Raw genomic sequence first — 138,587 nt, 5'->3', positions numbered from 1 at the left:
CTGTGTATATGGTGCAAATTAAAAAGCCAAGTTAAAAAAAAAAAAAGCCAGGTCAACATTAAATAGATATTTCTTTATAAACATAATGACAAAGAGATTATACAACATCAGGTAAAGAGAAGAATGTGACTAAGTCCACTGCTGCCTGTGTCTTGGAGCACGAGAAGGACTCATCCTAGAAATAATTACCTTTCTTTCAAGGGGAAAAAGCCCTGGGAAAAACTTCTGAGTTTTCACTTAGCTAGAGATCTTGGTTGTCATATCCAAATGGTCCCATCGCAATTCTTTTTTCCCGGGCAGTGCGTAGATCTTTGACAAGTGATGAGCGACCTCTGCTTCTTGTGTTTAGGCCCAGGACTGGACTCTGTGACCAGGGATTTGGTGCGCAGGGCCTCACAGGCTGCAGAGAAATATTAACATGTGAACACATATGCCAAATGCGGTTCTCACGTGACAGGTATATCCAAAGACAAAGCCTCTTCAGCTATAGCTCTATGAACCACCATCATAAATAAGAGAATTCAATCTATGAGTTCAAGCCCTAACTCTTGATCCCAGTTAGCAGCCTAATGGGGAGAATATGCCTGAACTGCCCACCCAAGGCTTGGACCTTCACATGGTGATCTTTGGGGTGAGACTGGGTTTTCTTTATCTTTACTGTTACACAGAAGTAGCCGCAGCTATGGGAACTATAGTAGCAATGATTCAAGAGCTTTATTCCTCAGATGTGCTGAGATAGATTCAATCAGAGTGAACAGCCCCTGGGGACACTGCATTGCTCTCTTTTCATTTTATAAACCATTGTAGTGATGGTCAGGGTTAAGTTTGTACTTAGGTTAAAGCATTCCCAGGAGTCTAGGCTGTTCTAATATCAACCTAAATTTCTGTGTTACTCTATGGAATAAAAAAAGTGATATCTATCTCATTCCTAAATGTATTCTTAGGGTCAAAGTATAAATGGAATCCCACTTACTAAATATCTAAATATATACATGCTATCAATTAAGCTAACAAACTGTTAAATAAAATATATTCTCACCTACCTTGACAAAAAGACCGTTTTAAATTTGAAAATTTTACATTCTTTGAAGTTTCCCTGGTTTTTTTTTTTTAACCAGAATATGATGATGCAGGAAAACTGCATTATCAATAAATGCACCATATGTTTTTCTTTTGTAATAGGAATCAAGCAAAATAGTACACATCAGAACTGTGTATTTGCAGCGAACAAATCTATACTGGTACTACAAACACTGAATTTGCCTTTGTGTTTGCATGTATCTTCCTGTTTCATTAAATAAATAGGAACAATTTTGTTATGATGTCTGATGAATTTAATGAGATTGTTTCTGGTTTTTATATACTTAAATATTTTCTAATTAATCTCAAAAGTTTAACTCCAGAGTTTCATATATGCTTATTTACATATTTGCAGAAAGAACACTGGGCCTTGTATAATAATTCTTACCTCACAAATAACTTATAATTTCAGCTACATATTATATTGTATTTTTGCTATTTAAGTAGTAAGAACCAACAAACTATTTATTATCTTGTTTTTTATTACTTAAAAAATTGAATAATACATTATGATGGGCTATATAATTTTAATTTTGACTTTCAAGATGTATTTCTCTGTCAATCATTTTTATTATATTCTTTGAATATTATGCTTGAAGTGAAAAATGATGGGACTTTCATGGTGGTCCAGAGGCTAAGACTCTACATTCCCAATGATGGGGTCTGGGTTTAATTCCTGGTCAGGGGACTAGATCCCACATGCCACAAATAAAAGTTTGATTGTTGCAACTAAAAATGAAACTGCATGCTGCAACTAAGACTCGAAGCAGACAAATAAATATTTCAAAAAATAAAACTGAAATCATGATAAAAAATGTCTTACCTGCACATGAATGTTTATAGCAGCTTTATTCATAATCACTATGAATCACTAAAAACTAGAACCAATCTTCAATAGCTGAATGAAAAAACTAACAGTGGTACATCCATATGATGAAATATTATTCTCAGACAAGAAAAGCTCTCAAGCCACAAAAAAGTATGGGTAACCTTGAATATATATTGCAAAGTGAAAGAATTTAGCCTGAAAAGGCTACTAATGTATGATTTTAATTATATGACATTCTGGAAAAGGCAAAACAACAGAGATAATAAAAAGATCATTGATCGTTGGGTGTTTGAGGGGAGGAAGACAGGATGGAAAAGAGGAAGCAAAGATTTTTAGGGTGGTTAAACTATTCTCAGCAGTGGCCACAGGACTGGAAAAGGTCAGTTTTCATTTCAATCCCAAAGAAAGGCAATGCCAAAGAATGCTCAAACTACCGCACAATTGCACTCATCTCACACACTAGTAGAGCGATACTTAAAATTCTCCAAGCCAGGCTTCAGCAATACATGAACCATGAACTTCCAGATGTTCAAGCTGGTTTTAGAAAAGACAGAGGAACCAGAGATCAAATTGCCAACATCCGCTGGATCATGGAAAAAACAAGAGAGTTCCAGAAAAACATCTATTTCTGCTTTATTGACTATGCCAAAGCCTTTGACTGTGTGGATCACAATAAACTGTGGAAAATTCTGAAAGAGATGGGAATACCAGACCATCTGACCAGCCTCTTGAGAAACCTGTATGCAGGTCAGGAAGCAACAGTTAGAACTGGACATGAAACAACAGACTGGTTCCAAATAGGAAAAGGAGTACATCAAGGCTGTATATTGTCACCCTGCTTATTTAACTTATATGCAGAGTACATCATGAGAAACGCTGGGCTGGAAGAAGCACAATCTGAGCTGGAATCAAGATTGCCAGAAGAAATATCAATAACCTCAGATATGCAGATGACACCACCCTTATGGCAGAAAGTGAAGAACTAAATAGCCTCTTGATGAAAGTGAAAGAAGAGAGTGAAAAAGTTGGCTTAAAGCTCAACATTCAGAAAACGAAGATCATGGTATACGGTCCCATCACTTTATGGGAAATAGATAGGGAAACAGAGGAAACAGTGGCTGACTTTATTTTTCTGGGCTCCAAAATCACTGCAGATGGTTATTGCAGCCATGAAATTAAAAGACGCTTACTCCTTGGAAGGAAAGTTATGACCAACCTCGATAGCATATTGAAAAGCAGAAACATTATTTTGCCAACAAAGGTCCGTCTAGTCAAGGCTATGGTTTTTCCAGTAGTCATGTATGGATGTGAGAGTTGGACTATAAAGAAAGCTGAGTGCCGAAGAATTGATGCTCTTGAACTGTGGTGTTGGAGAAGAGTCTTGAGAGTCCCTTGGACTGCAAGGAGATTCAACCAGTCCATCCTAAAGGAGATCAGTCCTGGGTGTTCATTGGAAGGACTGATGTTGAAGCTGAAACTCCAATACTTTGGCCACCTGATGTGAAGGGCTGACTCATTTGAAAAGACCCTGATACTGGGAAAGATTGAGGGCAGGAGGAGAAGGGGATGACAGAGGATAAGATGGTTGGATGGCATCACCGACTCAATGGACATGGGTTTGGGTAGATTCTGGGAGTTGGTGATGGACAGGGAGGCCTGGCATGCTGCAGTTCATGGGGTTGCAACGAGTCGGACATGACTGAGTGACTGAACTGAACTGAACAGAAACTAGCCTCTATGACACCAAAATGGTGAATACCAGGCATTATGCATTTGTTAAAACCTTTGGAACTATACAACAAAAGAACGAGTCTCAATGAATGCAAATTAAAAAAAAATCATTTAGGAGGTCAGGGAGTCCCAGGAAGAAACCCAGACTATGGTAAGAGACTATAATTGTAACCTCAATTTAAACACATATTTTTGTTACAGATAGTGTGATGAGGATAAAAAATATTTTCAAGCATATAGAATATATTAGAATAAAATTCTGTGTGGAACTCATTTAAAAATAGAATGTGAGTTTAAAAAAAGATTAAATTTTCAACTTCAAAGAAGAGCTTGTTTATTACAAGCTTGTTTATTACAATTTTTAATATGGATGATATATGTGTGCTAAGTTGCTTAAGTCATGTCTGACTTTTGCAACCCCATGGTCTGTAGCCCACCAGGCTTTGCCATCCATGGGATGCTCCAGGCAAGAATACTGGAGTGGGTTGTCATTTCCTTCTCCAGAGGATGGATGGTAGGTACCAAACTGTTAGAGATTTAGTTGGATGCATTTTTGAAGTGATATAACAATTAATTAAAATATCAATATATAATGCCAGAATATGTAGATGTTAGAAATTAGACTCTTTGTATCTACTTAAAAACATTTTAAAAATTATTTATGTATTATTTATTTTTGGCTGTGCTGGGTCTGTTGCTGTGCGTGGGCTTTCTCTGCTCTCTAGTTGCAGTGTGCAGGCTTCTCATGTTGCAGTTTCCAGGCTCTAGAGCACAAGCTCAATAGCTGTGGCACAGGGGCCGAGCAGCTCTGTGGCTTGTGGGGTCTTTCTGGATCAGGGACGGAGCCTGTGTCTCCCATGTTGTCAGGTGGATTCTCTACCACTGAACCACCACAGAAGTCCTTAAAAACATTTTTGATGTTGATGAAAGAAGGTGAAGAGGTGACATAGTTTTTCACAATTCTTTTAGTGGGACCGTAGCAAAAGAGCTGGAAGTTCAACATCCTAGAAAACATCTTACGTATTGTACCGCAGGACTTTGCAGACTTTTTCTGTGATGGGCCAAATAGTATATATTTTATGCTTTGAGTGTGAGACAGCCTACTCCACTCTGCTGTTGTAGCATGAAAGTAGCCCCAGGGAGTCTCCAATGAATGAGTACAATACAAACTTCCAATACAAGTTTATTATGTTGGCAATGAAATTTGAGTTTTGTATAAATTTTACATCACAAAATATTCTTTTTCTTTTGATTTTTTTCAATCAGCCATTTAAAAACATAAAAATAATTCTTAGTCCACAGGAGTTCTGCCAGATTTGGTTTGAGGATTATTACAATACGTTGCTCCCTGATTTACAGTAATTTGGTAAAACAATGATCCAAATTAGTAAGAGTCAATATTCTCAAAGTTAGCCTGGAGTCTGTCTCACATTTGCCAAAGCAAAGTCCTGTATCCTTGAGACTTTAAGCCAAGTAACTCAGAAATGTATAAATTTAAGCATGAAAGTTCTATTGCCAATAACGCCATTCCCCAGAGGGAACCTCTGACTTCAGGTATTCAACTGTGCACACAGACACATATATAACACATGTAGTTTTAAAGAAACTATATATAAATGTACATGGATTGCATTTTTAACAACAAAAAGGGACAACATACATATTGTTCTGGAATTTGATTTTTCAATTACAATATATTTTCAACATCTTTCCTAGTAATAATTTTTAACAAGAATTCTTGATCTTTAGTACATTTGAGCCATTTTCAATTTTGAACTGATAAACAATAAGTATCTATCTATATATATATGTTTGTACACATGGGTGGATATTTCTGCTGGATAGATTCTTGGAAGTAGTATTAATATTACTGGATCAAAGATATTCAAATTTTATATTGATGAAGTCATCCAAAAGTTTATCCTAGGGTTTCTCAACCTTGATACATTTCAGTTCAGTTCAGTTCAGTTGCTCAGTCATGTCTAACTCTTTTCGACCCCATGGACTGCAGCACACCAGGCTTCCTTGTCCATCACCAACTCCTGCAGCTTGCTCAACCTCATGTCCATTGAGTCGGTGATGCCATCCACCATCTCATCCTCTGTCATCCCCATCTCCTCCTGCCCTCAATCTTTCCCAGCATCAAGGTCTTTTTCAATGAGTCAGCCCTTTGCATCAAGTGGCCAAAGTACTGAAGTTCCAGCTTCAGCATCAGTCCTTCTTTCCAATAAATATGCAGGACTGATTTCCTTTAGGATTGACTGCTTTGAATCCCTTGCAGTCCAAGGGACTCTCAAGAGTCTTCTCCAACACCACAGTTCGAAAGCATCAATTCTTCAGTGCTCAGCTTTCTTTATAGTCCAACTCTCACATCCATACATGACTACTGGAAAAACCATAGCTTTGACTGGATGGACCTTGGTCAGCAAAGTAATATATCTGCTTTTTAATATGCTGTCTAGGTTGGTCATAGCTTTTCTTCCGAAGAGCAAGCGTCTTTTGGTATATTTAGGTATATTTGGTACATTTAGGTCTGGGTCTGGATAATCCTTTGTGTGGTGCTGTATCACACATTGTAGAATGTTTAGCAGCATCTCTGGCCTCTATGCATTAGATGCCAGTAACATCTCCCCTGTTGTGACAAACAAAAATGTCTCTTGATATTGTCAAATGTCCCCTGGGAAGGAGGTTGCAGGGGGTGGGTACAAAGTCATCTTGGGCTGAAAACCACTACCCTGGACATTTGTTTTCTTTTACGTTCCTTAAATTTCTTTTTCTCCCTATCTCCTTTTCAATAACTTATCATGTTATCCTTCCTTCAAAAAGGAAAAGTGCTTCAAGGAATTTGTGATTTAGTATATATCACCCCTCTGTCACAGGCTAAAGTGTGTCTCTTAAAATTCATGTGTTATTCATAAATTCTAACCAGTAACTCAGAATGTGACTATATTTGGAGACAAGTTCTTTAAAGAGGTTATGAAATTAAAGTGAGATTTTAAGAATGGACCCTAATCCAATATGACTGATGCTCTTATAAAAAGAAGAAATTTGAACACAGACTTGTACAGAGGAAAGACCATATGAAGATTGGGAGAAGCCAGTCATTCACAAGCCAAGGAGAGAGGACCCAGAAACCAGTCCCATCAAAACCTTGACTCAGACTTCCAGTCTCTAGAATTGTAAGAAAGTAGATTTCTGTTGTTCAAGTTAGCCAGTCTGTAGTACTTTGCTATGGTAGCCCTGGCAATCTAATATATCTTCCCAATGTGGGGAGGGGGGAGGAATTAATGAAAAAGGCAATGACTAATAGCAACATTTAGAACTGGACAGGGAACAACAGACTGGTTCCAAATAGGAAAAGGAATATGTCGAGGCTGTATATTGTCACCCTGCTTATTTAACTTATATGCAGAGTACATCATGAGAAATGCTGGGCTGGATGAAGCACAAGCTGGAATCAAGATTGCTGGGAGAAATATCAATAACGTCAGATATCCAGATGACACCACCCTTATGATAGAAAGTGAAGAAGAACTACAGAGCCTCTTGATGAAAGTGAAAGAGGAGAGCGAAAAAGTTGGCTTAAAGCTCAACATTCAGAAAACGAAGATCATGGCATCTGGTCCCATCACTTCATGGGAAGTAGATGGAGAAACAGTGGAAACAGTGCCAGACTTTATTTTTCTGGGCTCCAAAATCACTGCAAATGGTGATTGCAGCCATGAAATTAAAAGACGCTTACTCCTTGGAAGGAAAGTTATGACCAACCTAGATAGCATATTCCAAAGCAGAGACATTACTTTGTCAACAAAGGTCCGTCTAGTCAAGGCAATGGTTTTTCCAGTAGTCATGTATGGATGTGAGAGTTGGTCCATAAAGCTGAGCGCCAAAGAATTGATGCTTTTGAACTGTGGTGTTGGAGAAAAGTCTCGAGAGTCCCTTGGACTACAAGAGGATCAAAGCAGTCTATCCTACAGGAGATCAGTCCTGGGTGTTCATTGGAAGGACTGATGCTGAAGCTGAAACTCGAATACTCTGGCCAATGCGAAGAGCTGACTCATTTGAAAAGACCCTGATGCTGGGAAAGATTGAGGGCAGGAGGAGAAGGGAACAACAGAGGATGAGGTGGTTGGATGGCATCACCAACTCAATGGACGTGAGTTTGAGTGAACTCTGGGAGTTGGTGATGGACATGGAAGCCTGGCGTGCTGTGGTCCATGAGGTTGCAAAGAGTCAGACACGACTGAGCGACTGAACTGAACTGAACTGAATTCGAAGGAAAAACTAACAATGGGTTTTGGTGGAGGAGATAACTTTTCTGAGAGGCTTCAAATCATTCTATGTAGCTTTAAATATGGGATAGGCTCTATCCAACCTCTTTTCTACAGCAGCTTCTCTGATGAACAATTATTAACATTTATAATCTCAATATCAAATTTCTTTAATTAATAAAGGTAATTCAAGAAAACAAGAGCAAGGCAAACAATGATTAGAGAGCAGGAAAAATGAAAGAATTAGAGGAAGTGAAGTTTGTTGTTTAAAAAACACTGTATTTTTAATTGTATAAATGATATTTATAATGTAGAAAACCCAGACCATGCAAATAAGCAAAAAAGAAGAAAATAAAAATCACCTGAAATCCCACCATCCAAAGGCAATCACTGTTAAATATTGTGGCATAAGGACTCCCAAAATTTTTTCACTAGTATGTATATATGGGCAGATGTATAGATAGAAATACACATACACACCACACACACACACACACACACACACACACACACACACACACACACACACATCCTGAATGGGAACCTACTGTATCACTTATTTTGTCTGTTTCTTTTTCCTTATTCAATGATATATTGAGAAGTTATTCCATGTCAGTAAATTATATTTGTAGAAATTGTTTTGTTTTTTAGAAATTTTTTGGCCACGCCTGTGACATGTGGAACCATAGTTCTCCAATCTGGGGTCAAACCTGCACCCCTGGCATTGGAAGAATGGACTCTCCACTGCCGGACCACCAGGGAATTCCTAGAAAATGGTTATTAATAGCTACTTTTGTTGAACTAAGTAGATCCATTGGAAAAAGATGAAATTAAAGATAAGCCAGTCCCCAAAAGGTGCCTCCCAGTCGCAAGGGAAACTTAAAAGACAGATAGAAACAACATTCTTTATTTGAGGAAATCACAAAAATGTTGAAAAAAAGAAGGGGATGAGGTCACAGGAAAGACTTAGAGTAGAAGATACCTGTACAGGATGTGGTAAAGACAAATCTATGGCCCTCGTCCAGCTAAGCACAGTATTCCCCAGCTTTGCCAGCCAAGAAGCATAGCTCATCCCCCCAGTTCACTATAGGATGGGTCCACTTTATTCTGAAAACTGCTCTCTTTGAAAAAACACAGCTGCCAGTGACAGCCTTAACTTGCCCATTGCAGTATTTCCCCAGAGAATCTTGTTATCAGGCAAGCACACACAGCTTGTTTGTCAATTAGGAAGAGGGCTCCCCCTCTGCTGGCCCTTCCTTCAGACACTGCAGCCCTAGATTAGGGCACAGGACTTTCCAGGAGAACATCAGTTGGTTTCAACCCTTATTTTGGCCTTTGGCTCTTGGCCAGGTAACTGCAGAGTGATATCTCACACAATGGCCTTGTCTGATATGGTCCCAGTGACCCACTTAAACTTCCACAGGGCATGTGCATGAATAATCTCCCCATTTCATGCTGTCATCCTGCCCAACTGAAGTACTTCTCTGCCTCCTGCACGCCTAGATCCTCCGAACTGGGCCAGAGGCACCAAAGCCATCGTCCATGGCTTTGTTTCATAATAATAATTATAACTACAATTTTTAAAGTGTGTAGACCTTTACCAGATCCTGCACTAAGTGCCTTGCATCCATTATTTTATCCTCACAACAATTCTATGAAGAAGTATATTCAATGACTATTCCCACTTTACAGATGAGATTACTGAGATCTGAGAGAGTAACTTGATGTAAGTCTAACATGTTCAAAACTGCTTGCAAGGGTGTAAACTCAATGCACGTGAGTTTGAGTGAACTCTGGGAGTTGGTGATGGACAGGGAGGCCTGGCGTGCTGCAGCCCATGATGTCACAAAGAGTCAGACACAACTGAGGGACTGAATTGACTGAACTGGCTGCCAATGACCATACATCAAGGGGGGATGTCTCCATGGTTAATCTAACAGGGGCAGCCCGACTTCAACTACAGTCTCCGTTTGTCATCTGTAGGGAGGGAAGTCTCCAGGAGACCTGGTTTTCACTAGCAATGGTTTCCTCACTCTTGGGCAGGGTTCAGGCCCAGCTCACATCCTGTCTTTAAGATGGATGACAGGCTTCAAGATGGAGTCTCTCCTGCTTTCCTTACACTGGCCCCAACAAAATGAGAGGCCCAGATTCAAGAGGTTGATTTAAGGTTCAGAGGAGGTGCGATTGAAGATTCTGTAGAGAGAAGCTAAAGCTAATAAAACAGAATTCCAGAGGGGGTGGGAAGGGCAGATATCAAGAATACAAGAATAGCCCCGATTCCCTTCATGAATCTCAGTTCGGCCCCCTCTCCACCCCTCCCACCCAAGAAAGCTGGGCTCAGGGCAGGTAATTGATGAGATACCCGGGCCCAAGGTGCAGCTTGCAGTTCTTCTTAAATACCAGGGGCAGCTTGGAGCGAAAACACGGAACTCAAAAGTTGGTCTCCCACAGCAGTCTGGGGACACAGGAATTTTCTTGGATGGATGCTCAATTGCCACCAAAAATGATAAGGATATTGCTCACCTCTAGCATGTGGACTCCAGAATCTCTGGCAGCCTGTCTGTAGAGCAAAGCTCCTTTGATTCACTTGGAATGGAGAAATTTGGGTCACGTGGTTAAGCACAAGCCAATCAATGTGGCCTTAGGATACTGGATTCCAGTGATGTTCCAGGCCTTCCACAGTTCTGGAGCATTCACTGTGCTCTGCAGCACTTCTGGAGCCCAAATGGAGCCCCACCTGATCCATAGCAACTGAGTGTAAGACAAAGAATGGTCATCCAAAGGAAATTCTGTGTCTTCCTACTGGGATGGATGTGAGCCCAACACCAAGGTCACAGGTGTGGAGTCCCTTACAAAGTTCACAGGATAAAATTCTCTGAACTTGACCAAGCCCCATAGCAACTGTTGCCATGAGCTTTTGGATCAAAACTGGCCAGTTCCCAGACTTCATATTATATAAAATACCCACCCTACTATCCACCCTATAGCATCCTAACCAATCACCTAATGCCACCATTCCAGTAGGAATTTTCTCTATCCTGAAGCTATAAAAATTGGCTGCTAGCCTGCAAAAACGTTCGGCTCTCCCTTAAGCTGGCTCACTGTTCTAACAGCTTGTCCCACTCTAACAAACTTTATTCTTCTCTCTTTCTGCCTCATGTCTGGAAATTCTTTTTCAACCTGCCACACAGACCAGGACAGTGGGGGGTTGGTGGGGAGTTGGGGGGTTGGGCAGGTAACAGTGACAATGATTATTACTCAGTCTTGTCTGACTCTTTGCAACCTTATGGGCTATACAGTCCATGGAATTCTCCAGGCCAGAATACTGGAGTGGGTTCAGTTCAGTTCAGTTCAGTTGCTCAGTCGTGTCTGACTCTTTGTGACCCCATGAATCGCAGCACGCCAGGCCTCCCTGTCCATCACCAACTTCTGGAGTTCACTCAGACTCACATCCATTGAGTCCATGATGCCATCCAGCCATCTCATCCTCGGTCGTCCCCTTCTCCTCCTGCCCCCAATCCCTCCCAGCATCAGAGTCTTTTCCAATGAGTCAACTGTTCGCATGAGGTGGCCAAAGCACTGGAGCTTCAGCTTTAGCATCATTCCTTCCAAAGAAATCCCAGGGCTGATCTCCTTCAGAATGGACTGGTTGGATCTCCTTGCAGTCCAAGGGACTCTCAAGAGTCTTCTCCAACACCACAGTTCAAAAGCATCAATTCTTTGGCACTCAGCCTTCTTCACAGTCCAACTCTCACATCCATACATGACCACAGGAAAAACCATAGCCTTGACTAGACGGACCTTAGTCGGCAAAGTAATGTCTCTGCTTTTGAATATACTATCTAGGTTGGTCATAACTTTTCTTCCAAGGAGTAAGTGTCTTTTAATTTCATGGCTGCAGTCACCATCTGCAGTGATTTTGGAGCCCCCAAAAATAAAGTCTGCCACTGTTTCCACTGTTTCCCCATCTATTTGCCATGAAGTGATGGGACCAAATGCCATATCTTCATTTTCTGAATGTTGAGCTTTAGACCAACTTTTTCACTCTCCACTTTCACTTTCATCAAGAGGCTTTTTAGCTGTTCCCTTCTCCAGGGATCCTCCCAATCCAGGGATCAAACCCAGTTCTCCCGCATTGCAGGCCGATTCTTTACCAGCTGAGCACCAGAGAAGCCCTGCGCAGGTAAAGTCAGCATGTTTACTGAATATGGAATTAAGTCAGAAAACATTCCATGATCTTGAAGTTTGAGCTGGATCAAACTCGCAAAGATGAAGGGAAGAAAAAGGATTGTGCATTATCTCGCATGTTGATTTTGTCCTCGGAAATAAGTCCCAAGAAGGCAGGTAATAATGTTTCATTGTTTTGCTTGTGATTGTTACCCCATGCTGTCGCGATGTCTGTCACTTAGTAGGTAGTCAGTAAACATTTGTTATATTAAAAAAGAAATACAAGTAGAAAAGTCCATGGATTTTTTTTTTTTTTTTTTCTTCAGGGAGATAGGGCTATGACTGAAAATTTGTAATGGAGAGAGGACAAAGGGAAGTTAGGCGGCGGAATTTAGGGCTTCAATCAATATCTGTAAAGAGGACCAGATGGACCAAAAGTCTGAATTTAGAACTTTGCCTGAGTGCAATCCTTGAAACCAAGAATTGTCAGCTTTCTCATGCAAAGCTGCTGGGCAACGTGTTATTCGGAAACGGGGACAAGCCTGTGAACACCGCAATCTGCAGACACAGGAAGAAAAGGAGAGTTAAGTCGCAACTTTTTCCTGGAGTCCCTGACAATCTGATTTTTAAGTTGTCCTCTAAATATGGAACCAATGTCAACTTGGCAGAGACTCCGCGGCTCTAGGCGAACCCGAGAATTTAACGTTTTCTAACTGGGGAAGCGGGAAGCGCCGGAGGAAAAATGGTGGGCGTGGACAGCCTGAAGGCAGCTGGAGGCCCGCCCCCTTCCCAGAGTACACTGCGGCGCCGCGTGCGTGAGCCGGCTTCCGGCCGTCTCCCGCTGGACTAGCGGGAGGCTCGGACCATGGACGGGCTCAGGGCTAGCGCTGGGCTGCTGAGACGCGGGCGGTTGAGACGCCGGCGCCAGCAACAGCCACATAGCGGGTCGGTCCTGGCCCTGCCCCTGAGGCCCAGAAAGATCCGACGGCAGCTGAGGAGAAGTGTCTCGTCCCGAATGGCCGCGCTCAGGGCCCAGACGCTGCAGAGCGAGGACTTGGAGGACTCAAGGGTGGAGTCGACGGTCGGTGAACCCGGGGACCCGCTGGCGGGAGGGGCGGCGGCCCTTTCGGATGCGACCGGGCGGGAGCCGCACGGCCAGCTCGGGCCCGCGGAGCTGCTGGAGGCTTCGCCCGCGTCCCGCTCCCTGCAGACTCCCCGCGCCTTGGTGGAGGCGCAGACCCCGGCGGCACGCTTGGTGGAAGCTCACACCCCGCCGGTGCGCCTGTCGGAGGCGTCGGCGCTGCCCGCGCGCTTGGTGCCGGCTTCGGGGCCGTCCGCGCGCCTGGTGGAGACCTCGGCCCTGCTGTGCTCTGCCCAGCACACGGCGGCCGTCCCGCCGTCCGTGGCTCCTGCCACGCTGTCGGGGCCGCAGGGGGAAAGCATGGGCGAGGAGCTGCCCTGGGACTCCCCGCTGCAGCGCATCTTGGCCGAGCTGAACCGCATCCCTAGCAGCCGGCGACGGGCGGCGCGCCTCTTCGAGTGGCTCATTGCGCCCATGCCGCCGGACCATTTCTACCGGCGCCTGTGGGAGCGCGAGGCAGTGCTGGTGCGGCGGCAGGACCACAGCTACTACCAGGGTCTTTTCTCTACCGCCGACCTCGACTCCATACTGCGCAACGAGGAGGTGCAATTCGGGCAGCACCTGGACGCCGCGCGCTACGTCAATGGGCGGCGCGAGACCTTGAACCCTCCCGGCCGCGCCCTGCCCGCCGCCGCGTGGTCCTTGTACCAGGCCGGCTGCTCCCTGCGCTTCCTCTGTCCGCAGGCTTTCTCCACCACCGTGTGGCAGTTTTTGGCCGTGCTCCAGGAGCAGTTCGGAAGTATGGCAGGCTCCAACGTTTACCTTACTCCCCCCAACTCGCAGGGCTTTGCCCCCCACTACGACGACATCGAGGCTTTCGTGCTGCAGCTGGAAGGTAGGAAACTCTGGCGGGTCTACAGACCGCGGGTGCCGACCGAGGAACTGGCCCTGACGTCCAGCCCCAACTTCAGCCAGGACGACCTCGGAGAGCCGGTGCTGCAGACGGTGCTGGAACCTGGAGATTTGCTCTATTTCCCCCGAGGCTTCATTCACCAAGCCGAATGCCAGGATGGGGTGCACTCTCTGCACTTGACCTTGTCCACATTCCAGCGCAATACTTGGGGCGACTTCCTGGAGGCTGTACTGCCCCTGGCAGTGCAGGCCGCAATGGAGGAAAATGTGGAGTTTCGTAGGGGGCTGCCCCGAGACTTTATGGATTACATGGGGGCCCAGCATTCGGATTCTAAGGATCCGCGAAGAACCGCTTTCATGGAGAAGGTGCGGGTCCTGGTTGCCCGCTTGGGACACTTTGCCCCAGTTGATGCTGTGGCTGACCAGCGAGCCAAAGACTTCATCCACGATTCTCTGCCCCCTGTGTTGACTGACAGGGAGAGGGCACTAAGCGTTTATGGGCTCCCAATTCGCTGGGAGGCTGGAGAACCTGTAAACGTGGGAGCCCAGTTGACAACAGAAACAGAAGTGCACATGCTTCAGGATGGTATAGCTCGGCTGGTGGGTGAGGGGGGCCATTTATTTCTTTATTACACAGTGGAGAACTCCCGAGTTTATCACCTGGAAGAGCCTAAGTGCTTGGAGATATACCCCCAGCAAGCTGATGCCATGGAACTCTTGCTTCGCTCCTACCCAGAGTTTGTGCGAGTAGGGGACTTGCCCTGTGACACTGTGGAGGACCAGCTTTCCTTGGCAACCATGTTATATGATAAGGGGCTGCTGCTCACCAAGATGCCTCTAACCTGAACTAGTTACTCACTAAATGTGAGAAATAAGACAGTAGTGGTTCTCTCCCACCATCTTTTGAGGGAGAAAACTCATTTTCTTACTTGATACCCATCAGTGTGTTCATATTTACCTTTATGACTGCCTCAGTATCATAGAAGTCAGACCGTCTTCTAGGAGACACCTCCTCACCTAGGCACAGAAGTAAAAGCAGGAGTTGGAGATGGAAAAAGGAGCCTTTTCTGCAGGAGTAACTTGATTCCTGATCATTTGAGAGACCAACTTCATTATCACCCTCAGGCTTCAGAGTACTGTGTGGGATTTGCTGTGTTATTCTGCTTGAGACATGAGAAGTTTTTACTTGGAATTTGCATCCTTCATCTGAGTTCTCTTTCATCAGTTTGTGGGGAGGGTTGGGTTCAGTTTCCTGTTTGTTACTGTGAGTTTGTGGGAATGTTAGAAAAGTTATTAAAGTGCCAAAGAGTTCTCCTTTTCTGAGGCTAGATTATTGTGTGGCATGGTCTGAAGAAATGTGGGAGGAGGAGGGTAGGTACGGGAAAACTGCAATGGCTGAGGCGCAAGGTAACTTAGGGTGGATGTAGGATTGGGACCAATTTTGCAACCCTAGGGGTAATTGATTCATTTTAATCATGCTCCTTGAACCCCAAACAGCACAATCCTATTAGAAAAGTTATGAGTATATTATGTTTTTTAAAGGGTATTATGTTTTTGCTCAGTGCTTGCTTGCATCAGTGGCTTGTGCTGCTGCTAAAACAGGCAGCATGTCACTAGCTGTGCTGTCATAGGCCACAGTCAGCCAGCTTGTAGCAGGCTGGCCGTGAGGGAATGCTGCTGTTCAAGTTACTTTCTACTCTTTTCTTTTTTTCTGGTAGTTGAAAGAAACTTCCCCAAATCTGGCAAATGAATATTCTCATGGTTGGTGGAAGAGAGCCTGGTGTACAGGAGGGAGCATTGGACTTGGAACCAGAAAACCTGGGTTTGGGGTGGTGGCTGGTGGGCCGCTAGCTGGCTGAATGACCTGAGGCTGCTGCTGCTATGCCTGGGCGCACTTGATTTTATGTTTTGGTACAGCTTGATGTCTCCACCTCATCATTTTAGGTTGAATCTGGAACTTTTAAGATCATTTTGCCATGAGTGCTAAGTTTCAGTTATATAAAGTTGAGAACTTGATGAAGTCTTTTTTTAAGTTGCAAAAGCCTAGATGTACATGAGAGTACATCTCAGCCTATTGAAGTTTAAGCTTCAAGGCTTTTTCCGAGTGCTTAGCCAGACATACAGCAGTTTTTTTGTTTTTCTAAGGTGTCCTTTTTTTTTTTACCTCACTTTCAAATTGGTTCAGAGCTACATCATTCATTTTTCTAAAGGGATCAGATAGCAAAATCAAAACCCAAGGGGCAAGGAAAAGACAACAGACTGAGATGGTGGCCAAGAAGAAAGAGAAGTATCCTTTCCTGGCTCTCATCCTACAGGGCTCACAACTAAGTCCCCAGACCTCCAGTCCTGAAAAGGCTTGTTAAGGGAATCAAGGCATAGGACTCATTCCTAGAAAACCTACCCTGAAAATTTTCTTGGAGAAAAGTATGGAGCTTCAGTGGTTTTTGCCCTTCTTTGGGTTGCACATAAACACGTTTTGCTTCCTCCTTCACTTTTCTTACGGCTGCCTCAATCTTGAATACTTTCTGTATCAACAGTTCCTTTTGGCTTAGTGTTTGAATCTGAAACAGAACAGATGATGATTAAAAAAAAACTCTTATCAGGCTGCAGGTCATCAAAAAGTGTTAATGAAGTAACATATTGCATCATGCTTATTAATATTAGGTGGTACATAAAATGCCTGAAAACATTGTTCTCTTGTGATGTTGGTTGGACATTTTTACACCTGTTAATGAAAAAACCACTTGTTAATGAAAAATGTACTTTAGCTTTTGGGCATGATGAATCTGCTAAGAAATGCCTGATGTGAAATTGGTTTTGTGAATTATATTTAGAAAGAATCTTTTGCCTTTTTAAAAGTATTCTTCCCCTCTACTCATCTCTGCCAGTAGCTTTGAAAAACTAGAACCACCTGTTTAGCTAGTGTTCCTTTGGGGAAAGAGCCCAGATTAGGAATTAAGAGAAATTTAGAAGGAAAAAGAAAATCTAGGGGGCCAGCTTCAATCCCTCATTCCTTCTTTATACCCATCTGCAAAAAAGAAAGAACTTGGGTTTAGAGAATGGTGAGGAGAACACAGGAAGGAAGGAAACAGTATTTCAGAAACAACAACAAACTGATCTCGATGGCTACCTGATGGGACTAATAGGCTGCTGTTTGTCGTTTTATTATTAGGATTTTATAATCCTGTCTTGCACAGATGTGTTTTGTATCTTCTGTTTTCTGTGGGATTGTAGAAAATATTTCTACGATTAGAAATATTGAAAGTGTATCTACATGCTTGGGGAAGGGAGTCTGAGAAACTGTTTAGTCTTGATTCTTTTGCGACCCCATGGACTGTAGCCTGCCAGGCTCCTCGGCCCATGGACTTTCTCAGGCAAGAATACTGGAGTGGGTTGCCATTTCCTTCTTCAGGCAATCTCTGCTACCCAGAGATGGAACCTGCATCTCCTGCTTTGGCAGGCAGATTCTTTACCACTGAGCCATCAGGAGGAACTCTTGAGAACCCTGAATTTTTTCTTGAAAACAGCTTATACTTATCTACCCTGTTCCTGATCTCCTGAAGCATTTCTTGGTTTTCTTCATTTTCTAAGTTGAGTATCTTCATTGCATGGTGAATTTCTCTGAAAGGTAAAAAGGACTTCTTAGGTTAAATCTTCCTATCCTTGAAAGCATGCAGGTAGAAAATACAGCACTTGGAATCAGACAAGAATCCTAAGTTCCAGTCTCAACTGTGCAGTTTTGGTGGGCTTTATTTGCAAAACTTGTTTGATGCTTAGCTTATAGGGGTGTTTGTAGTTTTTGAGATGATGTATTTGAAGGTACTATTAGATAATGTTTATTGAACACCTTTATGACAGGTACTAACATGTTATCTCCTTAATCACCACCACTTACCCATATGGTAGACTACCGTTTGCATCTGATACATGAAAAAATGGGCTCAGAGAATTAACTTACCCAAGCTCACATAGCTAGTACATATCTGAGCTGGGGTTCAAATCCTGCTCTTTTGGACTCCAAAGCCTGTTGTCACTAAGTAGGCACTTGATAAATGTTAATTGAATTAAAAAACCACCTGGAATACTGAACAAATACGTAAACTACATGAGCTTCACTTTCAATCTAATTTAGTCCTCTGTTTTTCTGTTGCCTACGTGGATAAGTAGATGTATGGCACGCATAAGCCTGTGGTTTTTACAGCTGTTAAGCAGCCTGAAGAGTCAAGGACATAGTCTGTTAACAAGGTTGGAAGAATTGGCAGTACAAGAGGTCTTGGCTAGAACCAGAGGTTAGTGCTTACTTCAGAACAGCCTCATGGTTCTCTAGGAGCAGCACGTCGAGGAAGGTGTCCCTGACCCGGTCTCCTTGAAGTTTGAGGGCTAGGATGCTCCGGCAAGCCTCTAGTCGTACACCTGGTGATTCTTCATAGTGGACAGCCCACAGCAGGAGGTCTGTCAGCTGGGGACTCACGCAGCCAATTTGCCCCAAAGCTGCAGAGATTAGAGGGCATGTCCCACTGTCACTTAAGACTGAGTTGGCTGTGTCCTAGCATCCAGAAGTGGCCTTACTAGTAAATACTAAGAAAGAATAGGCAACCACTTGCTAAATTAAATATTGCAAAAACTGAGTATATTGTCTTTGAAAAGTGGTGAAAGTCACTCAGTCATATCTGACTCTTTGCGACCCCATGGACTATACAGTCCCTGGAATTCTCCAGACCAGAATATTGGAGTGGGTAGCCTTTCCCTTCTCTAGGGTATCTTCCCAACCCAGGGATCAAACCCAGGTCTCCCACATTACAGGTGGATTCTTTACCAGCTGAGCCACAAGGGAAGCCCAGGGATACTGGAGTGGGTAGCCTATCCCTTCTCCAGTGGATATCTTCCCTGTTAGATGACAATCAGTATTTTAGGAATCCTCTAGAGAATTCCTAGGAGGGCTATTCAATACCATCCTCGTCCATTAGGATGTGAGAATACACTAATGTATTTACCTAGGGATGAGATATGGGATAGATATCTCAAGACCAGCCTAGTCAGGTAAGGGGAAAGGAAGGTATAGTTATACTTCATGGCTCTACCCAGAGCTGATTCTCATAGGGACCTGCCAGACTGTCAGAAAGAAGCAATGTCAAAGATCCCTAAAAAGAAGCTCCGAAATTTGAGGGCAGGATTTTAGGTTTGTAGCAGTCTTAAATCTGGTCTGACTTTTACGGAGTCCTATGGTTGACACCTCTACAGAAAGCAAGTATATCCAATAGCGGATACCTACTTGGAACTCATACCCAACAGTTGGCAGGGACTGCCTTGTCAGTCCTCTACCACAACATAGACATAGACCTAGACTCGGGATCCTTAACTAAAAATTGAAGGAAATGATTTTTAATTTCTTCTGAGAAGCTGTGATCATCCCCTCCCTTCCCCTCTACCCTCTTCCTAAAGAGATTCTGGGGATCCTCTATAAAATATGGGAAGGTATTAGAGGTAGAGGAGTTGGAGCCACTGCCATAATACCTCGAATGGCAAAGGCCTTGATTTTCCAGCAGGGATCTCCCTGTATCAGATTCAGAAGGCATTCAAGGACCTAGGACGGATAAAAGGCAGTGTTGAGTGGAGAGAATAAGAGCAAGAATGGACAGGGTCTGCTCTTCTCTAAAATGTGCTTTAACTGGAAAAGTGATCTATCAAATCTAGTGAAAGATGAGCTGGAGCCAGAAGTACTAGCTTACACACAGTGCTCTCTCCTGTCTAGAGACTGATTTTCCCAGCTCACAGATCTCTGGCCATATAGGCTGCTTTTGAGTACCTCCATCAGGTTTTCCTCTAATAACTAGAGATTTTAACTCCATCCACTGGAGTTGATCCCAAAGCCTATGAGCACACATAATGAGAAGCTGGTTAACTGAGGTGAGAACAGGATTTCAGGGGTGTGCTCTAGAGTGAGTCTAGGCTGGCTTGGAGCTATGTGTGGTCCTAACTGTTGGTGTGGCCTATATATCTCCTCACCTTCCTGTTCTGATCTCTCATTCTGTGTCCCTACAGAATGGTGAGTGATCTGTGTATGAGGGGAGCACAGAGTAATGTCCTCTTGGGTTAATCAGGTAAGAAGAGTACATGTCTCCTTGACTCACCATATTATCACGGATCTGCAGGGCACCAGCTGCCAAACAAGCTGCCCGCCGAACTGCCATGAAGTCATCAGAGAAGCAGTTCAGAAAGCTTGGGAGAAGCTTGGCGGTCATAAGCTTGAGCCCACAAATCAGGTAGAGGGCTTCCACACGCTCCTGGAAATTTCCTTGACCCAGCTTGATTCTGTAAGGCACAGGTGCTTTTATTTTCCCTCCTCAAACTTTTCCCATTCCTTTCTTTACCCCTACTACCTCCAGTGCCCTCAGGCTGAAATCTAGCTTCTGTAGGCTCGCCATTATCCACTCCCACGCTTTCCTAGTTAGCCTTATCCCCATTAATTTGTTTCACCAGGTAGAGACCTCAACTGTTTTATTTACTTGAATCCCTATTACCTAGCATATGCTAGATGCTAAGCCCTGTTGAATGACTGAATAAAGAAAACTTGAAACATACACCTCTTGCTTCAGTCAAGCTCTCTTCTCGTGCCTTCACATTGTGTCACTCTCATTTCAGTATTTGGCGTATGGAATGTCTTACCTTCTCTCTGCTTATGTAGTCTTATCCATCTTTCATGAAACTTGACCTTGCTAGGCATTCGTGTATCTTGTATAATCAGAATCATGTTATACGTTTGAACTCTCAAGACATCTAAAACAGTGCCTAAACACGTAATGGGCATTCAATTAATGGTTCTTCCCTTAGCTACATTCTCAGTATCTATAGGGACTGTTAACTTTTTACTTTATTTAAAAAAAAAATCTGCAGTGGATCTTGTACAAGGCTGAGCATACTGAGCAGCTCAACAAATGCCATTTCTTTCTCCATATTGACAAGGTCTTACCTGATTGTGTCATGCACCTCTTTTCCAAGGTTCATTTGCCCCAGAGCTTGGGCAGCTGCTTGTCTCACTTTTTTATTCCAGTCACTCGACATCAGCTGGATCAACTTATGTTTCATATCCTATAAATAGGTATAATAGTTAGATACCATTTATCAGTGCATCAGTTTTGTATGTTCAGTTGCTAAGTCGGGTCCGAATCATTTAGACCCTGTGGACTGTAGCCTGCCAGGCTCCTCTGTCCAGGGGATTTCCCAGGCAAGAATACTGTCGTGGGTTGCCATTTCCTCCTTCAGGGGATCTTCCCGACCCAGGGACTGAACCCTTGTCTTCTGCATTGGCAGGCGGATTGTTTAACCACTGAACCACCTGGGAATCCCATTTTGTAATTGGCACTGTACTCATAAGCAGTTTTACCCATCACTTAATCTTCCCAAATAATCCCATACAGCAGATAACTAGCACTTACAGGTGACAAAATGGAGGCTTAGATTTCTTACTCATGGTTAACATGTTGAGTCCTGGAGCCAGAACTCAGGTCCAGGCCTATTTTTGAAGCTCGCACTTTAAACTAACCAAACTATATTGTCAGCTGCACTTGAGACTCTTAAAATTTGAAGGTGATACATTAGTAGGGTGACCACCTCATCCCAATTTGCCTGGGCAAGTCCTATGTACTAGACCAGCTAGGACCTTTGGCCACCCTGTGTGTTAGTATATCTCGCAAAGCAGAAGGGATAAATATGACTTGGTGATTAGGTAATGTGCCCTAAGCTATTCTCCCTCCTTGATTAATAGCTCCCTTTCCACCCTTGATACCTGATGTTTTCCTATTCTTTTAGGGTTGACCTCAAAAGGCTGTCCTCCGAGAACTCACCTCTCCCTTCTGTAAGCAATAGGAAATCCCCATAATACTTTACAGCTACATCTGTTACAGCTGTTTACATGTAACATTTAGCAAGAGAAGACATGTTATCTTTGCATACCCAGTGCTAGCTACCTGCCTAACATGTAAGATGCGGTCAGAAACTGCAGGCTCACTGAATAAGTGAAAGAACTGATGGACATGTTGTTTAACCCCATCAGCCTGATGTGATGGTCTCATCTTTACCCCATCCCCTGCTTGCATGGCTTTTTACTTCCAATAGGCCATCCTGAGTGACAAGTGCTGAGAAGGTGAATGTGCAAATGAATCAGATGTTGTTAAAAAGACATTGTTAAATGCAGATTCTGACTGAATTGACCCGGGGTGAGATTTTTGCCTTTCCAGCAAATTCCCAAGTGATACCTGTGCTGCTGGTCCCGGACTTTAGCAGCAAGGTCCAGGCAGAATTAACCCAGACTAGAATGACCCAGGGATAGAACCTGGGTCTCCTTCATTGCAGGCAGATTCTTTACCATCCGAGCCACCAGGGAAGTCCAGAATTATACTGAATATATGAATGGCCAAGTTCTGTGCTTTCCATGTCGAAATTCAAGGGTCAAAAACAGCACTGTTCTGGGCCATTGTGGAGTTGCCTGGTGTTACGAGGAAAAGATCATGGCATATAGGAAGAAGGGGAAACGCCCATTTGGACAGCTGAAGTTGATTTCAAAATAATGGCAAGAAGGAGGTCAGTTGAAAGCCTAGATGATGGTCAGGGTTTCCCATTCCTGGAAGTCTTTCCTTAATTCTAAGTCTTGCTCAGCTGTCCCACACGCCTTCACAGAACTTTACTAAGTTCAGCCCATACTAATGTCTCTCTGAAGAGTTTTAAGAGAGTACATTACATTTATCTCTTGTTCTTGAATCATTTGTATATGTTGATCTTGTTACTCCAACACTAATGTCAGCTCTTTGAAAGTGGGGACTATGGTGACAGATACTTATAAAGTACCTTAATGTGGAGGCGATGTCAAATTACTATAAAAAGTTTCTAAACTTTAAAAATTTTTATTCTTTGCTTATTTCACTGTAGATAGGTTACAGTTTGTGGACTCCCACCAGGTTGAGAAGCAGTGGCTTAAGTAACAGAACGACATGTTGGCATGTGAAGATAATTCTGGGTTAGGACTAAGAGGCAGCAACATGGGAAGAATGGGAGGTAAGAATGGGAACTAGATAGCAGCAAAAAGTGGAAAAGTTCCCGAGCCCAGTTTTGCTTAGACCTTCTGTCCTGGAAACAGAAAGAGAAGGCTTACCAAACTGACATTTCCACCGATCTGGGAGAGAGCCCGGCAGGCCACAATGCGGTCTTTCCACTGATGGCTATTCAGCTCCACAGCAAGCATGGTATGTATCAGGGTCTGAGGAAATAGAAGACTTGTATGGAGACCCATGGTCACTTTTAGAGATGCTGGGACCTTAAAGAAGTTACATCCTAATCTGGCATCCAGCATGATTAATGTCACAAACACATGGGATGCTTGTTGCTAGCAAAGTAAAGAGTGGGTTTACAGTGGGGCCCCCTTCCATCCAAGCCAACTGATGTCAAGGAAAAAATACAGATTAGTAATCTGAACAGAAAATTCCTGGGGCCTTCTTGATTTAACTATCTTTCCCCCTAAAATGGTTTGTATATGCCTCAGCCTGAGCTTCACATTTCTACTGGAAGTAAATGCAATTGTACGTCTGTGTGGTTTTCAACAGTAAACTTCTAGCACAAGCAAATTCTGCATGTTGTAAGTCTTCTAGCATAGAGTTAGAAACCATCTGCAGCCTACTTCCCTCACCTTTCCCAGCCAGCTGTTGTCACTCTTCCCTGTCTACACCCCACCTCACCCACACTTAGTCCAGTTTTACCTGTGCATGAGATCATCCTACCAACCACCCGCGTTTCCTTTTTCTTTCTAAAATTTTTTTGTCGCTGCACTTCATATGCAGGATCTTAGTTCCCAGACCAGGGGCTGAAGTGCTTCCTGCCATGGAAGTGCAGAGTCTTAACACTGGACCACCAGGCAAGTTCCCATCTGCATTTTCAGTTCCCTACATGCACTGACCTCAGAGACCCAATTGTTCCCCCCAGACTTGGTTTTTTTCTCTGACCTTGTAATGGACACATACTGTCTTTCCACTGAGATGGCGCAAGAGCGTACAAGACTGTTGCTCGGTGTCCTCATTCTTCTTATGAAACAGCTGGTGGAGGATCCTCTTAATCACGGGGTAAGTGGCAGTACCTTCCAGAGCCAGGCACTGAGCTGCAGCCCAGCTGTCCACGGTATTACCTGCCACAGTGAGGTGAAAAAGGCCAGAATAGCCATCTCTTCTCCCCACAGAGAGAGCAGCATCTGGGTTGGTACACAAGACTGCTACTTGCCTCACTTCACAGGTAGGTACTTGTACCCCCTCAGTCTGATGTTCAATCTCTAATTTAAATCACATTTTAATGGGTCATATCGAGGTTCTAAATGTAGGTTGAAAATCTTAACCTGAAAAGTCAGATCCTAAAATGTTTCTGTTTGGTAACAGGGCAATAAGTCACTTCTGGCCTGAGTGAACAGTTGTTCCTCTTGCTAGAGACTGGGAAGTCTGGAGTGGAAGCTTTCTTAAGACAGACGAATCAAGTTGTTGAGTGTCTCTGTGCAGAAGGCCAAACTGGTCACACAGTTGTCCTCCACCCTTGCCGCCATGCAAGGAGCAAGTCCATCTTTCAGAGTAGTTAGGTACCAGAGCCTGTCAACATCAGACAGAACCTTTTGCTGGTATCACACCAACAATGCATGTGGACAGTGCCTGCAAGTTAATGTGCAAAAATGGAAGCATGATGTGTTCAAGTGGGTTTTTTAATTTTTAGAACGTATTCTTTAATCTTGTTACATTATCTTTTCAATTGAAAAATCTAACAGGAAAGGGGACATGGTTTAGCCAAATACATCTATGACATGGTTAGCCCAGGTACCACTAGGTGGCAGTGTACCTGTCTTGTAAAGTACCTGGGAGGAAGAAATCCTCTTATCTCAAGTAAGAGCATGAAGGTGGAGAGGGAGGGATCAGGAAAAGCTGATGGTGAGATGTTCTTTCTTTACCCCATATTTCCAGGTCGGAAGTAACAAGGAGTAACTCACCCTTCAGAAGGACAGTCTGCATGATTTCCTGGGCAAGAGGATTATGTGACTGTATGGCATATTGGCATACTGCTGCGGCCATCCGCACATTGGCATTCTTGTCACAAAGAGCAGCCATTAGTGGGGGCTGTAGAACCTCTGGCAAGTCCCGAATAGGTAAGGCTTTCATAGTTTCCTTGTCTGTGATCAAAAGAGAGCCAGTAAGAGGGTGTTAGCTAGTCCCCTTGCTTTTCTCTAAAACACAGCGTTTCCCCTGTAGCCATATGGGGGTCATTTCAGCCTCAGTTGGAGATGCTTACTGCTACTTAATTAGAATTTAGCCTGAACCCCTACAATGGGTGGGATTTTAAGGCTAACTTTTGTGCTGGATATTCCTGTTCTCACATCTTTATCATCTGGTCTCTGCAGAACTGTATTCAGGCCAAATGAATATGTTTCCTACTAGGCTATGGTGACTATCACCATGAGTTTTAGTGATGAAAATCAATTTTTGTAATTTTAGTAATAATAGCAAATATATTTAGGTAGTGCTTTGCCACTTGGATAGTGTTTCATATTCATTATCTCCTTCATTCTTCTAATCCCCACTGAAGTAGGCAAGGCAGGTATTACTGTGGAGCTCACCTGAAACATGTGTTTTTCAGGAATCCTTTTAGGTTTAACTAAACAGCCTCATAAGACTATCATAGACCATAGTCTTTGGAAGGAAATGGGACGGGAACATAGTTTGCCCACCGGAAGCATAAGTGTTCCTTTTGTTAAGAGTTCTTGAGAATAGTTTGTCTAGCACTCTGGGGACAGCTCATGAGCATAGAATCGACTCTGGGCATAAGTCTTATGTTCCACCAGAGTTATTATCTCTTTTATATAACAACTCCATAGATGTAATTCCAGGGTCCTCAAAGGGCCTGCCTTGATAAGTCACAGCATTCCTGGGAGCCTGGAGGATGGTACCTCCTTCAGGCATGTATGTTTCACTTGTAGTTCTTCCCAGTCCAAACGTCATTTAGCAGTCAGGGTTCATTTTCATCATAAGCTATGTGGCCTGTGAAGATAATTTCTGTCCTTACCAGGTTATTGGGGCAACAGGTAGGCATTTAACTAAAGCTCATTTCTCAAGTAGAAGGGGAAAGTGTTGTGTTAAATTTTTGTCCACAACTATCCTCCCATTTTTAGTATGAAGTTCAGAGAGGATAAGTGACTTCCCACGATATGGCAGAGCTAGACTTACAGCTAAGATTTTATATAAAATTTCTCATTTGTCCTTTTTACCACTACTGTAAGCCACTATGCCATATGTTTAGAAAGGGCTAGATGAAATATGTGACTTTGAGGGGATCAGATGGAAGTCAATTGAGTATTTCAAGAAATAATGAGTAAGATACTATTCTTTGGGAAGATGTGGGGAGGAAATAAGACAAATCAAAATCTCAACAGCCAGGAAAGAGATCACATGAAAGGGAAAGACAAAGGTGTTCTTATATGTGGAGATCTGGAGATAAGGTAATATCTCTTCCCACTTATGGAAGGTTTTCTCTATGCCAGGCACTAATACATATCACCGCATTTAATACTCAAGAAAATAAGCAGTTAAAAAATGTGTATGTGTGGAAGCATGGGCTTCCCAAGGACTACAGTGGTAAAGAATCCTCTTGCCAGTGTGGGAGATGCAGGTTCAATCCCTGGGTTGGGAAGATCCCCTGGAGTAGGAAGTGGCAACCCACTCCAGTATTCTTGCCTGGAAAATCCCTTACTGCTGTGTTGAAAAAATTAAATTAAAAATTTAAGTTAAAAAAATTAAAATTACTACTATGTTGAAACATGAGTATATTATGGACAGAGGACCCTGGTGGGCTACAGTCCACAGGGTCGCAAATAGTCGAATGCGACTGAGCACGTGTGTGGAAGCGTATAGCAGGGGGGTGGGGCAAGGAAGACTCCTTGGAGGAGGTGACGTCTTAGCTGAAAGTTGAGGGGCATGTATAGAAGTTGATCAGGTCAAGAGAGAGAGAAAATTTCCTAGCAGAGGGGAGAGACAGATTTGAGAAGCTGGAGTTTAAATGCTCATGCCTGGAACTCAGTAGACTGGAAATAAGTAAAAAGAAACCTTAAAAACTTGACAACTTTGTAGAGATAAAATTAGTCCCCACCTCTAAGAAGTTCCTTGCCTGGTAGAGATAGCAGAAAAGTAAACAGACAATTATGACAGAATGATAAATATAAGGACAGAATAATATTAGGATGCTACTAGCAGCAGAGAAGGAAAAAATGTCAGCCCAGGCTATACACAAAAGGTGGTATCTGAGAGGGCACTTGGGGGTTAGTAAGAGTCAGTGGGTTTTATGTCCTTTTAATAGCATTTTATAGTTTCTGTCATCTGAGTCTTGTCTTGTTAAACCAGCTCCTCAGTAGATTATAGTTCTAGCTCTTATAAATGGGAAATGTTCCTTTTTTAACTGCTTATTGCTAGCAAAGAAAAATGCTATTGACATTTCTTTTTCAAAAGGTTATACAGCCATTGGGAAAAATGGCCAAGTTCTTAATTCATTTTACAAAACTAGTAAAAACTAACACTTAAAAATACTGTAAATAAACACAAAATTACCAATTTCATTTACAAATATTTTAAAATATGAGCAAATCAAATCCAGTGGAGTAATAAGAGAATGATCCATTAGGATTTATTCTAAGATTGTAACACTAGAATTCATTATAACCACAAAATAAAGGAGAAAAAACTAGAAAATGGCTGGTAAAATCCAACACTCATTTTTGTAATAAATAGAAAAACCTACATATATGTTGGCATATGTTTGTAAAAGCACAGAAAGTTGTAGAATGCCAAATTAAACATTGTATACCCTGGAAATGGCATGGGGTGGGATTGGGGCTGGGAGGTGGGTTGGAAGGAACTTCTTTTTAAACTCCTCTGTGTTGACTGATAATGACACTTTGTATTTCTTTTGTAATGAAAAAATGTTTATGAAGCAGAATCCATAGACTCTATTGGTCGATAGTTGTGGGGAAAGGAAGGATTTTTGTCCAGGCTGACTCCCAGAGTCCTGACTCAAACTGGCTGGGTTATGGGGCTGCTGGTTGCTATGTGGGATGTGAGGAGGGGTCTAATGGCAAGAATGATGAGTTTAGTTTGAGACATGGTGAGTTTGAGACTGTCAACATGCTTTGAAAAGAAGGACTAAATTGTAGTCGGGAGAAAAGTGTGTGCATATACATACATATATACATATACTCTTTGGTTATTATGAATGGGATCTCTCAAGGCAGAACAATGTGAACTTGCTTGTGAACTACTAAGCATCCAAGGGTGATGAAATTAGTGCAAAAAAGCACTAGATCAGAAGTCAGGAATTTTAAACTCATCTCTGTTGCTGAGAAGTTGTGTATATTCAGGCCAGTCTCTGGGTTTTTGTTTCTATTTTGTGAGATAATCTCAGATAAGCTCCAAGGTCCCCGCCAGTTCAAAACTTCTATGGTTCTGTGGATTGCTTATATTCTCAAGCAGGCCCGTTGTGGCTCTTACCAGAGTCCCCTTGACTGATGGCAGCACGGGGCCGTTCTAAAGCAGCTGTGGCACAAGTGACGATGGCTTGGATCCGGACGTCATCATGGATGTCCACCAAGCTCTGTAGCAGGCCCTCGACAGTCTTATGGTGCCACTCAATGACTACACCACAGGAGGAGAATTAGAAGAGGACCACTTAGGGTTAGATATTGTGTTGCAGACAGGTGACAAGAAGGCCCCTTCCCCTAGGACAATCCAAGCAAAACAGCTCAGAAGCATAAAGGGCCCCAGAGATGCCGCCCTGAGGAAGTTATTTATTTGATGCTCCCTGAACCTTCTTAAGGAAGTGTTAGTCACTCAGTCATACCCAACTCTTTGTTACTCCATGGACTGCAGCCCACCAGGCTCCTCTGTCCATGGGATTTTCCAGGCAAGGATACTGGAGTGGGTTGCTATTTCCTTCTCCAGGGGATCTTCCCAACCCAGGGATCGAACCTGGGTCTCCTGCACTGTAGGCAGATTCTTTACCAACTGAGCTGAATCTTCATAGGTATTAATAATTCTCAAACAAAACTCCTCCCAATCCCATCCTGTACTCTATCTTTTTTGTTTTTTTTTTTTTAAATAATTTCTTTTTTTGCCTCACTGCATGGCTTATGGAATCTTAATTCCCTGACCAGGGACCGAACTTGGGTCCACAGCAGTGAAAGCCTGAGTCTGAACCACTAGACCACCAGGGAATTCCCGTAAATAACTCTTTATTGTTATCATCTGGAAAATGGAACAATAAGACAGTGATCAAGGGTACTTTGCCCTCTTTATAGGGGCTTCCCAGGTGGTGCTAGTGGTAAAGAATCTGCCTGTCAATGCAGAAGGCACAAGATACACGTGGGTTTGATCCCTGGGTCGGGAAGGTCCCCTGGAGGCTAGCCTGGCAACCCACTCCAGTACACCTGCATGGAAAATTCCATGGATAAAGGAGCCTGGTGGGCTAGAGTCCATGGGGTCACAAAGAGACATAACCAAACAGAGCACCTGAAAGCAAAAGTCACTGAGTCGTGTCCGACCCTTTGCGACACCATGGACTATACAGTACATGGAATTCTCCAGGCCAGAATACTGGGCTGGGTAGCCTTTTGCATCTCCAGAGGACCTCCCCAACCCAGAGATCAAACCCAGGTCTCCTACATTGTGGGAAGATTCTTTACCAGCTGAGCCACAAGCGTAGCAACACTTTTTATAGGTGTGAGCTTTTGTTTCAGTGCTCCCACCACCTGTAGGTGCTCCCTACTGGTAGTTTTTACTCAGAATCTCTTTTTCAACCCTTTTTGTTTATCTGAATCAGTTTATGTGATGGATCACCTCTTTTTCCCTGTACTAACTAGTTTTTCACATTCTGAAAGCCAGCAGCCCTTGAGTCCTCAAATCTTGCAGTTTTCAACAGTCCTTGCTGGGCCCTTCCTTTGCCCCAGGCACACTACTCTGGAATCTGTGAAGGCAAAGTAAATATGTGCTAATTCCAAATTTACAAATGAATTTTGGAGAGCCAATTGCAGGATTTTTGATCACTGCATTTCCATTGCTTGGGCAGCATATTCACCCTTTCTTTCATGCATCGTGTATTGAGTGTGATGTTTCAGGGGTCAGTAAGATAGGGCCTCTGCCTGTGAAGAGTTCTCTGGGTAGTGAGTTTCCACAAATTACTGATGTAGAACCTGCCCATGTGAAAAGCATCCAGATAAATGCAACTGCCATTGCATGAAAAGCTCTTACCTAGTCTAGCCTTGATGAGGCAACCAGATTTTTATTCTTCATAAGAGAGGGATGGATTTTCAAAGATTGGGAAATACTTGGCCAAGGTGAGAACTTCTTCCTTCACAAATCACTGCTATGTCAGAATGATCCCCGCCACCACCCCCGCCCCTGCACCCCTCCTTCACTCACTTAGAGCCCAGGCCATCTTCCATTCCTGCAGCATCCTTCGCAGGACCACCAGTTCCCAAGACACATTCTCCTTCAGTGACTCTGCTTGCTTCTTCAGTTTCCTGGTCTTCACAGACACGTCCTTCTCACCCACCTTCAGCAGCAGATCCTTGGCCGGTGTGGGCAAAGCTGTCCAGCGCATGGCTCCTTTCACAGGCTTGCAGGCTGGGCGGGGCAACAGTATGAGGTATTATGCCCATTGCCCTGGGCCTGAATTCCCAGCCAGCATCACATGCCTATTCCCAGCTAGCACCAATGCAAAACAAAACCGTCAAGAGCCAGCTTTCCTGTGATGATGTAGAAAACTGGGTACAAGTCCCATTGGGAGTCATGACAGGTGGTGACTACAGACATGATAAAGCTATGATGATGGGCAGAAAAATGTAGGGAAGAAAAGATACGGTACATACAAACCTTTATATATGTTTAAGAAATCTTTAGGAACATAAATATATTTATATGTAATAAGATTTGCTCATAAAATTCAACATTTGATATATTACCATTAAAAGTAGGATATAATTGGCCATTAATTCCTAATTTATTGTTTCCTTTTTAGTGTTCTTAATTTGGGAGGAGGAGTGGGATTATAAGCTACTAAGGGTTTACGAGCAAACACCCTCTTCCAACAACACAAGAGATGACTCTGCACATGAACATTACCAGATGGTCAATACCAAAGTCAGACTGATTACATTCTTTACAGCCAAAGATGGAGAAGCTCTATACAGTCAGTAAAAACAAGACCGGGAGCTGACTGTGGCGCAGATCATGAACTCTTTATTGCAAAATTCAAGAACTGAAGAAAGTAGGGAGACCACTAGACCATTCAGGTATGACCTAATCAAATCCCTTATGATTATACAGAGGAAGTGACAAATAGATTCAAGGGATTAGATCTGATAGAGTGCCTGAGGAACTATGGATGGAGGTTTGTAACACTGTACAAGAGGCAGTGATCAAGACCATACCCAAGAAAAAGAAATGCAAAAAAGCAAAATGGTTGTCTGGGGAGGCCTTACAAATAGCTGAGAAAAGAAGAGAAGCTAAAGGCAAAGGAGAAAAGGAAAGGTATACCCATTTGAATGGAGAGTTCCAAAGAATAGCAAGGAGAGCTAAGAAAGCCTTCCTCAGTGATCAGTGCAAAGAAATAGAGGAAAACAATAAAATGGGGAAGACTAGAGATCTCTTCAAGAAAATTAGAGATACCAAGGGGACATTTCATGCAAAGATGGGCTCAATAAAGGTATGGACCCAACAGAAGCAGAAGATATTAAGAAGAGGTGGCAAGAATACATGAAAGAACTGTACAAAAAAGATCTTCACGACCCAGATAATCACGATGGTGTGATCACTCACTTAGAGCCAGACATCCTGGAATGGGAAGTCAAGTGGGCCTTAGGAAGCATCACTACGAACAAAGCTAGTGGAGGAGACGGAATTCCAGTTGAGCTATTTCAAATTCTAAAAGATGATGCTGTGAAAGTGCTGCACTCAATATGCCAACAAATTTGGAAAACTCAGCAGTGGCCACAGGACTGGAAAAGGCATTTTCATTCCAATCCCAAAGAAAGGCAATGTCAAAGAATGCTCAAACTACCGCACAATTGCACTCATCTCACACGCTAGCAAAGTAATGCTCAAAATTCTCCAAGCCAGGCTTCAACAGTACATGAACCAAGATGTTCCAGATGTTCAAGCTGGTTTTAGAAAAGGCAAAGGAACCAGAGATCAAATTGCCAACATCCGTTGGATCATCGAAAAAGCAAGAGAGTTCCAGAAAAACATCTACTTCTGTTTTATTGACTATGCTAAAGCCTTTGACTGTGTGGATCACAACAAACTGTGGAAAATTCTTCAAGAAATGGGAATACCAGACCCCCTGACCTGCCTCCTGAGAAATCTGTATGCAGGTCAGGAAGCAACAGTTAGAACTGGACATGGAACAACAGACTGGTTCCAAATTGAGAAGAGTACATCAAGGCTGTATACTGTCACCCTGCTTATTTAACTTTTATGCAGAGTACATCAAGTGAAATGCCAGGCTGGATGAAGCACAAGCTGGAACCGAGATTTCTGGGAAAAATATCAATAACCTCAGGTATGCAGATGACACCACCCTTGTGGCAGAAAGCAAATAAGATCTAAAGAGTCTCTTGATGAAAGTGAAAGAGGAGAGTAAAAAAGTTGGCTTAAAACTCAACATTCAGAAAACTAAGATCATGGCATCATGGCAAATAGATGGGGAAACAATAGAAAGTGTGAGAGACTATTTTCTTAGGCTCCAAAATCACTGCAGATGGTGACTGCAGCCATTAAATTAAAAGATGCTTACTCTTTGGAAGAAAAGCTATGACCAACCTAGATAGCATATTAAAAAGCAGAGACATTACTTTGCTGACCAAGGTCCATCTAGTCAAAGCTATGGTTTTTCCAGTAGTCATGTATGGATGTGAGAGTTGGACTATAAAGAAAGCTGAGTGATGAAGAATTGATGCTTTTGAACTGAGATATAGTCTCTTGGAGGATGGGCACTTTTTGTTTCAGAAGTTGATTTCTTGATTAACTCCTTTCCCTCTTCCTTACCTAACATACAGAATGAAGGAACACCGGTTGACCCTAGGGCCTGAAGCAGGTATGGGCCTGAGAATGGAGTGAGAGGGTAGAGTGCTTCATCAGAAGTTTAATGTACTTCCTTTGGAACTGTTAAGCCAGATCTGTCTTGTTAGTAATTACTGGCCCTAAACTGCTTGGTTATACTTAAGTTCTGTCTAATTTCAGCTGCATGGGCCACAGAGGCTTTTCCTTGTTACAGTTAATATCTTATAATTTTATGAGATGATTCTTCGTTAGTTGGGAGGGACTCCCCTAGGTGTGATGGTGTCCCCACCTGCAGAAAAGGGACCTTAAAGAAATAGGCCCACTTCCATCTTTACTCCCATTATCAGTATCAGCTTCCTCCTTACTTGATTCAGGAACTGGCTGAGAAGTCCACCTTTCTGGGGTTTCAGGGAAGACCTTAGATAACTGCTTGATGTACCGATTGAGATTTTCTAGGAGAATTTGGTCTCTCTTTGCACCAATCTGGTGGACGATCTGGACTTCATCTGTGAACAGACAAAGAAATAATGAGTTCTTAGAGCCCCTTCCTCCTCTCTTCCTGGGTTTTTGGTTACCAGGATCAGACCAAATTTCCTTTTATTTCCCCAGAAAAATCCATTTAAAAAACCAAATCAAATATAGAATGATCTCATTTCATATGAAGTTTTAAAATGCTAAATAAAAATTATTGCATATTGATATGTACATGGATGGCAAACTATAAATAAAGCAAGGTAGTGGGTATGCCTGGTTAATGGGGACGATGGAGAAAGGATTCAGCAAGAAGCACACAGGAGACGCAGTTTCCTTTTGCCCTACTCTAGCCTCTGGTACTCATGGCTACTGTGCTCTGGGGACGTCCCCTGAAGGTGACTACTGCTTGGAAGTATGACCTGGTGGCCTCAAAATGGCCCAGAAACCAAGTCAGAACCTAACTTACAGGTATTGCCCCCTATGAAAAGCTAAATACTAATGAAGAGTTCCCTAATTCATCTCTCAGCAGTCATAAATACCTTTGTCCAAATAATTTTGTTAAACACTTTAAGAAAACTTACAGCTGAAAGCAGTTTAGGAACAAGATGGGGGTAGGGAAGAAGAAACAACTTGGAGCATGTGGGCCTCGACTGTGTATCCCAGAAGCCCAGGCGTCTAAAAGCTAGTGGGACGGATGGGAAAGCTGGTGGGCACTGGTGGGCACTATATAGTTCCCATCTCTTTGAAGAGCATTTTAGTTGATATTGTTTTACAAATAAGGTACATGAGGCTTATAGGGATTATATAATTTGCTGAAGGTTATGAGGAGGGGGCTAAGCCAGGATTTAAACTCAGATCTCCAAAGTCTAGGATTTTTCTTCGAACACAGCACCTCAGTGGGGGAATAATCTCAGTGAGAGAAGGGATAAGGGTGTGCAGAGAAGAGGTAGGTTGTTCCCAAAGCCACATCTTGCTTGCTCTGCCATCCTACCCTCCACTCCCTCCTCAGTAAGCATGAGGGGAAGAAGAAGCAGCATAAGAGGCGGGGAAGAAGTCCCGTCCCCACTGGATACCTACTCCCTATCCCCACCGTCCATCCCCCTACCCCCTGCCCCAAACCTTCCCATGTTAGTTACCCAGGAGATATTCCCATGAACACCTGGTTCCTCCAGGGCCTCTCACCCACATCCATGACTCCTCCAGCTCCCTGCTACCTTCCACCTCCCTGCTCCATGTCCCCGCAGCCCCAACTACAGGACCCAGCTTCATTACCGAAATAAATCTCCTGTTCAAAGGTGTTGTCTGTGGAGTAAGCAAACTTTCCAGCTCGGGGATTCACCTGTCGAACGTGGCTCTGGCTTGGGTGCTTGTAGACGCTCCCCTTTTCATCTATTTCCTCAGCTGTCTTATTTGTGCCAGGCATGGTTTCAGCTGTCTGCCCTTGCGGCAAGTAATTTGGCAGTCTTGGAAGGATTGAGAGGGGGAGAAAGGGGGGACAGGTAGCTTTAAAATCGGTGCCCTTAGAGGGTGTCTGGACTTGGGGAAGGGAGCCCACCTCCTCCATGACCTCACTTTATCTCTCACATATGGTTGTTCAGCGGACAGACTGTAAACTTTTTAAAGGATAGGTCCACAGCTGTCTCATTTACGTTGTATTCCCAGCACTTGGCAGAGTGCCTGGAAAGTAGTGGGAGTGCAATGTATATTTGTGCAATAAATGAAGGAATAAATATTGCCACTTATTTTTAGGTCACTTCTAGGAATCAGGGCTGTTATAGCTCCAGTCTTCCTTCTAGTTATAAATGAAAAGGAAGCCACATGAGAAATGCAGAGCAATCCTCCTCTTCTCTCAGCTTGTTTAGTTCTCCATCCTGCTGCCAGTCAGTTTTTGAGTGAGTGACACACTGGCTCCTTATTTAGAGTAAGGTGGGACCAAACCTCAGATCCATGAGGTCTCTGCCTTCCTCACTCTCACCATGGACATGTTTCTAGGAGCCCCTGGTTAGTACCTGGAACAGCAGAATGGCTCTGCTGGGAAAGGCTAAGAACTCCTTCCTTTAAAGGCAGTGGTACTCAACTGGGAGCAGTTTTGTCCTTCAGAGGGACATGTGTCAACATCTGGGGACATCTTTGGTCGTCACAGTTGGAGAGTGCTACTGGCTTCCAGTAGGATGCTGCCAAACATCCTATAGCACACAGGGCTGGCCGCCCCCAACACAGAATTATCCAACCCGGGATGCCAAGAGGGCCGAGATTGAGAAACCTTACTTTGTGGAAGTCTTAGTAGGTTGGTAGTGGAAAACACACGAGGTTAATGGGAGAGTTCTGCAATGAGGGATGCGAGCCCACCTGGGAGTCCCTGACGGGGAACCAGGGATTCTCAAAGGCATGCCCGAGGCCCCGGCTAGCCTACCGATAATAGACGGGAACCAGCAGCTCTGGCTTCTTTTCCTCCTGGGTGGGCAGGATGACACTTCGACCCTCAAATTCTGCTGTCTCTTCTTCCTCCAGCTGTTTTAAGAGGTTCAGGTCACTGGAGGAAGTGAGCTCATCGCGGATGTGGCTCCAGTCGTACTGCTGGCGCAAGAAGCTCTGCCACTTACTGGCGGACACCCCTGGCCTTGGAGGACGCTTGCTCTGGATCCATCGGGCAGTGCGCTTGTTCAGCTTTTCCAGCACCACGGCCTCCCAGGCTCTGGCCTCCTTCTCAGGAGGTGGAAGCCAGGTTTCCCTCTCCTCCAGGTTCACTTCTGGAGCAAGTGACAGGTCCAGCATGTCCAGCTCCCCGCTTGGATGAAGACTGAGGGGGCTAGATGCCTCCTGGCCTGCACTAGCTGGCTTTGACTTCTTCAGTTTTGTAAGATTGGCATAGCTTTCCGTGTTCTCAGCCGGGGAGGTGACCTTTGTTGGGGGACCTGGAGAATCCGAGACCTTGAGGCAGACGGGCTTCTTCTCAGGCCGGGCCTTCCTGACCTGGCGAGGCTGAATGATGCCACTGGCGTCGTAGAGATGGTCAAAGCTGTACTGGCTGTAAGGGACGCTGGGCAGCCCTCGCTGCCACACCACCTCTTGAGAAAACGTCAGGTTTGCATTGGCATTGTTCAGGTATTTGTTCTTGAGGTATGCACAGTGCTGTGGGCTGAAGTGGAAGACTGGAGGCACACCGGAAACGGAGGCACATTCCTTTTTGTTTCTTGGTTTTACACTGGAGAAAATCATGCCCCATCCCAGCCGTGGGAGGAATGACTGACGGAAACGGTGTGGAAGAACGGTCTTTCTCTTTTCTGTTCTAGTCATTGTTTCCCAGCAAATGCCTCCTTCCAGGCTGCCGGGTCCAGAGGAGGGCCTGGGGGCACGACCAGGCATCTGTTAAGGGGATGGGAAGAACTGATGAGAGCTCTAGGTCAGTAGAAGTTGGTGGCCCATAGCAGTCAGTAAGAAAAGACTTGTAGAAGAGATGAGGGAGCAGGGAGAAGTCATGTGAGTTAGACGAAAGAGTTGCTGCAACAATCAAAATATTCCTTGTGTCAGACCTTTGCTTCTGGTTCTCACATTTGTCCCAAAACTCAGCCCCTCATCTCCTGAGAGATTACTGCCTTTTAACAGTATCCCATGCTTCCAGTTTTCTCCCAGACGTGGCTTTCTCCCTGTTCAAAAAACTTATAGCGCAAAGTTCAGACAACACAGCCTGGCATTCAGGGTTCTCCTCGAGTATGACCTGTTGATGATCTTGTCTTAACATAACCTCTCCTCCTGACTCTTCTAGCTCTTCTCTGAGTGTCCTTCCCGTCACAAGTAGAGCTTCCTTCTGTGTCCTGTACATGAAATTCTGCCCATTCTTCCAGGACAGCTCAGTTCCTGCCTACTCTGGAATTCTTTGTTGACCTATCCAGGCCTCCATGTCACACATAAATTTACAAGCCTCTCCTAGTTCATTTCAGTTATTTTAACTTTTACCCTGTGACACCTTGCACCATTAAGTATTTGACTCCTTAACAACACCATAAGACAGTATCTCCAGTCTGCTCTTTCAGTATCACCAGTACTTTTCCATATTGCTACACTGTCTTCACTGTTAAAATGTTTTACAGCTGCAGAATGTTTTATCAAGGAGATAAATCACCTTAGCTCTTGACTATTGGGCAGGCTGTTTCTGGGTTTTAGATAGCATGGAAAATTCTATAGACAAATGCCTGGAGTTCATGCCTTTTTTTTTTTTTTAAAGAAATGTTCCTTCTGAAGCACTTCCTTAGCCTAATAATGATAATTAATAGTTATAGAGTACTTTGCTAAGAGCTTTACACCAGGTTGATATTATGGTCTTTATTGCTTGTGGGAAGAAGCTGAGGCTCAGAGGGGTTGGTAAATTACTTCAGATCACACTGGCCATAAATAGAAGAGTCAGGCTTCACAGTTACCTATCAGATACAACCTCAGAGCACTTAACTCTGTGCCACACTGGCTTTGGCCCATGCTCCACTCCACTCCCCACCATGGCACGGTGTTGGCCTTGCCATTTTCAGGGGCAGGTAGGGCCTCCCCACCCAACATGTACTCATGAAAGTGAGATCATTTTCCTGTCATGCTGAGTGCCAACTCCTGCCTTTCCTGCCCTGTGCACAGGGAACCCTTTAGCCTAGATCTGACTCCTCTCTATTTACTTCACAACACCCAGAATAGTAGCTGCTGTTTTTAGGGCTTGATTTATCCCACTGTCTTCTGTGTATTAAATCTGACCTTTTGGTGAGTTTCTTTTTGTGAAGGGCCAGCTTTGACATAGTTGTCACTAGGCCAGAATTAATAACCTAACTCAAACTAAGTCACACATGATTAATGTGATCTCCTTCCATGAGTGTTTGAACATAAGATTAAATTTAGTTGTTTCATCTCTTCACAATCACAAAGGCCACATGGCCACAGGGCACTGAGTATTTTTAAAAGTGAGATTAAAAAAAAATTAGGGCAAGGGTAAAGCGTGTTCACAAGGTGATATTTTTCTTTGAACAGTGTCTGTTCTGCCTGGTGGAAAATGAACTGCTTAGATGAAAACAGTATTAGTGCACTCCTGCCTTTTGTACTGCCTAATATAACATCTCATCATTCTTAACCTATCAATGTGTTAGTATCTTGTTTCTAAGTCAGGGGGCATTTTGAGCCCAAACACTTGCAAAACCGGATGAGGACTGGTTTCACCCCAAGGTTCACCAATATGGAATGATTTGGGGTGTCCCCAGATATAAGCCCTTTAGCCTGTGACATATACAATCTTTGGTCACAATGTTATCATCCCAGAAAGAACATGATATTAGCATTATCAGTTATTATAAATTCTCAAGGAATAGTTATCATCATCTAAGATGATGGCTTGTTGAAAAAGAAGGAAACACAGGTGGACATGTCTTTGTAAAGGAATTGGAACAGGACAAAATGTTCTAAGATTTGGTCAAAAGAGGTTTGTCAGGCAGATTCTGCAACTCCCAGCCATGTTACTATTGGCAAATGATTCAATAACCCTGGTTTGCCTTGTTGTTCAGTCTCTCAGTCATGTCCGAATTTTGGGACCCCGTGGACTGCAGCACGCCAGGCCTCCCTGTCCTTTACCATCTCCCAGAGCTTGCTCAAACTCATGTCCATTGAGTCAGCGATGCCATCCAACTATCTCGTCCTCTAAGGTTTGCCTTAGTTTACCAATCTGAAAATAGAGTCTGACACCTGTTCTAATTTAGTGTTGATATGAAGGTAAAATTAGGGGAACGTGTATGAAAGTTCTTTGCAAGCTGCAAAGTATTATGTAACTGAGAGAAACTGTTATTATTGATTTAGAACATAGAGTACTATCCTTTAGAAGGCAAGTCTCTGGGACCCCACAGTTAGATGCACTGGGCACTAAAGGAAAAGTTTAGGAATACTAGGGCCCTAGGTAGTTAAGAGAGAGGAAAAAAAAAGACCTACAAATGGAGTTGGAAGCTCCATTTATCCAAACTTAAATGTTACCTAGACCAACATGGAGGCAGGGTCCCCTCCCAACAAATAGCCCTTAAGAAGCAAAAGCAGAATGGCAGGTCCCCAGGTGCTTTTGTGCATGGACAGCATAAAAAACTAAATAAATGGCATCATACAATTACTCAAACCTGGCATGACTGCAGACCAAGGCCCTGTAACCTGGTAAACAGCAACCACCAGCATCATCTCTTGCACTTCTAGGAAACTGACTGGATAGGCAGGAGTGGGGCTAGAAGGTTTATGCCTCCAGTTAAAACCTAATAGAAGAATCCAGACTCAAAATGGGGGCTGAGAAGTTCCAAATTTAGTTCCACTCTTCTTTTCATCTTTCCAGACCTGTGTCCTCACCCCCTGGTCTATTGTCTTTATTCTTCAGAAATAGTTGAAACAGGCTAATTAATGCATGCTAAAAGGAATAATTGAGCTTCCCTGTTGGCTCATTGCTAAAGCTGGAGATACAGGTTCAATGCCGGGTCTGGAAGATCCCCTGGAGAAGGAAATGGCAACCCACTCCAGTATTCTTGCCTGGAGAATTCCATGGACAAGCAGAGCTGGGCAGACCACAGTCCATGGGGTCGCAAAGAGTTGGATAGGACTGAGCAGATAAACAGCAACAAAAGGAATAACATCTTGGTTTTTTTCCTTCTGTTACTAAAGCAGTAGAAACTGCCACAGAAGGAAATGCTATAAGCCATAGCACCATATCTTCGGAGAGTTTTAAAAAAGTAGTACACTCTCATTTCCACCTCCAGATTCTGAAGTTCTGAGGTAGGGCCCAAGAGGGGACACTCAGCTTCTGGGACAGTGCTTGTAGATATGGCTAAAAGACTTATCAAGATCACCGGAGGAGTTTATTAAAATGCAGACTCCTGTGTCCCACACTCTAGAATATTGATTCAGGAGGCTGCAAGTGAAGCCTAGAAATCGGCATTTTAGCAAAATCTCAGAGGTTTTTATACACATTAAATTTAGAGAAACTATAGCTCCAGGAGGTATCCATGGGATTTATGAAAGAAGCTTAGCTAGTGAGAAGAGTGGGATCAGGGAACACTTAACCAGGCTTATTTCAAATACCCTCTCTCTGCTGCCTCTTTCTTAACAGAAAGTTCCCTACATTTTCTCCCCTTTAATTTCTTTTTCTTTCTTTCTTCTCTTTTTTTTTTTGGCTGTGCTGCGTGGCTTGTAGGATCTTAGTTCCCCAACCAGGGACTGAACCCCAGCCATGGCAGTGAGAGTGCCAAGTCCTAACCACTAAACCAAGAGGGTTGTCTCATCAGATTATTGTGGAAACTCTGGATCGTCTCTATGCCAGATCTGTTGCAACTATTTTATTAACAGATGCCAAAACTGAGGTCCAGAGAGAAGACATGTAACTAAGATCACAGTACCAGTTAGTACCTAGCCAAACTGACACTTTGACACCTAATCCAAAATCTTTTCAACTACTCCTGACTGCTTCTCATCATTCATCTGATGCTAATAAGCTCCTTTCATGTACTGACGAAGCAGCAGCAGTATTTTGAAATTACCTTCAAAGTGGCTTCCCACACACAACCTTCAACGGGAAACAAGGTTTTGCCATCTTAAACCTTCCTTAGTTATAGATTCCAAAGCTGCTTATATTGGTTACTAGGCAACCACCTCTTTAGCATTCCACAAGTCTACTCACAGAACCTACAGGTTCAATCAGGAGTATCTTCAGCTATTTATTAAATTTCTTTCTTTGTAAATTGAGCTTTGGGAAATTATACTGTACTTACTGATTGGTGGCAAAATGGATTTCTCGGTCCTCCTTTGAAAAATAATGTCTAGGTCTATGCAGCTCAATATTTTCCCCTCCTCCTCAGTTCAAAAGTCCTACTGAGAAAGAGACAAAGCAGGGGAACACATGAACACCCAGCTCTGGCATGCTTCAGACCAGCAGCCTGATGAAACAAATGGTAAAGCAGAATGAGTGTCTTTGGGGCCTTTCCCATTCTCTTTCTATTCTGCTCATATTTAATCTCCTTCCTTCACACAGTTCAGTTCCATCTCCTCTGCTTCCCCAATTCTGGCTGGGTTATCAGCCAATAACAGTTTTCACAAGGAGATTCTTCAAGTCCTATATTTTTAATAATAAAATTCCAGGCCTACAGAATACTGGTCTTCAGGATTCCCCTTGTGAAAAGAATTTGTCCTTACAGTAAAGAAAATTTCTGGCCATCAAGTTCTGCCCAGTTTACCTGGGGCAGTGCTATTCAAGTGATCACCATCTTTTGTTGACCAACCTGAGCACTGACTTTAGTGCCACAACTCAGTTTGTGCTCAGACACTGGGACCCTCACAAAGGAGTGAATGGATGTGTTCCCTGAGATGAAACAACTGAAAGAATTTTTAAAATTAAGTATTAAAACCTTGGTCAACTTTTCTCAAAAAATTAAAATGACCACGTGATCCAACAATTCCACCTTTGAGTATATACCCAAAGAATTGAAAGCAGAGGCTCATACAGACATTTGCACACCCATGTTCATAGTATATTCACAACAGCCGAAAGGTGGAAGCAACCCAAATGTCCATCAGTGGATGGATGGATAACCAAAATGTGGTATACATATATAACAGAATATTATTCAGCCTTCAAAAGGAATAAAATACAGAAATATGCTACATATATGGACGAACCTGGAAGACATCATGTAAAGTGAAATAAGCCAGACACAAAAGGACAAATACTTTACGATTCCACTTATCTAAGAGGTGCTTCTGTTCAGTTCAGTTCATTTCAGTCGCTCAGTCGTGTCTGACTCTTTGCGACCCCATGAATCGCAGCATGCCAGGCCTCCTTGTCCATCACCAACTCCCAAAGTTCACTCAGACTCACATCCATTGAGTCCGTGATGCCATCCAGCCATCTCATCCTCTGTCGTCCCCTTCTCCTCCTGCCCCCAATCCCTCCCAGCATCAGTCTTTTCCAATGAGTCAACTCTTCGCATGAGGTGGCCAAAGTACTGGAGCTTCAGCTTCAGCATCATTCCTTCCAAAGAAATCCCAGGGCTGATCTCCTTCAGAATATACTGGTTGGATCTCCTTTAGTCAAATAATAGCTACAGAAAGTGGAATGGTGATTTCCAGGGGCTGTGGTGGAGAAGGAGGAATGATGAGTTAATAGGTATAGAATTTCAGTTTAGGTGATGAAAAAGAGGTAGTGTTAAAGGCTGCACAACAATGTGAACATACTCAGGCAACTGCATTTTAAAATGGTAAATTTTATCTTTGTGTATTACCACAGTGGAAAAAAAAACCTGTTTAATTATAAAAGCCATGTGTGTGAAATTCTGCACAAAGAAGAAAATTAAAACTACCCATATGGGACTTCTCTGGTGGTCCAGTGGTAAGACTCTCCTCTCCCAATGCAGGGTGCCTGCATTCAATCCCTTGTCAGGAAACTAGATCCCACGTGCTGCAACTAAAACCCAACTCAGCCAAATAAATAAGTATTAAAAAAAACTAATAATTCCCCAAAGCCTAAGACAACAGTTTAGGGTAGTTTTCTACTAGTCTTTATTTTTAAAAATGTTTTAATATATATAATGTCTACAAAGTGTTCTCTACCTGCTTTCAATGTCATGAAAATTTTCTCCTCATATTCTGCTATATTATTTTTAATGGCTACATCTCTTCTGTTATATGAATGCATCACAATTAAACTGACTAAACCAAATTTATATTGTTATTTTCTTTTTCCTCTATTAAAACAATGATATGGTAAGTATTGTTATAGCCAAATATTTACACGTTTATAAATATGTGAAATGTCCAGAGGTGGAATTGTGAATCAAAGAGAATGTATCCTTTAAGTATTTTTAATTAGGTTGCTCTGAAAAGATCATACCAGTACATGCATCCACCTACAGTATATGAGCCTGTTTCTCACATCGTCTCAACTAGAACATCATCATGTGAGAAGCAAAGAATGATGGTTCAGATGGAATTGGATTGCAAAGGTATAAATCTCAGAATTTCCACTTTCTAGCTCTGTGACCTTTAGCAAATCAGTTCACCTCTCTGGGGACTTAATTTGCTCATAAATTTCTTGTTTCTGAGATTCTTATGCACAAAATATACTACGAAGTATCCTACAGAACTGCTACAAAATTAGAGCAAAAGGCAGTTGTGAATATTTGAAACTAGGCAAAAAGTCTCGTCTGGGAAGTTCATGGAGGTGGCTTTTATTAGGAACAGAGGCAAACACAGGTTTTGTGGCCTTGAAGCTTATACAATTTCCAAGTTTCTCTAATAGAAAGCATGTACATTCATGAATGTAAAATCAAGTACGAGACCTTAGAAGGGGTCTGCAGTTAAATTTCCTAAAAAATTCACCACTGAGTGGAATAGACAGCTTAAGAATAAGTGGGAAAAGTGAGAAGTCCAGGGTGAAGGGAGATAACACTTGCCTAAAAGGAGCAACATGAGACTCCAAAAAACAAAATAACAACTATCACCTCATTGGGCTGTTTTTACACTCATATCTCATTTGAAAAGACACTGATGCTGGGAAAGATTGAGGGCAGGAGGAGAAGGGGACAACAGAGGATGAGATGGTTGGATGGCAGCACCGACTCAATGGACATGAGTTTGAGTAAACTCTGGGAGTTGGTGATGGACAGGGAGGCCTGGCCTGCTGCAGTCCATGGGGGTAGCAAAGAGTAGGACATGACTGATTGACTGAACTGAACTGAAGGAATGAAAGTAAGATCACACAGCTAGTAAGATGCCAGGCCTGTTAGTTGTGGAATGGTGTGGAAAAATAAGTATATACACAAATAATATACAAGCAAAACACCACAGTGCACATTCTAAAAGAAAAGACCTAAGATTTGTTGTTGTTCAGTCGCTCAGTCATGTCTGGCTCAGTTAAATGCCACTTGCCTGCAAGGGCAACACTCGTACAGCCCACGCAGCCCAAGCCAAAGAGCTCCTGAGACGCAGAATTACAGTTCCTACAGTTCGCAGCATAAAGCTCCTGTGAGTTTGTTTTCGCTCTTGCTTTCAAATGCAGGCCACTGATTGGCACGACTCCCAGGCCCTCCAAACGACACAGCAGCTGCTCCGCCGCATTGGGCGCTTAGTCTACCAATAAGAGGGCTTCCGCTAGAGAATCTCTGACGGGTTTCCAACTTTCTTCACACCCATCTTCAGTTGATCCCAGATCTAAAGAAGGCGCAAAATGGTAGCCTCCTCTCAGGCTCTGCTGAGGCACTTTGGATTCTGCCGATGGGGCCCGACGCCCTGGGTGCAGTTGGCAGGACCTCTAAAGCTGAGGACTAGTAACCCAGTCTCTTGGACCACTGTCCGGTTGGTGACGACCGTGATGCTGGAGCCGGCCGGCCGCTGCCGCTGGGACGAGCCCGTGCGCATCGCCGTGCGCGGCCTGGCGCCGGGGCAGCCGGTCACGCTGCGCGCGTCCCTGCGCGACGAGAAGGGCGCGCTCTTCAGGGCCCACGCGCGCTACTGCGCCGACGCCGCCGGCCTGCTGGACCTGGAGCGCGCGCCCGCGCTGGGCGGCAGCTTCGCGGGGCTCGAGCCCATGGGGCTCTTCTGGGCTCTGGAGCCCGAGAAGCCTTTGTTGCGCCTGGTGAAGCGGGATGTGCAGACGCCCTTCGCCGTGGAGCTGGAGGTGCTCGACGGTCACAAGCCCGAGGCCCAGCGGCTCCTGGGCCGGGCGGTGCACGAGCGCGACTTCCTGGCCCCCGGGGTGCGGCGCGAGCCGGTGCGCGCGGGCCGGGTGCGCGCCACGCTCTTCCTGCCGCCAGGTGAGCCGCCAGCTTCCTTGTTTATCTATGTAAGTTGCTGCTGCTGCTAAGTCTCTTCAGTCGTGTCCGACTCTGTGACCCCATAGACGGCAGCCCACCAGGCTCCGCCGTCCCTGGGATTCTCCAGGCAAGAACATTGGAGTGGGTTGCCATTTCCTTCTCCAAGGCATGAAAGTGAAAAGTCAAAGTGAAGTCGCTCAGTCGTGTCCGACCCTCTGCGACGCCATGGACTACAGCCTACCAGGCTCCTCCGTCCGTGGGATTTTCCAGGCAGGAGTACTGGAGTGGGGTTCTATGTAAGAGAGGAAGGTAATTAGTAGGTAGCTCATAACATTCGGAAGGTCCGCGGGGCCTGAAACAGGAATGGACCCGAGACGGGACTGGACCGTTAGGCTGGCTGGGAAGGTGATTCGCTCCAAAACAGAGGTCAGGGCAATGACATCTCAGAGAAAGGGAAGACAGTTGTAATGGGAGAAAACAACAACAACTATAGATAGTTTCCAGTTTTTAACGTTTTCTTTCTAAAATTTCTCAGTTTTGGAACTTTGCTTCTAACTTCCATGGTATATTAAGATTTAAGAAAATCAGCGTGAAGGATGCAAAGAACCAACTCACTGGAAAAGACCAGCTGGGAAGGACTGAAGGCAAAAGAAGGAGGCAGCAGAGGATGGGGTGGTTAGATAGCGTCACCCACTCAATGGATGTGAAGCTGAGCACACTCCGGGAGATGCTGGGTTTCCCAGGTGGCGCTAGTGGTAAAGAACCTGCCTGCCAATGCAGGAGACTGAAAGATGCGGGTTTGATCCCTGGGTTGGGAAGATCCCCTGGAGGAGGGCATGGCAATTCACTTCAGTCTTCTTGCCTGGAGAATCCCCATGGACAGAGGAGCCTGGCAGGCTACAGTCCATGGGGTCACAAAGAGCCAGACACGGCTTAACCAAACAACAAAAACAGTGTGAAGGAGGGTCTCTTGCTATCCACCAGAGATCTTCTGAACTATCAGTTAATTTTACCATTTCATAAAAAGCAGCCAGCCAATAAAAAGTTAAAAAAAAAAAAACTTATCCTCATTAGGAATGAAGGAAATGCAAAATAAGACTACACAGTACATTAAACATTCTCAAAATTTAGAAGTTTAACATTACCAGTGTTTAACCAGTATGTGGAAGAAAAGGAACTTGCATACACTGCTAAAAAAGAAACATAGCTATTCATCTACTCTTTCTTAAATCTTGATATACTGTGGAAGTTAGAAGCAAAATTGTAAAACTGAAAAACTTTAGGAAGAAAAGTTTAAGGCTCCAGAATCTGCCCGCCAATGCAGGAGACATGGGTTTGACCCCTAGTTTGGGAAGATTCCACATGCTGCAGAGCAACTGCGCCTGTGCACCACAACTGTTGAGCCTGTGCTACAGAGACTGGGAACTACAACTGCTGAGCCCTGACGCCACCCCTGCTGAAGCCCCCACACCGTAGAGTCATGCTCAGCAACAAGAGAAGGCGCTGAAATGAGAAGCCCTCGCACCACAGCCAGAGAGTATCCCTGGCTTGCCGCAACTAGAGAAAAGTTGGAGCAGAAACAAAGACCCAGCCTAGTCAATAAATAAATAAATAAAATTATAAAAAAAAATAAAGTGCTTACAAATAGTGAAAAGGTGAAATAACTAGAATCATACACAGTAGGTAGCTGTTGGGGCCTAGCATAACACATTTGAGGTTCATTCTTCTTGCTCCATATGTTGGTAGCGCCTTCTTGTGCTTAGAAGTTTCCCATTAAATGGATGTGCCAGTTTGTTATTTCATTTGCCTTTTGGAGGATATTTGAGTTCCAAGACTTTGGAGTCACTGCAAACACGCATCTAAGTTTTTGTGTGACCACAAATTTTCATTTTTCATGGGCAAATACCTGGGAGTGAGATTGCTGGGTTATAACCTAAGTTATGTTTGACTTTATAAAGTATGTTTAACTTTATAAGAAATTGCTCAGTTTTTTCCCAAAGTGATTGTATCAGTGTGCATCCCCACTGTTGCCCTTAAAAATAAAAGCTAGTTACTTGGCTAGTAAAAAATGGGTTAATTTGGAAATAACAGAGAATTACAATTTGAGACAAGCAAGACATGACAAAAACCACAGGGAAACCTAACAAGCCAAGAAGAGGAAAGTTATTTAATAGAGAAAAAGGAGGAAGGTGGGAGGAGTTGTTTTGAATAAAAGTCCATTGGCGAAACGTGACAGTTTAGGGTGATGGTGGTTTCTTACTGGCTGAGTTCCTGGCGTAGTCAGTTTCTTGGAGGGGATGCAATGTACATCTGTTTTTGTTGGGACCTGTGACTGATGATTCTTTCCTGTTAATGATTCTTCTGTTCTGATTTGTAATTGACAGTCCTTCCTAAAATTGATGTGGAGTGGTGCTGCTGAGAGCTCCCCTTCTGTCCTCCGGATCCATTGTGAGGTTCCCCTTTATTAATTTTCCCACTACCAGCAATGTGTAAAGCCTCCAGTTGTTCCACATCCTCACTAGCATTTGGCATTGTCAGTTTGGGAGGGGGTGCAGCAGAGGGCAATGATTTTGCTGCTTCCATTGTCTGTAACTGTTTTTAAAAAATATTTATTTATTTTTTTCACTACAGTGGCTCTCAGTTGCAGCACATGGGATCCTCACTGCATCATTCGGGATCTTTCCTTGCGGTGCATGGACTCTCTAGTTGTGGCTCTTGGGCTCAATACTTGCAGCACATGGGCTCAGTAGTTGTGGTGCAGGGGATTACTTGCTCCTCAACATGTGTGATCATAGTTCCCCGACCCGTGATAGAACCCTGTCCCCTGCATGCAAGGCAGATTCTTCGCCACTGGACCACCAAGGAAGTCCCATCTGTAACTTATTTTTTAATTTTTTTGATTTTGTTTTATTGGTTTTACTGGGTCTTCACTGCTGCTTTGTTGCTTTCTCTACTTGCGTTGAGCGGGGGCTACACTTTGTTGTGGTGCTCGGACTTCTCCTTGTGGAGACTTCTCTTGTGGAACAGGAGCTCTAGGGTGCTTGGGCTTCAGTAGTTGTAGCACTCAGGCTTAGTCGTTGCAGTGGCATGCAGGCTTTAGAGTATGAAGACTTCAGTAGTTGCAGCATTCGGCCCCTAGGGGGCAGGCTTAGTAGCTGTGGCACAGGGGCTTAGCTCATCTGCAGCCTGTGAGGTCTTCCCGGACCAAGGATGGAACCAGCATTGGCATTGGCAGGCGGATTCTTATCCACTATACCACCGGGGAAGTCCTGTAACTGATTTTTACTCACAAAAATAGTACATGCTCTTTGAAAAACTCTGTGAGGCTTTGAGGCACTGGGTGTAGAGGGGAATGTGGGTTTAGCCTGTGCCACAGTCTGGACCTTTGAAGACCTGAGTTGTTTAGCATTTCTGATTGGCAACAGAAAACTCTGACATCTCCAAATCGGCAAAAATGGCTTTTGCCACCATTGAAAAGAGTTTCAAGTATCGTTTAGTTTTGTGTTTTGTTTCTTTTCAAGAACCTGGGCCCTTTCCTGGGATTGTGGACATTTTGGGAGCTGGAGGTGGCCTTCTGGAATATCGAGCTAGTCTGCTGGCTGGGAAGGGTTTTGCTGTGATGGCGCTGGCTTACTATAACTATGAAGACCTCCCCAAGGGCCTGGAGAACCTCCACCTGGAGTACTTTGAAGAAGCTGTGAACTACCTGCTTAATCACCCTCAGGTTGGAACTTCTCTAGTTTCATGTTCTACATATCAGTTCTCCTTCTCTGAAAGGCTCCTGGTTTTCACAGAATTTGACCAAATTCTTGACAGCCACTCCCTGCCCCCAGCCCACACTACCTTTCATAGTCACTTTTCCCAGAGAGTTTCCATGCAATTAGATATTACTGCTAGATTTCCTGCTGGTAAAGTTGTCCTGGTTGAAATTATGGAATTTTATATTCCAGTATTTTGTAGTATTTCATTACAAGCCCAAACACATTGAGAACCCTGGGTTTGACCCAAGAAGTTGAGGAAAAGGGGAAGGAAATCACTGTCTCCAGTTTAAATGTTAGTGTTTAACAAACCTCTCCTTAATGTGCCCATCTGAGAGCAGAGTATTCAGTTTTAAGGAGGTACCTGGTGGCAAAGAACCTGGCTAGTAGGAAATAGAGGTTTAGGATATCAGAGGAATAGAACATGAACCTTGCTTATTTTATAATTCAATGTGTTCAAGGTGAATAGGGCCACTGGAGCTCTTAGAAAAGGTGGCAAGGTATAGTGGAACCAGCACAATATGTTTGATAGAGAAAAGTTAAATCTGATATTTCATTTTGCCACTTAACTAGCTTTATGACCGTGGGGCCTGTTTCTTACTCTCAAAAACTGAGATGACAATAATATCCCATTTCCAGTGTCTTTATGAGAAATGAATGGTTGAAATCAGTTAAGGGTGCTCTTGTAGAAACCATGACAAAAAGGAAAAAAGACTGCTATTCGAAGGCTAATCAAAAGGCCATTTATAACAGAAGTGTTTGGTGATTGACAAGAGCAGTGCTTATGGAACAGGGCAAATTACCCTGGAGGGGACTGAGTAGTGAATGAAGAAATAAAAATAACTACAAAGACTCCCACAAGTTTTGCTGTGAAGGGAGTAGAAACTAGGTCAGAGCAGATTTCAGGTCAAGGGACTGTTAAAATGCAAGAGGTACTAGAGCTTACTCCTTGGAAGAAAAGCTATGACCAACCTAGATAGCATGTTGAAAAGCAGAGACATTACTTTGCCAACAAAGGTCCTTCTAGTCAAGGCTATGGTTTTTCCAGTGGTCATGTATGGATGTGAGAGTTGGACTGCGAAGAAAGCTGAGCGCCGAAGAATCAATGGTTTTGGTTGGAGAAGACTCTTGAGAGTCCCTCGGACTGCAAGGAGATCCAACCAGTCCATTCTGAAGGAGATCAGCCCTGGGATTTCTTTGGAAGGAATGATGCTGAAGCTGAAACTCCAGTACTTTGGCCACCTCATGCGAAGGGTTGACTCATTGGAAAAGACTCTGATGCTGGGAGGGATTGAAGGCAGGAGGAGAAGGGGATGACAGAGGATGAGATGGCTGGATGGCATCTCTGACTCGATGGACGTGAGTCTGAGTGAACTCCGGGAGTTGGTGATGGACAGGGAGGCCTGGTGTGCTGCGATTCATGGGGTCGCAAAGAGTTGGATACGACTGAGTGACTGAATTGAACTGAACTAGAGCTAAAATTTACCTAGAGTTAAAATATAAGAGGTACACCGATGGGGATGAGCCAGTAGAGGAGAAAGTTACAAAGGAAAGAGAGAGGAAGTCATTGCAGGAGCAAAGTCACTGAGGATGAGAATGGATGAGATCCCAAGGACAAGCAGAGGGATGGCCTTGGAGAAGAACAGAGCTACTTAGGAAACAGGAGGGAGGCAGGGAGCTTGCTTCATGTGGAACTAAGCACACTTGGAAGGGGAAATGAGGACAAGTTCCTACCTGATAGCTTCTATTTTCTCCATAAAGTAGGATGGGATGAAAGTGATGGGGAATAAGGGTTAAAGCGGCTTACAAAGGTAGGAGACAAGATGAAACAGTCTTTAAGAGAAGTGGAAAGCAAACATCAGTGATGTGTTTCAGGACTAAGGGGCAGCATGGATGTTTATTTGAAATTTGTGGTCATGACATAAACATAAGTTGTGTCAACACAAGCAGTGATTTTTTTCTGTAGCAGTGTTCATTTGCACAAATGCAGGCCCTGAGGATGTGAATTATAAGTGCATTTAACTGAGGTTAGAACTTTTTCAAGCAAGTATGACCAATTAAAGTAGTTAACAGTGTTTGTAGGAGGGTAAAAATAATGATGAAGCTTGAAATCTAAGCTGGATGAGGTGGGAAGTGAGAACAGGAGAGAGGTACTGATGGTGAAGAAATGGTGGTCAGAGTCTCAAAGAGATAGCAGTGGGCACTACTAGAATGGCTAAACTGGAGGTAAATAGGAGGGTGATTAGAGAGTAGAATGCTTGAAGCTGAGATCTTGGAGATGATGTACTTACTGATGACTCAGGTTAGGTTATGACAATGGGAGTGTGTCTCTTCAGTGGGAGAGAGAAAAAGATCACTGGAGGTTTGGAGGCCAAGGGACTATGAGGCCAAAGTATTCAGTTGTTATCCACTTGGTTGTTAAAGACACAAGGATTGGTGATGGAGAAACTGTGGAAAGCAAGTACAGAGGAAGGATAGGCCAGTATCCTAAGGCTGCTGCTGCTGCTAAGTCAATTCAGTCGTGTCCGACTCTGTCCGACCCCATAGACGGCAGCCCACCAGGCTCCCCTGTCCCTGGGATTCTCCAGGCAAGAACACTGGAGTGGGTTGCCATTTCCTTCTCCAATGCATGAAAGTGAAAAGTGAAAGAGAAGTCGCTCAGTCATGTCCAACTCTTCACGACCCCATGGACCGCAGCCTACCAGGCTCCTCTGTCCATGGGATTTTCCAGGCAAGAGTCCTGGAGTGGGGTGCCATCGCCTTCTCCGTCCGAAGACTGAACACCTTGATAACTGGGAGAGCCCAGATTCAGGCTCAGTTCCCTGACTCTCAAGTTCAGGCACTACTGGCCACACTGCACTGTTCATGGACTCATTCTCCTTTTCCCTTTGATCTTTTCTCAGGTGAAGGGTCCAGGAGTTGGGCTGCTTGGGATTTCAAAAGGAGGCGAGCTCTGCCTCTCCATGGCTTCCTTTCTGAAGGGCATCTCTGCGGCCGTCATAATCAATGGCTCTGTGGCCCGTGTCAGTGGAAACTTACACTACAAAGGTGAGATTCTGCCGCCTGTGGGTTTCAACCAAAATCGAATCAAGATGACCAAAGATGGCTTTGTAGACATTGTGGAAGTCCTGAACAGCCCTTTGGAAGGACCTGACCGGAAGAGCTTCATTCCTGTGGAAAGGGCTGAGTGCCCCTTCCTGTTTCTTGTGGGTCAGGATGACCACAACTGGAAGAGTGAATTCTATGCTAACGAGGCCTCTAAACGCTTGCAGGCCCATGGGAAGGCAAAACCCCAGGTCATCTGTTACCCAGGGACGGGGCACTACATTGAGCCTCCTTACTTCCCCCTGTGCCCGGCTTCCCTGCACACCTTGGTGGGCACTCCTGTCATCTGGGGAGGGGAGCCCAGGGCTCATGCCAGGGCCCAGGTAGATGCTTGGCAGCAGCTCCAGACTTTCTTCCATAAACACCTGGGTGGGGAAAAGGGGACAATTCCAGCAAAGCGGTGATCTTTTATGCTAATCTTCCTGGGAACAGCTGCCACAATTAGTATACGTGTGTAGTTTTTTCTTTTCTATAATTACATTTTCCCCCTTCAATATTAAAGTGAACTCATCGAGAAATTTTCAAGATTTTTGTATATTCCATACTTTTTCAGTTGTTTGGGAAGAGAATGATTCTACAGACACCACAGCAGGTGGAGAAAGCATACCCTTTAATACCTAACAACACATAACTGACAAGGCTTTAGTTCTGAAAGGAAGAATAATACCTGGTGTACAATTGCTGCTTGGAAGTTTCTTGAATCAGTTATACTTGAATTTGTATAATTTGTTAATAAGTGATTTTGCTATATATGTATACAAATTGTATAAAATATCAAAAATATTATCAGACTGAGTATCTCCTTTAAGAATGAAAGTGAACATTTTAGCTGTAAATTACTAGCTAGATTACTACTTAGTAGTAGTTTTTCTTCTGTCCCACTGTGAGGCTGGTGTCATCTCCATTTTACAGATGAAGAAACCAAGACTCAGAAAAATTTTCACATGGTACCTTAGAGCTGGGGCTCAGTCTCCCCACATCCAGTTTCTTCTCTCTTTGTTAAGCTCATCCATGCTCTCTGCAGGGTAACAGCCCCAGCCACAGGGAAAGGAAGTGGCTCTTCTTTCTTCTACCTAAGTTTTCAGTAGATTTCCTGGATTGTAGTGTGAGGGTAGGGGTGGTTTCAGGGCACTTATGTTAAAAGCATAGTTCTGGAACCATGTTTAAATCCTGGCCTTTACCTAGTAGTATGGTTTTGCAGGAGCTGACAGGCACCTTAAAATGCCTACATGCCTTCCCTTGATTATTAACAATGTGTGTGTGATCTGCCCTCCTCCCTTCCTCTTTCCATATTTCTCTTTCTGCCACTTTCTGTAAAAAGCATGTTCCATGGCAGTTGAAGGAATCTCCAGTTAACCAGGCTGGAGAATCCAGCTTCTCTAGAAATTCTGGGGCTGACATGAGTGATAAAAAGCTAAAGCATCAGAGACTTGCAGCTAATGAATGACCAAGTCAAATCTGTAGACCATGTATTTCAAATGACACAAACATGGCTTCCTCTTCAAATTATTTTACAATGGAGGAGGTAAGAAAAGGGGGACTAGAGATGCCACAGGCATGCCTTATGCAGGGGACCAGTGAAACTACCTACTATTGAGTAGAAAATTAGAAAAGAATTCAGAGAGATATGGCTTTTGATATGTGTCTTAACTGATAGGATTTCTTTAGTTTCTCTGAATCTAAAGTAATAAAAATTCATAGGAAACTTGGAAAATAGAGACAGTTATTCGAGTAGAAAAGGAGTTACGTATAATCCGTTTACTAGCAGATAACTTCTCCTTTGGGGGGAAGGTGATGGCACCCCACTCCAGTGCTTTTGCCTGGAAAATCCTATGGACAGAGGAGCCTGGTAGGCTGCAGTCCATGGGGTTGCTAAGAGTCAGACACGGCTGAGCGACTTCACTTTCACTTTTCACTTTCATGCATTGGAGAAGGAAATGGCAACCCACTCCAGTGTTCTTGCCTGGAGAATCCCAGGGATGGGGGAGCCTGGTGGGCTGCCGTCTATGGGGTCACACAGAGTCAGACACGACTGAAGCGACTTAGCAGCAGCAGCAGCAGTGCACTTTGGAAAACTCAGCAGTGGCCACAGGACTGGAAACGGTCAGTTTTCATTCCAATCCCAAAGAAAGGCAATGCCAAAGAATGTTCAAACTACCACACAATTGCACTCATCTCACATGCTGGCAAAGTAATGCTCAAAATTCTCCAATCTAGGCTTCAATAGTACATGAACCAAGAAATTCCATTGTTCAAGCTGGATTTAGAAAAGGCAGAGGAACCAGAGATTAAATTGCTAACATCCACTGGATCATAGATAAAGCAAGTAGAATTCCAGAAAAACATCTACTTCTGCTTCATTGACTATGCTAAAGCTTTTGACTGTGTGGATCACAACAAACTGGAAAATTCTTAAAGAGATAGGAATACCAGACCACCTTACCTGCCTCCTGAGAAACCTGTATGCAGGTCAAGAAGCAACAGTTAGAATCAGACATGGAACAACAGACTGGTTCCAAATTGGGAAAGGAGTACATCAAGGCTCTATATTGTTACTCTGCTTATTTAGCGTCTATGCAGAGTACATCATGTGAAACGCCAGGCTGGATGAAGCACAAGCTGGAATCAAGATTGCTGGGAGAAATATTAATAACCTCAGATATGCAGATGATGCTACCCTTCTGGCAGAAAGTGAAGAGGAACTGAAGTGTCTCTTGATGAAAATCAATGAGGAGAGTGAAAAAGTTGGCTTAAAACTCAACATTCAGAAAACTAAGATCATGACATCTGTCCCATCACTTCATGGAAAATAGTGGGGAAACAATGGAAATAGTGAGAGACTTTATTTTGGGCTCCAAAATCACTGCAGATGGTGACTGCAGCCATGAAATTAAAAGATGCTTGATCCTTGGAAGAAAAGCTGTTACCAACCTAGACAGTATATTAAAAAGCAGAGACATTACTTTGACAACAAATGTCCATCTGGTCAAAGCTATGGTTTTTCCAGTAGTCATGTATAGATGTGAGAGTTGGACCAAAAAGAAAGCTGACCACTGAAGAAATGATGCTTTTGAACTGTGGTCCTGGAGAAGACTCTTGAGAGTCCCTTGGAATGCAAGGAGATCTGATCAGTCCATCCTAAAAGAAATTAGTCCTGAATATTCACTGGAAGGACTGATGCTGACGCTGAAACTCCAATACTTTGGCCACCTGATGCGAAGAGCTGACTCATTTGAAAAGACTCTGATGCTGGGAAAGATTGAAGGCAGGAATGAAAGGTTGTTCAGTACAGTTCAGTTCAGTTCAGTTCAGGCGCTCAGTCGTGTCTGACTCTTTGTGACCCCATGAATTGCAGCATGCTGGGACTCCCTGTCCCTCACCAACTCCCAGAGTTCACTCAGACTCACATCCATCGAGTCGGTGATACCATCCAGCCATCTCATCCTCTATTGTCCCCTTTTCCTCCTGCCCCCAATCCCTCCCAGCATCAGAGTCTTTTCCAATGAGTCAACTCTACACATGAGGTGGCCAAAGTACTGGAGTTTCAGCTTCAGCATCAGTCCTTCCAATGAACACACAGGACTGATCTCCTTTAGGATGGACTGGTTGGATCTCCTTGCAGTCCAAGGGACTCTCAAGAGTCTTCTCCAACATCACAGTTCAAAACCATCAATTCTTTGGCGCTCAGCTTTCTTCATAGTCCAACTCTCACATCCATACATGACCACTGCAAAAACCTTAGCCTTGACTAGACGGACCATTATTGGCAAAGTAATGTCTCTGGCTTTTGAATATGCTGTCTAGGTTGGTCATAACTTTCCTTCCAAGGAGTAAGCATCTTTTAATTTCATGGCTGCAGTCACCATCTGCAGTGATTTTGGAGCCCCCCAAAATAAAGTCTGACACTGTTTCCACTGTTTCCCCATCTAATTGCCATGAAGTAATGGGACCAGATGCCATGATCTTCGTTTTCTGAATGTTGAGCTTTAAACCAACTTTGTCACTCTTCTCTTTCACTTTTATTTTTTTTCCTCTTTCACTTTCATCAAGAGGCTTTTTAGTTCCTCTTCACTTTCTTCCATAAGAGTGGTGTCATCTGCATATCTGAGGTTCTTGATATTTCTCCCAGCAATCTTGATTCCAGCTTGTGCTTCTTCCAGCCCAGCATTTCTCATGATGTACTCTGCATATACATTAAATAAGCAGGGTGACAATATACAGCCTGACATACTCCTTTTCCTATTTGGAACCAGTCTGTTGTTCCATGTCCAGTTCTAACTGTTGCTTCCTGACCTGCATACAGGTTTCTCAAGAGGCGGGTCAGGTGGTCTGGTATTCCCATCTCTTGAAGAATTTTCCATAGTTTATTGTGATCCACACAGTCAAAAGCTTTGGCATAGTCAATAAAGCAGAAATAGATGTTTTTCTGGAACTCTTGCTTTTTCCATGATCCAGCAGATGTTGGCAATTCGATCTCTAGTTCCTCTGCCTTTTCTAAAACCACCTTGAACATCTGGAATTTTACAGTTCACATATTGCTGAAGCCTTCCTTGGAGAATTTTGAGCTGTGAGATGAGTGCAATTGTGCAGTAGTTTGAGCATTCTTTGGCATTGCCTTTCTTTGGGATTGGAATGAAAACTGACCTTTTCCAGTCCTGTGGCCACTGTTGAGTTTCCCAAATTTGCTGGCATATTGAGTGCAGCACTTTCACAGCATCATCTTTCAGGATTTGAAATAGCTCCACTGGAATTCCATCACCTCCACTCGCCTTGTTCGTAGTGATGCTTTCTAAGGCCCACTTGACTTCCCATTCCAGGATATCTGGCTCTAGGTGAGTGATCACACCATCGTGATTATCCAGGTTGTGAAGAATTTTTTTGTACAGTTCTTCTGTGTATTCTTGCCACCTCTTCTTAATATTTTCTGCTTCTGTTAGGTCCATACCATTTCTGTCCTTTATCGAGCCCATCTTTTCATGAAATGTTCCCTTGGTATCTCTAATTTTCTTGAAGAGATCTCTAGTCTTTCCCATTCTGTTGTTTTCCTCTATTTCTTTGCATTGATTGCTGAAGGCTTTCTTATCTCTTCTTGCTATTCTTTGGAACTCTGCATTTAGATGCTTATATGTTTCCTTTTCTCCTTTGCTTTTCACTTCTCTTCTTTTCATAGCTATTTGTAAGGCCTCTCCAGACAGCCATTTTGCTTTTTTGCATTTCTTTTCCATGGGGATGGTCTTGATCCCTGTCTCCTGTACAATGTCATGAACCTCATTCCATAGTTCATCAGGCACTCTATCAGATCTAGTCCCTTAAATCTATTTCTCACTTCCAGTGTATAATCATAAGGGATTTGATTTAGGTCATACCCTGAATGGTCTAGTAGTTTTCCCTACTTTCTTTAATTTCAGTCTGAATTTGGCAATAAGGAGTTCATGATCTGAGCCACAGTCAGCTCCCGGTCTTGTTTTTGCTGACTGTATAGAGCTTCTCCATCTTAGGCTGCAAAGAATATAATCAATCTGATTTCAGTGTTGACCATCTGGTGATATCCATATGTAGAGTCTTCTCTTGTGTTGTTGGAAGAGGGTGTTTGCTATGACCAGTGCATTCTCTTGGCAGAACTCTATTAGCCTTTGCCCTGCTTCATTCTGTATTCCAAGGCCAAACTTTCTACTTTTGCATTCCAGGCCCCTATGGGACTGGAATGAAAAGGACATGTCCCCTAATGAAAAAGACATCTTTTTTGGGTGTTAGTTCTAAAAGGTCTTGTAGGTCTTCATAGAACCGTTCAACTTCAGCTTCTTCAGCATTACTGGTTGGGGCATAGACTGGGATTACCGTGATATTGAATGGTTTGCCTTGAAAGTGAACAGAGATCATTCTGTCGTTTTTGAGATTGCATCCAAGTACTGCATTTTGGACTCTTTTGTTGACCATGATGGCTACTCCATTTCTTCTAAGCGATTCCTGCCCACAGTAGTAGATACAATGGTCATCCTGAGTTTAATTCACCCGTTCCAGTCCATTTTAGTTTACTGATTCCTAGAAGGTTGATGTTCACTCTTGCTATCTCCTGTTTGACCACTTTCAATGTGACTTGATTCATGGACCTAACATTCCAGGTTCCTATGCAATATTGCTCTTTACAGCATCGGACCTTGCTTCTATCACCAGTCACATCCACAACTGGGTATTGTTTTTGCTTTGGCTCCATCCCTTCATTCTTTCTGGAGTTATTTCTCCACTGATCTCCAGTAGCATATTGGGCACCTACCGATCTGGGGAGTTCCTCTTTCAGTATCCTATTGTTTTGCCTTTTCATGCTGTTCATGGGGTTCTCAAGGCAAGAATACTGAAGTGGTTTGCCATTCCCTTCTCCAGTGGACCACATTCTGTCAGACCTCTCCACCATGACCTGCCTGTCTTGGGTGGCCCCATGGGCATAGCTTAGTTTCATTGAGTTAGACAAGGCTGTGGTCCATGTAATTAGATTGCCTAGTTTTCTGTGATTATGGTTTCAGTGTGTCTGCCCTCTGATGCACTCTCGCAACACCTACCGTCTTACTTGGATCAGGCAGAAGCACACTGGCTGCAATGGACCACGCAGAAGCATGACCGAGAGGAGCTACCCCTTGCCTAAGGTCAGGGGTGGCAGCCTAGAGGAGCTACCGCACGTCCGAGGTCAGGGGCGGCGGCCGAGAGGAGCAACCTCATGTCCAAGGAGCGGTAGGTGTGCAGGCATAGGAGGGCTGAGAGGAGCTACTCCATGTTCAAGGTCAGGAGGGCCAGCGGTGAGGAGATACCCCTTGTCCAAGGTAAGAGAAAGGTTGTTGCTGAACCACAAAAGACGCAGGGATTCTTGGCCTCCAGAGGAGAAGAATTCAATCCAGGACCAGGGATGAGGCTTGATCTTTTGTGTAATAAAGTTTTATTAAAGTATAAAAGAGATAGAGAAAGGTTCTGACGTGGACATTAGAAGGGGGCAGAAAGAGTACCCCCCTGCTAGTCTTTCAGTTTAGTTCAGTTGCTCAGTCGTGTCCGACTCTTTGCAACGCCATGAATTGCAGCATGCCAGGCCTCCCTGTCCATCACCAACTCCCGGAGTTCACTCAAGTCCACGTCCATTGAGTCGGTGATGCCATCCAGCCATCTCATCCTCTGTCGTCCCCTTTTCCTCCTGCCCCTAGTCACTCCCAGCATCAGAGTCTTTTCCAATGAGTCAGTTCTTCACATGAGGTGGCCAAAGTACTGGAGTTTCAGCTTCAGCATCAGTCCTTCCAAAGAACCCTCAGGGCTGATCTCCTTTAGAATGGACTTGTTGGATCTCCTTGCAGTCCAAGGGACTCTCAAGAGTCTTCTCCAACACCACAGTTCAAAACCATCAATTCTTCAGCACTCAGCTTTCTTCACAGTCCAACTCTCACATCCATACATGACCACTGGAAAAACCATAGCCTTGACTAGACAGATCATTGTTGGCAAAGTAATGTCTCTGCTTTTTAATATGCTATCTAGGTTGGTCATAGCTTTCCTTCCAAGGAGTAAGCATCTTTTAATTTCATGGCTGCAGTCACCATCTGCAGTGGTTTTGGAGCCCAGAAAAATAAAGTCTGACACTGTTTCCACTGTTTCCCCATCTATTTGCCATGAAGTAATGGGACCAGATGCCATGATCTTCGTTTTCTGAATGTTGAGCTTTAAACCAACTTTGTCACTCTCCTCTTTCACTTTCATCAAGAGGCTTTTTAGTTCCTCTTCACTTTCTGCCATAAGGGTGGTGTCATCTGCATATCTGAGGTTCTTGATATTTCTCCCAGCAATCTTGATTCCAGCTTGTGCTTCTTCCAGCCCAGCGTTTCTCATGATATACTCTGCATATAAGTTAAATAAGCAGGGTGACAATATACAGCCTTGACATACTCCTTTTCCTATTTGGAACCAGTCTGTTGTTCCATGTCCAGTTCTAACTATTGCTTCCTGACCTGCATATAGGTTTCTCAAGACGCAGGTCAGGTGGTCTGGTATTCCCATCTCTTGAAGAATTTAGCTGGATGTTATATAACTACTAGCAGTCTGCTAATTAAAGAAATCAAAACTCAGAGAATGGCACCAGGTGAGTCATCCCGGGCCCTAAAACGATTGACATGAATCTTGAAGAAAGGCAGATTACCATTCAAATATTTAGTTTCATTAACATAGATTAGGAAAACAATGTATGAGTACAATATACTGGTTTGTCAAGTCGGTTCTGAGCCTAAATCTGAGTCTTTAGGTGGAACCGACTTGAAGGTAGAGTCTAGAGTAAATGCAAAGTACATTAACATAGCTCAAGACAAACATTTCCATAAGAAAAATGCATTGGTTAGCTCAAGGTTTGAGAAAAGTTAAGTTCAGGTGGAACCAGGTGTCATTACGGCAACAAAGCTTTTTTTTTTTTTATTTTTTTTTGGGCAACAAAGAATTTTAAGAGAAACCTCATTTTTAAATTTGTATAGAGAAGGGGGAAAAATACAACACTAGTTTGTTTCCTTCTGCTGCTTAAGACAGAGAAAAAATTCTGACACTTGCAGCCTATTTCCTCCATTTGGAGACCCCTGGCCTTCCTACCTGTTACCCTCTCAGGAGGAGAAGGGGACAACAGAGGATGAGATGGTTGGATGGCATCACCGACTCAATGGACTTGAGTATGGGCAAGCTGTGGGAATTGGTGATGGACAGGGAGGTCTGGAGTGCTGCAGTCCATGGGGTCGCAAAGAGTCAGACATGACTGAGTGACTGAACTGAACTGAAGAAATAACTTAGAGATTTCCTACAATGATGTATGTATTTTAACTACTCAGAAACTGACAGAAGTAAGATAAACAATAAGTGAAGATATAGAAGATATGAACTATATAAATAATTAACTTGATTATATAGAGTCATAGAGAGTAGGAAGTTTTGTTTCCAATAGACAGATAGTACATCTGCTTTTCAGTTTAGTTCAGTCATTCAGTTATGTCCAACTCTTTGCGACCCCATGGACTGTAGCACACCAGACCTCCCTGTCCATTGCCAACTCCTAGAGTTTGCTTAAACTCATGTCCATTGAGTCGGTGATGCCATCCAACCATCTCATCCTCTGTTGTCCTCTTCTTCTCCTGCCCTCAATCTTTCCCAGAATGAGGGTCTTTTCAAATGGTCGGCTCTTCACATCAAGTGGCCAAAGTATTAGAATTTCAGCTTCAACATCAGTCCTTCCAATGAACACCCAGGACTGATCTCCTTTAGGATGGATTGGTTGGATCTCCTTGCAGTCCAAGTGACTCTCAAGACTCTTCTCCAACACCACAGTTCAAAAGCATCAATTCTTCTGTGCTCAGCTTTCTTTATAGTCCAACTCTCACATCCATACATGACTACTGGAAAAACCATAGCCTTGACTAGGTGGACCTTTGTTGGGAAAGTAATGTCTCTGCTTTTGAATATGCTATCGAGGTTGGTCATAACTTTCCTTCCAAGGAGTAAGTGTCTTTTAATTTCATGGCTGCAGTCACCATCGGCAGTGATTTTGGAGCCCCACCCCCCAAAAAAGTCTGCCACTGTTTCCACTGTTTCCATCTTCTTTTCAAATACTCTTAAATATTTATAAAAGTTGACCATGTTCAGAACATTAAGAAGTAATAAAGTACCAAGAGTAGTATTGAGTGAAAAACCCAAACCCGAAAGTTGAGAATTATGTTTTATTTGGTGGACAAAACTGAGGACTTCAGCCTGGGACACAGCCTCTCAACTCTGAGACTGTTCCAAAGTGGCAAGGGAAGAGCAAGGTTATATAGGGTTTCCCTAGTGGCTCAGTTGGTAAAGAATCTGCCTGCAGTGAAGGAGACGTGGGTTTAATTCCTGGATTGGGAAGATCCCCTGGAGAAGGGAATGGCAACCCATTCTAGTATTCTTGCCTGGAGAATTCCATGGACAGTGGAGCCTGGCGGGCTACAGTCCATGGGGGTCACAAAGAGCTGGACATGACTGATCGACTAACATTTTCACTTTCTTTCTTTTAGGTTATGTAGGGTTTTTGCAACAATGACCGGGCAGTTGGGAACATCAAGAGACTACTGTTAAAGAAAACTAGGTATCTCAAGTTAATAAATTAAGTACTCTTTTATGTTTAGGAAGATACATGAGTCTGGGCGTATTGAAATAATTCCTTTGATATATACCTTAGCTACCTAGGGCCAGTATCCTGTTTTTTTCCCATTCTGAGCCCCCCCAGGCTGTACCTCAGGGGAAGCCTGTCTGTCTCCATTCTGAGTTCCCTCAGTGTCACTGTTAGGGGTGGCTATACTGGCCTGATGCCTGGAACATCCTTTGTTTACTGATATGGCAGGCAATATTTTTAATTCACAGTAGAAATGATGCAGACTATATTTTTTAAATACAGTTGGAGAAAAATAGAAATTAATAAGAGGTTTACCAGAGAGAGTAAAAATGGAATTTAAACACATTGGAAAACATAGGGTTGATAATATCTCTATCTTTCAAAGTCATACATTTAGTTGAAATTTGATGGGGCAAGAAATAAACACATATATGTTATTTAAAATTACAAAATTAACCAACAGAATAACAAAAAATAATACTACATCTCTCAAACACCTGGAGGAAGAAGAAAGAGTAAGTTGAATGTTCATGAGTCAGTAAATAACTACAAAATGCAAATATTATGAAATAGAGAAACATGCATAATATTTAATACAATGAAGGTAACCATAAAAATAAGTGAAAGTAGAGATAAAAGAGGCTGCTTGAGGAACATGGGACTTTTTTATAGGGCAGTGGTGAAAAACAGGGCTGCTGATTTGCATTTTTTTCCCACCCTTATACTTAGTACTGTGCAGAAATTGCATGCTAAGTTGCTTCAGTCATGTCTGACTCTTTGTGACACTATGGACCATAACCTGCCTGGCTCCTCTGTTCATGGGATTCTCCAGGCATGAATACTTGGATGCGTTGCCATGCCCTCCTGTTGAGGATCTTACTGACCCAGAGATCGAACCCGCGTCTTATGTCTCCTGCATTGGCAGGTAGGTTGTTAACCACTGGCACCACCAGGAAGGCCTATCTGGGGAAAAAGTTAAAATTTTCAATTTATACAAAAGTTGTTTCCAAACAACTTAGATTTAAAAGGAGTCCCAGAAATTAAAAACTAAGAGGTTATGATGAAATAATATGGAAAACACATTTGACCCTTGAGGAACACAGGTGTGAATTGCACAGGTCCACCTACAAGTGAACTTTTTTCTTTCTTTTTTTGCTTTTTTTGAACTTAAAAAATAAATATGTACTACAGTACTTCACCAGCTGCTGTTGCTTGAATACATGGAAGCGAACACAGGTACAGAGGGATAACTATAGTTATACTTGGATTTTAACTGCATGCAGAGTCAGTGCCCCGGCCCCTGAAGTGTTCAAGGTCAATAGTTCTCCACATGGGGTCACAAAGAGTTGGACACTACTGAGCAACTAACACTTTCTTTCACATAATACTAGGTATTATAAGTAAATAGAGATAATTTAAACTATATGAGAGGGTTTTCATAGGTGATATGCAGACACTACTCCATTTTATATAAGGAACTTAAGTATGTGTAGATTTTGGTATTGTCTGGGGTCCTAAAACAAATCGGATAGTGAGGTAAAACTGTATTCTAAGGTCTCTTTCATATTGAGAGAAAGGTAAAGAAACTGTCCACGCTATTAACATTTCAAGAGTAACGATTCTTTTCAAAAATTCAAGAGTAACTATTAAAATAAACAATATTTAATTCACAAATGAAGAGAACACAAGAAAAAAAGGAAAAACTTACTAAATCCAGAAGAAGGCAAGGGACTTCCCTGGTGGTCCAGTGGTTAAGAATTCACTTTCCAATGCAGGGGACACAGGTGTGATCCTTGGTGGGGATCTAAGCCTGTGCGCAACAACTACTCAAGCACGTGGATCTACAGCCCGGGTTCCACAATAAGAGAAGCCACCTCAAGGAGAAGCCTGCATACTGCAACCAGAGAGTAGCCCCTGCTTGCCGCAACTAGAGAAAGCCAGCAAGCACCAGTAAAGACTCAGCACAGCCAAAAATAAAGAAATAAATATTTTAAAAAGGAATAGCAGGTTCACATGCCCACTTACATACTTTCTTCAACATCTGGAAATAAAACCTAGTTGGAAACACTCAGATTTGGGGGAAAGTGGCAGCTGGTGGGAGAGTAAACTATCATTTCCCATTGTAAACTTTTCAACATTGCTTACCTCTGTTTTTCAAAGTACATATTTTTTTCCTTCAAAAAGAATTGATTTTTCCTTACAGAGCAATTTAGAAGCACTGTGCAAACCTATGACAATTATCCAGAGACCATGAGAAACAGTTGGAGAAGGAAATGGCAACCCACTCCAGTATTCTTGCCTGGAATATTCGAACGACAGAAGAACCTGGCAGGCTACAGTTCATGGGGTCACAAAGAGTCCGACATGACTGAGTGACTGAGCGTGAGAAACAAAACACAAATGTGCTCAGTCCCTGGGTACTATGATGTTAAACATGACATTTTGCTTCCTGCTGCTGCTGCTGAGTTGCTTCAGTCGTGTCCGACTCTGCGACCCCATAGATAGCAGCCCACCAGGCTCCCCCGTCCCTGGGATTCTCCAGGCAAGAACATTGGAGTGGGTTGCCATTTCCTTCTCCAATGCATAAAAGTGAAAAGTGAAAGTGAAGTCACTCAGTCGTGTCTGACTCTTATCGACCCCATGGACGGTACCCCACCAGGCTCCTCCGTCCATGGGATTTTCCAGGCAAGAGTACTGGAGTGGGATGCCATTGCCTTCTCCTCTATTTTGCTTCCTAGTATTCTTCAAAGCCTTTCACATATACTGTCATCTTTGATCCCCATATAGGAGACTTTCATCATGTTAAACACAAGAACTCTTAAACCCCCAAAGATATAACCTTACTTGAGACTACAGAACTAGTCAGTGATGAAGTCAGGGCTAGAATTCTAATATATTTCACCCCAATGCTGCTGCTTACTGTTGAGTTCCACATTTGGAGTCTGTCAAGGCTCTGACAGAGGTTAATCCTCAGTAGCTTAACATTCTCTAAGCCTCAGGTTCCTCCTCTCGAATATGTGAAAAATACTCCCAGTGTTTTACGGACTTGTTAAATTGTGAATGTGAAACACACAATTTAACAAGATGGATAAATTTAACAAGAGTAGCCATTACTCTTTAGCAATGGAGTACCCTGGAGAAGGAAAGGGCAACCTACTCCAAGATTCTTGCCTGGAGAATCCCAAGGACAGTCTGTGCAGTCAGAAGGAATCAGACATGACTGAAGCAACTTAGCACACACACACAGCACACGGTCATAACTATACTACATATAAATTGTAGTAAATATAAAATACATCCTTGGACATTATATCTGTATTGCTTCCAGGGTCACCTTCAAAACGTTGACGTTTAGTGTCTACGAAGACTGAATGTTCTCATTCTCTATGATACAGCAATTTCAATCTTTCATATTCACGTCACCAAAATGAAGCACTATATCTAACAATCCCTAGTTGGGTATTATCAAATGCCTATAGTCAGTCAAATTTGACAAATACTGTAATGATTACAAAATGCAATACTATTTGTCAGTGATCACGGAAAATCTACAACTGCTCCCAACAGTATTGATGAATCTCAAATACATAATATGAGAATAAAATCAGACACTAAAGAAGGAAGACTGAAGGATTCATCACCATAAAATAGAGTTGGGAAAAACCAACCCGTTTTATTGGACTCAGAGTACCTTGGGGATGGGAAAGCGACTGGAGTAGAAAGGAGGGTGGCTTCTGGAGTGCTGGTAGTGATGTTTCTGAATCCCTGTGCTTGGATACCCAACTAAGTACGTTCGGGTTTTGGAATTCATTGAACTGTACGCTTAAGATTTATGCACGTTTTCGGTATGTACGTTATAGTTCATTAAAAGTTTTAAGTTGTCCTTTTCTATGGAGGGGCTACAAGTCTTGGAATTGTCTAAAGTCACTCAGCTCTGGTTTCACCATGAGTCAATTACCCCCAACGAGGTTTGAGGCTGAAAAGAGGCGTCCGCAGGCGGGTTTGGCACCCCATGGACAGCAGGACATCCCTGTGCGTCCCGCCAGGAAAACGACTTTTAGTCAAGCAAAAAGCGACTTTTAGTCAGGCAAGTTGCCGGCTAGAGGAGGTACATGGACCGGAAGCGCCAGGTCGCCTCCGGAGGCGCCTCAGCCTTTGACCGCTCCCCGGCGCCAGGCGACGCCTGACCTCGTCGGTCCACTGGGCGTGCACACCCGGCCTGGGGTGGGACACCGGAAGCGACCTGAGCTTTCAGATTCAGGGTATAGGCTGCGACTGTGCGTCTGGGATGACAGTGACCGTGAGGCTGGAGCCGGCCGGCCGCTGCCGCTGGGACGAGCCCGTGCGCATCGCCGTGCGCGGCCTGGCGCCGGGGCAGCCGGTCACGCTGCGCGCGTCCCTGCGCGACGAGAAGGGCGCGCTCTTCAGGGCCCACGCGCGCTACTGCGCCGACGCCGCCGGCCTGCTGGACCTGGAGCGCGCGCCCGCGCTGGGCGGCAGCTTCGCGGGGCTCGAGCCCATGGGGCTCTTCTGGGCTCTGGAGCCCGAGAAGCCTTTTTGGCGATTTCTGAAGCGGGATGTGCAGACGCCCTTCGCCGTGGAGCTGGAGGTGCTCGACGGTCACGAACCCGAGGCCCAGCGGCTTCTAGGCCGGACGGTGCACGAGCGCGACTTCCTGGCGCCCGGGGTGCGGCGCGAGCCGGTGCGCGCGGGCCGGGTGCGCGGCACGCTCTTCCTGCCGCCAGGTGAGCTGGGGCCTGGCGAGCGTGTGCTGTAGGTCGTCTTGGTTTGTGATACGGCTTCCCAGGAAGGGTGGCTTGGGATCAGGGTCAGAGAAGAGGATGTTGACTAAATCCGTGACCTCACATTCACAATGGAGGCTTTTGATTTGTTCTGCACTCTGCTATGCGGTTTGCTTGCATTATCTCATTTAACCTCTGTATCCCAAAGAGGTGGATACTGTTATTATGCAGATTAAAAGAAAGAAAAAAAAAGGCCTGGATGGGGTCTGTAGGTTCACTTTGCGATGAATAACTACAGATTTCTATGACCTTCAGCTCTGACACGGTATAATGGTCTTACACAATATGATGACAGCTGAGGAAGCTAGTGCCTCCTCTCTTCTTGAGTGTCCTGGTACACTGGGCCCCTTACCCACTGTTTCATGCTCCTCTCTACCACAGATCACTCTTTAGACTTCACGGCCTTCCTCACCTAAAGCCTAACTGGGTATCTCTTTTTCTTTCCTCTGGTCAAGTGACATTTGAAACATAAGTACACACACACACAAAGTCGCGTTGATGCAACACAATACAAAAGTTTTCTTGCAAGATTATTAACTTGGTTATTCTTGCCTACAACTACAGATTCTTAGAACCTTTGAGATAATTTGTTGTAAAATAATATGGAGGGTAAACGCATCGATCAGTTCAGTTCAGTGCAGTCTCTCAGTCATGTCCAACTCTTTGCGACCCCATGAATTGCAGCACGCCAGGCCTCCCTGTCCATCACCAACTCCCGGAGTTCACTCAGACTCACGCCCATCGAGTCAGTGACGCCATCCAGCCATCTCATCCTCGGTTGTCCCCTTCTCCTCCCGCCCCCAATCCCTCCCAGCATCAGAATCTTTTCCAGTGAGTCAACTCTTCGCATGAGGTGGCCAAAGTACTGGAGTTTCAGCTTTAGCATCATTCCCTCCAAAGAAATCCCAGGGCTGATCTCCTTCAGAATGGACTTCTTGGACCTCCTTGCAGTCCAAGGGACTCTCAAGAGTCTTCTCCAACACCACAGTTCAAAAGCATCAATTCTTCAGGCTTCTTCACAGTCCAACTCTCACATCCATACATGACCACAGGAAAAACCATAGTCTTGACTAGAAGGACCTTAGTCAGCAAAGTAATGTCTCTGCTTTTGAATATACTATCTAGATTGGTCATAACTTTTCTTCCAAGGAGTAAGCGTCTTTTAATTTCATGGCTGCAGTCACCATCTGCTGAGTTACCTTATATATTTTACTTGGACTCCCTTCCCTAAAAGGAACTTGTATCCCTTTTCAATAATGACTCAGGGAACTATTATCTTTCCTTTGATTCACAGAAACTGACTAATAGTTTAGAAAGATCTTTAAAAGGAAAGCAGGCTCTTTTTAAAAAATTGAAGTGTAGTTGATTTACAAAGTATTCATTTCTGCTGTACTGCAAAGTGATTCAATTATACATATATATTATTTTCCATTATAGTTTATCACAGGGTATTGAATATAGTTCCCTGTGCTATATGGCAAGACCTTGTTATTTATACATTCTCTATATACTAGTTTGCATCTGCTAACCCCAAACTTCCACTCCATCCCTTTGCAACACACCCTCCCTCTTGGCAACCACAAGTCTGTTCTCTGCATCTGTGAGTATGTTTCTGTTTTGTTGATAAGTTCATTTGTGTCATAGTTTAGATTCTACATATAAGTGTATCACATGGTGCTTGTCTTTCTCTTCCTGACTTAGTTAACTGACTATGATAATCTCTGCGTCCATCCGTGTTGCTGTAAATGTTGGTTCATTCTTTTTTAGGCTGAGTAGTATTCCATTGCATATATGTACCACATCTGTATCCATTCATCTGTCAGTGAACATGTAGCTTGTTTCCTTGTCTTGGTTGTTGTGAACAGTGCTGCTATAAACATAGGAATTCATATATCTTTTTGATTTATAGTTTTTTCCTCGTATATGCCCAGGAGTGGGATTGTTGGATCATATGGCAACTCTATTTTTAGTTTTTTGAGAACCTCCCTACTATTTTCCATCGGAGAAGGCGATGGCACCCCACTCCAGTACTCTTGCCTGGCAAATCCCATGGACGGAGGAGCCTGGTAGGCTGCAGTCCATGGGTGTAAGGCTCGGAGAACCGCACTCTGAAAAGGACATGCAGGGACAGCCTCTAGTGGACTGACAAAGTTTATTATCTAATTGTGTAGTTTTATAATTTTCAGGGAATAGAGCATAAGACAGACTTGCACGTAGCCATTTCAGATAAACATCAAAGCATTTAAGCATAAAATACAGTTCCCACCACCCAAGCCATAACATAGCTTTGGCGAAACTCTAAAGGGAGACTTATCATGAAACAACAGTCCTTGCTCTCAGAAACAGGTGGTCAGAAGGAAGCCTTCGCACGCCTCAAGGCCTGGCGTATAACCCTTCGTTATCCGTTCCCAGCCTCAGGCACCCGGTGAAAGCTCATAACCCTTTATTATGCTCGTTCCAGCTTCCAACCTTCGCCATGAATGGAGCAAATACATTTTCAGTATTTGCTCAAAGCCTTCCAGCTCCTCCACACATGGGGTTGCTAGGAGTCGGACACGACTGAGCGACTTCACTTTCACTTTTCACTTTCATGCATTGGAGAAGGAAATGGCAACCCACTCCAGTGTTCTTGCCTGGAGAATCCCAGGGACAGGGGAGCCTGGTGGGCTGCCATCTCTGGGGTTGCACAGAGTCGGACATGACTGAAGCAACTTAGCAGCAGCAGCAGCAGCAGCATACTATTTTCCATAGTGGCTACACCAACTTATATTCCCACCAACAGTGTAGGAGGGTTCCCTTTTGTCCGTACCGTCTCCAGCACTTATCTGTAGACTTTCTAATGATGGTCATTCTGACTCGTGTGAGGTGAGTATCTCATTGTAGTTTTGATGTGCATTTCTCTAATAATTAGTGATGTTGAGCATGGAAAGCAAAGTCATTAAATTATATAATATTTTCCCTTTGTAATATTACTGTCTCTAGGATCTGGACCTTTCCCAGGGATCATTGACATCTTCGGTATTGGAGGAGGCCTATTGGAATATCGGGCCAGTCTTTTGGCTGGCCACGGCTTTGCCACATTGGCTCTAGCTTATTATGACTTTGATGATCTTCCCAAGAAATTTGATGTGATACACTTGGAGTATTTTGAAGAAGCCCTGTGCTACATGCTTCAACACACCCAGGTTCTCCTGATGTCCTTCATCATTCTCTTCAGGACCAACCCCAGAGAGCTGTCCCTTTGCACTCACCTGCGCTGGGTGCACTGGTGCTGCTCTGCGCTTCTTTCACAGAGATTTCCTTCGGAGACTTCCTTGGTTTTAGTGCCTAAAGCACCTAAAGCACCATCCCCTTTCTTTGTCAGTTGGGTTAATAATGCAGAATTCATTGTAAAAGTCATGTGAAATTTTATTTCAAGGAATTAGGTAGTGATATGAAAATTTCTTTTGAGAGAAAGTGGAGTTTCTAATGTTTTTGCTTTGAATGCTTTTTAATATTTTTCTGATAGGAGGGTATGTTCTCAGATGATTGAAACTTGTCCACCCATTTCAGAAGATAAGAACTCCTTAACTGGACTCTGCAGTCCTACTTTGTTTCTATTAAGTTAACCAGTTTTCAATAGATATTTAGAAGTGGTCTGATAATGATTCATTTCTTGTAACAGAATTTGGTTTCACAGGCTTAGATACCCAAGAACATAAGGCTCTGAACTTGCCAGGCTCCAAGACTCAGCATTCTCTAGTGTCTGACTCTCTGGAAGTTTGCAAACCATCCTGGTGGCTCAGTCAAGTAAACAATCTGTCAGCAATGCAGGTAGACCCAGGTTTGACCCCTGGGTGGGGGAGATTCCTTGGGGAAGGAAGTGGCCACCCTCTCCAGTATTCTTGCTTGGAGAATCCCATGGACAGAGGAGCCTGGCAGGCTGCAGTCCTTAGCAACTAAGCCATCATCCCAAATTTACCATTGAATTTGTTTGCCATGTGTCCAGCAAGATAGTCTTTATATGGGAAGAAACGCCTCTGTAAACTGAGGTTGAATGTCTTGTGGCCAGTTCACAAATTAAAGCTAGCAGCATCTCTAGTTGCATTTAGAAAAATGTTTTTCTCTTGGGTATGTTCTTGACTCTTGTCTCTTCTTTTCTTCCAGATAAAGGGCCCACGCATTGGGCTTCTGGGCATTTCTTTAGGGGCTGATATTTGTCTCTCCATGGCCTCATTTTTGAAGAACATCTCAGCCACAGTTTGCATCAATGGATCTGGGTTCAGTGGACACAGAGTCATATACTACAAGGACAGCAACATTCCACCACTGGGGCATGACCTGAGGCGAGTGAAGGTAGCTTTCTCAGGCCTCCTAGACATTGTGGATGTAAGGAATGATATTATAGGGGGATGTGAGAACCCCTGCATGATTCCAATAGAGAAGGCCCAGGGGCCCATCCTCTTCATTGTTGGTCAGGATGACCATAACTGGAGGAGTGAGCTTTGTGCCCAGATAGCCTCTGAACGGTTACAGGCCCATGGAAAGGAAAAACCCCAGATCATCTCTTATCCTGGGACTGGGCACTACATTGAGCCTCCTTATTTCCCCATGTGCCCAGCTTCTTTGCACAAATTATTGGACAAACCCGTAATGTGGGGTGGGGAGCCCAGGGCCCATTCTAAGGCCCAGGTAGATGCGTGGAAGCAAATTCTAACCTTCTTCACCAAACACCTTGGACCTTCCCCCAAATTGTAATGTACTGCTCTGCTACTGACAGGAGAGAGAGATTCAAGGTTGGATTCTAGTGTTTAATAATCTTATCTGAATCGTTTGTCCCCTGGACAACACTAAATTCATGTCATTGTTATTAATGACATATTTTAGGTAACTTTGTGGAGTTTTGTTTCATTATGAATTTTTCTAATGTAACACATGCCTATTGTTGAAGATTCAATAGAGGTATATAGTACAAAATAGTAAAAAGTATCTGTAATTTTAAGATTTGTGTTTTCATCTAGATTATTTTTTACTTAACATTTTTAGTCACAGAACTACTGGTTACTTCTTCCATCACTGGGAGAGAATGGCCATTCAGTATTTGCCAGTGGTTCAATTACTGATAACAGTAGAATTTTCATTGGCTAAAGTATACACAGAGGTGTTGATAGAAGGAAAGCCAGACTGACCTGACCCTTTTCTCATGGAGATTAAAGAGGAATTCCCCGGGAGGAGGAGTTACGGTAAGAAGGGGAGCACCAGGGGCTTCATTTGTGGTCAGTGGTTAAGAATCCACCTTTCAATGGAAGGAACACCATTTTGATCCCTTGTCCAGGAAGATCCCACATGCCTGGGGCAACTAAGTATATGTGCCACAACCACTGAAGCCTGTAAACCTAGAGCTCTTGATCCAGAACAGGAGCGGCTACTGCAATGAGAAGTCCGCATATTGCAAACAGAGAGTAGCCCTCGCTCACCCCAACTATAGAAAGCCCATACCCAGCAACAAAGACTCAGCACAACCGAAAAATAAAAATAAAACAAGAAGGGGAACATCTGACTCTGGGATAGTTTAGTCAAAACTGTTCCAAAGGTGAGTCATTCAGTTCAGTTCAGTTGCTCAGTTGTGTCTGACTCTTTGCGACCCCATGGACTGCAGCACGCCAGGCTTCCCTGTCCATCACAAACTACTGAAGGATGCTCAAATTCATGTCCATCGAGTCGGTGATGCCATCCAACCATCTCATCCTCTGTCATCCCCTTCTCCTGCCTTCAATCTTTCCTAGCATCAGGGTCTTTTCCAGTAAGTTGGCTCTTTGCATCAGGTGGACAGGGTATTGGAGCTTCAGCTTCAGCATCAATCCTTCCAAAGTCATCAGTCCAAAGGTGAGTGACTATGACCTATTTTCCTTCTTGCTTCCTGGTTCTAAGAACAAACTTTGGAAACTCATATAGTGATATTCCTAGAGGCATCATCACTTTCCCTGACAACAACAGACATTTCTCACAGTTCTGGAGGCTGGGAAGTCCAGGATCAAGGTTCTGGCAGATTCAGTTCCTGGTGGGGGCCTCTTCTGGCCTAGAGACAGCTGCCTTCTCCCTGTGTCTTCAACTGGCGGGGAGAGAAAGAGGGGGAGCTTCCTCATTTCATAAGGACACTAATTCCATCATGGAGGCCTCACTCTCCTGACCTCATTTAAACTTAACAACTTCGCAAAGGCCCCACTTTCAAATACCATCACACTGGCCTTTTAGATTGCACCACTGAGTTTTGAGGGCACACATTCAGTTCATAACACCTATAAACCTCAAGTTAGTTAAATACAAAGAAAGCTGTATTTAACACATTATAGAAAAATTGTGCAGGTTTTAAATAATTTGTTTGTTTATATATCATTATTCTTGGCTGTGCTGGGTCTCCGTGGCTGTGGCTTTTCTCTAGTTGCAGCGAACTGGGGTTTATATGCTCTAGTTGGGCTACATGGCTTCTCACTGTGGTGGCTTCTCTCATTGAAGAGCATGGGCTCATGGGCACACGGGCTTCAGTAGTTGCAGCATGTGGGCTCAGTAGTTGCTGCTCCCAGGCTCTAGAGCACAAGCTAAATAGCTGTGGAACACAGGCTTAGCCACTCTAAGGCATGTGTGATCTTCCCAGACCAAGGATCGAACCCATGTCTCCTGCATTGGCAATCGGTTTCTTTACCACTAAGCCACCAGGGAAGCCCTGTGGAGGTTTAAAAAAAAAAATTCTACCCTGTGCAGGTAGAATTTATAGCATAGAATTTATAACACAAAATTCTTTGCCACTTCTGGCACAAAGAGGTAGGAGATCTATGCCCTCTCCCCTCAATACAGATGGATTTCTGACTGCTTCAGTTAGTACTGAACTGATCCTTTGTGACCAGAAGGTAGGTCATAAAGGCCATGAAGTTTCCACCTTGTTTGCTGGGAACACTTGCTCTTAGAGCACTGAGCCACCCTATGAAGCTTGACAAACTTGAGGCTGTGATGCTATGCGTGTGTGTATGTTAAGTTGCTTCAGTCATGTCCAACTCTTTGCAACCTATGGACTGTTCAGTTCAGTTGAGTTGCTCAGTCGTGTCCGACTCTTTGTGACCCCATGAATTGCAGCATGCCAGGCCTCCCTGTCCATCACCAACTCCCGGAGTTCACTCAGACTCACGTCCATCGAGTCAATGATGCCATCCAGCCATCTCATCCTCTGTCGTCCCCTTCTCCTCCTGCCTTCAATCCCTCCCAGCATCAGAGTCTTTTCCAATGAGTCAACTCTTCGCATGAAGTGGCCAAAATACTGGAGTTTCAGCTTTAGCATCATTCCTTCCAAAGAACACCCAGGGCTGATCTCCTTTAGAATGGACTGGTTGGATTTCCTTGCAGTCCAAGGGACCCTCAAGAGTCTTCTCCAACACCACAGTTCAAAACCATCAATTCTTTGGCACTCAGCCTTCTTCACAGTCCAACTCTCACATCCATACATGACCACTAGAAAAACCATAGCCTTGACTAGACGGACTTTTGTTGGCAAAGTAATGTCTCTGCTTTTGAATATGCTGTCTAGGTTGGTCATAACTTTCCTTCCAAAGAGTAAGTTTCTTTTAATTTCATGGCTGCAGTCACCATCTGCAGTGATTTTGGAGCCCCCAAAAATAAAGTCTGCCACTGTTTCCACTGTTTCCCCATCTATTTGCCATGAAGTGATGGGACCAGATGCCATGATCTTCGTTTTCTGAATGTTGAGCTTTAAGCCAACTTTTTCACTCTCCTCTTTCACTTTCATCAACAGGCTTTTTAGGTCCTCTTCACTTTCTGCCATAAGGGTGGTGTCATCTGCATATCTGAGTTTACTGATATTTCTCCCAGCAATCTTGATTCCAGCTTGTGCTTCTTCCAGCCCAGCATTTCTCATGATGTACTCTGCATATAAATTAAATGAGCAGGGTGACAATATACAGCCTTGACGTACTCCTTTCCTGATTTGGAACCAATCTGTTGTTCCATGTCCAGTTCTAACTGTTGCTTCCTGACCTGCATACAGGTTTCTCAGAGGCAGGTCAGGTGGTCTGGTATTCCCATCTCTTTCAGAATTTTCCACAGTTTATTGTGATCCACACAGTCAAAGGCTTTGGCATAGTCAATAAAGCAGAAATAGATGTTTTTCTGGAACTCTCTTCCTTTTTCCATGATCCAGCAGGTGTTGACAATTTGATCTCTGGTTCCTCTGCCTTCAAAAATCACAAACACATGAAATCTAAACAATATGCTACTAAGCAACCAATGTGTCATGGAAAAAAGCAAAGGTGATATAAAAATAAATACCTGGATACAAGTAAAATGGAAACAACAACCCAAAATCTATAGAATGCAGCAAAAGCAGTTTTATGAGGCAAGTTCAGCTGGATATAAGCCTACCTCAAGAAACAAGAAAAATCTTAAATAAATAACCTGCTGCTGCTGCTGCTAAGTCGCTTCAGTCGTGTCCAACTCTGTGCGACCCCGTAGACAGCAGCCCACCAGGCTCCCCCGTCCCCGGGATTCTTCAGGCAAGAACACTGGAGTGGGTTGCCATTTCCTTCTCCAACGCATGAAAGTGAAAAGTGAAAGTGAAGTCACTCAGTCGTGTCCGACTCCTAGTGACCCATGGACTGCAGCCTACCAGGCTCTTCCGTCCATGGGATTTTCCAGGCAAGAGTACTGGAGTGGGTTGCCATTGCCTTCTCTGAATAAATAACCTAATCTTTCACCTAAAGGAAATTTTTTTAAAAGGCCAAACAAAACTGAAAGTTAGTAGAAGGAAAGACATAATAAAGATCACAACAGAAATAAATTTAAAAGAGACCAAGAAAAGGTGGGGGGGGGGGCGGGGGGTAGGTCAATGAAACTCAGAGCTGATTCTTTGAAAAATAAATAAAATTGATAAATCAGACTCTTCAAGAAAAATAATTTAAACAACCCCAAAAATCAGAAAATAAAAAAGAAGTTATACTGACACCACAAAAATACAAAGATCATAAGCAACTACTACAAATAGTTAATGTCAATAAAATGTACAACCTAGAAGAACTGGATAAATTATTAGAAACGTACAATCTACCAAGGCTGAATCAAGAAGAAATAGAAATAGGAAAACACAGATTACCATAATGAAATGAATCAGTAGTAAAAATTCTACCAAACACTTAAAGAGTTAACACCTCACCTTTTCAAACTATCCCCCAAATTTGAGAAGTACAAAGTAAAGGCTTCTGAACTCATTCTATAAGAAAAACATCACCCTAATACCAAAATCTGGCAAAGACACTACAAAAATACAAAACAAACAAACAAGAAATACATAAAACCAATGTCACTGATGAAAGTAGATATAAAAATCCTCAACAAAATACTAGCAAACCCAGTTTAATAAATACATTAAAAGGATCATACACCATGATTAAGAAGGATTTATCCCCAGGATGCAAGGATAGTTCAATATTCAGAAACCAATGTGATTAATTAACTGAAGAATAAAAATATGATCATCTCAACAGATGCACAAAAAACTTTTAACAAATTAGACATCAATTTATAATAAGAACACTCAACAAAGTAAGAAGAGAAGAAATAGACCTCAACATACTAACAAGCACAAATAACCAGCCTATAGCTAGCATCATACTCAATGGTCAAAAGCTGTGAGCATTTCCGTTAAGATCAGGAATAAGACAAGAATTCTCACTCTCTCCACTTTTATTCAACCATGTATTGGAAGTCCTAGCCATAGCAATCAGATAAGAAAAAGAAAAAAATGCATCCAAACTGGAAAGGTAGAAATAAAACTCACTGTAGGTGACATGATACTATATATAGGTAACCCTAATGACTCCCCTAAAAGCTCTGGGAGTTGGTCATGGACTGGCATGCTACAGTCCGTGGGGTTGCAAAGAGTCAGACATGACTGAGTGACTGAACTGAACTGAATGACTCTGCCAAGAAATTATTAGAACTAATAAATGAATTCAGTAAAGTTTCAGGATACAAACGTAATACAGAGAAATCTGTTTCTTCTCTACATACAAACTATCAGAAAGAGAAATGAAGAAAACAATTCCATTTGCAATGCATCAAATAGAATAAAATACCTAGGAATAAATATAACTAAGGAGGTCAATATCTATACTCTGAAAACTATAAACCATTGGTGAAAGAAACTAAAGACAAAAAACCAAATGATATGCCATGCTCATGGGTTGGAATATTTAATATTATTAAAATGAATGTACAACCAAAGGAAATCTACTGATTTGGTACAATCCCTATCAAAATCCAACGGCATGTTCACATAACTAGAATAAATAATCCTGAAGTTTATATGGAAGCCCAAAGGACCTTATATAGCCATAGCATTCTTGAACAAGTAGAACAAAACTGGAGGTATCACGCTCCCTGATTTCATACTATACTACAAAGCTGCAGTCATTAAAACAGTATATTACTAATATAAAAACATATATAGATCAATGGAACATAACATACAGTCCAGGAATAATCCCATGCTTATGTGGTCAACTGATTTATGATAAAAGATGCAAAAATATGCAAGGAGGGAAAGATAGTCTCCTCAATAAATGGTGTTAAGAAAACTGGTCAGCTACATGCAAAAGAATCAAAATGGGTTACTTTCTCACACCATATACAAAAATAAACTCAAAATGGAGTAAAGACTTAACTATAAGACCTGAAACCATAAAACTTCTGGAAGAAAACCTAGACAGTATGCTCTTTGACATGGTCTGAGCAATGTATTTTTGGATATGACTTATCAGGCAAGGGAAAACAAGCAAAAAGCAAAAAGTCTAAGTATATCAAACTAAAAGCTTATTAATGATAAAGGAAACTATCGACAAAATGAAAAGGCAGCCTTTTGAATGGGAGAAGATATCTGCAATCCATACGTCTGATAGTGGTTACCATCCAAAATATACAAAGAACTCAAAACTCCCTTATGATTATACAGTGGAGGTGACAGATAGATTCAAGGGATTAGATCTGGTAGACAGAGTACCTGAAGAAATTTGGATGGAGGTTTGTAACATTGTACAGGTGGCAGTAGCCAAAACCATCCTCAAGAAAAAGAAAGGCAAGAAGGTATAAAGTGGTTGTCTGAGGAGGCTTTACAAATACCTGAGGAAGGAAGAGAAGGAGAAGACAAGGGAGAAAGAGTAAGATATACCCAACTGAATGCAGAGTTCCACAGAATAGCAAAGTCATCTTAAACGAACAATCCAAAGAAACAGAGGAAAACAACAGAATGGGAAAGACTAGAGATCTCTTCAAGAAAACTGGGGATATCAGAGAACATTTCATGCAAGGATAAGCACAGAATGGAATAAAGGATAGAAATTGTAAGGACCTAACAGAAGCAGGAGAGACTTAGAAGAGGTAGCAAGAATACACAGAAGAACTGTACAAAAAAAGGTCTTATGACCCAGATAACAATGATGGTGTGGTCACTCACTTAGAGCCAGACATCCTGGAATATGAAGTCAAGTGGGCCTTAGGAAGCATTACTATGAACAAAGCTAGAGAAGGTGATGAAATTCCAGTTGAGCTATTTCAAATCCTGAAAGATGATGCTGTTAAGGTGCTCCACTCAATATGCCAGCAAATTTGGAAAACTCAGCAGTGGCCACAGGACTAGAAAAGCTCAGTTTTCATTCCAATCCCAAAGAAAGGCAATGCCAAAGAATGTTCAAACTACCACACAATTGCACTCATCTCACATGCTAGTAAAGTAATGCTCAAAATTCTCCAAGCCAGGCTTCAGCAATACGTGAACCATGAACTTCCTGATGTTCAAGCTGGTTTTAGAAAAGGCAGAAGAACCAGAGATCAAATTGCCAACGTCCACTGGATCATAGAAAAAGCAAGAGAGTTCCAGAAAAACATCTATTTCTGCTTTATTGACTATGCCAAAGCCTTTGACTGTGCAGATCACAAGAAACTGTAGAAAATTCTTCAAGAGATGGGAATGGCAGACCACCTGACCTGCCTCTTGAGAAATCTGTATGCAGGTCAGGAAGCAACAGTTAGAACTGGACATGAAACAACAGACTGGTTCCAAATAGGAAAAGGAGTATGTCAAGGCTGTATATTGTCACCCTGCTTATTTAACTTACATGCAGAGTACATCATGAGAAATGCTGGGCTGGAAGAAGCACACGCTGGAATCAAGATTGCCGGGAGAAATATCAATAACCTCAGATATGCAGATGACACCACCCTTATGGCAGAAAGTGAAGAGGAACTAAAAAGCCTCTTGGTGAAAGTGAAAGAGGAGAGTGAAAAAGTTGGCTTAAAGCTCAACATTCAGAAAACGAAGATCATGGCATCTGGTTCCATCACTTCATGGGAAATAGATGGGGAAACAGTGGAAAAAATGGCAGACTTTATTTTTTGGGGGCTCCAAAATCACTGCAGATGGTGACTGTAGCCATGAAATTAAAAGATGCTTACTCCTTGGAAGAAAAGTTATGAGCAACCTAGATAGCATATTCAAAAGCAGAGACATTACGGTCTCATTAAGGTCCGTCTAGTCAAGGCTATGGTTTTTCCTGTGGTCATGTATGGATGTGAGACTTGGACTGTGAAGAAGGCTAAGCACTGAAGAATTGATGCGTTTGAACTGTGGTGTTGGAGAAGACTCTTGAGAGTCCCTTGGACTGCAAGGAGATCCAACCAGTCCATTCTGAAGGAGATCAGCCCTGGGATTTCTTTGGAGGGAATGATGCTAAAGCTGAAACTACAGTACTTTGGCCACTTCGTGCGAAGAGTTGACTCATTGGAAAAGACTCTGATGCTGGGAGGGATTGGGGGCAGGAGGAGAAGGGGACGACCGAGGATGAGATGGCTGGATGGCATCACTGACTCGATGAACGTGAATCTGAGTGAACTCCGGGAGTTGGTGATGGACAGGGAGGCCTGGCATGCTCCAATTCATGGGGTCACAAAGAGTTGGACACAACTGAGCGACTGAACTGAACTGAACTATTTCAAATCCTAAAAGATGATGCTGTTAAATCCTAAAAGATGATGCTGTTAAAGTGCAAGGTCAGCCATTCTGGAAAACTCAGCAGTGGCCATAGGACTAGAAAAGGTCAGTTTTCATTCCAGTCCCAAAGAAGGGCAATGCCCAAGAATGTTCAAACTACCATAAAATTGCACTCATTTCACATGCTAGTAAGGTTATGTTCAAAGTCCTTCAAGCTAGACTTCAGTGGTATATGAATGGAGAACTGCAGATGTACAAGCTGGGTTTAGAAAAGGTAGAGGAACCAGAGATCAAATTGCCAACATTTGTTGAATCATAGCGAAAGCAAGGAAATTCCAGAATAAAACATCTACTTCACTGACTATGCTAAAGCCTTTGACTGTGTATATCACAACAAACTGTGGATAACTCTTAAAGAGATAGGAGTACCAGACCACCTTACCTGTTTCCCGAGAAACCTGTATTTGAGTCAAGAAGCAACGGTTACAACCAGACATGGAACAACTGGTTCAAAATTGGGAAAGGAATATGTCAAGGCTGTATATTATCACCCTGCTTATTTAGCTTACATGCAAAGTATATCATGCGAAATGCTAGGCTGCATGAATCACAAGCTGGAATCAAGACTGTCAGGAAAAATATCAAACTTTAGATATGCAAATTATACCACTCTAATGGCAGAAAGTGAAGAGGAACTAAAGAGCCTTTAGATGAGGGTGAAAGAGAAGAGTGAAAAAGCTGGCTTAAAACTCAACATTCAAAAAACTAAGATCATGGCATCCGGTCCCATCACTTCATGGTGAATAGAAGGGCGAAAAGTGGAAGCAGTGACAGATTTTATTTTCTTGGGCTCCCAAATCACTGCAAATGGTGACTGCAGCCATGAAATTAAAAGATGCTTCCTCCTTGGAAGGAAAGCTATGACAAACCTAGAGAGTGTATTAAAAAGCAGAGACATCACTTTTGCCGACAAAGGTCTGTTTAGTCAAAGCTACGGTTTTTCCAGTAGTCATATATGGATGTGAGAGTTGGATCATAAAGAAGGCTGAGTGCTGAAGAACAGATGCCTTCAAACTGTGGTGTTGGAGAAGACTCCTGAGAGTCCCGTGGACTGCAAGAAGATCAAGCCCGTCAATCCTAATGGATCAATCCTGAATATTCATTGGAAGGACTGAAACTGAAGCTCCAATACTTTGGCCGCCTGAGGCAAAGAGAGGACTCATTAGAAAAGACTCTGATGCTGGGAAAGATTGAAGGCAAAAGGAGAAGGGTACAATAGAAATGAGATGGTTGGATGGCGTCACCGACTCAATGCACATGAATTTGAGCAAGTTCCAGGAGACAGTGGAGGACAGAGGAGCCTGGCATGCTGCTGTCCATGGGGTCAGAAAGAGTTGGACAGGACTTGTTGACTGAACAACATAAAACTCAACATCAAAAAAATAAATAAACAACACAATAAAAAATAGGCAGAGGAACTGAATAGATATTTTCCCAAAGAAGACATAATAGATGGCCAACCGGCACATGAAAAGATGCTTAACATCACTAATCATTAGGGAACCAAAAGTCGAAGCCACAATGAGATAGCACCTCACATCTGTCAGAATGGCTATTTTCAAAAAGACAACAAATAACAAGTGTTTGGGAAAATGTGGAGAAAGGGAAACCCTCTTGTACTGCTGGTGTGAATGTAAATTGGTATAGCCACTCTTGGAAAACCATATGGAGGTTTTTCAAAAACTTCAATATGGAACACTCGTATGATTCAGTAATTCTACTTCTGGGTATTTTTCCAAAGAAAACAAAAACACTAATTCAAAAAGATATATGCACCCCAACATTCACAGCAGTGTTATTTACAACAGCCAAAATATGGAAGCAACCTAAATGCCCATCAGTAAGTGAATGGCTAAAGAAGATGTGTTATACATATACAATGGAGTATTGTCTGCTTAGTCACAGTCATGTCCAACTCTTGCGACCCCATGGACTGTAGCCTGCCAGCCTCTTCTGTCCATGGGATTCTCCAGGTAAGAATATTGGAGTGGGTTGCCGTTTCCTTCTCCAGGAGATCTTCCCGGCCCAGGGATTGAATGCAGGTCTCCTGAATTGCAGGCAGAGTCCTTACCGACTGAGCTAGGAGGGAAGCCCTACAGTGGAATGTTACTCATACATAAAAAAGTGAAATATTGCCACTTGTGAGAACACAGATGGATCTTAAAAATTCATTTAAAAAGTTAAAAAGTGGTTAAAAAGTGGTTTTAAATGGTTGAAACTGAAAAGAGTACAAAAACATATGACATGTTTTTAAACTTAAGAAAATCAAAGAATAGTAGTATAACATGTTCATGCTGGTATATACTTACCTACTGTCAACATGCAAAAGAAAAATTTAGTTGGATGCTCCCATCCTTGGGCGAAAGTGGTCACTGGAGGGAATATAGATTCTATCACATCACATTGTAAACTTTTAAGTATTGCTTACATCTGTTTTTGGAAAATACATATTTTTCCTTTAAGGAACCTATGATTTTTCCTTATAAAGAAATCTGCAAAGCAATATGCATACCCGGAGACCATGAGAAACAAAACATATCAGCTCCCTCTATTATGAAATCAATCATTACATTCTGCTTCCCAGTATTTTTCTAAGACTTCCAGATACACTATCATGTTTGACCCCCATATGGGGGTCTTCTGTCATGTTACACACAAGAACTGTTTATATCCAGGGAATTAACTTACTTAAGGCTATAGAACTACTTAGTGCTGAGGCCAGAACTAGAACTCCAATTATAGTTCACCACAGTGTGGCTGCTCACGGTTGAGTTCCACATTTGGAGTTAGTCAGGGTTCTGACAGTTAGAGGTTGATCTTCAGCAGCTTATCATTCACTACATCTCAGGATTCTCCTTTTCAATATTTGAAAAATATTGCAGGTGTTTTATGAACTTGTTAAATAGTGTATGTAACACAGATGGGACATTGCTAAACAGTAGCTGTTACTATACTATATAGCTAGTAAAATGCTAGACATCCCTGAACATTATACATTCACATTGCTTTTAGGATCACATTCAAAAGGCTGACATTTAGTATCTACTAAGGCTGAACATTCTCATTCCCTGAAAGTGAAGTGAAAGGGTTAATTGCTCAGTCATGTCCAACTCTTTATGACCCCATGAACTGTGTAACCAGCCAGGCTGCTCTGTCCATGGAATTCTCCAGGCAAGAATACTGGAGTGGGTTGCCATTCCCTTCTCCAGGGATGAGAGGTCCCTTCTTCTCGACCCAGGGATGGAACCTGGATCTCCTGCATTGCAGGCAGATTCTTTACTGATTCCTTATGACACAACAATTCCACTCCCAGGCATCCACTCCATTGAAACACACATATATATCCATTAAAATGGACATAAGTTTATTGAATTTTCAGAGCACTAAACCTAAGAGTCCCAAACTGGGAACTACAAAATGCCCAGAGTTAGTAAAATTTGACAAATACTTCTATGATCACAAAATGGAATACTATTTGGCAGTGATAATGAGAACTCTACAACTACTCCCAACAATAGCAATGAGCAAAATCAGACAGACACTTTAGTTTGCCTTCTTTAGAAGGCACAGTGATGATTAATCACCATAAAATGCAGAGTTGGGAAAAACTAACCCATTTTAATGGAATCAGAATAGAGTATCTTAGGGAAGGGAAAAGTGCCTGTGAAACCAAACAAAGGTTGTTTTGCCCTATAGGCAGCCACCCAACCACTGAGACCTAGGTTTGTGGCTGAGAAATTGTTGATTAACAAAGCAACCAAATGAGGAGACTGGAGAGCAAGTCTCAGATCGGTCTTCCCATAGATGAGGGCATTGGGATATTTATGGGATAGCAGTGGTGCAAGGTGGTTGGAGACAGGGAAAAGCTGAGGTAATGGATGTTCTCTGCAACCATACCTGGATCACATGCTTCTGCATATTCAAAAGTGGAGGCCCTTAGGATAAGCTGAGTTTGGATTTTCCTGGCCCTCTGACATCAAAAATGACTGGAAAAGGTCAGTTTTCATTCCAATCCCAAAGAAAGGCAATGACAACAAATGCTCCAACTACCACACAATTGCATTCATCTCACACACTAGCGAAGTAATGCTTAAAATTCTCCAAGCCAGGCTTCAACAGTACATGAATCGTGAACTTCCAGATGTTCAAGCTGGTTTTAGAAAAGGCAGAGGAGCCAGAGATCAAATTGCCAACATCTGCTGGATCATCGAAAAAGCAAGAGAGTTCTAGAAAAACATCTATTTCTGCTGTATTGATTATGCCAAATCCTTTGACTGTGTGGATCACCACAAACTGGAGAATTCTGAAAGAGATGGGAATGGCAGACCACTTGACCTGCCTCTTGAGAGATCTGTATGCAGGTCAGGAAGCAACAGTTAGAACTGGACATAGAACAACAGACTGGTTCCAAATAGGAAAAGGAGTACGTCAAAGCTGTATATTGTTACCCTGCTTATTTAACTTCTATGCAGAGTACATCATGAGAAATGCTGGGCTGGAAGAAGCACAAGCTGGAATCAAGATTGCCAGGAGAAATATGAATAACCTCAGATATGCAGATGACACCACTCTTATGCTAGAAAGCGAAGAACTAAAGAGCCTCTTGATGAGAGTGAAAGAGGAGAGTGACAAAGTTGGCTTAAAGCTCAACATTCAGGAAACGAAGATCATGGCATCTGGTCCCATCACTTCATGGCAAATAGATGGGCAAACAGTGGAAACAGTGTCAGACTTTATTTTTGGGGGCTCCAAAACCACTGAAGATGGTGACTGCAGCCGTGAAATGAAAGGATGCTTACTCCTTGGAAGGAAAGTTATGATCAACCTAGATAGCATATTAAAAAGCAGAGATGTTACTTTGCCGACAAAGGCCCATCTAGTCAAAGCTATGGTTTTTCCAGTAGTCATGTATGGATGTGAGAGTTGGACCAATCCAAAGCTGAGCGCTGAAGAATTGATGCTTTTAAACTGTGGTGTTGGAGAAGACTCTTGAGAGTCGCTTGGATAGCAAGGCTATCCAAGCAGTCCATTCTGAAGGAGATCAGTCCTGAATATTTATTGGAAGGACTGATGTTGAGGTTGAAACTCCAATACTTTGGCCACCTGATATGAAGAACTGACTCATGTGAAAACACCCTGATGTTGGGAAAGATTGAATGTGGGAGGAGAAGGGGACGACAGAGGAAGAGATGGTTGGATGGCATCACCTACTCTATGAACATGAGTTTGTGTAAACTCTGGGAATTGTGATGGACAGGGAGCCTGGCGTGCTGCAGTCCATGGGGGTCCCAAACAGTCGGATATGACTGAGCGACTGAACTGAACTGAACTGATATCAAACATCCATTCATCAGACACCTACCTCTGCATGCTCAGTTTTAGGGGTGATGGTCCCAACCAGTCTGAGCCATCCTGCACTGGACAAAAGCTGCCTTCAAGTTCCTATAAAACAACTAGACCTGGGAAGATATGGAATTAGAGTGGCAGAAAAAAGAAAAAACAAGTAGAGCAGCTTAATTAGTGAAGGCAGTTTACAAGTAGACTAGTTTCAACAAGCTGTTCCCCAATCTGTTGCTCTGTGAGGTAAACTCAAGGACTCCTTCTAGCTATCACATTCTGTCAACACTGTTGGGCCACTGCTTCACTTCATTCATGTGGAACTGAAATGAGCGTGGCTTCCAGAGTGCTAGTAAGGATCCTTCTGCATTCCTTCGCTCAAGTGTATACTTGGATGAATTTCCAACCTGTATGTTCTGGCTATGAAATTCATCAAACTATATACACATAAGATGTATGCAATATTTTTAAAAGATTTTTTTTAATGTGGACCATTTTAAAAGTCTTTATTGAATCCTTTAAAATATAGTTTCTCTTTTTATGTTTTTGTGTTTTTTTGGCCCCAAGGTATATGGGATCTTAGCTCTTCCAATAAGGGATCAAACCTGCACCCCTTTCATTGGAAGGTAAAGTCTTAATACTGGACCACCAAAGAAGCCACTTTTTTGTATGTACCTTCAGTTCAGCTCAGTTGCTCAGTCACGTCTGACTCTTGGCTACTGCATGGACTGCAGCATGCCAGGCTCCCTGTCCATCACCAACTTCTGGAGCTTACTCAAACTCATGTCCAACAAGTCAGTGATGCCAACCATCTCATCCCTCTGTCATCCCCTTCTCTTCCCACCTTCAATCTTTCAGCATCAGGGTCCTTTCAAATGAGTCAATTCTTCATATCAGGTGGCCAAAGTATTGGAGTTTCAGCTTCAGCATCATTCCTTCCAATGAATATTCAGGACTGATTTCCTTTAGGATGGACTGGTTGGATCTCCTTGCTGTCCAAGGGACTTTCAAGAGTCTCCTCCAACGCCACAGTTCAAAAGCATCCATTCTTCAGCGCTGAGCTTTGGATTGGTCCAACTCTCACATCCATACATGACTACTGGAAAAACCATAGCTTTGACTAGATGGGCCTTTGTTGGCAAAGTAATATCTCTGCTTTTTAATATGCCATCTAGTTTGGTCATAGCTTTTTTCCCAAGGAGCAAGTGTCTTAATTTCATGGCTGCAGTTACCATCTGCAGTGATTTTGAAGCTCCCCAAAAATAAAGTCTCTCACTGTTTCCAAGGTTTCCCTATCTATTTACCATGAAGTGATGGGACTGGATGCCATGATCTTAGTTTTCTGAATGTTGGAACTTCAAGCCAACTTTTTCACTCTCCTCTTTCGCTTTAATTCAAAGGTTCTGTAGTTCTTCACTTTCCTCCATAAGGGTGGTATCACCTGCGTATCTGAGGTTATTGATATTTCTCCTGGCTGTTGGGACCTGACCTGAGCCATGACAGGCTCGACAGGCCACACTAGGCCTAAGCCTCAGGTTCTTGTAAGCATGAGTCATAATACTGGGAAGCCCCACCAAGGTCCCCAATGACACCAAGGTCCCCGATAATACCAAGGTCCCCGATGACACCAAGGTCCTCCCTGATGATGCCAAGGTTAAATCAATCACCACGATGACCCAAGGTTGAGTCAATCACCACACACCAACTATACTATTGCTGAGACAAAAGACCGCCTGTATATAAGCAGCTGTGATTCAGAGCTTGGGGCTCTTGTCAAGATTCCACTGTGCTAGATGAGACTTGGGCCCTAGCTCGAGCTAGCAATAAACCCCTTTATGCTTTTGCATTGCTGTGGACATCTTATTCTCTCAGTTTTGGGGACTCGGACACTGGGCATAACACTGGCAATCTTGATTCCAGTTTGTGCTTCATCCAGCCCAGTGTTTCTCATGATGTACTCTTCATAGAAGTTAAATAAGCAGGGTAACAATATACAGCCTTGACATACTCCTTTCCTTATTTTGAACCAGTCTGTTGTTTCATGTCCAGTTCTAGCTGTTGCTTCCTGACCTAAATACAGATTTCTCATGAGGCAGGTGAGGTGGTCTGGTATTCCCATCTCTTGAAGAATTTTCCACAGTTTGTTGTGATCCAGCTTATTTAACTTATATGCAGAGTACATCATGAGAAACACTGGGCTGGAAGAAGCACAAGCTGGAATCAAGATTGCCGGGAGATATATCAATAACCTCAGGTATGCAGATGACACCACCCTTGTGGCAGAAAGTAAAGAGGAACTAAAAAGCCTCTTGGTGAAAGTGAAAGAGGAGAGGGACAAAGTTGGCTTAAAGCGCAACATTCAGAAAATGAAGATCATGGCATCTGGTCCCATCACTTCATGGCAAATAGATGGGGAAACAGTGGAAACAGTGGCAGACTTTATTTTGGGGGGCTCCAAAATCACTGCAGATGGAGATTGCAGCTATGAATTAAAAGACACTTACTCCTTGGAAGGAAAGTTATGACCAACCTAGACAGCATATTAAAAAGCAGAGACATTACTTTGCCAACAAAGATCCATCTAGTCAAGGCTATGGTTTTTCCAGTGGTCATGTATGGATGTGAGAGTTGGACTGTGAAGAAAGCTGAGCGCCAAAGAACTAATGGTTTTGAACTGTGGTGTTGGAGAAGACTCTTGGAGTCCCTTGGACTGCAAGAAGATCCAACCAGTCCATCCTAAAGGACATCAGTCCTGGGTGTTCATTGGAAGGACTGATGCTGAAACTGAAACTCCAATACTTTGGCCACCTCATGTGAAGAGTTGACTCAATGGAAAAGACCCTGATGCTGGGAATGACTGGGGGCAGGAGGAGAAGGGGATGACAGAGGATGAGATGGCTGGATGGCATCACCGACTTGATGGACATGAGTTTGGGCAAACTCCGGGAGTTGGTGATGGACAAGGAGGCCTGGCGTGCTGTAATTCATGGGGTCGCAAAGAGTCAGACACGACTAAGCGACTGAACTGAACATAGTCAAAGGCTTTGGCATAGTCAATAAAGCAGATATAGATGTTTTTCTGGAACTCTCTTGCTTTTTCAATCATCCAACAGATGTTGCCAATTTGATCTTTGGTTCCACTGGCATTTCTAAATCCAACTTGAACATCTGGAAGTTCACAGTTCTTGTACTGTTGAAGCCTGGCTTGGAGAATTTTGAGCATTACTTTGCTAGTGTGTGAGATGAGTGCAATTCTGTGGTAGTTTGAACATTCTTTGGCATTGCCTTTCTTTGGGATTGGAATGAAAACTGACCTTTTCTAGTCCTGTGGCCACTGCTGAGTTTTCCAAATTTGCTGGCATATTGAGTGGAGCGCCTTAACAGCATCATCTTTTAGGATTTGAAATAGCTCAACTGGAATTCCGTCTCCTCCACTAGTTTTGTTCATAGTGATGCTTCCTAAGGCCCACTTGACTTCCCATTCCAGGATGTCTGGCTCTAGGTGAGAGATCACACCATCGTGGTCATCTGGGTCATGAAGATCCTTTTTGTATAGTTCTTCTCTGTATTCTTGCCACCTTTTCTTAATATCTTCTGCTTCTATTAGGTCCATACCATTTCTGTCCTTTATTGTGCCCATCTTTGCATGAAATGTTCCCTTGGTATCTCTAATTTTCTTGAAGATATCTCTAGTCTTTTCCATTCTATTATTTTCCTCTATTTCTTCGCATTCATCACTGAGGAAGGCTTTCTTAGCTCTCCTTGCTATTCTTTGGAACTCTGCATTCAAATGGGTATGTCTTTCCTTTTCTCTTTTGCGTTTAGCTTATCTTCTTTTCTCAGCTATTTGTAAGGCCTTCTCAGACAACTATTTTGCCTTTTTGCATTTCTTTTCTTGGGGATGGTCTTGATCACTGCCTCCTGTACAATGTCAGGAACCTCCATCCATAGTTCTTTAGGCACTGTCTATCAGCTCTAATCCCTGGAATCTATTTGCCTTTCCACTGTATAATGGTAAAAGCTTTGATTTAGGTCATAACCTGAATGGTCTAGTGGTTTTCCCTACTTTCTTCAATTTAAGTCTGAATTTTGCAATAAGGATGTACCTATAATTCAATGATTGTTTGTTTGTTAAAGCTGTCCTTTCCCTATTGTTGGAATTTTGCCTAAATTCACTAATCTCTGATTTCACCAACGAAGCACTTTAAGGCAGAGAAGAGGCGTCGGTGGGCGGGGAGATTCGTGTTCTGGATGCAGGACATCCCTGTGCGTCCTGTCCTGGCCCGGGTGAACGATCTGGTGCTTTTAACTTCAGACGACTCGGGCGCACAGGGTCCACAGACCTGAAGCCCCAGGACGTTCCAAAGGCGGCTCAGTCACGAAACTTAACTTGGCGCCAGATCACGCCTGATCTCGTCTTGTCTCCGAGCGCGCTCCAGTCGGCTTGAGACAAAACTCCAGCAGCCGTCCGCGCTTCCCCGTTTAGAGTACGGACCGAGGCTGTGCGTCTGGGATGACAGTGACCGTTAGGCTGGAGCCGGCCGGCCGCTGCCGCTGGGACAAGCCCGCGCGCATCGCCGTGCGCGGCCCGGCGCCGAGGCAGCGCTGCGCGCGTCCCTGCGCGACGAGAAGGGCGCGCTCTTCAGGGCCCACGCGCGCTACTGCGCCGACGCCGCCGGCCTGCTGGACCTGGAGCGCGCGCCCGCGCTGGGCGGCAGCTTCGCGGGGCTCGAGCCCATGGGGCTCTTCCGGGCTCTGGAGCCCGAGAAGCCCTTGCTGCGCCTGGTGAAGCGGGACGTGCAGACACCCTTCGCCATGGAGCTGGAGGTGCTCGACGGTCACGAGCCCGAGGCTCAGCGACTCCTGCGCCGGGCAGTTCTCGAGCGCGACTTCCTGGCGCCCGGGGTGCGGCGCGAGCCGGTGCGCGCGGGCCGGGTGCGCGGCACGCTCTTCCTGCCGCCAGGTGAGCCGTCAGTATCGCTAACTGTTGATCTGTCCCTGTGTGAGAGGAAGGCAATAAGTAGGTAGCTCCCAGCATTCCAAAAGTATGTGGGGCCTGAAACTTTGCAGGAGACAGGACTGGACCTTTCGTTAGCTGTGGAGGTGATTCCGTTGTTCCGGAACAGAGGTCAGGGCAAAGAGATCACAAGGAAAGGGAGAAAAGATAGTTGTGATGAAAAAAAATATTTTTTTGTACGTAATTCCCAGTTTTTAAAGTTTTCTTTCCAAATCTCTCAATTTTACAACTTTGCTTCTTAACTCCCACCATATATTAAAAGATTTAAGAAAATTAGGGGCCTTTCCTGGTGGCTCAGTGGTAAAGAAGCCACCTGGGGCCACAAGTTCGATCCCTGATCGGGGAAGATCCCATATGCCTCCAGAGCAGCTGGTTCTGTGTACTACACCTATTGAGCCTGTGTTCCACAAGAGAGGCCACCACGATGAGGGGCCAGCCTACCACAGCTAGACAGCAGACCTCGCTCACCGCAACTAAAGACAAACCCACACAGCAACAAGGACCCAGCACAGTACCCCCTCCCCCCAAAAAAAAAGATTTAAGAAAATTAGAATGAAGGAGGAAAGCCTCTTGTTATCCACTGGGGATCTTTTGATATTGTTTAATTTGACCATTACATAAAAAACAACCAATGAAACTGTTAAAAGATGGTTATCTTCATTAAGAATCAGGCAAATGCAAAATAAAACTGATCTCAGTGGGAGGGCAGTGAGCCTTCCTGAAGAGAGATCTTAGTTCCCTGCCCAGGAACTGAACCTGGGTAACTTGGATGAAAACCAAGAGTCCTAACTACTAGACCACCAGGGGCTAGAGGCTAGAAGCAAAGTGGCCCTCCCTCGCTCTTGCCACTGTTTGAAAGCAAGAATGTTTCAAGGAGACAAAAACTGTAAAAACAGGTACAAAGGTTATTAGAAACACAGCACCAAGTATGGGAGAGTACAGGGAGAAACAAGATTGTTTATTTAAGACAGAATCAAGGCAGAAATGCACACTCAAAGAGGAGTGTGGAATCCTGAGTGAGGTGCTGCTGCTGCTGCTGCTGCTGCTGCTAAGTCATTTCAGTTGTGTCTGACTCTGTGCGACCCCATAGATGGCAGCCCACCAGGCTCCCCCGTCCCTGGGATTCTCCAGGCAAGAACACTGGAGTGGGTTGCCATTTCCTTCTCCAATGCATGAAAGTGAAAGCGAAGTTGCTCAGTCGTGTCCGACCCTTGGCGATCCCATGGACTGCAGCCCACCAGGCACACTAAGTCAAAAACTAGGCAGAAATGTACACCTGGAGAGAATCGGTATTGGCGTCCTCTCTAAAGAGGAAGAGCGCAGTGAGTCAGAAGTCAGAAGCTCAGTAGAGATACACACCAGGAGAGGAATGTAGACGTCCTGAGTAAGGAGAAGCACAGTAAGTCAGAAATTAGGTAGAGATACACACCCAGAGAAAAAAGGGTATGGGCATCCTGAGTGAGGAGCATAGTATAGAGCTGATGTAAATCACATATGTAGGACAGTCCTTCCTGTTCATTGTTTCCCTTTGGTCAATTATCTTGTTTATTTCTTTACACTTGACTGGTCCTTGCTCTCTGTAAGATGTGTGTGCAACTTTTTTCTAATGGATCCCACCGTAGAGGTCTGTGGGTGCATGTCCACACTTATTATGAGGAACCCTCCCTTTTGGACCCCTAATAAGAGATCAAATTGTCAACATCCGCTGGATCATCGAAAAGGCAAGAGGAGAGTTCCAGAAAAACATCTATTTCTGCTTTATTGACTATGGCAAAGCCTTTGATGGTGTGGATCACAAGAAACTGTGGAAAATTCTGAAAGAGATGGGAATACCTCTTGAGAAACCTATATGCAGGTCAGGAAGCAACAGTTAGAACTGGACATGGAACAACAGACTGGTTCCAAATAGGAAAAGGAGTATGTCAAGGCTGTATATTGTCACCCTGCTTATTTAACTTATATGCAGAGTACATCATGAGAAATGCTGGGCTGGAAGAAGCACAAGATGGAATCAAGAATGCTGGGAGAAATATCAATAACCTCAGATATGCAGATGACACCACCCTTATGGCAGAAAGTGAAGAGGAACTAAAAAGCCTCTTGGTGAAAGTGAAAGAGGAGAGGGACAAAGTTGGCTTAAAGCTCAACATTCAGAAAACGAAGATCATGGCATCCGGTCCCATCACTTCATGGCCAATAGATGGGGAAACAGTGGAAACAGTGGCAGACTTTATTTTTGGGGGGCTCCAAAATCACTGCAGATGGTGATTGTAGCCATGAAATTAAAAGATGCTTACTCCTTGGAAGGAAAGTTACAACCAACAGAGACAGCACATTCAAAAGCAGAGACATTACTTTGCCAACAAAAATCCATCTAGTCAAGGCTATGGTTTTTCTAGTGGTCGTGTGTATATGTGAGAGTTGGACCGTGAAGAAAGCTGAGAGCCAAAGAATTGATGCTTTTGAACTGTGGTGTTGGAGAAGACTCTTGAGAGTCCCTTGGACTGCAAGAAGATCCAACCAGTCCATCCTAAAGGACATCAGTCCTGGTGTTCATTGGAAGGACTGATGCTAAAGCTGAAACTCCAATACTTTGGCCACCTCATGTGAAGAGTTGACTCATTGGAAAAGACTCTGATGCTGGGAGGGATTGGGGGCAGGAGGAGAAGGGGACGACAGAGGATGAGATGGCTGGATGGCATCACCGACTCGATGGACATGAGTTTGAGTAAACTCCTGGAGTTGGTGATGGACAAGGAGGCCTGGCGTGCTGCAATTCACGGGGTCGCAAAGAGTCTGACACGAGTGAATGACTGAACTGAACTGAACTGAAGCCTTCCTGTGCATGTACAGACAGGGAAGTCTTCCTTGACCTCACGTGTGGGCGTTTTATCTCTTTGCTTTAGTAGAGCTCAGCTTGTGCCACTTGCTTTGTCTGTGGAGTGTCTGGTGAGAACAAAGCTCGAATTTTACTCCACTTGACATACACCAGGTGTCTAGTCCAGAGACCCTCTGTCTCCTACCTCAGAACCGCACACTACATTTCACACCCTCATAATTTAGAAGTCTACCATTGCCAATGTTTGACCAGTATGTGGAAGAAAAGGAACTTCCATATACTGGTAAGAGAAATACAGTTACTCATCTACTCTGGAAAAAATTGCTTTTACTTAGTAAGTTGACTATGTCATTCTACTCCTGGTACACCAGTAGGGATTTATGTTTCTAAGAGCAAATTCAACAGAAACAGCCCAAATGCCCATCAATAATAAAACCGATGCATAAATTGAGATATATTTACAGCACAAAAGTGACTGAACTAGAGTCACAGGAACCAACAAGATGAACCTCACAGACAGTGTTGAAAGAAACATCAAGTTCCCGAAGAACACATTCAGTAGCATTACATTCAGATAACATTTTTTAAAAGAGCAAACCAACCAAATGCCATTTAAAATGTGCTTCCAAGTGGTAAGACTGTAAAGAAATCAGCAGACTGATCAATTTAGAATAGTGGAAAGTGAGGGAAGAGAAACAGGAACTCACAGGGCTTTGATGGTTAGAACTGAATTATTTCTTAAAGTTCTGGGTATAAACTACTTGCTTTATAATTATTCCTTAAAAATTGCACATTATATACAAACTTTTATGTAAATAATGAAAATGTGAAATAACTAGAAGCATACACAGTAGGTAGCTTTTTGAGTCTAGCATAACACACTTGAGATTCATTTGAGTTGCTCCATGCATTTGCCAGTTCCTTCTTGTCTCTTACAAGTTTCCATTGTATGGATGTGCCACAGTTTGTTAATTCATTAGCCAGGTGGAGTTTTGAGTTTGAGTTTGAGTTTTGAGTCTTTGGAGATTATGAATAAAGTCAATGCAAACACTTGAATCCATGTTTCTGTGTGAACACAAGCTTTCATTTTTGGGGGTAAATACCTGGAAGTGAGATTACTGGGTCATAACCTAAGTGTATGTTTAAATTTATAAGAACTTGGTCGGCTGTTTTCCAGGGTGATTGTTTCGTTTTGCATCCTCACTGTTGCTCTTAAAAATAAAAGTTAGTTACTTGACTAGCAAAAACTGGGTTAACTCGGGAATAACAGAGAACTGTAATTTGGAAACATGCTATGGCAAAAACTGTAGGCAAGTCCAACAGATGGAGAAGGCAATGGCACCCCCACTCCAGTACTCTTGCCTGGAAAATCCCATGGAGGAAAATCCCCCGGAGGAGCCTGGTAGGTTGCAGTCCATGGGGTCTCTAAGAGTCGGACACGACTGAATGACTTCACTTTCACTTTTCACTTTCATGCATTAGAGAAGGAAATGGCAACCCACTCCAGTGTTCTTGCCTGGAGAATCCCAGGGACCGGGGAGCCTGGTGGGCTGCCGTCTCTGGGGTCACACAGAGTCAGACACGACTGAAGTGACTTAGCAAGTCCAACAGAACAAGGAGAGGAATGTTATTTTACAGAGAAAAAGAAGGAAGTCGGCAGCTGTTGTTTTGAACAAAACTCTATCAAAGAATAGTTTGGGGTGTCGACAACTTTTCATTGCTGAATTGCTGGGGTATTCCATTTCTTGGAGGGGAGGCAATATACATCTTTTTCTGTTGGGGCCTGTAACTGATGATTCTTGCCTGTTGATGATCCTTCTGTTGTGATCTATAAGGGACAGTTATTCCTACAATCGATGTGGAGTGGTACTGCATGGCAGTTCTCCAGTTCTGTCCTCCTGACTCCATTTTGGTGAGGTTTCCCTTTATTAATTTTCACATTTCTCCCTTTTAATTAAGATTTTTCTCCAAGAACACCACCGATCAAGAGTTAGTGGTCTTTTGTCCTTCAATGTCTGGAAGAACCTTTCCTAGCTATCATGTCCCTTGTTAGAGAGAAACTGCGCAGATTAGAAACTTACTGAGGTCACATTTGAGTAACAAGGAGGGGTAGGAGGGAGAACTTTCCAGCACTTTGCATCTATAGTCCATATTTATCAAGACCCTAAGCAATAGGGTACACCATTTGGGGTACATTGTTTTTACAAAGGTCTAGTGGGCAACAAGTACAAAATCAAAAATAACAGGACAATTCCAAACTGTAGCCTGAAGGTAGCCAACTGAACAAATACTTGTCTTTGTTCAGTCGCTAAGTCATATCTGAGTCTTTTGCGACCCCATGAACTGTAGTCTGCTAGGCTCCTCTGTTTATGGGATTTCTCAGGCAAGAATACTCGAGTTGGTTGCCATTTCCTTCTCCAGGCGAATCTTCCCAACCCAGGGATCACACCCGGGTCTCCTGCATTGATTCGCAAGTGGGTTCCTTACCACTGAGCAGCTAGGGAAGCCCCAGGCACTTATTCTGATTTCAAGGGGTAAAGTTCTCCCTGTGGAAGTGAACCTAGAATCATGAATGTCTCCTGGAAGTCCCCATTTAAAACAGGCAGGAGAGCAAAATAGAATAGTGAATACAATAAGAGCACACAACATCTAAAAGAATTAACCCAGTGCATTTGGGAAGATACAGTGCAAGTGTAGGAGAAGGCAGTGGCACCCCACTCGGGTACTCTCGCCTGGAAAATCCCATGGACGGAGGAGCCTGGTGGGCTGCAGTCCATGGGGTCGCTAGGAGTCGGACACGACTGAGCAACTTCACTTTCACTTTTCACTTCCATGCACTGGAGAAGGAAATGGCAACCCACTCCAGTGTTCTCGCCTGGAGAATCCCAGGGATGGGGGCGCCTGGTGGGCTGCCGTCTATGGGGTCGCACAGAGTCGGACACGACTGAAGTGACTTAGCAGCAGCAGCAGTGCAGGTATAAACACAAAGCAATAGCTAATGAACCCTTCATGAAGACAGCAAAACTTCAAAGATATTTTAAAAACAGTAATGTAATCTCAAAAGAACTCTTTGGAAACAAATATGTTATCAGTAAGTAATACGGTATGTAAGGTTGCAAGTTCAGTTATCCTGAATTCGGGTAAGAATCCAGTCGGTTATCAGTCCAAATTAAAAAAAGACATGTGAATCTTGAACTTTTTAATAGTCTTGTCCCTGACATTTTGGCAAAGATGTCTGGTCAGTGTTATCTGCCTCGGTTCTGGGGAGTCTTTGCTCTCGGGTCATCCTCTGGTGCAAGGTTCAGTCAGGGTTTGGTGCTCTTTGGAGATGTGTCATGTGAAATGAAGAGCCTGTTCCCTGGGGTTTGGCAGCACAAGGGTTGGTTAGCAGTACCTGAAAGTGGTCTTTCCAGTGAGATTAAATGAGACTTTTTGGAGGTATCTTTTCTAGTAAATGAAATCTCTAAGGTACAAGATACGATGCTTAAGGTCTTCATCTCCTGGGAGGGTTCTGTGACAAGACTGCTCTATCAAAGCATGTTTATTTTTAATGGAAGCATCTAGGCCTTTACACTATGATGTATACTCTTTTCATCAGCTGTGAATCAAAAGATGCAGGGGTCAGGTATGTTGGATGTCTTGTGACTTTCTCAAAGGGTGAGAGTTTTTGAGTTCCAAAGGGGGTGGAACTGAAATTTAGAGGGACCAACAGCAATGCCTTTGGCCAAGGTATCTGGAGAATTTTACAAATTTTGCCAATGGAGTCTTAAAGTGCCCTTAGTTGTTTGACTTACCCTGAGGATTGAGAATAAGCATAGAGAAAGTGTTGTGAAAACAGAAGTACTTGACCAGTTAAACAGGTTCCCTGATCTCTAGGCAGTTCAAGAGGGCTTCCTCAGGAAGGGATCATCTTTTACTAACAGAATTTTAGGAATTTTCCGACAAAGGTCCATCTAGTCAAAGCTATGGTTTTTCCAGTAGTCATGTATGGATGTGAGGGTTGGACTATAAAGAAAGCTGAGCACTGAAGAATTGATGCCTTTGAACCGTGGTGTTGGAGAAGAGTCTTGAGAGTCCCTTGGACTGCAAGGAAATCAAACCAGTCAATTCTAAATGAAGCCAGTTCAGGATATTCATTAGAAGGACTGATGCTAAAGCTGAAACTCCAATACTTTGGCCACCTGATGGAAGAACTGACTCATTAGAAAAGACCCTGATGCTGGGAAAGATTGAAGGCAGGAGGAGAAGGGACGACAGAGGATGAGATGGTTGGATGGCATCACAGACTCAATGGACATGAGTTTGAGCAAGCTCTGGCAGTTGGTGATGGGTAGGGAAGCCTGGCGTGCTGCAGCCCATGGGGTCACAAACAGTCGGACATGACTGAACAACTGAACTGAACAGAATTTTAGCTATAGAAGATGTAGTGACCTGTCTACAGGGGAAAGTTTCACTCCAGTGAGAAAAATACAAACCATGACTAAAACATATTTAGTTTTTTGAGACAGAGAAAGCTAAATGAAATCCATTTGCAAAACTCCCATGTTCCATCAGACAATTCAGTGGCCAGGAGTTGCGCAAACAGGTTTTCCTGGATTCTAGCTTGAGCAGGTTGGACAAGTGAGGTGCAGGCACTTTTTGTGACCTTATATTTCCCCACCGATATTTGCTTATGAATGCTATCATTTTGTCAGTAGACTAATGGTTTAATGTGTGCACAGAGGTAAGTAGTGGGAGTTTTTTAATTTCTGGTAAGACCAGATTGTTGGCTTTTTTTAAAGTAAAGTAGGTAGGGACTGGGCCATAAGAGAAGTATTTGGAATCCAGTTTTGACAGAACCAAAAGCAAAATGTTTTCCATAATCAGGTGCCCTAAATATCCAATTTGTATTAGAGGAACCTGCAGTTTTTTTTAGAGATTTTCTGTCCTTTGAAGGCTGAAAGTTTTAAAAAGTGGATGCTCTCTTGCCATGAAGAGTTTTACAGAGAGCAGAGAAGCAAATCATTCATGTACTGTGACAAAGTAAAGCCTGGAGAAAAGTTTATATCACCCATCACCCAAATCAGCTTTTAAGACTTGTAAAAAGTAACAGGAACTGTCTGTGAAAGCCTGGGACATTGCTGTCCAGGTGAATTGCCTTTTTTGCTACATGAAAGCAAACATGTATTTACTCACCTCATCAATTAAAATACTAAAGAATGCACTGCATAAATCAGTTATGGTGAAGAAGTTGCTTTCACTGGGACTAGATATCAGTAGTGTTTGGAGCTTAGGAACAACAAGGCGACAAAGGATAACCGTGTTTTTTTGCTCATAACTCTTGGACAAACTTCTCGCCCCATGTATTGGGTTTTCTCATAGCCTAAATGGGCTTCTCAGGTGGCACAGTGGTAAAGAACCTGCCTGCCAATGCAGGAGACCTGAGTTTGATCCCTGGGTCGGGAAGATCCCTTGGAGAAGGAGATGGCAACCCACTCCAGTATTCTTGCCTGGGAAATCCCATGGACAGAGGAGCCTGGCAGGCTGCAGTCCATGAGGTTGCAAAGAGTCAGAAGCAACTGAGCACACACAGTCTAAATAGCAGTGTTCCAGGGAGTACTACAGAGGATAATGAGGCCCTGAGAATTTTAATCCTCTATGATAGGTTTGATGCCTTGCAGGAATTCTTTATTTCTAGGATACTGATTGATTTAGGGAGAAGTCTGAATGTTGTTTGAATTCAACATTCAGCATCTGTTTGAATGTTGATAGAAGTTGCATTGTGGATTCCTCTCATATCAGCTGAAGATTTTGCCTGTAAAGAGGATGATGGTAGCTATCAAATAGGGACAATTATCAGTGTCCTCCAGATTCAGCTACAGTGCCATCAAAAATGGAGCTAATGAAATATGTCAAAGTGAAAATATTAGTTGCTCAGTCATGTGCAACTCTTTGTGACTTCATGGACTATAGTTCACCAGGCTCCTCTGTTCATGGAATTCTTCAGGCAAGAATACTGGAGTAGGTTGCCATTCCCTTCTCTAGGGGATCTTCCCGACCCAGGGGTCAAATCCGCATTGCAGGCAGATTCTTTGCCATCAGACCCACCAGGAAAACCATCAGAAACTGAGTCAATAAAAGATCTCAAAGGATCACTTAATTCACTTGGTTGGCTATTGATTGGTACTGTCAGATTCCAGAATTATCTCTGTTTGGGGAGAGAGAAATTCCAGCATGATATTTTTCTAAGTCTCAGTCTAATAAATGAATAGGGGCAGAGGAACTCAGGAGAAAAGGGTGTATTCTGTCAAGGAAACGGAAAGAAATAGGTTCAGAGACAGGAACTTCTTGAGACTGATTGGAGATTCCAACTAATTGAACTATTTTAGAACTCCAAAGCAGGGGCTGCTTTACAGAAGTGGGGTTGAGTACTAGGAGTGTCGCTCTGGTGTCATTAAGGATAGAAAGAGCTTCATCCTTAATCTGGAGAAATGTTTCCACAGATGGATCAAGACAGAGGATTGGGAAGAGCCCCTGTAGTTCCTTGAAGCCCCATCATTCGAAATTAGGACACTGGAAAGGCTGGCTAGAAGGCTGACGGCACCTTGAATGCTAAAATTCTTCAGTGTCCTGTGTCTTCCCAATAATAGGAGCAACTAGAAGGTTTGGGGCTCTATTTAGGGACCTTCATTTGCCAGAGTTGAAAATTAAGAAATCTAGTTGTCTTTCTTATCAGTTGACTCATCTACTTTGCAAGTGAACTGATGTGCCAAATTAAATCTGGAGTGGACACAGTTTCTCATTCCACCCTGCTTATTTCAGATAAACAGGAACATCCTGGCTCAGCACCTAAATAGAGTTAAAGGTTACCTGAGTGGATTCACCACCTGAGAGAAAACAGGATCTTCCTTTGCAAACAAATGAGAACTTGTTTGCTTTGCAAACATTCCGAGAACAATTCTAATCGTCATGAACAGGTTCATCAGATTTGTGTGTGCAGGTCTGAATTTTGTTTCAATCAGTAAGTTTAGGAAAATTTACTGTAACTGCTCAGTAGAGGTTTCGAGAAAATACTCCAGCATTTGGCCAAAAGTTAGGGGTTTTTCTAAATTCTGTTTGGGCTGTTCCCATCAGGCAACCTTAATCACAAGTTTGGGTTGACCCTCACCAACAAGCAGGTGGACTAACTGATAAAAATCTAAACAACCAGGTTGGGAAGTTGGAATGAACTGTGTTAGACTCTTCAGCAAACCTGTAAGGGTTCTCGGTTACTTTAGGAAACTCTTCAACTATGACTCCCAAGGCAGCCTTAGTCTAGGGAACATAAGAAATATAGGGTTTATCTGGGTGCTCGGAAGACAGTTTTAGAGGCAGGTTCTGATAGGTTCAGAGGAGGAGGGAGTGGTGAGAAGTGCCAAGAGAAAGAGAAATTCAGTGAGAGCACTGGACTGGGGAAACTGAGGGGACGGAGGAGACAGAGGCAGGGCAGCAAGGGAGGCGGCAGTGGCACTGGAGGGGGTGCCCGAGCACAGGAAGTGGCTGAGGGAGAGGGAAAGAGGGGCCTCAGAAGCCTTTCGACACCTTCCGTTGTTCGTTTACCTCAGTTAATTTCGAAATTGTAATTTGCAGGGAAGTAATTCTAGATTGCCAGTAATGACTGGAAGCCTCAGAATGCCAATTAAACAGACGTCTAATTCAGTTTTAAGAAAAGTAAGTTTGGGGAGCTCAAATGTTCCTCATAATGTTGATTGGTGTTCTCAAATATTTTTCAGTCCATTTAATTAGAAATGGACATGAGGAGGGACCAAAGTTTTTACACGTAAAATCAGCCGGGGTCCCAGAAAGGAGGGGGGCATTGTCAAAGCATTTTGATGACAAGGATCCCATTAAAGATTTTTCTCTAGAGCAAAAAGAAAAATTCCTAAACAGCAGAGTTTCAACAGGCACAGCCCAGTACCTAAAGAAATCAGACCAAAGACCAAAGGAATACTCTCAGAAAGGACAAAGCCTTTAAATAGATCCCAAATAAAGATTGGAGAACTCAAAATGCAGACAGTGGAGCTTGAAATCCAGGACAGACTTACCCTCAAACTCCAGGCTTAGCTAGAAAGCAGTGAGCACATGTCTGTGGGGACGAGCACCTGTGTCCTCACCAACCTGGGAGTTTGGGGGAGACCTCTTAGGATCCCACTTCCGAGCACCAAGTAATGTTGCCCTTAAAACAGTTGTTTCACCAGAAAAAATGGGTTAATTCTAGAACAAAAACCATAGGCAAGTTCAACAAATCAAAGAAAGGAATGTTACTTTACAGAGAAAAAGGAGGAAGGTGGGCGGGGTTGCTTCCAGTAGAAGTCTATTGGAGGTAAGTGACAGTTGAGGGCAATGATGGTTTCTCATTGGCTGCATTCCTGGGGTAGTCAATTTCCTGGAAGGGATGCAATGTACATCCTTTTTGTTGTTGTTGTTGTTGGGGCCTGTGATTGATGATTCTTTCCTGTTGATTCTTCTGTTGTGATTTGTAATTGAAAATTCTTCCTATAATTGATGTGGAGTGGTACTCATAAAAGTAGCACATGTTCTTTGCAAAAATCTGTGGGGCTTTGAGGCCCTGGGTATAGAAGGGAATGTGGGTTTAAACTATGCCACAGTCTGGACCTTTGAAGACCAGAGTTGTTTAGCATTTCTGATCATCAACAGAAAACTGTGATATCACCAAAGAGGCAAAAATGGCTTTTGACACCACAGCAAAGAGTTTCTAGTTTAACTCTGTTTTCTCTTCCCAAGAACCTGGGCCCTTTCCTGGGATTGTGGACATTTCTGCAGCTGGAGGTGGCCTTCTGGAATATTGAGCTAGTCTGCTGGCTGGGAAGGATTTTGCTGTGATGGCACTGGCTTATTGTAACTATGAAGACCTCCCCAAGGGCCTGGAGAACCTCCACCTGGAGTACTTTGAAGAAGCTGTGAACTACCTGCTTAATCACCCTCAGGTTGGAACTTCTCTAGTTTCATGTTCTACATACTAGTTCTCCTTCTGAAATGCTCTTGGTTTTCATAGAACTTGACAAATTCATGACAGCCACTATCTGCCCCCAACACACACTTAGTCACTTCTCCCAGTTTCCATGCAATTAGATGTTATTGTTAGATTTCCTGCTGGTAAAAGTGTCCTAGTTGAAATGATGGAATTTTAAACTCCAGTATTTTATCATATTTCATTAAGAGCTCAACACATTGAGAACCCTCGGTTTGACCCAGGAAGTAAGAGGGGAAGTGATCATTCTCTCTAGAAGGCTGTCTCCAGTTTAAATGTTTGTGTTTTACAATCCTGTCCTCCATATGACCATCTGAGAGCAGAGTACTCACTTTTAACAAATCACCTAGTGGTAAATGACCTGGGTAGTAGGCAATGTTTCAGGGTTCAGTACATCAGAGGATTAGAACATATAGCTTGCTCAGGATATTAGAGGATTAATAGGATTGTTTATTTTACAATTCAATCAGAGCTCAAAGTAGCTGAAAGCCTTGGAGCTCCTAGAGAAGGTGATGGGGTGTAGTGGAACCAGTATACTAGTGTATTTGATAGAGAAAAGTTAAATTTGAGGTTTGATTTTGCCAGTTTCTAGTTCCTTGACCTTGGGGCTTCTGTATCATACTCTCAAAAATTGGGATCACTATAATATCCCATTCCTAGCACCTTTATAAGGAATAAATAGTTGAAATCAGTCAAGAGTGCTATTGTAGAAACCATGATCCAAAAAAATAGCTGTTGATAGGTCAATCAAAAGGCCATTTACAGCAGAAGAATTTGGTAATTGACGAGAACAATCTTTCTGGAACGGGGCAAACTCAAACTACACTGGAGGGGCCTCAGCAGAGAATTAAGACAAGAAAGTGAATAACTACAGACAAAATTTCCCACAAGTTTTGCTGTGAAAAGGAGTACAAACTAGGGCAGAGTGGATTTGAGGTCAAGGGATTGTTATTAAGGGTTTCCCGGGTGGTGCTTTTGGTAAAGAACCTGCCTGCCAATGCAGGAGATATGAGACAGGGGCTCAGTTCCTGGGTTGGGAAGATCCCTTGGAGGAGGACATGGCAACCCACTCCAGTATTCTTGCCTGGAGAGTTCCATGGACGGGGGAGAGGAAAAGACCCCTGGAGGTTTGGTGGTCAAGGAACTTCAAGGCCAGAGTATTTCGTTGTCATCCACTTGGTTGTTGAAGACACCAGGAATGGTGATGGAGAAATTGTGGAAAGCAAGGTACAGCAAAAGTTTAAGTCAATATCCCAAGGCTGCAAACCTTGATAACTGGGAGAGCCCAGATTCAGGCTCAGTTCCCCGACTCTCAAGTCCAGGCACTACTGGCCACACTGCACTGTTTATGGACTCATTCTCCTTTTCCCTTTGACCTTTTCTCAGGTGAAGGGTCCAGGAGTTGGGCTGCTTGGGATTTCAAAAGGAGGCGAGCTCTGCCTCTCCATGGCTTCCTTTCTGAAGGGCATCTCTGCGGCCGTCATAATCAGTGGCTCTGTGGCCCGTGTCGGTGGAAACTTACACTACAAAGGTGAGATTCTGCCGCCTGTGGGTTTCAACCAAAATCGAATCAAGATGACCAAAGACGGCTTTGTAGACATTGTGGAAGTCCTGAACAGCCCTTTGGAAAGGCCTGACCGGAAGAGCTTCATTCCTGTGCAAAGGGCTGAGTGCCCCTTCCTGTTTCTTGTGGGTCAGGATGACCACAACTGGAAGAGTGAATTCTATGCTAACGAGGCCTCTAAACACTTGCAGGCCCATGGGAAGGCAAAACCCCAGGTCATCTGTTACCCAGGGACGGGGCACTACATTGAGCCTCCTTACTTCCCCCTGTGCCCGGCTTCCCTGCACACCTTGGTGGGCACTCCTGTCATCTGGGGAGGGGAGCCCAGGGCTCATGCCAGGGCCCAGGTAGATGCTTGGCAGCAGCTCCAGACTTTCTTCCATAAACACCTGGGTGGGGAAAAGGGGACAATTCCAGCCAAGCTGTGATCAAGGGACGGACAGAACAATTAGGAACAGCTGCCACAGTTAGTGTATACCAGTGTAGGTTTCTTCTGTTCAATAATTACGTAGAGTTTTTCCTCTTCAGTGTTAAAGTGAACTTACCAAGAAGTTTTTTAGATTTTTATAAATTACATACATTTTCATTTGTTTGAGTGGAGAGTGATTCTACAGAAAATGAAACAAATGGCCAAAAAAACAATCGACAAGGCTTTAACTCTGAAAGGAAAAGGTGTAATACCCAGTTAATAGTACCTAGTACACAATTAGTGCTCCATAATTATTTGAGTTATTATTATAATTTATTTTTTTAATTAATAAATGATTACCTATTGTGGAAAAAAGAATACAAAATATCAAAAATGTTATCAGATTTGAGTTTCTAATTTAAGAATGGAAGTGAACATCATAGCCGTAAAGTAGCATACTAGTTAGATAACTAAAACTTTTCAAAGCAAGTATGTTTTTAGTTCTTGAATCTTCTTAAATGAGGAAGAAGTCTCCTAGTGCAAATGTATTTTAATTACTTTTTTCATCTTCACATATGGACTTTGTGGGTTAGTTGTTTTGAATCCTGGTATAACAACATTTAGATGAATTTCATAAGTGACTTTAATATCGATTAGCACGCAAATGAACGATTTAGTTTTGTATTACTTGATATAAATACACATTAAACTTACTAAACTTTTCTAAAGCTGAATGTGTCTAAAAGAAAAGATACTTTAATTTATGGTCATGGTGTTTTGGTTTCTCAACTTTCTCTTTCAATAAAGCGCCTTCTGACAGATGTCTTCTCTTGAAACTCAAAAACAGTGCTCCTTTTGCTTAGTCAGATTTTTCTTCTGTCCCACTGTGAGGCAGGTGTCATCCCCTTTTTACAGATGAAGAAACCAAGACTCAGAAAAATTTTTGCATGGTACCTGTAGAGCTGGGGCTCAGTCTCCCCACATCCAGTTTCTTCTCTCTTTGTTAAGCTCATCCATGCTCTCTGCAGGGTAACAGCCCCAGCCACAGGGAAAGGAAGTGGCTCTTCTTTCTTCTACCTAAGTTTTCAGTGGATTTCCTGGACTTGCAGTGTGAGGGTAGGGGTGGTTTCAGGGCACTAATGTTAAAAGCATAGTTCTGGAACCATGTTTAAATCTTGGCCTTTACCTAGTAGTATGGTTTTTTGCAGGAGCTGACAGGCACCTTCAAATGCCCTACATGCCTTCCCTTGATTATTAACAATGTGTGTGTGATCTGCCCTCCTCCTTTCCTCTTTCTGTATTTCTCTGTCCACCACTTTCTGTCAATAGCATGTTCCATGACAGTTGAAGGACTCTCCCATTAATCAAGCTGGAGAGTCAGGCTTCTCTAGAGATTCTGGGGCTGATCTTGAGGGATAAAAGGCAGCAGCAGAAGAAATTTGGGGGCCAATAAATGACCAAGTGAAACTGCAAACCACGTGTTTCAAAAGACACAAAGATGATTTCCTCTTTAAATTCTTGTTAGTAGGAGAATCTAACAGAAGGGAACTAGAGATGCCATAGGCTGATGTTCTGGAGGGAGATGTGATATACTATGATGTGAAGATTAGAAAAGAATTCAGACAGTGGCCTTTGATATGGGTCTTAACAGATAGGATCTCTCTTTTTCTAAATCTAAAGTAATAAAAATTCATAGAAAACTTAGAAAATAGAAAAAGTTATTCAGCAGAAAAGGAATTGCATATGATCACTAGAAACTAACGCACTCAACATGTCAGAATATTCCCATTTTCCTCTAGGCTTTTTGTTGTATGTATTGAGTTTTTACTCAAGTGTACATCCTTTTTACTTTAATATCATATGGTGATTATTTTACCATGTGATTATTATATTCTTCAAACACACGACTTTTTAAAAACAGTGATGTGTATTCTACTGATTGGTGCTACTACCCTTCATTTAATCAGTCCTCTGTTGTTAGCCCTTGACATTGTTGATAGTTTTTCTTTATAAAGTCTGTTCTGAGATGAAGGGACATACACATGTATAAGTCTTTGTGTGTCACTGACTATTTCTTTAACAGAGATTCTTTGAAAGGAAATTACTGTGCATACCGGAAATGACCAACCGCACCATCAAGGACGCTGTATGAAACCGCCATGTTGCCAACATTGGTGCAATATGTGTGTATGTGTGCCTTTGTGTCTAATCCTTTATAATTTTATAAATTTTATGGTTTGAAAAGATAATCTCATATTACTGTACTGTTTTTGTTGTTGCTGTTAGGAAAGTTGAATATCTCCCCCTCTTATTGGGAAAATATCTATATTCCTTTTAAACTACATTTCCCATGCCTTCAGAATGTTCTCCTATTTCTTTATGACCTACAGCAGCATTTGATTATGTATTACAGAAGTAAATAATTCTCATATATGTTGACCATGTTACATCATTTTGTTAGCTGCCATTTAAATTATGTGTACATGTGTGAATATATGTATGTGTTAAATTTTGCAAGATGAGTTGATGATGGAAGGTGGAAATGATAAGAAATATGTATCTGCCTGCACCTTTCTCCCAACTTCCAGCACAGAGTTCCTAAAACTCTTATAAATACCTAAGTGATAGCAGCACTAGTCACACCTTTTGTTCTACTGAGGTGACTCTAAGTGGGCTCCTGGATGGGGACTGCGTGGGCACTAGTAACCAGAAAGACCAATCCATGATTAGAAGCCTGGAATTTTCAGCTGTGTCTCCCAATTTTCCAGAGAGACTAGGGGCCAGAAACTGAGTTAATAATTGAGCATGCCTATGTGAGGAAAGGGCTTCCCTGGTAGCTCAGCTAGTAAAGAATCCTCCTGCAATGCAGGAGACCCTGGTTTGATTCCTGGGTCGAGAAGTGCTCCTGGAGAAGGGATAGGCTACCCCCTCCAGTATTCTTGGGCTTCCAAGGTGGCTCAGACAATAATCTGCCCACTATGTGGGAGACCTGGGTTAGATCCCTGGTTTGGGAAGATCCCCTGGAGAAAGGCATGGCAACCCAGTCCAGTATTCTTGCCTGAAGAATCTCCATGGACAGAGGGGCCTAGCAAGTCACAGTCCATGGGGTCACAAAGAGTTGGACATGATTTAGCAACAAAGCATATGTGAGGAAGCCTCCACAAAAATCCCAATAGGACAGGGTTTGGAGAGCTTTCAGTTTGGCGAACACATCCACACTGCTAGGGAGACATAGCTCAGCTCCACAGGGACAAAAGCTCCTGCACTGGGACTCTCCCAGACCTCGCCCAATGGAACTCTTCATCTGGCTGTTCCTCTGTATCCTTTATCATATTCTTCAATAAGGGAGCTGATGTAAGGGTTTCCCTGAGTTCGGCAAGCTGCTCTGGCAAATCAGTAGAACCTGAAGAAGGGGTTGTAGAAACCTCGGATTTATAGCCTAATCACACCGAGATTGTGGGTAACCTGGGGACCTACTACTTGCAATTGGCACCTGGGGTGGGGTGAAAGCAGTTTTGTGGCACTGAAACCTTAACCTCAGGGAACTGACACCATCTCCAGGTAGACACTGTTAGAACTGAATTAAATTCTAGGACATCAGATGGTTGTCTCAAAGATTTACACCACACATATGGTGACCAGAAGTGTCAGAAATGCAGTGTTCTGAGTAGCAAAGGAGTCACACAGAAAAGAGACAGAGGAGGAGAACAGCAGGTTTTTCCTAATATACACAAGGCATTTTAGGAAGTGGAAATGATTGCTGAGATACACAATTCAGTTGATGAGCTCGAAAACAAAACAGACATGGCTAATAGTCAAATTAGGACTCATAAGAAGACTTAAGAAATCTCTCACAATTTCCAGAAATAAGAGGTAGGCTATGTATGAGAAAAAAATTAAGGCATAGAAGACTGTAAACCACAATCTGTTCTACTAGCAGCAATGGTCTTAAAAACAGAATAGAATAGAATAAAACAGAATAGGCTTCACCAAGCACCAAGTTTACTTAGGTTTAAAAATTCAGGATAAGAGAAAACACAACCACAGTATAAAGTCATCAGGAAGCATGTGCTCACACAAGATGAGGCTGAGTATTGTGTAGACAACTTTTGGCTTCAGATTAAAAGGCTCTATACAGAAGTGAATAGAAAGTCATTAAAATTTTCCAGTGGTGTACTGAAGAATTAATACGAATAAACAAGAGCCTGGCTTTTATTCTTGGCCACTGGAAGGCTTCCCGGTGGCTCACTGGTAAAGAATCTGCCCATCAGTGTAGGAGACTCCGGTTCAATAGTGGATCAGGAAGATCTCCTGGAGGAGGGCATAGCAACTCACTCCAGTACTCTTGCTGGGAAAACGCCAGGGACAGAGGATCCTGGTGGGTTAGAGTCCATGGGGCTGCAAAGAGTCACACACGACTGAGCAGCTCTGGCAAACTAACATACTGCAAACTGATCTACAGATTCAATCTAACCTCCATCAAAATTCCAGCAAGTTTCTTTGCAGAGACTGGTAAGTTGATCTTAAAATTCCTATGGAAACTCAAGAAACCCATAATCTTGACAAAGAATAATAAAACTGGAAAACTCACAATGACCAATTTTAAAACTTGCCAGAAAGCAACACGAATTGAAACAATGTGGTACATGCAGAAGAATAGACACAAAGATCAATGGAATAAAAATGAGATTCCAAAAATAAATCCTGACATTTACCACACTTACAGTCAATTGATTTTTGACAAGAAAATTCAAGGGAGAAAGAATGGTCTTTTCAACAAATTGTGTTGACACAACAGAATATCCATATGAAAAGAATGAATTTCAATCCTACCTCACAGCAAACACAAGAATGAACTCAAAATTGATTAAAGGTGTAAATGTAAGAGCTCAAATTATAGAATTCTTTGAAGAAGATACAGAAGCAGATCTTTGTAACTCTGGATTAGATAATGGTTTGAGATCAAAGCATAAGCAAAAACAGAAAAATGAACTGGACATCCAATTTGAAAACCTTTATGCACCAAAGAATACTGTTAGGTAGTTAGAATATGAAAAAGGAGTCCAGAATGATGGTGGCTAAAAGACAAGGAAGGGAAAAGCCCATGGGAGGGGGGGGGCGGGGAGAAGGTCCGAGGACCGGAGTGAGGACCTCAGGTAGAACAAACGGCACTCCTGGCTAGCCCAATTTACACAGGGCAGACCCGGGGGAGGAAACAACATATGAAAAGAGGAGCCAAAGTGCCGGGGGTCTCTCTCCCTGAGCACGCACTCTCTCTCTCTTCTCTTCGGGTCTTTTGGGTCGGCATGCCCTCACGCCTCGAGGATGTATTTTCCTTTTATTTTCTAAATAAAACTGACCTGTAACATGGAGCTATAACACTGATCTGTCTGAGAGCTGTGACACAGTCTGTCCGAGAGCTGAGATATGTTCTGTCCAAGGGCTTTAACGTCCGTCACTTCAAATTTTTGTTGTGACGACACAGAACCGAGGAAATTACACACTCCCCTGACAATACCGTTAAAAAATTGAAAAGACATCTCACAACAATGGTAAGAAATATTTCCAAATCGCATATATGTTAGAGACTTGGGCCTAGAATATGTAAAGAACTCTTTCAATTCAATGGTAAAACGCAGCAAGAGAAAAGCAACTAGAAAAATACATAAGAATTCCCAAAAATTTTTCAGCTGAGGAACTTCCCTGGTGGTCCAGTGGTAAAGAATCCACCTACCAATGCAGGGAACATGACTTTGATCCCTGATTCAGGAAGATGTCACATGCCAAGGGGTAACTAAGCCCCTGAGCCACAACTAGTGAAGCCTGTGTTCCCTAGAACCTGTGCTCCCCAACAAGAGAAGCCACCACAATAAGAAGCCTGCACACTGCAACTAAAAAAGCCCATACAAGCAGCAACAGAAGATCCGGAGCAGACAAAAATAAAGAGACAAAAAAAAATTTTTTTGTAACTGCCAGCTGACTTTTGAGCAGAAATGGCTTACCTGATAGCTCAGACAGTAAAGAATCTCCCCGAAATGCAGGAGACCCAGGTAGATGTGGGTTTGATCCCTGGGTTGTGAAGATCCCCTGGAGAAGGGAATGGCAACGCATTCTAGTATTATTATCTGGGAAATCCCATGGGCAGAGGAGCCTGGTGGGCTACAGTCTATGGGGTTGCAAAGAGCCAACACGACTGAATGACCAAGCACAGCAGATAAGAAGTGAACAGCATGATATATTTTAAATGATGAAAGGAAAAAATCTACAACCAACAACACTGTACTCAGATTTGAAGGACAGATAGAGAATTTTAAAGCAAAAACTAAAAAAAGTTCAGTATCACTAAACTACCTGAGAAGAAATGCTTTTAAAAATTCTCTAAGTAGAAAAGAATAGGCCACAACTAGAAATATTAAAAGTATGAAAAAAAATCTCATTGGTAAAGGCACAAAAAAAGGTAGTATAGTTCAACCATTTACAAAGCAAGGTTAAAAGACAAAGTGACCAAATCATCTATATCCACAATAAATAAGTTAAGATATACAAAAAAGGCTGTAAAATATGATGTCACAAACAGTAAATGGTTTGGTGGGGCAGCGAGGATAGAAATGCAGGGTGGTTAAAATGTGTCCGACATTAAGAGATCCGAAACTTAAAATAATCAAGTATATATCCATAAATAAACCTCTTGGCCGGCACAAACAGAATTATGTAACAGACAAACAGGAAAGAAAGGAATCTAAATATAAGACTAAATATAGTCATCAAGCCACAAGGGAAGAGAGAAACAAAGAAGAAACCAAAAAGAACTACAGAAATAACTAGAATGTGGCCAACAAAATGGCAATAAGTTCACACCTAGTAACATTACTTCATTTTTGTTTTCCTGACAGCACTATGAGGTTTGCATGATCTTACTTTCCTTATCACAGATCAAACCTGGGGCCACACCAGTAAAAAAGCGCCAAATCCTAACCACATACTTTAAATGTAAGCAGATTAAATACTTCAATCAGAAGACACAGAGTAGCTGAATGGGTAAAAAAACAAGACCCATCTAGAGGTTGCCAAGAGGTTCATTTCATATCTAAAGAGACACACAGACTGAAAGTGAGGAGATAAAAAAGGCATGCCATACAAATAGAAAATAAAAGAAAACTGAAGCAAAAATAAATATATCAGTTCAGTTCAGTTCAGTTCAGTCGCTCAGTTGTGTCTGACTCTTTGCGACCCCATGATCACAGCACTCCAGGCCTCCCTGTCCATCACCAACTCCGGGAGTTCACTCAGACTCACGTCCGTCGAGTTCGTGATGCCATCCAACCATCTCATCCTCGGTCGTCCCCTTCTCCTCCTGCCCCCAATCCCTCCCAGCATCAGAGTCTTTCCCAATGAGTCAACCCTTTGCATGAGGTGGCCAAAGTACTGGAGCTTCAGCTTTAGCATCATTCCTTCCAAAGAAATCCCAGGGCTGATCTCCTTCAGAATGGACTGGTTGGACCTCCTTGCAGTCCAAGGGACTCTCAAGAGTCTTCTCCAACACCACAGTTCAAACGCACCAATTCTTTGGCGCTCAGCCTTCTTCACAGTCCAACTCTCACATCCATACATGACCAGAGGAAAAACCACAGCCTTGACTAGACGGACCTTAGTCGGCAAAGTAATGTCTCTGCTTTTGAATATACTATCTAGGTTGGTCATAACTTTTCTTCCAAGGAGTAAGCGTCTTTTAATTTCATGGCTGCAATCACCATCTGCAGCGATTTTGGAGCCCCCCAAAAATAAAGTCTGACACTGTTTCTACTGTTTCCCCATCTAATTCCCATGAAGTGATGGGACCGGATGCCATGATCTTCGTTTTCTGAATGTTGAGCTTTAAGCCAACTTTTTCGCTCTCCTCTTTCACTTTCATCAAGAGGCTTTTTAGCTCCTCTTCACCTTCTGCCATAAGGGTGGTGTCATCTGCATATGTGAGGTTACTGATATTTCTCCCGGCAATCTTGATTCCAGCTTGTGTTTCTTCCAGTCTAGCGTTTCTCATGATGTACTCTGCATATAAGTTAAATAAGCAGGGTGACAATATACAGCCTTTTCCTATTTGGAATATATCAGATATATTTAAAAATAAAGCCTATTAATATTTTAAAAATTAAAATTTATATTAAGCAAAGTGGTTGAAGAGAGACAATACAAAAAATATGTAACATGTTTTTCATGTTAAAAACCAAAGAACAGAAAAAGACTAGTACCATAATGTGTTTACACTCCCATATATTTACCTACTTTAAATATTAATCAAAATCTAGATGGATGCATTCATCTTTGGGGGGAAAGTGGCAAAAGGACAGAGAAGAGACTCATCATTTACCACTGTAAACTTGTCATTATGTATGCGCTTAGTCACTCACTCATGTCCGACTCTTTGTGACCCCATGGACAGTAGCCCAGCAGGCTTCTCTGTCCATGGGGATTCTCCAGGCAAGAATACAGGAGTGGGTTGTCATGCCTTCCTCCAGGGAAGCTACCCAAACCAGAGATCTAACCCATGTCTCCTGCATTGCTGGCGGATTCTTTACGGTCTGAGCCACCAGGGAAGCTGAAGAATAATGGAGTGAGTAGCCTATCCCTTCTCCAGGGTTACTTCCTGACCCAGGAATCCAATCAGGGTCTCCTGCACTGCAGGCAGATTCTTTACCAGCTGAGCCACTGGGGAAGCCCTTGCTTATGTATGCTTTGGGAAAAAAATTTTTGTCCTTTAAAAAGAATTTGAAAAGCAGTATGCAAACCTATAGCAAATATCTGGAGGCCATGAGAAAAAAAAACACACAGGCTCAATCTCTATTACAAAATGAAGCATGAATTTTGCTTCCTAGTCTTCTAAGAGTTTCACACACACTGTCACCTTGGATCCCCTTATAGCAGACTTCCATCATGCTACACGCAAGAACTCTTAAACCCCAAAAGATATAAACTTATTTGAATCTACAGAACTAGTCAGTGATGAAGCCAGAGCTAGAACTTTAATTACATTTCACCGCAAGGCTGCTGCTCACTGTTGAGTTCCACATTGGAGCTGGTCAAGGCTCTGACAGTTATTAGAGGCTAATCCTTAGCAGTTTTACATTTGCCAAGCCTCACGTTTCTCCTTTCCAATATTTGAAAATTATTCCCAGTATTTTATGGACTTGTTAAATTGTGTATGTAAAATAGATGGGACATCGCTGAAGAGTAGCTATTACTCTACTATATGCAAAATGCTGGGTATCCTTAAACATTATACCTACATTGCTTCTAGGATCACATTCAAAAGGCTGACATTTAGTATCTACGAAGGCTGAACATTCTCATTCTCTATGATACGGCAATACCACTCCCAGGTATTCACTCCACTGAAAGGCACATATATGTCAATCAAAAGATACAGTCTTGAATATTCAGAGCACTATACCTAGGAGTCCCAAACTGGGAACTACCAAAAGCCTATAGGCAGTAATATTTGACCAATACTTTTATGATCACAAAACAAAGTACTATTTCGCAGAGATAAAGAACAATCTACAACTACACTCAAAAACAGCAATGAAGCTCACAAATGTAATGTTGAGCCAAAGTAGACAATAAAAACGGCACACTGGAGGATTCATCACCGTAAAATACAGAGTTGGGAAAAACTAACCCGTTTTGTTCACTGGAAGGACTGATGCTAAAGCTGAAACTCCAATACTTTGGCCACCTCATGCGAAGAGTTGACTCACTGGAAAAGACCCTGATGCTGGGAGGGATTGGGGGCGGGAGGAGGGGACGACAGAGGATGAGATGGCTGGATGGCATCACCAACTCGATGGACATGAGTTTGAGTAAACTCCGGGAGTTGCTGATGGACAGGGAGGCCTGTCGTGCTGCGATTCATGGGGTCGCAAAGAATCGGACACGACTGAGCGACTGAACTGAACTGAACCCGTTTTGTTGGACTCAGGATAGAGTACGTTGGGCAAGGGAAAGTGCTACTGGGGTGCTGGCAATGATGTTTCTAGACCCTTGAGCTCGGTTGCCCAAGTACGTTCGGGTTACGAAATACATTGAAATATACACTTAGGATTTATGCAGGGTTTTGTGTGTGTGTGCGTGTATGTGTATAACTCATTAAAAGTTCTAGAAAAAAATTGGGAGAGGCTACTATTCTTGGAATTCTACCTAAAGGCATTCAGCTCCGGTTTCACTACGAATCCATATCCAACACGCTTCACTCCAACAAGCGAGGGATGTTTGAGGCAGAAAAGAGGCGTGGGCGGGGCGGGTTCCACTCCACATTATAGACAGCAGAAAATCCCTGTGCGCCCCGCGCTGGGCCAGAAGAAAGACCCGCTGCTTTTACCTCCTACGAGCAGGGGTCTGAGACCTAAAGGGACGCCTCCAGAGGCGGCTCAGCTACAGATTTTTCTCGGCTCCAGGCGACGCCTGACACCTTCGGACGTCCGAGCGCCCTCCACCCGGCCTGAGGCAAAAACTCCAGTAGCCGCCCGCGCTTTCAAGCTCAGGGTCCAGACTGCGGCTGTGGGCCCGAGATGGCGGCGACAGTGACTCTGGAGCCGGCCGGCCGCTGCCGCTGGGACGAGCCCGTGCGCATCGCCGTGCGCGGCCTGGCGCCGGGGCAGCCGGTCACGCTGCGCGCGTCCCTGCGCGACGAGAAGGGCGCGCTCTTCAGGGCCCACGCGCGCTACTGCGCCGACGCCGCCGGCCTGCTGGACCTGGAGCGCGCGCCCGCGCTGGGCGGCAGCTTCGCGGGGCTCGAGCCCATGGGGCTCTTCTGGGCTCTGGAGCCCGAGAAGCCTTTTTGGCGATTTCTGAAGCGGGATGTGCAGACGCCCTTCGCCGTGGAGCTGGAGGTGCTCGACGGTCACGAACCCGAGGCCCAGCGGCTTCTGGGCCGGACGGTGCACGAGCGCGACTTCCTGGCGCCCGGGGTGCGGCGCGAGCCGGTGCGCGCGGGCCGGGTGCGCGGCACGCTCTTCCTGCCGCCAGGTGAGCCTGGGGTGCTGGGGGCTGGCGAGCGTGTGTTCTAGGCCGTCTCGGTTTGTGATACGGCTTCCGGGAAGGGTGGCTTGGGATCAGGGTCAGAGAAGAGGATGTTGACTAAATCCGTTACCTCACATTCACAATGGAGGCTTTTGATTTGTTCTGCACTTTGCTATGCGGTTTGCTTGCATTATCTCATTTAACCTCTGTATCCCAAAGAGGAGGATACTGTTATTATGTAGATTAAAAGAAAAAAAAAAAAAAGGCCTGGATGGGGTCTGTAGGTTCACTTTGCGATGAATAACTGCAGATTTCTATGACCTTCAGCTCTGACACAGTATGATGGTCTTACACGATATGGTGACAGCCGAGGAAGCTCGTGCCTCCTCACTCTTCTCGAGTGTCCTGCGTACACTGGGCCCCTTACCCACTTTTTCATGCTCCTGTCTACCACAGATCACTTTCCAGACCTCACCTAAAGCCTCACAGGATCTCTCTTTTTCTTTCCTCTAAGCAGACTCTGAACCAAAGGTATCACCAAGGGTTTTGATTTGCTTTTGAAACCTTTGTTTTGATTCTCAATTCTGTGCCCAATACTAAAATAACACTGCAAATCAACTGTCTAAAATCCTCCTTCCATGATATAGCATTAGACTCTGTTACCCTCCTTTACAACTGAAGATTCTCCAAGTATACCTTGGAGATAATTTGGAATTTGTATTGTTCAATAATGACTCAGAGAGTTCTTTTCTTTCCTCTGGTTCACAGGCACCCACTAACTACTTCAGAAAGATTTCTGAAAGGAAAGCAAATTATTCGATAAATTATGTAATACATTCTCTTTATAATATTGCCTTCTTTAGGATCTGGACCTTTCCCAGGGATCATTGACATCTGCGGTGTTGGAGGAGGCCTGTTGGAATATCGGGCCAGCCTTCTGGCTGGCCATGGCTTTGCCACGTTGGCTCTAGCTTATTGTAGCTTTGAAGATCTCCCCAAGATATTCGATACCATAGACCTGGACTACTTTGAAGAAGCCCTGTGCTACATGCTTCAACACACCCAGGTTCTCCTAATGTCCTTTATCATTCTCTCTAGAACCTGCAGAGAGGGTGTCACTTTGCACTCACCTAAGCCAAGTGCATTGATGCTGCTTTACTCTTCTTCTTTCACAGACATTTCTTTTGAAGACTTCCTTGGTTTTAGGTGCCTACTCCACTTTCTCTGTCAGATGGATTAAAGTTGCTAACTTCATTGTAAAGTTCATGTGAGATTTTATTTCAGGGAATTATGTAGTAATATTAAAATTTCTTCAAGTGGAGTTTCTCATTTTTTTTAGCTTTGCATGCTTTTTAATCTTTATATTTCTGATAGCAGAATATGTTCTCAGACTTGATAGAAACTTGTCCCCCCATTTCAGAAGCTAAGAACTATTTAACTGGACTTTGAAGTCTTACTTTGTTTCTGTAAAGCTAACCATTTTTCAGTGTATATTTAGATGTGGTCTGATAATGATTTACTTCTTGGGACAGACTTTGCTTTCACAAGTTAGATACCCAAGAACATTGATGTTATAGTTCCACCTGAGTGAGGCTCTGAACTCAACAGGCTCCATGACTCAGCATTCTCTAGTGCATGACTCTCTGGAAGTTTGCAACCAGTTCCCAAATTTGCCAGTGAGGTGAGTTTTTAAGATTTGTTTGCCACGTGTCCAGGAAGATAGTCTTTACAAGGAAAGAATCTCCTCTGTCAGCTGAGGTTGAGTGTCTTTTGAGCAGTTCACAAGTCAAAGCTAGCAGCTTCTCTAGTTGCATTTAGAAAAGTGTTTTTCTCTGGGGTAGGTTTTTTACTTTTGTCTCTTCTTTTCTTCCAGATAAAAGGCCCAGGCATTGGCCTTCTGGGCATTTCTTTAGGGGCTGATATTTGTCTCTCCATGGCCTCATTTTTGAAGAATGTATCAGCCACAGTGTCCATCAATGGATCTGGATTCAATGGAAACAAAGCTATGTACTACAAAAAGAACAGCATTCCACCACTGGGCCATGACCTGAGGCGAGTGAAGGTAGCTTTCTCAGGCCTCCTAGACATTGTGGATGTAAGGAATGATATTATAGGGGGATGTGAGAACCCCTGCATGATTCCAATAGAGAAGGCCCAGGGGCCCATCCTCTTCATTGTTGGTCAGGATGACCATAACTGGAGGAGTGAGTTTTGTGCCCAGATAGCCTCTGAACGGTTACAGGCCCATGGAAAGGAAAAACCCCAGATCATCTCTTATCCTGGGACTGGGCACTACATTGAGCCTCCTTATTTCCCCATGTGCCCAGCTTCTTTGCACAAATTATTGGACAAACCCGTAATGTGGGGTGGGGAGCCCAGGGCCCATTCTAAGGCCCAGGTAGATGCGTGGAAGCAAATTCTAACCTTCTTCACCAAACACCTTGGACCTTCCCCCAAATTGTAATGTACTGCTCTGCTACTGACAGGAGAGAGAGATTCAAGGTTGGATTCTAGTGTTTAATTATCTTATCTGAATCGTTTGTCCCCTGGGTAACATTAAATTCGTGTCATTGTTATTAATGATGTAGGAAACTTTTTGGAGTTTTATTTTGTAATGAATTTTTCTAATGTAACACATACCTCTTGTAGAAGACTGGATTAAAAGTATACAAAATAGTAAAAAGTATCCCCACTATTAAAATTTGTGTTTTCATCTAGGTGTTTTTAGTTAACACTTGGAGGCACAGATGAAATTGAAAGCTGAACAAATGCTAGGTTACTTTTTCCATCATTGGGAGAGAATGACCATTCAGCATTTGCTACTGGTTCAACTACCACTGACAGAAGAATTTTCATTGGCTAAAATATACACAAAGGTATTGATAGAAGGATAGCCAGACTGACCTTTTTTCTCAGAGAGATTAGAGAAGAATCCCCTGGGAGGAAGAGTGATGGTAAGAAGGGGAACATCTGGCTGTGGAACAGTTTAGTCAAAACTCTGATACAAAGGAGCGTGACTATGACCTATTTTTCTGCTTGCTTCCTGGGTCTAAGAACAAACTTTGGAAACTCATATTGTGACATTCTTAGAGGCATCATCACTTTCCCTGACAACAAAGCTATAAAGCATTATGTAGGTATATTTGAAGAGATAATGGTTGTGAATTTTCTAAAACTGACAAAAACATCAATCACATAGTCTAGAAAGACTGTGTCTTAGCTCAGGCTTCTCTAACAAAATACCATAGATAGAGTGGCTTAAACAACACACATTTCTCACAGTTGTGCAGTCTGAGAAGTCCAGGATCAAGGTTCTGGCATATTCAGTTCCTGGTGAGGGCATTTTCTGGCCTAGAGACACCTACCTTCTCCCTGTCTCCTCACCTGGCAGGGAGAGGAGAAACCACCTCTGGTTTCTCTTCCTCGTTTCATAAGGACACTAATCCCATCATGGGGGCCTCATTTGAACCTGACAAACTCCTAAAAGCCCTACCTTCAAATACCATTACACTGAGGTTTCAGATGTCAACATTTGAGTTTTGAGGGGACATAACACCCATTAACTTCAAGTCAGTTAAAGAAAATCATATTTAACATATCACAGAAAAGTTGGTTCTTAAAAAATATTTATTTATTTGGCTCTATTGGGTCTTAGTTGCAGCATGCAGGCTCTGACTTATACCACGTGGTCTTCTTTCTAGTTCTGGCGTTGTAGGCTCAGTAGTTGCAGTACATGGGCTTAGAGGCCCCATGGCATATGGGATCCTAGTTCCCTGACTAGGGATCAAACCTGTGTTCCCTGCACTGGAAGGTGTACTCTTAAGGGCTGGATCACCAGGGAAGTCCCAGAAGAATTGTTCGTAACATTAATTCTTTGCTACTTCTGGCACCAACAGGCGGGAGATCTACGCCCTCTCCCCTCAATATGGATGGGTTTCTGACTGCTTCAGTTAGTACAGTAGGGCTGAACTGAGGCTTTGTGACTTTGGTCATAAAGGCCATGATGATTTCACCTTGTTTGCTGGGAACACTTGCTCTTGGAGGGCTGAACCACCTGATGAAGCTTGACAAACTTGAGGCTGTGATGCTGTGAGGAAGCCCCAAATACACAGAGAAGCCAACTGTAAGCACTTCCTGTGATCATCCCAAATGAACTCAGCCTGCGAGTCATCGCAGCTCGGGTACTAGATACGTGAGTGGACAAACCTCTAGGTGATCCTAGCCCTAGCCATTGAATCTTCCCAGTGAAGGCCTTAGATATCCTGAAGCAGAGGAGAGTTGTCCCAGTCAAGCACTGTCCAAATTGTGGATCTATGAACAAAGTATTGTTTTATGTGACTATATTTGGGGTGTATTTCAGTTATCTATTGCTATGTAACAAACTACCCTAAAACATAGGAGCTTAAAACATTGACCATTCTATTTTTGTCACTCACCAGGCAGGGAAGTTGGTATTGGGTGTCAGCTAAGATCTTGGGCAGGGCTGTGGGTTCACAGGGTCTCAGTTCTCTCCATGTGGGTCTTTACAGTGGCTAATTTGGCTGCCTTCCAAGAGTGAGCATCGCAGCATATCAAGGCCGAAGTACATGGCCTTGTCTTTGACCTAGTCTTGGAAGCTACATAGTATCACTCCTGCCATACACTATTGGTCAAGGTGGGCTTCCCTGGTGGCTCAGGTGGTAAAGTATCTGCCTGCAGTGGAGTAGACCTGGGTTCAATCTCTGGGTTGGGAAGATACCCTGGAGAAGGGAATGGCTACCCACTCCAGTATTCTTGCCTGGAGAATTCCACGGACAGAGGAGCCTGGCAGGCTACAGTCCATGGGGTCACAAAGAGTCAGACACGACTGAGCGACTTACACTTTCACTGGTCAAGACAATCACAAAGACCCACACACTTTAAGGAGAACATAGTAGTCTACCTCTCAAAAGGAGAGTGCGGAGTCTCTAGAAAAGCATGTGGAATGGGAAACACTGTAATCACCTTTTAAAATCTGCCTTCTAAGCCACACTATACACATTCCTCCTACATGTAAAATACACCCATCCCTCCGTTAAGGACCCCCCTTCCCACCAGAGTCTCATTCTAGTATAGCACCGTGCTCAGGCTCAAAGTCCAAGACTGCATCAATTATATCAGGCTCAGATACATATGAAGCTCCTCAGGTATAGTTCCTTGGGTATAGCTCCTTAAGCATCTTCTCAATCTTAAGACCTATGAACTAAATAAGGAAGTTAACTGTACAAACACATACATCAGGATACGGTGGTGGTAGTATAATTCTTAGACATTCCTGTTCAAAGATGAGGAATGTGGGAGGCACATAGACCCTAGCCATTCTGAAATCCAGCTGAGAACATGTTGCCAATTCTTCCATTGCTGCTCAATTTATACACTGTGAGTTGTTCTCTGTAGCTCCGAAATGAGCGGAAAAACCCTCCTGGAACTGTTTCCTGGACAAAATGGATGAGATATCCGTCTTTTGTTCAGTTGCTAAGTCATGTCTGATTTTTGGTGAAGCCATGGACTGCAGCACACCAGGTCTCCCTGTCCTTCACCATTTCCCGGAGCTTGCTCAAACTCAGGTCCATTGAGTTGGTGATGCCATCCAACCATCTCATCCTCTGTTGCCCCCATCTCCTCCTGCCCTCAATCTTTCCCTCCTCAGGGTCTCTTCTCATGATTCGGCTCTTCTTATATTCTCTCTTTTAGTATACTTCATATACTCTCTCTTTTAGTTCAGACTCTGCTTCCAGCAGAACAATTCTCTTAAGAATTATGCAGGTTTTCTGAAAATTATTAGTGGGTTTCACTTTCCTAGATAATACACCACTGCAAATCTGTTTGAGATAGGAACTTCTCTATCTGGAGGTCCTTGGGATGATGCTGCAGGCAAACATCCTTAAGGTTCCCATACATTCTATTATTTAATAGACAGGATATGCTAGGTACACCTTAAAATCTTTAGAGGACCTTTTGCCATTCTGAAATGTTTTATGAAGCACTACCTTGAATCTTTTCTTAACAAAGTCTTTCACACAGATCCAGCCTGGGTTTGACTTTGTTCTGAATTCCTGTCTTAATTACGGAGTAATTTACCATCTAGAGAAGTTGTAAGAAGAAACAGTATTATTGTTATATCTGGCAAGCCCTGGTTGCTTCCTATTTAGCAGCTCGTTCTTTAGCTCACCTCTTCCTCTTCCATTTTGTCATAGTCAGCAAGGAGAAGCATAGCTGATGATGTTCTTTAGTAGTGTGCCTGTGTGGCTTTTAGTTTTTGTGTGTCTATTGTAGGTTTTTTATTTGTGGTTACCATGGGTTTCATATATGATGACCTATATCTATATCTACTTGTTTGGAACTAGTAATCATTTAGTCCTTTAAGTTCAAACACATTCTAAAACATCTTCATTTTTTCTTCCCCTTACCTACATTTTGTGTTTTCGATGCCAGATTTTACATTTTCATGTTTACCCTTAACTGTTTATTGTTATAGTTGCTTTTTGTCTTTGAATCTTCTTACTAGCTTCTTTAAGTGGTTAATCTTCAATCCTTACTACACATTTTCCTTTCTTAGTGAGATTTTCCCTTTCCTAATGAATCTTCTTTTCTACTTAGAGAGGATCCTTTAACATTTAACCAAGGAAATGAAGCACCTATACTCTAAAAATTATAAAACACTGATGAAGAAAACTGAAGACTACAAAAAAAAAGAAAAGATATATTGAGTTCTTGGATTGAAAGAATTAATAGTTAAAATGGCCATAGAACCCAAAGCAATCTAGAGATGTACTGCAATCCCTATTAAAATACCCATGACATTTTTCATAGAAGTAAAATAAATCCTAAAATTCATATGGAAATACAACAGGTCCCAAACTGCCAAAACAATCTCGAGAAAAAAAAAAAAGAGAGAGAGAGAGAGAGAGAACAAAGTTGGAAGTATTATGTACCCTATCTTCAGACTATATTACCAAGTTATAGTCATCAAAGCAGCATGGTACTGGCACAAAAACAAGTACATAGGTCAACGGAACTGAATAGGAAGCCCCAAAATAAATCCATACACCTTTGGTCAGTTAACCTATGAAGGAAGCAATTAACCTATGACAAAGAATATGCAATGGCAAAATCATAGTCTCTTCAACAAGTTGTGCTGCCAGGCCTCCCTGTCCATCACCAACTCCCGGAGTTCACTCAGACTCACGTCCATCGAGTCAGTGATGCCATTCAGCCATCTCATCCTCTGTCGTCCCCTTCTCCTCCTGCCCCCAATCCCTCCCACCTCAGAGTCTTTTTCAATGAGTCAGCTCTTCGCATGAGGTGGCCAAAGTACTGGAGTTTCAGCTTTAGCATCATTTCTTCCCAAAGAATACCTAGGGCTGATCTCCTTCAGAATGGACTAGTTGGACCTCCTTGCAGTCCAAGGGACTCTCAAGAGTCTTCTCCAACACCACAGTTCAAAAGCATCAATTCTTCGGTGCTCAGCTTTCTTCACAGTCCAACTCTCACATCCATACATGATCACTGGGAAAACCACAGCCTTGACTAGACGGACCTTTGTTGGCAAAGTAATGTCTCTGCTTTTTAATATGCTATCTAGGTTGCTCATAACTTTTCTTCCAAGGAGTAAGCATCTTTTAATTTCATGGCTGCAGTCACCATCTGCAGTGATTTTGGAGCCCCAAAAAATAAAGTCTGACGCTGTTTCCACTGTTTCCCCATCTATTTCCCATGAAGTCATGGGACCAGATGCCATGATCTTTGTTTTCTGAATGTTGAGCTTTAAGCCAACTTTTTCACTCTCCTCTTTCACTTTCATCAAGAGGCTTTTTCGTTCCTCTTCACTTTCTGCCATAAGGGTGGTGTCATCTGCATATGTGAGGTTATTGATATTTCTCCCGGCAATCTTCATTCCAGCTTGTGCTTCTTCCAGCCCAGCGTTTCTCTACATATAAAACAATGGAATTAGAATATTTTCTCATACCATATTCAAAAATAAAGCAAAGATAGATTAAAAACCTAAATGAAGGACTTAAAACCATAAAACTCCTACAAGAAAGTATAGGCAGAACACTCTTTGACATGAATCATAGCAACATTTTTTTTTATCAGTCCCCTAAGGCAAAAGAAATATGAGCAAAAAGAAGCAAATGGCACCTAAGTAAACTTAACAGGTTTTACGCAAAGGAAACCATCAACAAAACAAAAAGACAACCTACTGAACTGGGTAAAATATTTGCAAATGATATGACCAACAAGGGGATTATATCTAAAATAATAAACAACCCATACAACTAAATATCAAAAAGAACAAAACAATTTAAAAAATGGTCAGAAGACCTGAATCGATATTTTTCCAAAGATGGTGTATAGATGCCTAACAGGCATATGAAAAGATGCTCAACACCACTCATCAATGCAAATCAAAAGCGCAACGAGATATCACCTCACAGAGTAGGGTGCTAACAATGCAGGTGATGAAAAGTGGTCAGATGCAGGATACATTCCAAAGTAGAGCAGCAGAGTTTGATGATGGGATAGAAAAAGAGATCACAAGAATGATGCCAAGCTGTCTTTTTTTTTTTTTTGGATTGCTTAAACTAATAGCATATTCAAAAGCAGAGACATTACTTTGCCGACTAAGGTCCGTCTAGTCAAGGCTGTGGTTTTTCCAGTAGTCGTGTATGGATGTGAGAGTTAGACTGTGAAGAAGGCTGAGCACCGAAGAATTGATGCTTTTGAACTGTGGTGTTGGAGAAGACTCTTGAGAGTCCCTTGGACTGCAAGGAGATCCAACCAGTCCATTCTGAAGGAGATCAACCCTGGGATTTCTTTGGAAGGAATGATGCTAAAGCTAAAGCTCCAGTACTTTGGCCACCTCATGCGAAGAGTTGACTCACTGGAAAAGACTCTGATGCTGAGAGGGATTGGGGGCAGGAGGAGAAGGGGACGACCGAGGATGAGATGGCTGGATGACATCACTGACTTGATGGACGCGAGTCTGAGTGAACTCCGGGAGCTGGTGATGGACAGGGAGACCTGGCGTGCTGCGATTCATGGGGTCACAAAGAGTCGGACACGACTGAGCGACTGAACTGAACTGAACTGAAACTAATGGATGAATTGTTGTTTGTTTGTTTTGAGTTGCTAAATCCTGTCTGAGTCTTTTGCAACCCCATGGACTGTAGCTCTCCAGGCTCCTCTGTTGATGGGTTTCCCAGGCAAGAAAACTGGAGTGGGATTAGGATTACTCCCTTCTCCAGAAGATCTTTCCAACCCAGGGATCAAACCCATATCTCCTGCATTGCAGGCAGATTCTTTACCACTGAGCCATCTGGGAAGCCCATGGATGAACAGTGATGCCATTTACTGAAACAGAGAACCCTGAGGAAAGAACAGTCTGGAGAAAAAAGCCAAGACTTCTATTTTTGTCATGTTATGTTTTCCTATTGGACATCCAAATGAAGATGCCAAATACGAAATTAGACCAACAAGTCTGAATCTCAGAGTAGACATGAGAGCTGGAAATATAAATGTGAGAATCGACAATCAGGAAACTGGAAGACGCGTGATAACGAAAAACTGGGACGTAAGAGGATAAATGTTGATTTTACATTAAAATGCACCATGAATTTTGACTTAACAGACTACATTAAATACTGATATATTAAAATGTGTGGACTGTTTTTTTTCCATGTGAGGTATCTGAATTAATTTTCCCACTGTAAACAACTAATGCTCCTGGATAGAATAACTTCTAAAAGCATTTGTCCTCCTCATAAGAAAGAAAAAGTCTCAGATCAGCTACTGAATAAGGATGGAAAGATAAGCAGAGCAATGCAACCAGCTTCTTTCCTGAGAGCATCTGCTGAATCTCCATAACCCAGAGACAATTGAGCCCAATTATCTGACACTAGCTGTGACTGTTTTGAAATAAAGAGGAAGAAGAATGCAAGATTTTCATTACTTTGAGCCTTAACACCTACCCTAGACCAGGAGCCCAGGGAGTCTATATAACCTCTCACAATTTCCCTGGGTTAGGAGGGGCCAGGGTCACAGTTCTTAAAGTGTTACACTGTTGTGTTTCCCACCTTTGCCTTGCAAAGGAATAAAGTCATCTCTTCCCTCCAGGGCTTCCCTAATAGCTTAGTTGGTAAAGAATCTGCCTGCAGTGCAGGAGACCCGAGTTCGATTCCTGGGTCAGGAACATCTGTTGGAGAAGGAATAGGCTACCCACTCCAGCCAGAATTCTTGGGCTTCCCTTGTGGCTCAGCTGGTAAAGAGTCTGCCCACAATGCAGGAGACCTGGGTTCAATCCGTGGGTTGGAAAGATCTACTGGAGAAGTGAAAGGCTACCCGCTCCAGTTCGGAAGAGCCACTGGAGAAGGGAAAGGTTACAGACTCCAGTATTCTGTCCTGGAGAATTCCTTGGACTGTATATAGTCCACGGGGTCCCAAAGAGTTAGACACAACTAAGCGACTTTCACCTTCACTTCTCTTTCCTCCAAATCTCTGTCTCTATATGTGTTTGGTATGGGTGCGCAAGGCACCAAGATTTTTGGCACCAAATTGAAGAACAAAACTCCCACTGAAGATCTACTACAGTATCAGGGCAGCATCAGGCCTGTGTTTGCCTATTTCAGTTCAGTTCAGTCACTCAGCTGTGTCCGATTCTTTGAGACCCCATGAACTGCAGCATGCCAGGCCTCCCTGTCCATCACCAACTGCTGGAGTCTACCCAAAGCCATGTCCATTGAGCCAGTGATGCCATGCAACCATCTCATCCTATTTAAATAAATAGGTTAAATAGTCATCCCCTATTTAACCATCACAATAAATCCTTTACAGATAAGGAAACTGGATTCAGAGGCTTAATTATGTACTTTGCTAAGGATCACTATTAAGGAGTAAGTCAGACTGGAATTCAGGAATGTTGCACTCCATAAACACCTGCCTACTCTGGAAGCTGCTATGGGTTCTTGGTAACAGGACTGAGGGACAAGGGTAGGATTAGGACTATGTTTCCAACAGATCCCCTGAGTTACAATTACCTGGGACGCTTTTTAATATTAAATGCTTCTTGGAACTGCCAGTATCTTTCCCAGTCCCTTAGCTCTCGGCAGTCTTTATTCCTCTATTTTGACACTCACCACCCTGGACTGCTTCAAGAAAATTAGAGATACCAAGGGAACATTTTATGCAAGATGGGCTCGATAAAAGACAGAAATGGTAGAGACCTAACAGAAGCAGAAGATATCAAGAAGAGGTGGCAAGAATACACAGAACTACACAAAAGAGTCTTCACAACCCAGATAATCACGACAGTGTGATCACTTACCTAGTGCCAGACATCCTGGAATGTGAAGTCAAGTGGGCTTTAGGAAGCATCACTACAAACAAGGCGAGTGGAGGTGATGGAATTCCAGTTGAGCTATTTCAAATCCTGAAAGACGATGCTGTGAAAGTGCTGCACTCTAATATGTCAGCAAATATGGAAAACTCAGCAGTGGCCACAGGACTGAAAAGGTCAGTTTTCATTCCAATCCCAAAGAAAGGCAATGCCAAAGAATGCTCAAACTACTGCACGACTGCACTCATCTCACACACTAGCAAAGAAATGCTCAAAATTCTCCAAGCCAGGCTTCAGCAATACGTGAACCGTGAACTTCCAGATGTTCAAGCTGGTTTTAGAAAAGGCAGAGGAACCAGAGATCAAATTGCCAACATCCACTGGGTCAACGAAAAAGCAAGAGTTCTAGAAAAACATCTATTTCTGCTTTATTGACTATGCCAAAACCTTTGACTGTGTGGATCACAATGAACTGTGGAAAATTCTTCAAGAGATGAGAATACCAGACCACCTGACCTGCCTCTTAAGAAACCTGTATGCGGTTTAGGAAGCAACAGTTGGAACTGGACATGGAGCAACAGACTGGTTCCAAATAGGAAAAGGAGTACATCAAGGCTGTATATTGTCACCCTGCTTATTTAGCTTATATGGAGAGTACATCATGAGAAACGCTGGGCTGAAAGAAGCACAAGCTGAAATCAAGATTGCCAGGAGAAATATCAATAACCTCAGATATGCAGATGATACCACCCTTATGGCAGAAAGTGAAGAACTAAAGAGCCTCTTGATGAAAGTGAAAGAGGAGAGTGAAAAATTGGCTTAAAGCTCAACACTCAGAAAACTAAGATCATGGCATCTGGTCCCATCACTTCATGGCAAATGGATGGGGAAACAGTGGAAACAATGGCTGACTTTACTTTTCTGGGCTCCAAAATCACTGCAGATGGTGACTGCAGCCATGAAATTAAAAGACACTTACTCCTTGGAAGAAAAGTTATGACCAACCTAGACAGCATATTCCAAAGCAGAGACATTACTTTGCCAACAATGGTCTGTCTAGTCAAGGCTATGGTTTTTCTAGTGGTCATGTATGGATGTGAGAGTTGGACTGTGAAGAAAGCTGAGCACCGAAGAATTGATGCTTTTGAACTGTGGTGTTGGAGAAGACTGCAAGGAGATCCAACCAGTCCATCCTAAAGGAGATCAGTCCTGGGTGTTCATTGGAAGAACTGATGTTGAAGCTGAAACTCCAATACTTTGGCCACCTGATGCAAAGAACTGACTCATTTGAAAAGACCCTGATGCTGGGAAAGATTGGGGGAAGGAAGACAAGGGGACGACAGAGGATGAGATGGGTGGATGGTATCACCGACTCAATGAACATGGGTTTGGGTCGATTCCGGGAGTTGGTGATGGACAGGGAGGCCTGGCGTGCGGCGGTTCACGGGGTCACAAAGAGTCGGACACGCCTGAGCAACTGAACTGAACTGAACTCTGGACTGCAGGATTAATAATTAACGGTAACTTTTGCTTTAGCAGACCTTTCTTCCACTCAAGCAATCGCGGACTGCACATACTCCAGGAGAGCTCACAAAGCAGTTTAGCGAGTGTCCCTACGACCACCAACGGGAGTAGCTCTAAGGTTCCAACTGCGAAGGCCTTTTAAGGAGGTGGAGAGACGCCAAGCCCTGCCCTTGACTCCGACTGGCCACGCTTTTTCCGTCGGGATCTGGATGGCGGTGACAGTGACTCTGGAGCCGGCCGGCCGCTGCCGCTGGGACGAGCCCGTGCGCATCGCCGTGCGCGGCCTGGCGCCGGGGCAGCCGGTCACGCTGCGCGCGTCCCTGCGCGACGAGAAGGGCGCGCTCTTCAGGGCCCACGCGCGCTACTGCGCCGACGCCGCCGGCCTGCTGGACCTGGAGCGCGCGCCCGCGCTGGGCGGCAGCTTCGCGGGGCTCGAGCCCATGGGGCTCTTCTGGGCTCTGGAGCCTGAGGAGCCCTTAACGCGGCTGGTGAAGCTGGACGTGCAGACGCCCTTCGCCGTGGAGCTGGAGGTGCTCGACGGTCACGAACCCGAGGCCCAGCGGCTCCTGGGCCGGACGGTGCACGAGCGCGACTTCCTGGCGCCCGGGGTGCGGCGCGAGCCGGTGCGCGCGGGCCGGGTGCGCGGCACGCTCTTCCTGCCGCCAGGTGAGCCGCCCCCTTCCCAGGCTGTTGTGGAAAGCTGGGTGTAGTCCCGAGGCCCTGGCCGGCCCCTTGTCTGCCTACGGAACCCTGTGGTTGTGGAACTTCTCCAGACTCGCCCCCAAGCTCCAGAGTCTCCCATGAATTCTGGGTGACAGTTTCTCCTGTAAATTTCAGTGCACTGCCTGGAGGTACTGCCACTCCCTTGAAAGTGAAGTTGCTCAGTCGTGTTCGACCCTTTGAGACCCCATGGACTGTAGCATACCAGGTTCCTCTGTCCATGAGATTTTCCAGGCAAGAATACTGGAGTGGGTTGCCATTTCCTTCTCCCTTAGCTGTATGCTAAAAGTGCATTCAGCCGACTCAAAAAGGACATGTATGCTGCTTACGTGCCAGCCACACAGCTGTATCTCAGATATTAATACTAACATTAGGCAATGACTTCTGCTGATGTGCAAGAATGATTTTTGCCCTCTTTCACATCAAACTTACTGAAAAACAAACAAACTGCTTGCAGGTCCCCTCCTCCTGTCATAAACCGTCTGTCAGTGGTTCTCAACCTGGATGATTTTCCCTTCTCCAAGGGTATTTGGCAACATCTGGAGACATTTTTGCTTATCACAACTGGGGGAGGGGGTGCTATTGGCACCTAGTGGGTAGAGGCCAGAGATGATGTGAAAAGCCCACAATGCACAGGACAGCCCCACAACAAAGAATTATCTTGCTCAAAGTTATCAATAGTGCTAAGGTTAGAAACCCTAGTCTAAGTAAAAACAAGATGCTTGCTAGGTAAAAGTGGTCTGCAAACCGAACAGCTGACCCACCCCTTCCAACCAAATTCCTGACTGAAACCCCTACTATATACAACTGCTGGAGCTGCCACTGTTCACAGAATCCCTAAACTGAATCCTGTGATTATTCTCCAAAACAAGAAGCCCTACTTTATTCTTACAGTTCTTAGCAATTTACAGCCTTAACTCAACCATGAACTCCTGGGGCTGGAATTGTGACTTACATATCTCCATATCTCTATATTCCTAGAGGCTTACACGGGGATATAATAGAAGCTCAATAAATAATGCTGACTGATTCAATAAGAATCTCCTAAAGACTTTCAGTTTTAAAAAATTTTTTTCACTGCCCAACCATGATGTTTCAATTAAGTCAACTGTTATCTTTCAGTACTACTGTGGCCCACTTAAAATTTATTGTGTTCTGACTCAAAGACGTTATGTAAACAATGTAGAAAAGTTCAATCATTTAACAAATATATAGTAAATCAAGGATTATGCTACTTACAGTAACTAGCAAAGTCAGACATGCGCCTCACTGTACCTCCCACCTAATAGAGTATATAGGCAACTATAGCTGGACCGATGAATGGTAAGTGCTATGATATGGGAATTGTAGGCCCAGGGTGCTGGTAGGAACAAATAAAAAGCTACCTAATTCAACTCAGCCTGAGGGGGCTGGTGGGGGAGGTTGGGAAAGCTACCAGGAATGGAGATCTAAACTTGAATTTGAAGATTGATGAATCAACCAGGTCAAAAAAGGTGGCGAGGGGAGAATAGTGTACACCATTTTCAGGGGCCAATGAGAACAGGGCACATTTAGGGATGGCATTCTTTAAGGCTGGAGCAGAGAGCATAAGGAGTTAGGGAGTATATTCTAATAATCCCTTGTATATGTAGAGTGTTTTACAGCTATCAAAGCATTCTCAGGTGTTTTTTTTTTTTAAGGAAAATTTGGTAGAAATGTATATTTCATGCTGTTATTTCTAACTTGGTTTGTATTATCATTATTGTTTTTTGCAAATATGTGAAAATTTCTGGAGAAAATAAGGCATTTTGTTCCCCCTTCTCCCCAAAGTTTATTTAGGAAAAGAAAAAAAAAACAAAGTAAAGAGAGTCCTCCTCTACCTTAACACCCCCACTTCCTGCCCAACCTTCCTTGCTTTAAAAAATCCTTTTTGCTGACCAAATTCTGAAACTCAAGAATGTCTTCTTAGTGCCTAAAACCCTTATGATTTGTGATGCTCTCCAGGCAGCAAACCCTTCCCTGGAATCCTCGACCTGTTTGGAAGTAGTGGTGGCCTTTGTGAATACAGGGCCAGCCTTCTGGCCGGACATGGTTTTGCTGTGCTTGCCCTGGCTTATTTCAGATTCGAAGACCTCCCCGAACATCTGAATGATGTGTGCCTGGAGTATTTTGAAGAAGCCGTGGACTTCATGCTACAGCATCCAAAGGTGGGTTCTGGTGCTTGCCTGAATGCAGAGCAGAGCAGGTGAAGCCAACACAGGGCTGCATCCAAAAGCTCTGCCAGGACACCCAAGGCTGGAAATATGGCATGAGACACAAAGGCTTATTCAAAAGTTGTTAGGATTATTGTTTTCATTTCTACCTGTTTATCTTCAATCCCCTGTGACTCAACTGTTTAGTTCCCTTTAGTTCTTGATCAGAATTCAAAGAGTTGGACTTAAAAGTCACTAACCTTAAGTTCTGGTTCTGGGTCTACTACCAAGTGGCCTTATAATCCTGAATAAAGGAGGTGCCCTCTCTGGGATTCAATTTTTCTCATTTATAAGATTAATGTAGGTTCTTCCCTGGTGGTCCAGTGGTGGTCCACTTGCACTTACACTGCGGGGGGCAAAGGTGTGATCTCTGGTCAGGGAACTAAGATCCTGCATGGATGCCCCCTAGCCCCCCCCAAAATTAATGCAAATGTGTAGAGGAGAAACGTTTGCCTATAAAGAGATTTTTGAAGGAATCGGTGACATTTGAATAAAGGCATTTGTATTTGATGATGTGAAGGAACCATTAATCTTGTTAAGCGTATTAACTGCGTTATGGTTTTGTAGATAAAGTTCTTATTTGAGACTGAAAAAGTTCATTAAAACATTTTGGAATTATTATGAATGGAATGGAATACATACTCTTTGCTACTGTCTAGACTTAAAGAAACCCACACATTCTAATGTTAAGGAGTAAGATGTGCTGCAAGGTCTAATTCTGTTAGAATTCAGGGACTGGTCTCAACAAAGCTGCTAAACCTAGATGATCTTGAACTGATGATTTACTTATGGGTTATAGGCCCCAGGAACAAGAAGAGACTACAGGCTGGGAGCCGTTTGTTTTAGATGACCACTCTCTGGCCTTCCTTTGGCTGCATTCCTGCCCACAGGGTGTGGAGTTTGAGGGACCAAGGGAATATGTCTACCTGGAAACCATGTGCCCCTCCCACCATGCCCTTTAGACCTGGAACCCCAGAATTATCTGCCAACCAGCTCTGATCTTGCTTCCCTATGCCGCTTCTCTGGGCCCATTAATGGGAATATCAGTTCAGTTCAGTTGCTCAGTTGTGTCCGACTCTTTGCGGCCCCATGAATCGCAGCATGCCAGGCCTCCCTGTCCATCACCAACTCTTGGAGTTCACTCAGATTCACGTCCATCGAGTCAGTGATGCCATCCAGCCATCTCATCTTCTGTCGTCCCCTTCTTCTCCTGCCCTCAATCCCTCCCTGCCAGGGTCCAGCCCTGGTGGATCCAGGGTAATTCGAAGCGGGGATGGAGTCGGCGTCTAGAGGAAAATTGTTTAATTAAAGATATGGAAAGAGATTAGAAAAGAATCGTGTGGTAGGAAAATTAGTGGAGAAAAGAGGCCGAATAACTTGGTTTACGCAGAGAACCAATGAAACTCCAAGAAAAGGGGTTTGCACCGTCTACATAGGCCACTGGTGCCTGCTTGAATAGCGGAGGGTGCCCCACCTTGGGCTCCCTCTCGAGTGGGTCTTAGAAGCCAGGGCAAATAAGTAGACGCAGCGAGCCTCGGCGCTCCAGATGGGAATTCAGCCTGAAAAGAAGAAAACGAGAAAAGACCACAAGGGGGAAACCAGTCTTTCCAGGAACTGGTCCGTTTCTTTATTTTCCAGGTCCGCTTTTATACTTTTTGTTATACATGGAGATAAATGGAAAATACAAAGTCATGTGGGGTCAGTAGTCCTGACCCTTATTGAAACCACGCTTTCTTTCTGCATCCCCTCTGATATAGAGTGTTCTCAGGTGATTTACATCATCTTCTGGCCAAGAGGCCTGCTAACATTTTATGACCCTTTCTGATGATGATTAGTCAACCAGAAAACTTATTTTCTCCAAAGGTGATTTTTCTTAAATCAGGCACCACTCTCCAAAGGCACCAGATAAAGTTGCATTCCTACAGAACAAAGGTGCAGTGGGCTATAATCAAGAAAAGAATTTACTTAGCCGAAGGTCTAACGTGATTAATATCAAAGGTTAATACTTATTCCTCCTATATGCTAGTTATGTTCATCAATGTGTATAAGGGGCAAGGGGTATGGAGGCTTAGCAGCAAATATTGGCTCAACAATGAAACCTTCCACCGGTATAATTTCTAACTAACTCGCTAATACTATACTAATAGTTTTCTAACTTCTCAAAAGAATTTGATTCTACAAAGTTTAAAGCATCTCATGCCTCTCACAGTTGGGAGGCTGTGAACAATCACATGTGGCCAGACAAACCTGTCAGGCAGGCTAGAGAGCCATCAGAGGACCTTGTGGACTGAAACAGTCTTGTCATGCCCAGGAGATGTATTAACTGGAGTTTTAGGTTAACTCCTTTTCAGAGAGAGGTGGTGGGGGAAAGCCCCCCGTAATGTAGCAGTGTAGGTGAAAGCATAATGTAGTAAGGTAGGCAGACTCTGGTTTTGGGGGTAGATGATCGAGAATGTCCAGGAGGACCCCTGAGGTTTGATCCCACCTTTGTGTATGTCAAGCCTCCTTCCTCATGACCTTTGCCATGGGCTGGTTTCCTCACGCTGGCTCCCGGCACCTCCCAGCATCAAAGTCTTTTCCAATGAGTCAACTCTTCGCACGATGTGGCCAAAGTATTGGAGTTTCAGCTTCAGCATCATTCTTTCCAAAGAAATCCCAGGGCTGATCTCCTTCAGAATAGACTGGTTGGATCTCATTGCAGTCCAAGGGACTCTCAAGAGTCTTCTCCAACACCACAGTTCAAAAGCACCAATTCTTTGGCGCTCAGCCTTCTTCACAGTCCAACTCTCACATCCATACATGACTACTGGAAAAACCATAGCCTTGACTAGACGGACCTTAGTCGGCAAAGTAATGTCTCTGCTTTTGAATATGCTCTCTAGGTTGCTCGTAACTTTTCTTCCAAGGAGTAAGCGTCTTTTAATTTCATGGCTGCAATCACCATCTGCAGTGATTTTGGAGCCCCCCGAAATAAAGTCTGCTACTGTTTCTACTGTTTCCCCATCTATTTCCCAAGAAGTGATGGGACTGGATGCCATGATCTTTGTTTTCTGAATGTTGAGCTTTAAGCCAACTTTTTCACTCTTCTCTTTCACTTTCATCAAGAGGCTTTTTAGTTCCTCTTCACTTTCTGCCATAAGGGTGGTGTCATCTGCATATCTGAGGTTATTGATATTTCTCCTGGCAATCTTGATTCCAGCTTGTGCTTCTTCCAGTCCAGCGTTTCTCATGATGTACTCTGCATATAAGTTAATAAGCAGGGTGACAATATACAGCCTTGACGTACTCCTTTTCCTATTTGGAACCAGTCTGTTGTTCCATGTCCAGTTCTAACTGTTGCTTCTTGGCCTGCATACAGATTTCTCAAGAGGCAGGTCAGGTGGTCTGGTATTCCCATCTCTCTCAGAATTTCCCATAGTTTCTTGTGATCCACACAGTCAAAGGCTTTGGCATAGTCAATAAAGCAAAAATATATGTTTTTCTGGAACTCTCTGGCTTTTTCCATGATCCAGCGAATGTTGGCAGCTTAATCTCTGGTTCCTCTGCCTTTTCTAAAACCAGCTTGAACATCAGGAGGTGCATGGTTCACGTATTGCTGAAGCCTGGCTTGGAGAATTTTGAGCATTACTTTACTAGCGTGTGAGATGAGTGCAATGGTGCGGTAGTTTGAGCATTCTTTGGCATTGCCTTTCTTTGGGATTGGAATGAAAACTGACCTTTTCAGTCCTGTGGCCACTGCTGAGTTTTCCAAATTTGCTGGCATATTGAGTGCAGCACTTTCACAGCATCATCTTTTAGGATTTGAAATAGCTCTACTGGAATTCCATCACCTCCACTAGCTTTGTTCGTAGTGATGCTTTCTAAGGCCCACTTGACTTCACATTCCAGGATGTCTGGCTCTAGATGAGTGATCACACCATCGTGATTATCTTGGTCTTGAAGATCTTTTTTGTACAGTTCTTCTGTGTATTCTTGCCACCTCTTCTTAATATCTTCTGCTTCTGTTAGGTCCATACCATTTCTGTCCTTTATCGAGCCCATCTTTGCATGAAATATTCCCTTGGTATCTCTAATTTTCTTGAAGAGATCTCTAGTCTTTCCCATTCTGTTCTTTTCCTCTATTTCTTTGCACTGATCACTGAAGAAGGCTTTCTTATCTCTTCTTGCTATTCTTTGGAACTCTGCATTCAGGTGGTTATATCTTTCCTTTTCTCCTTTGCTTTTTGCTTCTCTTCTTTTCACAGCTATTTGTAAGGCCTCCCCAGACAGCCATTTTGCTTTTTTGCATTTCTTTTCCATGGGGATGGTCTTGATCCCTGTCTCCTGTACAATGTCACGAACCTCATTCCATAGTTCATGAGGCACTCTATCTATCAGATCTAGGCCCTTAAATCTATTTCTCACTTCCACTGTATAATCATAATGGGAATATACCTAGGCCTTAAACATATAGGCTGGGGTGTCCATGTGTAAGGGGGCTCTTAAGGTACATGATGGAGCCAGAGATGGGAAGAGAAGAAGAGTTGGCTAAAAACCAGAGACTGGGGCAGGGGCTGGTGCTCCCCCCCATGCCATGTTCCAGTATAGAACTCCAAGGAGTTCCAAGATATAAAATTTGAACCTGAGCTTATGAGTTGTTATGGAGGTGTATTTATCAAGGTTACAGGAAAAATATATTTTATTTAACTTTTAAATATTTGTAACTTTTTAAAGTATTTAGGTGTAGGGTATATGGGCCTCTGTGTGTACTCTTGACCCATTGCCATCAATGGAGGTGTGGAGGCCCTGTGTACTAAGAAATTAATTGATTTGCTCATTAGAAAATATATTTGAAGTTTGTGGGCTGTTGCACAAGGACGGAAAGCAAATGACATTTCAGAAAGCTGCCTAGAGAATGTAAAATTACAGTTAAATTCTCCATTTATGAATTCTAAACTTGTTCTCATTTTCTCTTTTCATCAGGTGAAAGGCCCTGGTGTTGGGCTTCTTGGCTTTTCCAAAGGAGGTGACCTGTGTCTCTCAATGGCCTCTTTCTTGAACGGCATCACAGCCACTGTAGTTATTAATGCCTGTGTGGCCAACACATTAGCTCCTCTGCGTTACAAAGATATGATTATTCCTGAGCTCAGCTATGACCTAAAAAAATGTACAATCACTGAGTCAGGCTTTTTAAATTTTGTGGATATTTGGGGCAACCCACTGGAGAAAACCAACCACCAAAGTCTTATTCCATTGGAAAAGGCCCAGGGGCCCTTCCTGTTTATTGTTAGCATGGATGATCATAACTGGAAGAGTGAAGTCTATGCTCGTATAGCCTCTGAACGGTTACAAGCCCATGGGAAAGACAGACCCCAGATAATCTACTGTCCAGGAACTGGCCATTGTATTGACCCACCTTATTTTCCTCTTTGTAGAGCCTCTGTGCATGCAGTTTTGGGCCAACCAGTATTCCATGGAGGTGAGCCAAAGGCTCAGTCGAATGCACAAGCCGATGCCTGGCAGCAAATTCAAACTTTCTTCCATAAACATCTCAATGGTAAAAAATCTGTCAGGCCCAGCAAATTGTAACACTGTAATCATAGACCATATATTAATAAAAATCCTGGACTTTCCTGGTAGTCCAGTGGTTAAGACTCTGCAGGGCACATGGTTTCAATCTCTGGTCCAGGAAGGTTCCACATGCTACATACAGTACAACTAAGCCACGTGCCACAACTCCTGAAGCCCAAACACTCTAGAGCCCATGCTCTGCAACAAGAAAGTACCACAAATGAGAAGCCTGTGCACCCCAACTAGACAGTAGCCCCACAACTAGAGAAAGCCTGTGTGCGGCAATGAAGACCTCGCACAGCCAAAAATAAGAATATAAATTTAAAATAAATAAAACCAACGGTATTAAAAAAAAAATGCTATCCATACAACATGTGTTGGGTTTTTTAGAGCACCTAGCAAACATTTTGTAACAAAGCAACCATCTCTGACTCCTTGTCAGGTCGTATCAGCCCTAGCAACCCGACTTTCTTCATTGGTGGGTCCATCCCTTTCTCCCCTGCACTTTTCCCAGTGTATATAGGTTAAACCCTGATCTTATCTGTAGGACCAGTCTTAAGCAGGACAAATATAAGAAGTGCCTGCCCAAGTCTCAACTGCTGGCCTAGATTTGACCTTGAGTTCTGCTTCTGAAGTCAGCTTTTGTTCTACTGAGAGTCCCATACACTCTTTGGGCCCTAACTGACCATATCTGGCTCCCTGGTGATTCAGACAGTAAAGAGTCTGCCTGCAATGTGAGAGACCCAGGTTCGATCCCTGAGTCAGATATATCCCCTGGAGAAGGAAAGGGCAACCCACTCCAGTATTCTTGCCTGGAAAATCCATGGACAGAGGAGCCTAGTGGGCTACAGTGCATGGGGTCACAAAGAGTTGGATATGACTGAGCGACAACACTTTTTGACCATATCTGAAGCTTGGGAACCTGCCCACTGAAGTCCTTTAAGGAATGGACTCTGCTTCATTCTTGTCTCTGAACCACACTCTGAGGTTTGGGAGCATCAACATGCTAGATATCTTAAGCTTTGCTTTTATTTTATGAATGCAGAGCTTTGCTTTGATGACCGAGAACCTAGACTTCAATCTCTTCCTTACTGAGAAAGAATCCTTTACAAGTTTTGAATTTAAGATTCAAAGGATACTTTACAAAATAAAATTGAATCCTTTATCAAAAAAGCATTTGTTGTAAGTGAAACAGTTTACTGATAGATACTGTTGATATATTAATACTTACTCTTTATTTATTGTCTGAATTTTCAATCTTGGAACTTGGCTACCTAGAGGAATGCCTTGACACCAGCAGATTTGGGGGACTTAATCTTTGGATGTCAGATTATACCTGACAAATCAGATTTCCTCTCTGCACCATCTGTTCCTATTAACTTCCTACTGGGAAGGACTGGGATCAGTTTCTCTCAATCCATTGCCTTGTATTGGGCACTATCTAGAGTTTATGAGACCAAAGCAAAGGGTCTTCTGTGAGCGCAAGAATATTTTTCTGACACACATCACTTGGTTTGCTGAGCCCACACTAAGTCTTTCACCAATTTGAGTCTATTCAAGCAAATGCCCATTAGACCTTAACTAATGAAAAGAAGCCCAGCGTGCTACAGTTCATGGAGTCACAAAGAGTCAGACACGACTTAGCAACTGAACAACAACAATG

At 43.4% G+C, this 138,587-nt stretch overlaps 7 protein-coding genes across 9 annotated transcripts; 6 read left to right on the top strand and 1 right to left on the bottom strand.

The window, feature by feature from the left end:
- Nucleotides 1-241: 241 nt before the first annotated feature.
- Nucleotides 242-37,029, bottom strand: HEATR4 (HEAT repeat containing 4). The gene is made up of 16 exons (XM_068963670.1): nucleotides 36,077-37,029; nucleotides 34,936-35,126; nucleotides 33,555-33,695; nucleotides 30,550-30,753; nucleotides 28,624-28,767; nucleotides 25,083-25,262; nucleotides 24,082-24,242; nucleotides 23,220-23,324; nucleotides 21,042-21,160; nucleotides 20,203-20,383; nucleotides 19,586-19,655; nucleotides 18,373-18,562; nucleotides 17,614-17,692; nucleotides 16,473-16,632; nucleotides 15,030-15,088; nucleotides 242-400 (listed from the first exon to the last, which is right to left on the bottom strand). The coding sequence occupies exons 1-16, from the start codon at nucleotides 37,027-37,029 to the stop codon at nucleotides 242-244; spliced, it is 3,096 nt and encodes a 1,031-aa protein (XP_068819771.1).
- RIOX1 (ribosomal oxygenase 1) lies at nucleotides 12,944-15,325 on the top strand. The gene has a single exon (XM_068963671.1). It carries the CDS (start codon nucleotides 12,944-12,946, stop codon nucleotides 14,915-14,917), a length of 1,974 nt encoding a protein of 657 aa, XP_068819772.1. The 3' UTR covers nucleotides 14,918-15,325.
- LOC138072619 (acyl-coenzyme A thioesterase 1-like) lies at nucleotides 25,198-52,795 on the top strand. Of its 2 annotated transcripts, none has more exons than XM_068963673.1 (3): nucleotides 25,198-25,238; nucleotides 48,983-49,185; nucleotides 52,123-52,795. In XM_068963673.1, exons 2-3 carry the CDS (start codon nucleotides 49,081-49,083, stop codon nucleotides 52,726-52,728), a joined length of 711 nt encoding a protein of 236 aa, XP_068819774.1. In that variant the 5' UTR covers nucleotides 25,198-25,238; nucleotides 48,983-49,080; the 3' UTR covers nucleotides 52,729-52,795. The 2 variants fall into 2 exon arrangements, with proteins under 2 accessions (XP_068819774.1, XP_068819773.1); XM_068963672.1 differs by lacking the exon at nucleotides 25,198-25,238 and adding an exon at nucleotides 44,876-45,461.
- Nucleotides 52,796-66,753: 13,958 nt separating this feature from the next.
- LOC138072910 (peroxisomal succinyl-coenzyme A thioesterase-like) lies at nucleotides 66,754-72,018 on the top strand. The gene is made up of 3 exons (XM_068964231.1): nucleotides 66,754-67,210; nucleotides 70,250-70,452; nucleotides 71,414-72,018. The coding sequence occupies exons 1-3, from the start codon at nucleotides 66,754-66,756 to the stop codon at nucleotides 72,002-72,004; spliced, it is 1,251 nt and encodes a 416-aa protein (XP_068820332.1). The 3' UTR covers nucleotides 72,005-72,018.
- Nucleotides 72,019-90,204: 18,186 nt separating this feature from the next.
- LOC138073199 (acyl-coenzyme A thioesterase 1-like) lies at nucleotides 90,205-104,549 on the top strand. The gene is given in 4 exon segments (XM_068964762.1): nucleotides 90,205-90,295; nucleotides 90,298-90,654; nucleotides 102,311-102,513; nucleotides 103,944-104,549. Coding segments are annotated over 4 exon segments (1,257 nt in total).
- A 10,546-nt stretch (nucleotides 104,550-115,095) lies between these two features.
- On the top strand, nucleotides 115,096-118,223 carry ACOT4 (acyl-CoA thioesterase 4). The gene is made up of 3 exons (XM_068964271.1): nucleotides 115,096-115,552; nucleotides 116,410-116,612; nucleotides 117,420-118,223. Exons 1-3 carry the CDS (start codon nucleotides 115,096-115,098, stop codon nucleotides 118,008-118,010), a joined length of 1,251 nt encoding a protein of 416 aa, XP_068820372.1. The 3' UTR covers nucleotides 118,011-118,223.
- A 10,253-nt stretch (nucleotides 118,224-128,476) lies between these two features.
- LOC138074197 (acyl-coenzyme A thioesterase 6-like) lies at nucleotides 128,477-138,015 on the top strand. Of its 2 annotated transcripts, none has more exons than XM_068966268.1 (3): nucleotides 128,477-129,089; nucleotides 131,127-131,329; nucleotides 136,789-138,015. In XM_068966268.1, the coding sequence occupies exons 1-3, from the start codon at nucleotides 128,633-128,635 to the stop codon at nucleotides 136,834-136,836; spliced, it is 708 nt and encodes a 235-aa protein (XP_068822369.1). In that variant the 5' UTR covers nucleotides 128,477-128,632; the 3' UTR covers nucleotides 136,837-138,015. The 2 variants fall into 2 exon arrangements, with proteins under 2 accessions (XP_068822369.1, XP_068822370.1); XM_068966269.1 differs by having other exon boundaries at nucleotides 136,337-138,010.
- Nucleotides 138,016-138,587: the final 572 nt, after the last annotated feature.

This window comes from Capricornis sumatraensis, chromosome 2 (genome assembly GCF_032405125.1).
Source record: "Capricornis sumatraensis isolate serow.1 chromosome 2, serow.2, whole genome shotgun sequence".
NCBI lineage: Eukaryota > Metazoa > Chordata > Mammalia > Artiodactyla > Bovidae > Capricornis > Capricornis sumatraensis.
The sequence above is the reverse complement of the archived record's forward strand: the minus strand, read 5'-3'. Positions and strand labels throughout refer to the sequence as shown.

Coding starts and splice junctions, on each gene's coding strand:
- RIOX1 (XM_068963671.1), top strand. CDS start 12,944: ATGGACGGGCTCAGGGCTAGCGCTGGGCTGCTGAGACGCGGGCGGTTG.
- HEATR4 (XM_068963670.1), bottom strand. CDS start 37,029: ATGCCTGGTCGTGCCCCCAGGCCCTCCTCTGGACCCGGCAGCCTGGAA. Junction 18,563..19,585: donor CAAGGCCTTTGCCATTCGAG/GTATTATGGCAG, acceptor TAATCTCTGCAG/CTTTGGGGCAAATTGGCTGC. Junction 15,089..16,472: donor TCTCCAAGAAAATTTTCAGG/GTAGGTTTTCTA, acceptor TTCTGTGCCTAG/GTGAGGAGGTGTCTCCTAGA.
- LOC138072619 (XM_068963672.1), top strand. CDS start 44,876: ATGGTAGCCTCCTCTCAGGCTCTGCTGAGGCACTTTGGATTCTGCCGA. Junction 45,462..48,982: donor CACGCTCTTCCTGCCGCCAG/GTGAGCCGCCAG, acceptor TTTCTTTTCAAG/AACCTGGGCCCTTTCCTGGG. Junction 49,186..52,122: donor ACCTGCTTAATCACCCTCAG/GTTGGAACTTCT, acceptor ATCTTTTCTCAG/GTGAAGGGTCCAGGAGTTGG.
- LOC138072910 (XM_068964231.1), top strand. CDS start 66,754: ATGACAGTGACCGTGAGGCTGGAGCCGGCCGGCCGCTGCCGCTGGGAC. Junction 67,211..70,249: donor CACGCTCTTCCTGCCGCCAG/GTGAGCTGGGGC, acceptor TACTGTCTCTAG/GATCTGGACCTTTCCCAGGG. Junction 70,453..71,413: donor ACATGCTTCAACACACCCAG/GTTCTCCTGATG, acceptor CTTTTCTTCCAG/ATAAAGGGCCCACGCATTGG.
- ACOT4 (XM_068964271.1), top strand. CDS start 115,096: ATGGCGGCGACAGTGACTCTGGAGCCGGCCGGCCGCTGCCGCTGGGAC. Junction 115,553..116,409: donor CACGCTCTTCCTGCCGCCAG/GTGAGCCTGGGG, acceptor TGCCTTCTTTAG/GATCTGGACCTTTCCCAGGG. Junction 116,613..117,419: donor ACATGCTTCAACACACCCAG/GTTCTCCTAATG, acceptor CTTTTCTTCCAG/ATAAAAGGCCCAGGCATTGG.
- LOC138074197 (XM_068966269.1), top strand. CDS start 128,633: ATGGCGGTGACAGTGACTCTGGAGCCGGCCGGCCGCTGCCGCTGGGAC. Junction 129,090..131,126: donor CACGCTCTTCCTGCCGCCAG/GTGAGCCGCCCC, acceptor GATGCTCTCCAG/GCAGCAAACCCTTCCCTGGA. Junction 131,330..136,336: donor TCATGCTACAGCATCCAAAG/GTGGGTTCTGGT, acceptor TCTTTTCATCAG/GTGAAAGGCCCTGGTGTTGG.